The sequence below is a fragment of the Mercenaria mercenaria genome, chromosome 17 (assembly GCF_021730395.1).
Source record: "Mercenaria mercenaria strain notata chromosome 17, MADL_Memer_1, whole genome shotgun sequence".
In the NCBI taxonomy this organism is placed as follows: Eukaryota; Metazoa; Mollusca; class Bivalvia; order Venerida; family Veneridae; genus Mercenaria; species Mercenaria mercenaria.
Genome location: NC_069377.1, coordinates 30,981,913 through 31,107,876, shown reverse-complemented (window position 1 = coordinate 31,107,876; position 125,964 = coordinate 30,981,913). Strand labels below are relative to the sequence as shown.

The 125,964-nt window shown below is 34.5% G+C and overlaps 3 protein-coding genes across 13 annotated transcripts; 2 read left to right on the top strand and 1 right to left on the bottom strand.

Moving 5' to 3' along the window:
* Positions 1 to 3,799: 3,799 nt before the first annotated feature.
* Positions 3,800 to 35,321, top strand: LOC128549882 (uncharacterized). The gene is made up of 11 exons (XM_053527574.1): positions 3,800 to 4,091; positions 11,158 to 11,359; positions 12,439 to 15,418; positions 15,867 to 16,023; positions 20,296 to 20,485; positions 21,469 to 21,562; positions 22,172 to 22,327; positions 24,323 to 24,429; positions 27,784 to 27,966; positions 29,987 to 30,227; positions 31,368 to 35,321. Exons 1-11 carry the CDS (start codon positions 3,819 to 3,821, stop codon positions 31,612 to 31,614), a joined length of 4,830 nt encoding a protein of 1,609 aa, XP_053383549.1. The 5' UTR covers positions 3,800 to 3,818; the 3' UTR covers positions 31,615 to 35,321.
* Positions 35,322 to 37,315: 1,994 nt separating this feature from the next.
* Positions 37,316 to 39,013, top strand: LOC128549950 (uncharacterized). Its single transcript, XM_053527745.1, has one exon. It carries the CDS (start codon positions 37,316 to 37,318, stop codon positions 39,011 to 39,013), a length of 1,698 nt encoding a protein of 565 aa, XP_053383720.1.
* Positions 39,014 to 58,145: 19,132 nt separating this feature from the next.
* LOC123537603 (mRNA export factor GLE1-like) lies at positions 58,146 to 121,043 on the bottom strand. 11 transcript variants are annotated; one of them, XM_053527571.1, is made up of 5 exons: positions 120,835 to 120,975; positions 93,428 to 95,258; positions 91,296 to 91,874; positions 87,920 to 87,981; positions 58,208 to 58,392 (listed from the first exon to the last, which is right to left on the bottom strand). In XM_053527571.1, exons 2-5 carry the CDS (start codon positions 94,728 to 94,730, stop codon positions 58,351 to 58,353), a joined length of 1,986 nt encoding a protein of 661 aa, XP_053383546.1. In that variant the 5' UTR covers positions 94,731 to 95,258; positions 120,835 to 120,975; the 3' UTR covers positions 58,208 to 58,350. The 11 variants fall into 11 exon arrangements, with proteins under 11 accessions (XP_053383544.1, XP_053383546.1, XP_053383548.1 ...); XM_053527573.1 differs by lacking the exons at positions 58,208 to 58,392; positions 87,920 to 87,981 and adding exons at positions 80,741 to 82,786; positions 89,906 to 89,940; XM_053527570.1 differs by lacking the exon at positions 58,208 to 58,392 and adding an exon at positions 80,741 to 82,786.
* Positions 121,044 to 125,964: the final 4,921 nt, after the last annotated feature.

Genomic DNA, 125,964 nt, shown 5'->3' with positions numbered 1-125,964 from the left:
ATAATATAATAATTATATATTATATTTAAGGCAACATGTATCTGTTTAAAAATGGATCTCATTCCTTCATGAGTTATATTGTCCAGAAGAATCTATTCTTAAAAATCATGCTGTCTTAAATACATGATGTGTATATTACCTTTCACATTCCTGTGAAATTCCAGTCCAAGCAAGTGTCACTGATTGATAGTAATAGCACAAGGAAAAGAACAAATTCAAAGATATATCACTTTCATTAATTTTCATAATTAATTTTTTCATAATCTGCTGTCTGTAATATGTCTTTTTGTTCTTTACAAAAATCTCTAACAGAATATATGACCACCTTTAACAGAATTTAAGATTTCCCCATCTGTACTTATTTTTGTGAAGAAAACAATCTGAGTATTATAGTCACTTGATAGCTGGATGTTATATTTTCATCTTAAATAATGCACAGACATTACAACATTATGCATATTACTTATTAAACAGCATACACTTGAATATTTAGGAACAGTTTAGAGGGATTTTACTGAAGAATAATTTAACTGTATATTTTTGGTTCCGGGTCTTTCATCTATACACCTATATATTTTTATGATGCATGGGTGCTTTGGAATTTCCATTGCCATGACAACACAAATAACACTTATATGAAAAATATGGTAGAATTTGATTTTATTACAATTACTAAAATCTACTAATTATGCAATAATTATATCATGTCACTTATACAGGGTTTCTCATGGAACGGCTCATATATTAAATGATGTTCTCTCAAGATAATCATAACTCAATTATATTATACCTCATGTTGTCATGCATTATGACTGGAGAGAAATGAATTAAATTCAAACTGAACAATGGACAGTTTATTCAAGCAATCATTTTAGCACCTGTCGATAATCCCATTAATGGAGATGTGATTAGATTAACATATCCAAAACAGAGTAAACATCTTGTGTTAAACCTGGAACTCATCAAAGGATTATCAGTTGATTATTATTAAATGAATAACTTAATAAACAAGAAGGCTATAATGGCCCTATATCGCTCAACTGTTATCGTTGCACTTAAAGACAAGAAGGTCAAAAAATCATAATCACACAAAACAAAGTCATATGACCGTTGACCCCTAAGTGTGACCTTGACCTTGAAGTGAGCCATCCGAAACATGCACTCTGAATGTCGTTTCGATGAGGTAAACATTTATGTCAGGTTTCTTTGAAATCATTCAAGGGGCGGAAGGGAAATTGCTAACCAGCAGACAGACAGACGGACACCGAGGCGATAACATAATACGTCCCTTCGGGCATATAAAAAGGAATCGAGATCTTATGGTGATACAAGTTGTGTGCAAGTTTGGTTAAAATCAAATCATAAATGAGGCTGCTATTGTGCAGACAAGGTCAAAATAGCTAATTTCGGCCATTTCAGGGGCCATAACTCTGGTACCCATTATGGGATCTGGCCAGTTCAAGAAAGGAACCGAGATCTTATGGTGATACAAGTTGTGTGCAAGTTTGGATAAAATAAAATCCTAAATGAAACCACTATTGTGCAGACAAGAAATTGTTGACGGACGCACGGACGCACTGACGACTGACGACTGACGAAGGGTGATTACAAAAGCTCACCTTGTCATTATGTGACAGGTGAGCTAATAAACAAACTAGTACTGGTTATCATAAAGTTTTAAAATCATATAAAAGTATATTTTCGAATAAGTATCAGTAAGAAAAGAATATTTCAATTTTATATTTTCCCAGTTTATATACTCGTAATATCTTTTTATACGCCCGTTTGAAAAACGGGACGTATTATTGGAACGCCCCTGGCGGGCGGGCGGGCGGGCGGGATGGCGGGCGGGCGGGCGGCGTCCACAGACTTTGTCCGGAGCATATCTTCTACATGCATGAAGGGATTTTGATGAAACTTGGCACAGTTGTTCACCATCATGAGACGGAGTGTCATGCGCAAAAACCAGGTCCCTAGGTCTAAGGTCAAGGTCACACTTAGAGGTCAAAGGTCAAATTCAAGAATGACTTTGTCCGGAGCATATCTTCTTCATGCATGGAGGGATTTTGATGAAAGTTGGCACAATTGTTCATCATCATGAGACGGAGTGTCATGCGCAAGAACCAGGTCCCTAGGTCTAAGGTCAAGGTCGCACTTAGAGGTCAAAGGATACAAGAAAGAAAACTTTGTCCGGAGCATATCTTCTTCATGCATGGAGGGATTTTGATATAACTTGGCACAAATGTTCACCACCACAAGGCGGAGTGTCCTGCGCAAGAACCAGGTCCCTAGGTCTAAGGTCAAGGTCACACTTAGAGGTCAACGGATACAAGAATGAAAACCTTGTCCGGAGCATTTCTTCTTCATGCATAGAGGGATTTTGATATAACTTGGCACAAATGTTCACCACCACGAGGCGGAGTGTCATGCGCAAGAACCAGGTCCCTAGGTCAAAGGTCAAGGTCACACTTAGAGGCCAAAGGTCAGATACAAGAATGACTTTGTCCGAAGCATTTCTTCTTCATGCATGGAGGGATTTTGATGTAACTTGGCACAATTATACATCATCATGAGACGAAGTGTCTTGCGCAGTTCCCTTCTTTAGAATTACTTCCCTTTGTTGTTACTATAAATAGCTTATATTGTAACTTTTTCATTACTAGTCGTAGGGAAAAATCGAGACCACTTTTCTGTAGTACAACATGCATGCTACATCCACTTATGAGGTGTATTTTGACCAATCTCTACCTGGTAAAGATTTTTGTGTGGACTTAAAATTTTTTTTTGGATTTTTTTTTTTTTTTTTTTTTTTTTTTTTTAAAGATTATCTTCCCTTAGTTGTTACTATAAATAACTTATATTGTAACTTTTTTATAATTGACCGTAGGGAAAAAACAAGACCACTTTTCTGTGGTACAACATGACTTACAATGATTACTAAACAACCACAAAATTAAAATTCCATTTGCAAATACAGGTGCTAGAGTAAAGAAATCTGCTGTGACGGGCGTATATTGTGACATTCTGGCACTCTTGTTCAATATGATAATTATTGTCAAGCATTTATAGAGAAACAGATTCTGGAAATTTCCTGTCGTTGGTTTTGCTTGAAAAAAAAATATTACGGCTACATCTTAATAAGGTTAGTATATATCATAACATAACAGTTTTTCTGAGCATCATTTCTTTCAACATTTAGGTATTGGAAACTGTTTAAGAAAAGTGCCAGATTGATTCTGTGTAGTGTATATAAATTGTAACTTCAATATGTTTCTTTAAACATTATCAATCAACTGTCATTAAAATATCAAAGATTACTTTTAAGCAGGTGTTAATGTTTCTTTTGTGATGATCAATCAATTATCATAACAAATTTAATATATCAAGATTACTTTAAACTTGAACTTAGAAATGTGTGACACAAATCATTATCACTTTTGTATTATTACAGCTATAAAGTTTGATTTATGCAACAATCAGCAAGATTTTAGACTCACAATTATTAAATAAAATAATTAAAGATATGAAAAAAGTTGTAAAAAATATATAAACCTTGGACTTTACACCTCCATTTTGGGAGGAGTAATGTCTCAGGTTTGGGAGGTGTAAAGTCCCAGGGTGTATTGTCCCGGAGGTGTAAAGACCTGAATTCCATGCAATATGTTTCACGATATCTATACCATTTCCGAAAATCATAGCTTTCTACTTTCGGTTTGAAAATCTACTTTCGATTTCGACCTTCAGACTGGTTCGAAAATTTCGTCAGCAAAAAAAGATACCTTTCATATTTATATGTAAACTCAGTCTTAATTTACAAAATGGCCGACAAAGAGTTGCAAGAGCGAATTTTAAGATTCCTAAATGGAAAACCAAAGAAGACAGAGGCTGCCGCAAAAATTATACAAGCTCTTCGTGTGCCAAAAAAATCTTTAAACAATCAGTTGTACAAATTACAGCGTGAAGGTCGAGTAATCAAAGTTGAGGAGTCCCCACCTGTTTGGGCTGTACAATCGGGAGCGTCAGTGACTGCACTGGCCCCAAGAACAACCAGATCAAGACGTAAATCTGATAACGCCGAGAAAAATACAGAGGTTACTGTCAAGTTTGTTCATCATGTGTTAAAGTGTCAGCATTGTGGCATGTATGAGTATTTTACCGAAGGCACTTTCTGTTTCACAGATTGCTAATCAGCCAAAAAATTGAGTAGTCACAAGTCTATTACACAGTCTACTTCAGTAGTGGCTAGTCAGTGATTTTTTTTATAAAAATTGTGAATGGGTACAGTACCAGAAAAAATTGTGAAAATTAGCATTGTTTTTCTCGAAATTGTGAATTTATTCCCCCTTAATTGTGAATTGTTTAACAGGCTGGTAACATTGCCCGATCGGGCTTACGACATAAAAAGTAATATTTCTTGAAAAATAATAAAGGCATTTCTTTCAAACTTGGTCCATTTATTAAGCATAACAAATGATACAAATTAGAATTAAAATTAACTTGGTTGCCTTCAGTTTTGGTAGAATTATTTCCCCTTTTCCGATTTTTATGACGCATAATCTTTGAAGTCCAAAACAATGTGTTCTAATGCTAAGTTTAAAACAAAAAAAGGGTTAAATGGCTTTCTAATTCTCTAAATTATTGCGCTAGTACATGAATGTATACATTTTACTCTGCTTTCACTTAGAACATAAAAGAGAAATGTTAGTTCTAAAAAAATGCTCGTACATATGGACTAAGAAAAAAGTATTTACCCTAAATATTCAGAATAAAGGTATTGGCGCACAAGTTTAGAGCAATAGAAAGCCATTGAACCTTTTCTGTTTTAAACATTGCATTAAAACATAACTTTTTAAGACTTCAAAAATTATGCATCATAAAAATCTGAAAAAGGGAAGTAATTCTAACAAAACTGAAGGTAACAAAGTTATTTCTATCTTGATAAGCATCATATGTTATGCATAATAAATGGACCAGGTTTGAAAGAAATATCTTCATTATTTTTCAAAAAATATTACTTTTTATGTCGTAAGCCCGATCGGGCAATGTTACCAGCCTGTTTAATACTAAATGTGAATCAAAATGTTTAATGATTTTAACGATTTGTACCCAAAGGCACTATGGCTTATGAATTAACATTCAAGAGTCGATAATATAGGGTGACGAACATGTAACGAATCCTGATTAATAGTGCGCAAATCCTCGCAAAAGTCGCTAACAAACTTCTTTAAAGCTTTTCAATGCTTTTTTTACGTTTTTCTTAAAGTTAGACTACTATTTTTAGAGATTTTCACTCCAATCATTTAAATGTAAATGACCCATTTTGAAAATTGTGAAAGACCGTTTGCAATTGTGAACAGGTCTGATATTCGATACCACTTTAAGTATAAAGGAAAAAAATAGCTGCTTGTGCACATATCCGTTAGTGGGTCTGTGTAGCAGCTCCTATTAAAATTCCAGAGCGCTTTTGGCACTGTAATATTTCCAAAATTCGTCAAAATATGTTTGGAACTTCCTTGTGAAAAACAGTTACAAGGAAATTTGAGAATTAAATTTCAGTCACACAATGATGGTGTTAAACAGGCGCATGAAAATTGCTTTGTAAAGACCAGTCCTAGATTAACTTATCCATTTATTGATTGCATTTTTAGCCCACCATCATCAGATGGTGGGCTATTCAAATCACTCTGCATCCGTGGTCCGTCATTCCGTCTGTCCTTCCGTTAACAATTTCTCGTTATCGCATCTCCTCAGAAACTACCAAGGGGATTTTGACCAAACTTTGTCAGAATGATGTATTGATACCCTAGTTCTGTCCCCCTGACAGTCAGTCTGGTTCAACAATTTTTGAATGAGTTATGGCCCTTTGTTTATTTCTATAATTTACATAGATTTATATGGGGAAAAACTTTGAAAATCTTCTTGTCCAAAACCACAGAGCCTAGGGCTTTGATATTTGGTATGAAGCATCATCTAGTGGTCCTCTACCAAGATGATTCAAATTATTTCCCTTGGGTCTAATATGGCCCCGCATCGAGGGTCACATGGTTTATATAGACTTATATAGGGAAAAACTTTGAAAAACCTCTAGTTCAAAACCACAGGGCCTAGGGCTTTGATATTTTGTATGTGACATCATCTAGTGGTCTTCTACTAAGATTATTCAAATTACCCCCCTAGGGTCAAATATGGCCCCGCCCCGGGGGTCACATGTTTTACATAGACTTATATAGGGAAAAACTTTGAAAATCTTCTGGTCCAAACCACAAGGACTAGGGCTTTAGCATTTGTAATGTAGCATCATCTAGTGGTTCTCTACCAAGTTTGTTCAAATTATCCCACTAGGGTCAAATATGGCCCGGCCCTGGGGGTCACATGGTTCATATAGACTTGTATAGGGAAAAGCTTTTAAAATCTTCTTGTCAATAACCTACAACATTCAGATTTGGACCACATGTATGGTTTTGAGTGGCAAGATGAACCTTGACATGAGCTGACCTTGATTTTGACTTAGTGACCTACTTTCACATTTCTGTAGCTACAGCCTTCAAATTTGGGCCACGTGCATAGTTTTGTGCACTGAAAACAACTTTTACCTTGACATTGACCTAGTGACCTACTTTCACATTTTTGAAGGTACAGGCTTCAAATTTGGACCACATGCATAGTTTCGTGTTCTGAAATGAAATTTGACCTTGATTTTGACCTAGTGACCTACTTTCACATTTCTCAAGCTACAGCCTTCAAATTTGGACCACATGCATAGTTTTGTGTACCAAAACAAACCTTGACCTTTACATTGACCTAGTGACCTACTTTCACATTTTTGAAGGTACAGGCTTCAAATTTGGATCGCATGCATAATTCTGTGTTCCGAAATAAAATTTGACCTTGATTTTGACCTAGTGACCTACTTTCACATTTCTCGAGCTACAGCCTTCAAAATTGGACAACTTGCATAGTTTTGTGTGCCGAAATGAACTTTGACTAAGATTGACCTAGTGACCTACTTTCACATTTCTGTAGCTACAGGCTTCAAATTTAGACCACACGCATAGGAATCATCACGAAACAGACTTTGACCTTGACATTGACCTACTTTCACATTTTTGAAGGTACAGGCTTTAAATTTGGACCACATGCATAGATTTGTGTTCTCAAGTGTAATTTGACCTTTATTTTGGCCTAGTGACCAACTTTCACATTTCTCAAGCTACAGCCTTCAAATTTGGACCACTTGCATAGTTTTGTGTACCAACCTTAAGATTGACCTAGTGACCTGCTTTCAAATTTCTCAAACTACAGCCTTCAAACTTGATGCACATACATAGTTTTGTGTACAAAGAACTTTGTCCTTGAAATTGATCTAGTGACCTACTTTCACATTTCTCAAGCTACAGCTTTTGAATTTGGACCACATGCAAAGTGATGTGTACGGAAATGAAATTTGACCTTGAGCTAGTCATTAAGTCTTGAAATTTGGAACACTCAAAAATGGCACATTGGTGGGCACCAAGATCACTCTGTGATCTCTTATTACAACATATAAGTATGCCAGTCTGGATATAAAGGTATTTTATCCCCATATATGATATAATATAAGTATTGACATATATTCACCAGATTATTTCCCATACTGTGCAGTCAGATCAAATGGATATCTTTAGTTTTCATTCTTCATAAAAGAGTATGTTTTTTAGCCCACATTCATCAGACGCTATTCTGCGTCTGTGGACCGTCGTCCTTCCGTTAACAATTTCTCGTTATTGCATCTCCTCAGAAACTACATGGGGGATTTTGACCAAACTTTGTCAGAATGATGTATTGATACCCTAGTTGTGTCCACCTGAAAATCAGACTGGTTCAGCAATTCTTTAGTGAGTTATGGCCCTTTGTTTTTATAATAATTTACATAGATTTATATGGGGAAAAACTTTGAAAATCTTCTTGTCCAAAACCACAGGGCTTAGGACTTTGATATTTGGTATGTAGCATCATCTAGCGGTCCTCTACCAAGATTGTCCAAATTATTTCTCTAGGGTCAAATATTGCCCCGCCCGGGTGGTCACATAATTTATATAGACTTATATAGGGAAAAACTTCAAAAATCTTCTTGTCATAACCTACATCATTCAAATTTGGACCTTATGTATAGTTTTGAGTGGCCAGATGAACCTTGACATGAGTTGACCTTGATCTTGACCAAGTGACCTACTTTCACATTTCTGTAGCTACAGCCTTCAAATTTGGACCACATGCATAGGTTTGTGTACCGAAATAAACTTTGACATTGACCTAGTGACCTACTTTCACATTTAATTTGGACCACATGCATAGTTTTGTGTTCAGAAATGAAATTTGACCTTGATTTTGACCTAATGACCTACTTCCACATTTCTCAAGCTACAGCCTTCAAATTTGGACCATGTGCATAGTTTTGTGTATCGAAATAAACTTTGACCTTGAGATTGACCTAGTGGCCTACTTTCACATTTCTGTAGGTACAGTCTTCAAATTTGGACCACATGTATAGGTTTGTGTACAGAAATAAACTTTGGCATTGACCTAGTGACCTACTTTCACATTTTAGAAGGTACAGGCTTCAGATTTGGACCACATGCATAGTTTTGTGTTCCGAAATGAAATTTGACCTTGATTTTGACCAAGTGACCTACTTTTACAATTCTTAATCTACAGCCTTCAGATTTGGACCACATGCATAGCTTTGTGTACCGAAATGAACTTTGACCTTTAGATTGACCTAGTGACCTACTTTCACATTTCTCGAGCTACAGGCTTCAAATTTGGACCACTTGCATAGTTTCGTGTTCTGAATTGAAATTTGACCTTGATTTTTATCTAGTTCCTACTTTCACATTTCTCAAGGTACAGCCTTCAGATTTGAAGCACTTGCATAGTTTTGTGTACAGAAATGAACTTTGACTTTGAAATTGATCTTGTGACCAACTTTCACATTTCTGATGCTACAGCTTCAAATTTGGACCACATGCATGGACCACATGCACAATTTTGTGTACCGAAATGAACTTTCACCTTGATTTTGACCTTGATCTAGTCTTGAAATTTGGAACATTCAAAAATTGCTCAATGGTGGGTGCCAAGATCACTCCCTGCTTGCATAATTTATGTATTTTCTATGATAAAAATAGCTTGTAGTCCTGATTTAAGGTGGCAACTTCCATTTGCAAAGGGGTTTCAATTCCATTGCATAATAATTAAAGTCCTTGTCTATTTTCCACATTTCGTCATTTATATTAAAACAAGAGATCAGAAACCCCTTTGCAAATGGAAGTTGCCGCTTTAAATCAGGACTACAAGCTATTTTTATCATAGAAAATACATAAATTATGCAAGCAGGGAATCAAGGGTTTTTATTTTTATAAGTCAGTAACTTAAATGACATAACCACCTCGATAGCCTTGTGGTAGAGCATCTGATTTGAGTGCAGAAGGTCGTGGGTTCGATCCCCTTCTGCATCATACCAAAGACGTGAAAAATGGTACTAGTAGCTCCCTTGCTTGGTGCTCAGCATTAAAGGGAAACTGGCCTCTTCTCTGATACCCTCATGGCAACAGATTCCATCAGGAATGAGGTGTCGAGGGTGATTAAAATAAGTTGTAGAACTTACTCCACAATCACCTAAAATAAATTGAGCCGCACCATGAGAAAACCAACATAGTGGCTTAGCGACCAGCATGGATCCAGACCAGCCTGCGCATCCGCGCAGTCTGGTCAGGATCCATGCCGTTCGCCTTCAAAGCCTATTGCAATTAGAGAAATCGTTAGCAAACAGCATGGATCCTGACCAGACTGCGCAGATGCGCAGGCTGGTCTAGATCCATGCTGGTCGCAAAGCCACTATGTTGATTTTCTCATGGTGTGGCTAAATTAGTATAAACTAATGGCATTTGTTTTTAGTGGATAATTATACACACAGGTCATAGCTTTATGTTAAGGTGTATGTTTATACAAAATATAAACAACATTGGAACCGCCTGATCTGATAAAGCTATTGCCAATGTGATATTATATAAATATCATATGGCAGCATGTGTGACATTGATATTGTCAACCCGAAGGCAGAATGTCACCCGAGGCAAAAGCCAAGTGGTAACATTCTGTTTCGAGAGTTGACAATATCAATGTCACACAAAAAAGTCATGCTGTCATGTGATATTTATTTTATCATACTGAACAAAATTAAGTATATAATTAAAATATGTTATTTTATTCATTTAAATCATCAGTCTCATCTTTTTAACATCCTCATAAGCAAGTTCAACAAAGTAAACAAAATATAATATAACACAATATGTGTACAAGGGAGGCAATCATTTCATGATTTGGCTAAAATATAGAAGCAGTTATTTGCCCTTATACATGTATGACATTCAAAATGTCAGCCCGGTGGCATAACCTGACAGTCACTTTCGCTTGGTCATGTGACAAAAAGTTTGATAATGTTTTTGATACTAGTAAAATATCTCTTTCTCGGGTAATGGGATTTTATCATTGTAGACAAAAGTGAGGTATGATAAACTTAAAATATTTTAACACAGTCCCCTAGAAGAGTTAGAATCAGTAACAGTTACAATCATGTAAATTGTCTGGTGCTTGTATAATTTACAGATTATCTTTTTGTGTTAAAGAGAAGTAACATGTAGATTACTGTTAACGTCACAGCAAGGTATAATTCAGTTAATTAATCTTTGAAATTCAGTATAAGGTTAGCGCCTGGCAGGGTTTCTTTTCGGCCATTTTTATAGCCGTTATTCGGCTATATTCCTAATGCAAAAAGTATGTATTTTTCCGAAAATGAGTGCAAAAATTCACAATCTACATTCTGAAAAAAATTTCATCAAAATTGCACAAACATTGACCAAATTATGGACAATTTTGTTATGGAAGTATGTTTAAGAGGTTGTGCAATGTGAAACAAGTGTATGAGAAGTGCTTAAACACATCCTTACTATATCCTATGGGACTAAAAATATTTCCCAATTTGGAACATTTATCCGTCAAAATTCCCAATTTTTGGGGTATAGGCTATGTTTCCAAATTAGCTAGAAAAAACCCTGCCTGGTAATAAGTTGATTATATCCTATCATGTAGAAATAATGGAACACGTAATTTTTGCAGGGAGATCAGGAACTTGAAAGAAAGATTCTAGAATTTTTAAGAGGGAGGTCAAAGCCGAGCAAGTCACTTGACATCGCCAAGGGAACAGGTCATTCTAGAGCCAGTGATGTGAACACGACTCTGTACAAAATGCTGGAGAAGGGTTTGATTGACAAAGTATCAGAGAAACCACCAACATGGAGAGCTACTGCAGGAGGGGCAGGTAAAGCTGAATATAGTGATGAAATCGGGAGGTTGGAGACATTTTGCCTACTGTGAAATCATCTTTAAAATTTTGTGGGCATAAAATTTTGTGATTTTGAACAAAATGGCTATTTTGAGGGAATCTGAATTCATGGTTTTCAGTTTTTGAAGATAAACTAAATGGAGGATATTACTTTCAGGAGTGTCTTTTCATATTGAATTTATTAAACAAGCTGAATGAAATAATAAAATGCGAGGCTGTGCCGAGTATTATATTAATTCTATTCAACGCGTTTATTGAAGTCAATGTGGAAGGTCACATATGTAATATTCATTTTGTCACATGTTAGCTTTTTCTGCCAAAACATAAAATTCTACTTTCTTTAATTATTATAAACAAGTCAGTTTGACCAACATCTCCGGTACTTTAAACAACATAGACCTCGAAGCTTTATTACACTAGTGTATTATAGAATGTATGTAACGGCTTTATTTCACTCCTGCAGTGTCAAACATGTGATACTGTAAAATCATTTAATTTCATGGGCATGAAATTTCGTGGTTTAGGTCAAAACGGCTATTTTGTGGGGATATGAATTCGTGGATTTCAACTTCTGAACATAAAATGAATGGGAATTTTACTTGTTCGTTGGAATTAAATTTGCGTTAATTGACTCATTTACAAAATAAACGAAAATTAGTCCCCCACAAATATTAATGATGTCACAGTAAATGGAAGTTTGTTGTTTGTTGGGATTTAATTTTGTCGATTGACACTACCACAGTACTCATGAAAGTTTGAATATTATAATTTACATGAATAGTGATGGTTTTACAGTATTTGAACTGTGCAGGTCATAAAAAGTTACGGTGGAATTTTTGAAGTCAGTGTTTTAACATTCCATAAAAAAATTAAAGCATTTGGAACACATAACTGTATCTTTTTTCAGTTGTTTATTACCTATGTATTCCTAAAATATTGTAACAATTTGAAAAGGTGAAGTCAATACAAATTAGTGCTTGAATGAATTATTAACATAACCCAAATGAACAAGATTGTAGTTTCTCCTGTTCAAAAATTTTCATTTACAATTTCAGGTGCCAGAGCCATTGAGTTCAAGCCATCAGCCAACAGTTACCCTGAGGACAGTTACCCTACAGACAGTTACAGTGTGGACAGTTACCCTGCAGACAATTATCTTCCTGGAGGTCAAGGTATTCCAGTCTTTCAGGATACTGAACTCTTCAAGACCGAGCCGCAGTTTGAATCTGATGCATCTGAAGTATATACAACTGTGCAAGAAAAAAACGAAGATGATGATAGTGAAAGTGAGAATGAAAAAAGCAGTCAGAGATTTATAGAAAATGAAGATGAAAAAGATTTTGAAACTGAACATCCTGAAAGAAATTTAGATGGAGATAATTTATCTGTCAGTGCAGGTTATAGAGAGGAGGATATTTCAACACAAGGATCATATAAAATGTTTGAAGGATATGGAGATTCTAGTGTGTCTAGGAATTGTGCTGATTGGAATGAAGCCACTGAAGATGATTCTCTTGAATGTGATGGCGAAGATCACATTAAACAAGAACAAGGAACTGGAGAAAGTATGGAAATGTCAAGTTCAGGGGCAAATTCTGTGAACAGGGAAGGTGATCAAAGTGGTACAGTGTTAGGTCACACAGGTAATTTAGCAGAAGAAAATAATGAGCTTGTTTCCATGGAAGAAGATAATGGGAGTACAAGAAACCAACTTGTACATGAAGCTCCTGAGTTTGATAGAGAGTATGTGAAGAAACCAAAAACATTCAGAGATGTGTTTAGATTAGATGACCCAATGTCTGATGACACTAGTAGCTCTTTTGATAGTGCAAAAGAAATTGATGCTGAACTAAAAACAGAAGATGATAGTAATGACAGTCGGAATGTTAAAGATTTTGCAATGTGTTGCAGTGAAACTGATACTTCATCTGAAAATAAAGATGAGAAAAGCACTCCAGAAATATCTGCTGTTTCAGTAGAAAGAGCTACACCAGAGCAGACTAAAGTGTCAAGGGAATGGAACACTCCTCAGATATTAGATGAAGTGCTTGATTTACAAGAAGATTTGACAGGTTCAGCTGCAGAAACAGAAAATCCTGCATTAGGTGAAGGTGAAGATGCTGAATATGGTGATTCAGAAGCAGTTGAGTCTTCTGCAGTAACTGAACATGCATTAGAAGCAAAGGATGAAATTAGTCAGGTAGAGATGAATGATAGTTTTGGAAAACAAGTGGAAGGGAATGAAGAAATGACTGATGAGAATGATCAGGATATGAAATCAAATGACAGTGACATGGAAGACTGTGATAAAGTTCTAAAAGTTCTTCAAGAACTTAAAGGTATTGCACAATTTGTGCTTAAAAGAAAGACAGATATACCTCCAGAACATTTAGATGAGGTTTTACAGAAATGTTTGTCCTTGAACTATGTGTCAGGCAGTTCCAAATTGTGGAAAATTACAGATGAAGGACTTGATTACATTAGCAAGAAAATGGGAGACAGTAACATTTTGAAAGAAACTGAAACATACACTCTACCTGAAAGAAAAGTTAAGCCTACGTTTAAAGGTCCCCCACCATCACCAATGGCACTGTTGAAAAAGGATGAAAGAAATGTCAGTGGAAATAGTGGTATGGGTGATAGTGTGAGTAAACAAACTGTTAGATCATCACCTTCAGTTTTTACATCTCATAGTCCAAATTCTTTATTCAAGCCACCACCAGCAAAAATTAGTAAAACTACATCTGCAGGTGTCATTTCAGCTGAATCTAACAGTGGACCACAGTCATTATTGTCAATTCAGTTTGATTCAAACACAGCTAAATTTGCACAGAAGCCAGGAGGTTTAAACCAAGGTTCAAGTCAAGGAACACCACAGCCTTTAATGTCAGTAAAATTTGATTCAAGTCCAATGAATAAAACAAGAAATATACCACCTCAAAGTAGTTCAAATACAAACAAAGTTACTGATAATCAGGAAAAAGTTACAATGGTGCCAATGGAAACAAATATTCAGAAATTGGAGTTGAATTCAAATTTATGGGGAATTGGAGCAAACTCAAACACTATGAGTTCAGATGTTTACAATGTTAACACAAAATCACAAGTTTCAAATTCAGATTTTTCTGCGAACAAATTGTTTCCAAGTTCAATACAAAGGTCGTCACCTAAAGAAGCACTTGGATTTCAAAATTCAGTTAACCAGCGGTTGTCTTCTCCGCAGAATGCTAGAAAGACTGCGCCTGTGACACAAGAAGTACAAAAACGAGAAATACCCAGTAAATATGCTGATTATCCAAACCAGTCTACAAGTCTTCAGTGTTTAAAAAGCAAGACACAACCAAAATCTGTGAATAAATCAGTCCCCAGTTCTCAAAGTAAAAGTGCATTCAATAAAGGCCCACCACCATCACCTTTAGATATTTTATCAAAGGGGTTGAAGAAAACAGAAATTTCACCCCCAAGTAGCTATAAAGATAAAATATCAACAAGTCATCCTAGTGGTACATTTTCTACAATGTCTCAAACGTTGTCGAACAGAAGTACAGGAAGTTCAAATCAGTCAGCAGACAGCAAGTCTGTTTTTTCGTCCGGACAATTTTCTCAGTCTGGTTCTCAAAATTACTTTTCTGGAAATAAATTTGAACAGACTGTAACTGTCAACCAGTCTAGTTTTACACAGTCTGGCTCAGTGTTTGGAAGTCAGAGTAGACAGACTGGTTTTCAAAGACCAGATTTAACTATGAACCAGTCTACTCTGCAAAGTTCAGCTGCGAGGCCTGCAACCAGAGGCCCGCCACCACCACCAGCTGTTAAGTTAGGCCTTCAGGCACCACAGTCTGCTCCAGTACCTGTATCAATATCAAAACCGGCACAAAATACTCCAAGACCAAACCTTGGTCTTGCACTCAATACTGAAAGTTTTAATGCTTTAAACAAAAATCCAGTCAGTGCCCTGATGGAGTATGCTCAGTCACGAAAGTTAGTAGCGCGAGTGGAAGTCATAAGTCAGAGGGGATCTTCCCATAAACCAACGTAAGTAGATAAATGCTGTCTTTTAGTCTTTAAAATGTTTTTTTACCATTCTGAGCATACTCCTGCACGAAATAATTCCAGAAGGGACAGCTGGAATCTTAAGCCACCATCAACATGATCAAAAACTGGAAAGTTGCCATATGACCTATACTTACCTTGATCTGACATTAAACGCAACAGAAACAGAAAAACATAACTTATGTATCTATTTATGGAAGATACTTCATAGAGGGGTTAAAAGAAATATAGTTTACATACTTAAGTATAATAATAAGTAACAGCCCTTTCATATTGACAGACATGTACTGTTATTTCTAACTTACCTTGTCAAGATGACAACATTTTATTGGTTACTTGCAGAACTTACGTTGCGTGTTTCAGTTGCAACTAAGAGTTAATATTAGATAAATTGTTTGATGATGATTTTTATTGTCTTGTTTCACTTTAGATTTGAGATGGCAGCTTTTGTAGGTAACCGGAAGTTCCCGTCAGTTAGCTGCCACAACAAGAAAGACGGTAGAAAAGAAGCATGTGATATTGCAATGAGACAGGTTGTAGCTGAAGGACAGTTCCAGGCAGAGAATGCTTCAGCACAAAATAATACAGTAAGACTTCTTGCCAAATTTTTAACCTTTACCCTGTTTAATTTCTCAGATGAACTGGTCCGTCATTCAGTTTGGGCAGCACCAATTATTATTCAAAGGGGTGTTCACTGAAAATTTACTGACTGAATAGTGAACAGTGCAGGTTTTGATTAGCCTGCATGGACGTGCAGGCCGATCTTGGTCTGCCCAGGTTGCAAAGGCAAAATCTCTTGCCGCCTTAGCAGGCTAAAGGTTAAATGCAAGCAGGCTTTGTAGCGTGACAAGAAAATAAGATTCACTAGTTGTAGGTACAGATGGGAATATCTGGCTTGAGGGTAACTGTTTGGTGACGAGGCTCTGCTGAGTTATTGCACTGTTACCCAAGAACCATGGGCACCTTAAATCAGTGATAAAATCTATTTCTTGTACGCCATATTCAGCAAATAATTTTGAAAATAAAATTAAAGGAATAACTCTATTTATAGCACTCTTACAGTACAGGGTGTTTCATAATATCTGTTACCATTTCGCTGTTTCAAATTTTTCAAAATATGGAATGTACTTTTAAATGAAAGTCACTAAGCGATAGGAGATATAATAAAGTTTTATTTGATACATAACATCAGCAGGTTTACTTAAAATGCACACCTCAGTGACCCTTCACAGAAAAGGTTCAGTTTTACAACATGTGCTCAAGATGACGTCCTCTCTAAAGACCTGACTGCTTTCGGTCGGCCGTTGTTATTGTTGTCTGTCAGTAACTGACCCTGACTGTTCAAACCTTTTAACTATTCTGTGCACTTGCATCTTGCTAAGTTTCTCATCCTCAGGATATCGTTTATGTATTGATCTAATGACTGTGATAGGTGAATAACTCTCATAATACAGCTTAACTACTTCTTTGACTTTTCTATGGGCAACGCCATCTTGAAAATATTACTTGTTTTGATGTTGTCGTTTATGACATGACGTCAATGTTTTTCTGTTATTTTTTACATTACGTAAAACTTCATTCTGTCTCCTATAGAATACTATATAACATGACTGCGTTATGTGTTACATGTACGTTTTATTGTCAAGCCCGCTTGTGGAAGCGAAGACATAGTTGTCCAAATGGCTGTTCGGTGTATGTGCGTCAGTGCGTGCATGCGTCCGTGCGTCCATCCGGATTTGTTTGTCCGGACCATAACTTTGACATGCATGGAGCAATCTCATTTATATTTGGCACAAATGTTAACCTCAGTGAGACGGAGTGTCATGCGCAAACCGCATGTTCCTATCTCAAAGGTCAAGGTCACACTTGGAGGTCAAAGGTTAAATTCAATAATGACTGTCCGGAGCATTTCTTCTTCATGCATGGAGGGATTTTGATGTAACTTGGCACAAATGTTCACAACCATGAACCAGGACCCTATGTCTAAGGTCAAGGTCACACTTAGAGGTCAAAGGTCAGATACAAGAATGACTTTGTCTAGAGCATATCTTTTTCATGCATGGAGGGATTTTGATGTAACTTGGCACAATTGTTCACCATCATGAGGCGGAGTGTCATGTGCAAGAACCTAGAATTACTTCCCTTTGTTGTTACTATAAATAGCTTATATTGTAACTTTTTTATTACTGGTCGTAGGGAAAAATCAAGACCACTTTTCTGTAGTACAATATGCATGTTACATCCAATTTTGAGGTGTATTTTGACCTATCTCTACTGGTAAGAATTTTTGTGTGGACTTAGATTTTTTTAAAGATTTACTTCCCTTTGTTGTTACTATAAATAACTTATATTGTAACTTTTGCAATCATTTTTTATTTGGCATAAATGTTTGCCTCAATGAGACAGGGTGTCATGTGCAACTCCTAGTCCTTTTGACAGCTGGCGGGCTCGACATGTTGCCTGTGGGCATCTAGTATTAGCTTGTAATGGTAACAAATATTATGAAACACCCTGTATAAATAAAAGTGTGGAAAATTTACGTCCTTAACCAGGAAATATGTCGTGATGTTTCAAGAGCAAATAATTTCTAGTTCTGGTTTTATTTTTTAATCTGCAAGGTAGCATTATGTATTTTTCATAAAATGACATGATATGAATTGACCAATATAGGTGGGCCGGTGGTCTAGTGGTAACACGCTTGACTGCCAATCCAGAGGTCCGGGGTTCGAATCCTGGTCCAGACACTGGAAATTTCTGAGATACTCTTGAGTGTCTCCCACCTAACTTAAAGGCCTGTACTGGTTCTTCCCAGGAAAGACGGCTTCGTGTGTATCGGTGCTATACAGTGGGCACGTTAAAGAACCAGACTGTCTATTCGCAAAGAGCTAGGCTAAGTTAGCCGGACAAGTCTGTATCTAAAAAGGATTTCTCTCTATCTGTTCTGGGGGCTTTATCTCAATCTGTCCATCTGGATGAGGATGAATTTCGCGCCCTGCTATGTGTAAAGCGCCTTTGAACGTGTTTATCATGAAAAGGGCGCTATATAAAACTGGTATAATAATTAGGGATGGGAACGAATATTCGGAAATCGGTCGAATATTCGAATATGAAAATCAAATTCGAATATTCGTAAATTATTGTATATTTTTGTTCAAAATAAGTATCATTGATTTTGGGCAATATGAGCATGCTAATTCTACAGAATAAAACCATGTCATGTTTGTTTATCGAGTATCCAAAGATGTCCAATTAACAAGAAAATAGCAATGCATAATTGGCAGGGGCCATCGTTACGGATTAACAGTTTGCAACAGGCGTCATTGTGTCAGATGCATGTCAAAAGATGTCCAATTAACAAGAAAATTGCAATACATAATTACCTGGGGTCATCGCTACAGATTAACAGTTTGTATTAGGCATAAATGTGATATCTTTTTATCTTTTATTCATTTTTATTGGCGCCTGTTTTATGTAACAAGTTGTAGAATTTTTTTTTTTCGAAAACAATACTAAACTTGTAGATATTGCCGATCTGTTCACAATATTTTTTACGACGTTTCAGACCATCCACAGAATCGGTTTTCATCCGCAATCGGCCGTATTCGAATTAACTTTTGAAGAACTTTATAATAAAATCAAGATAACATATGACTGATGCATAAGTTCATGTTGAAGGAGGTTTAAGTTTGCCTTACTTGCTTTTTACACGACGATTTTTACACGCCGATTAAAAATTTTCAAAATGGCGGCGGTAATACAACAGCGCGTCATGTGTTTAAATGGGACGACCTGCTATTTTTAGATAAAATTGCGACGGTCTAAATTATAATCGTTTTGATTTTTTGTATCATTTTGAAGCTAAAACACTGAATTAGTTAAATATGTTCATGATTATACTGACAGAATCGTGAAATAAAATGCTAGGATCGGCGGGTTTTGCTAAGTAGGATCGGGTTACCCGAAACAAACATTTTTGGCCTTATTACGTACGATGATCCACGCTGTAAACAAATGAATACGTTGTGTATATGCCAATCACTTAATAAGAATTTAAAGCTTCCATTAAAACAAACCGAATATTCGAATATATTCGAATATGGCAAACCGAATATTTGATTTTTCAGTATTCGTTCCCATCCCTAAGAATAATAATAATAATACTAAAAGATGAAAGGAACAATCAAGGTATTTAATTTTTATCAGGTTTTTACATTAAAAAAAAACAAACTTTATTCTACATGTTTTACATAAATGTAATTTGTTATACCTCATTAAAAGCACTAGAATTATCTTACACCTCTGATGTAAGTTGGAGTTTCCAGCAGGGATGAAAACACTTTTTAAAAAACATGTCTGGTGTGCAAAGAAATTTTGTTAACCTGTAGGAAGTTTCTTTTTTTGAGGAGGTTTTGATCTCAGAATGTATGGATATATTTTGTTGTAGTTGGGCTTAACTGAACAATGCTCATTTCAATAAATTATGTTCTATCTAAGTAGGCGTTGGAAGAGCTAGGCATATTCCTGTATGCTGTGACAAATAATTTATTTTGAAAACCAATAAAAAAAAGAATTTCCGGCCCTCTATGGCCAGATGGTAAAAGAGATTGACCTTGAATCACATGATCCTCCGTGTTGTTTGTACGAAACCGTGCATAGGGTGTAGAATTCTTCATGTGAGGAAGTTGTCCTGCAGGCTTACAGGAGGTCTGTTGTTCTACCCATTTGCCCACTCAAATTATGCCTGGAGGGGCACCTGAGATCTTCCTCTTTCATCAAGTGCTGAAAAAAGGTTGTCGTATGACCTCAGTTGTGTTGACGTGACCTCACCCCATCCTAAAAAAATGTTCGTTTTTTTTCAGACTACCGTCTCTCCGGTGCCATCGGCCAATATGACTCACTTTGATACCATAGCTGCACTGACCCATCGAGGTTTTACAGCCCTCGTGTCACAGATTACAGCCGAATCTTTCGCCGGCCGCAAAGTCATTGCTGGGCTTGTCATGAAGAGGTCAGCTGAAGACACCGGAGTTCTTATCAGTTTGGGAACAGGTAAGTCAAACTATTTCTGAAAAGGGAACCAGTCAATCTAGAAATTGTGTAAAAAAAATAGAAATAAGCCAATACGATTGTATTCAGTACAGTCACGATATTAAGTGAACATAATATTATGCAAATGAAATGAAACTTGTTCTCGTAAGAGTTTTTAAAAGGTTTGTTAAACCTAATAGCATACATGATACTTTGACATCATTAATATTCGTGGGGGACTAATTTTCTTGGAGTCTATGGTTGTGTCGATCTATAAAAATTAAATCCAAACAAACATTCATTTTATATAATTCACAAATTTGTATCCCCGCACAATTGCAGTTTTGGTAAAAACCTTGAAATTTCATGCTTATGAAATTAACTGATTCCACAGTATATAATTTCCATTGCTGTTTTGTAAGGGAGAAAATTTGGCAGACGATTTAACACAAAAGATCAATATGCTAAGTATAAACCTTACCTAAATTTTCATTGGCCTCTGTGGTGAAACGCTCTAGGTTGCTGACTCAGTCACTTTCTTTTCACCCCTGATAGTTGTAGCTTTATCATTGGTTGGCTACTGTTTTCTTTGGAATACAAAATAAAGTTCTCCATATGTGGCCACCATTGCCCATAGTAATACCTTGAGGGGCACAGGGGTCTTCTTTCACCATGAGAAATAGGGAAGAATGTATTCATATACAGTTCAACCTGTGTTAAAAAGCCAGGGATTAGCACAGTAAGGATGTTGAAGGCAGATGACTTGCTTAATACAGGTGACTATTAAAGCAGGTTCAACTGTACCTTCATAAATTTTACTTCAGGCATGTCATTTCTGTAATCCCCTTACCATAAACAAGATAACTTAAACAACATGATAAGAGGAAGTTGGCTATATAACAGTAATAATGACCTCATGCTTTTGAACGACCTGATCAAATTGAAATAACAACAACAACAATGTTCCTACTTATATACATGTACTCCTTTCACTGTTGTTACAGGTAACCGTTGTATCACTGGTCAACAGTTGAGTCTCCAAGGAAACACAGTAAATGATTCACATGCTGAAATTATTACCAGGCGTGGTTTTATCAGGTAAAATAGATTACCGTACTAACCATCTATTAGACAATCCTTCTGTGAGACGGGTTCCTTTAATTACTTCAAAATCAGTTAATTAGGTATGAATCACCATTTCTTGCTACTTTATTGTTGGTAAGAATAACCATAAAAATAATTCTATCGTAAAGTTGGTACCCATATACCTTAGCAAATCTGTGGCCAGCTTGACTTTAAAGTTCTTAAGAAAAAAAAAAGAAAAAAGTTATGATTTCCACAGCAAAGTTGCCATTTTCAGACTGACAATAGATTAGTCACTAGATATTCTCATAATAGTTTTTACCCTTAATCCTGCTAATTTTTCTAAAATGGACCAGTTGATCTTTCAATTTGGGTAGTACTATTCATTATTTGAAGGGATGTTCACTGAAAATTTACGGACTGAATAGGGAACAGTACAGACCATGATCAGCCTGCACAGACATGCAGGCTGAAATTGGTCTGCACTGGTCGCAAAGGCAGACTCGCTGCCAGCAGGCTAAAGGTTAAGCAGAAATGAAGTTTTTATTAGTATTAGATATTATTGAAATAATGTAATAAGAATAAGTTTGTTGAAAGATTATCATATTGTTGTTTGAAATTTAGGTTCCTGTACAAACGGCTAATGGAGTTTGACCCTAGTCGTCCTCATCCAATGTTTGAGAAGTCGCCTAGAGGGAAACTGCAAGTACGACCAAATATCACATTCCATTTGTACATTTCAACAGCACCCTGTGGAGACGGAGCTCTTTTCTCTCCAAGGTGAGTTTATTTTGTAGTAAACTACAAGTAGGACCATAATTTACATTCCATTTATTCATCTTGACAGCACTGTATAGTGACATAGCAATTTTCTGTCCAAGGTGAGTTTATTTTGTAGTAAACTACAAGTAGGACCATAATTTACATTCCATTTATTCATCTTGACAGCACTGTATAGTGACATAGCAATTTTCTGTCCAAGGTGAGTTTATTTTGTAGTAAACTACAAGTAGGACCATAATTTACATTCCATTTATTCATCTTGACAGCACTGTATAGTGACATAGCAATTTTCTGTCCATGGTGAGTTTATTTTGTAGTAAACTACAAGTAGGACCATAATTTACATTCCATTTATTCATCTTGACAGCACTGTATAGTGACATAGCAATTTTCTGTCCAAGGTGAGTTTATTTTGTAGTAAACTACAAGTAGGACCATAATTTACATTCCATTTATTCATCTTGACAGCACTGTATAGTGACATAGCAATTCTGTCCAAGGTGAGTTTATTTTGTAGTAAACTACAAGTAGAACCATAATTTACATTCCATTTATTCATCTTGACAGCACTGTATAGTGACATAGCAATTTTCTGTCCATGGTGAGTTTATTTTGTAGTAAACTACAAGTAGGACCATAATTTACATTCCATTTATTCATCTTGACAGCACTGTATAGTGACATAGCAATTTTCTGTCCATGGTGAGTTTATTTTGTAGTAAACTACAAGTAGGACCATAATTTACATTCCATTTATTCATCTTGACAGCACTGTATAGTGACATAGCAATTCTGTCCAAGGTGAGTTTATTTTGTAGTAAACTACAAGTAGGACCATAATTTACATTCCATTTATTCATCTTGACAGCACTGTATAGTGACATAGCAATTTTCTGTCCATGGTGAGTTTATTTTATAGTAAACTACAAGTAGGACCATAATTTACATTCCATTTATTCATCTTGACAGCACTGTATAGTGACATAGCAATTTTCTGTCCATGGTGAGTTTATTTTGTAGTAAACTACAAGTAGGACCATAATTTACATTCCATTTATTCATCTTGACAGCACTGTATAGTGACATAGCAATTTTCTGTCCATGGTGAGTTTATTTTGTAGTAAAGTAGAAATATGAGCATAGTTTTCATTTCATTGTACATTTCAACAGCACCCTGTGGTGACAAAGCTGTTTTTTCGAAGGTAAGTTTATTCCATAGTAAACTACAGGTACGACCTGATATTACATTCCGTTTGTACATGTTGACAGCTTTCTGTGGCGATAAGAGTTCTTTTCTTTCCAAGGTATGTTTGTTTTCTAATAAACTACAAATATGACCAAATATCAAGTTGCACAGCACCCTGTGGTGACGTAGCTCTGTTTTGTCCAAGATAAGTTTATTCTATAATAACCTACAATTACGGCCAAATATATGTAAAAAGTTGAAATCCACAAGTTAATATCCTTACAGAATAGCCGTCATGCCAAAACCACAAAATTAAATGAGTATAATAATGTTTTGGCTTGAAGCTTCTCAATAATTTCTAAAGTTTTGAGACATAAGAGTCAAAATAAGGTCAAGGGTTTTAGAAAATAAATTGTTCCAAACATACTAAAGCACCTTAACTAGAGGCCTGTACTGGTTCTTCCCAGGAAAGACGGCTTCGCGTGTATCGGTGCTATAAACCGAGAACGTTAAAGAACCAGACTGTCTATTCGAAAAGAGCTAGGCTAAGTTAGCCGGACACGTCTGTATCTGAAAAGTTTTCTCTGTCTGTTCTGGGGGCTTTATCTCACTCTGTTCCTCTAGTCAGATCGCTCTGTGTCTGTACTAGTAGAGGATGATTTTGCGCCCTGTGTGGCTGCAGTATATGTAAAGCGCCTTTGAACGTGTTTGTCATGAAAAGGGCGCTATATAAATCTGGTATAATAATAATAATATGTCAGAAATTTGTCATGGTGATACAGAATGCGATCATTTTCTGTTTATAGAGATGCTGAGTCATCAAAAGCTCCCATAGACTCTCGTATACGACCCCCGCACGAGCCTACTTTCTCCAGCAATGTACAGGGACTTCTTAGAACTAAAGTGGAAGGAGGTGAGAATTTTTCTCATAATTTTCAAAGCAAATTATGATCTAATAATAATATGACAATACAGCCATGATATACAAGTATCCCTCACTTTGCACAAGTTAATTATATTGTTTTTGCCCTGTCCGTCCGTCCGTACGTCACACTTAATTTCCGATCAATAACTGGAGAACCATTTGACCTAGAACCTTCAAACTTCATAGGATGGCAGGGCTTATGGAGTAGACGACCCTTATTGTTTTTGGGGTCACTCTGTCAAAGGTCAAGGTCACAGGGACCTGAACATTGAAAACCATTTCCGATCAATTACTTGAGAATCATTTGACCCAGAATGTTGAAACTTCATAGGATGATTGGTCATGCAGAGTAGATGACCCCTAATGATTTTGGGGTCACTCCGTTAAAGGTCAAGGTCAAAGGGGCCTGAACATGGAAAACCATTTCCGATCAATAACTTGAGAACCACTTGATGCAGAATGTTGAAACTTAATAGGATGATTGGTCATGCAGAGTAGATGACCCCTATTGATTTTGGGATCACTCTGTTAAAGGTCAAGGTCACGGGCCTGAACACGGAAAACCATTTCCGATCAATAACTTGAGAACCACTTAACCCAGAATGTTGAAAATTCATAGGATGATTGGTCATGCAGAGTAGATGACTCCTATTGATTTTAGGGTCACTCCGCTAAAGGTCAAGGTCACAGGGGCCTGATCACCTAAAAACCATTTCTGATCAATAACTTGAGAACCACTTGACCCAGAATGTTGAAACTTCATAGGATGATTGGATATGCATAGTTGATGACCCCTATTGATTTTGGGATCACTGTATTAAAGGTCAAGGTCACAGGGACCTGAACATGGAAAAACATTTCCGGTCAGTAACTTGAGAACTACTTGACCCAGAATTTTGAAACTTCATAGGATGATTGGACAGGCAGAGTAGATGACTCCTATTGAATTTGGAATCACTCTATTAAATGTCAAGGTCGCAGCAAACAGAGCATGGAAATCCATTTCCGTTTAGTTACTTGAGAACCATTTGACCCAGAATGTTGAAAATTCATAAGGTGATAAGACTTACAGAGGAGATGACCCCTATTGTTTTTTGGGTCACTCTATAAAAGGTCAAGGTTGCAACAAACAGAACATGGAAATCCATTTCCAGTCAATAACTTGAGAACCATTTGACCTAGAACCTTCAAATTTCATAGGGTGATAGAAGTTACAGAGTAGGTGACCCCTATTGTTTTTGGGGTCACACCATTAAAATTCAAGGTCACAGGGGGCTGAACAAAGAAAATTCTTTTCAATCAATACTTGAGAACCACTTGACCCAGAATGTTGAAACTATATAGGATGATTGGACATGCAGAGTAGATGACCCGTACTGACTTTGGGGTCACCCGATCAAAGGTCAAGATTACATGGGCTTGAACATGGAAAACAGTTTCCAGTTCATAACTTGAGAACCACTTAGCCCAGAATGTTGAAACTTTGTGGAATTATTGGACATGCCAAATAGATGATTCCTATTGCAGCCAGCCATCAGTGTCACAAAGACTTTTGCTCCAGTCCCCTATTGACTTCCTGCCTATATGACTATGCATCGGGGGAGACATGCGCTTTTCTACAAAAGCATCTTCTAGTTACTGAAGGCTTTAATATATGCACACAATAACAAAGTGAAAATATTACTGAATTAAGAGCCATAATATAATATTATGTAAAGTCATTAAAATTCGTAGGGGAATAATTTTCGTAGATTTCCTCATTACGTAAATAAACTGATTAAGTCCTAACAAACAAGTAAAATTTCTATTCATTTTATTTTCAAAATTTAAAATTCACGAGTTCATATCCACATGAAATATAGCCATTTTTGTCCAAACTGTGAAATTCCACGCCTGTGAAATTAAATGATTTTACAGTTAAGTGTTTTGAAGCAAAGTTATCAGATCTTGAGGCAGTATATACTTTTATGTAAGTTTCTAAGATCTTACTAGAGGGACCCCTTATCCTCTATGGTGTTTGACCAAGATCTTGTGACCATGTACATTAATTTTAGATATGGAAATTACAAAAGAAATGAATTTTCACTAGAATTGATGACAGGCAAAGGCAGAACTAACAGCAGTATTTATTTATGATTAAAAATGTTGTCACATATCTTTGTTGGACTTTGTTCCATGAATGTCGTTCATTACCCAATGAAGAACATTTAGACAATTCAGTAACTGGTATATAATCATGGAAATGTTAGTCAGATTGAGACTGAATATTTGTATTTGTATATCAGTGCCTCAGAAATATATCCAAACTCACATAATATGCAATCATAAAAGGTTGTAAGTGGCCGACACGTCCATTTTATTTTCAGTAAATATTTCTAAAACTGACCAAACAACTGGGCCGTAAATATTAAACAAATACAACCTTTTATTATTAACAAAATGTCATTGGGCTGAACAAACAGGTCGCACAACTATGATATTATGGTCAGGTTATGGCCCTTTCAATGCAGTTTCCCAATATAGATAGGTCATAGAAGGTCTTAAGTAACAGTTACAACCTTTTATTCTGGGCCATTAAAATAATTTCATTCTTTATTTTCAGTTTTTGATAAAAATCCCTGGTGTAAAAATTCAGAATGTTACTCTTATCGCACAATTTTGCCGTTCACATACAATATGTGCTTGTAAAATCTGTAAAGTTTTAAATCTTCAGTGAACTACTTGATTAAATTTATTGGGAATTTTTAACACACACTGTACTGTGAAATCATTTAATTTAGTTGGCATGAAATTTCATGGTTTTATCCAAACTGATTATTTCGTGATGACATAAATTAATATCAATGTTTCCAGATAAAATGAATGGGATGTTTATATGAGCCGCGCCATGTGAAAACCAACATAGTGGCTTTGCGACCAGCATGGATCCAGACCAGCCTGCACATCCGCGCAGTCTGGTCAGGATCCATGCTGTTCGCTAACAGTTTCTTTAATTGCAATAGGCTTTGAAAGCGAACAGCATGGATCCTGACCAGACTGCGCGGATGCGCAGGCTGGTCTGGATCCATGCTGGTCGCAAAGCCACTATGTTGTTTTTCTTATGGCGCGGCTCATATATTCATTAGGATTTGATTTTGTGGATTGCTGCAAACAAACAAAAATCCAGGAGAATTATACCCCTACGAACCACGAATAATAATGATTTCACAGTAATGTATAGGAAATCATGACACATTTTTGTACATGAAAAAAGTTAAGTTAGAAGAACTTAAATTATAAACTGTATAATATAAAAATATAATTCTTTCTATATCCCAGTATAATCCTTAATTTTGATTACAGGTGAGGGTACCATTCCAATCGAGCCAGGGTTCAAAGCTCAAACATTTGATGGTATACAGAGAGGAGAAAGGTTACGAACAATGTCATGTACAGATAAAATCTGCCGCTGGAATGTTGTCGGCATGCAAGGGGCATTACTCAGTCATTTCCTGGAACCTATCTATCTTGACTCTCTTACATTAGGTATTGTTTATTTGGTATAAATCACACTATTTGAATTCTTATGTGGTTTGCAAATGGGATTTATGCTCGTATTAAGGCACAAAAAATTACATATAATCCGTTTATTACTTACTCATTTAAAAACTCTGTTAAGTTTCAGGGGAACCTGAAACGTCATTGTTTTTCCATAATGAGGTTCATTTCATATCGGGTGTGTGATGTCATTTGTGATGTCAGTTTCTTGTATGCTGTCGCATTTAAAAGTTCTTTTATGATGATATTTTCAATTTCACACAAGCTTAATAACAAATTTGAATCATTTATATAATAATATTTAGTGTAGATGTGTATGTAATAAAAAGATTATTAGATTTGCATTGAGAAATATGCACTGGTTCATTTGCAGAATAATATTGGGCTCCTAAAGTCACGCAATATTTCAGCTGCAGAACTCTGCATATTTCTCGGTACAAATCTAATAACATATAAATATTTACTGTTTACATTAGTTTGCTGCAAAAGTATATGAGTCGCACCATGAGAAAACCAACATAGTGCATTTGCGACCAGCATGGACCAGCCTGCGCATCTGCACAGTCTGGTCAGGATCCATGCTGTTCACTTTCAAAGCCTATTGCAATTAGAGAAACCGTTAGCGGACAGCATGGATCCTGACCAGACTGCGCAGATGCGCAGGCAGGTCTGGATCCCTGCTGGTCTCGAAACGCATTATGTTGGTTTTCTCATGGTGCGGCTCATATGGTTACTTTCCATGAGGGTCAGAAAATCATAATTGTACAACTATCAATCTTTAAAACTTATAATTAGAACAGCCAAAAAGACCCACTCATGTTAAATTGAAATATTCTCGAATCCAATAAAAAAAAAAAATACATATGCATGGTGATTCGGTTTTGATCTTTACCATCAGAAAAAACTTCTTAGCTATTTTAGTTATAAGTGAATGCTCTTTTTTAAATTTGGTTGTCAGTTTGGTAATATTTCTTTCAAATAATGCTGTTTTGTTGATATTTTTGTGAATGACGTCGGGCGGCTTACAATATTGTGGAAAGGGTCCTCCTTGATGTAACTGTACCATTGTTGTTGATAAGAATTTTTTTTTCCCCTCTCTATACACAGTACATAGTGAATTTAAATATCAAAGAATATTAAGAAGTTAGTTGTGCTTAAGGTAGTAATGCATGTTTCTGACTGGAAGTTATGGCTAAATGCAGTGTAATTTAAAATATAATCTATGTCCTGAGTTTTGTAACTTAAATATTGTCACAGATCAAAATGAACTTGCGACTTTTTAAAATTTTGTTATACATTTGTATATATGACAGTACACAAAATTGTTACAATATTAAAGGCATTGACCTCCAGATTTTGGCTAAAAAATGATCTTTCTTTAAAAATGAAGTTTGGTCATATTATGAAAACTTAATTAGGATATGAGTTTTTATTTCCAAACTATCTTAAAAAAGGCAAATCAAGAAAAAAAAAGACGTCTGCGTCAGGAATTGAACCTGGACCGCCGCAGCAATAAAGAACTTTTCCGCAGTTGTTACCAATACCGATATGGAGGATTTTGTTGTTAGTGCGCATTAAATATAGATATTTATAATTAAGGCAGTTTAACTCGAGTAAAGCGTTATAAACGCTTTTCGATTTTTAGTAAAAACAACTAATTCTCGTATTTCTATAACATATAGTCTGTCAGTTATATAGTTTTAAAGCATTCTTAAAAAATATAGCATTAATTTCCAGATGTCTAAAAAAATTATTTTTTTTGTTGTTGTACGATCTGGAGCCCAGTGGCTTTAAGCAAACAGTTTGTTCAGACAAGTTAATTTGGACTTTTCTATACCTGAATCTGGTTGTACATGTATATTACTACTTTATTCAAGGGAATTAATCTATTCTGCGGAAAACTATTAAAAATCAAACCAGTAGTTAATTGGTTCAATATAACTTGAATGTATTGTGTAACTTTATGAACAAGTATAACATTTAGCTTGTGTTTTTTTCCTTTCAACAGGACTATTGTATGATCATGGGCATTTATGTCGGGCAGTGTGCTGTAGAGTAGGGCGTGGTGCAGTTGATGTAAACAGTGAGCTACCCCATGGGTACAGACTTAACCACCCATGGCTGGGCCGGGTCACTGTGTGTGATCCTCCCAGAGAAGTACAGAAAACCAAAGCTCTAAGTATCAACTGGTGTTTTGGAGACAAAGGACCCGAGGTCACCGACGGTACGCAGGGTCTCTGCTACACAAGGTTGGTCGAATTGACATCTGAAAGTCATGTTATATTAACAAATTGGATTTTTTTCTTTTTCAGGCTCTAAGATTTATACTTATTCTAGATTAATGATATTGTAAATTCATTTTTATTTGCAAAGAACTGCTAATTTCTTGGCTTTCAACATTCTGGCCATTAATGAAATGTATTACAGTTTAAACTCAAATTGAATCAAAAAGGTTACGCATTTGAATTCTGGGATAACCCAAATTACTTTATATATCAAGCAATTACAGGCGTTGTGGTGTAATGTGTTACTGCCGGTGAATGTCACCAGATGAGATAAATGATACCAACATGCGGTAGAGATGTTTTTAGCTAAATTTGTTTCTGTAGTCTCATGAATATATAATGGAACCACAACTTTACTTCGTCACAACAGTTATCCCAGTTATGTTGAATTTGGCTATGCAAAGTGAAAATGTATATAATAAGAAGGAATTTTGACAGGTCTTGAAAAAATATTGAAAATTGCCTGAGTTTTTGCCATATGCAAGATTAAGACACAGAATTTTACTGTAAAAGTTTGATACATTTTAGCTTTAGAATGTGAAGTTCACTTATTCATATTTCATTGAAACAGGAGTTTTAAAAAAAAATCATTTGCTGGTGTTTTTAGATTGGTCGCCTGCATATTTTAGACTGGTCTCCTTGTTATTTAAGACTGGTTGCCTGCATATTTTAGACTGGTCTCCTGGATATTTTAGACTGGTCTCCTGGATATTTAAGACTGATCTCCTGAATATTTCAGACTGGTCTCCTGGATATTTAAGACTGGTCGCCTGCATATTTTAGGCTGGTCTCCTGGATATTTTAGACTAGTCTCCTGGATATTTAAGACTGGTCTCCTGGATATTTTAGACTGGTTGCCTGCATATTTTGGACTGGCCTCCTTGTTATTTAAGACTGGTCTCCTGGATATTTTAGACTGGTCGCTTGCATATTTTAGACTGGCCTCCTTGTTATTTAAGACTGGTCTCCTGGATATTTTAGACTGGTTTCCTGGATATTTTAGACTGGTCTCCTGGATATTTATGACTGGTCTCCAAACTTAAATTCATATCCTTTGGCTCTATAATTGAAATGTTTATAAATTTATTTATTTGTTTGTTTCAGCATAGAGAAAGGTTTCTTCTCGAGGTGTTCGAAACGTAACATGTTCACAAGTTTCAAGCAGCTGTGTGAAAAGTTTGGTCGCCAAGATTTACTACATGTGTCCTCGTACAACGAGGCCAAGGTGGCCGCACAAGACTTTGTAGATGCTAAACAGACAATGCTGAGACGATTTAAAGAAAATGGATTTGGAAAGTGGGTCTCTAAACCAGTGGAGGAAGAAATGTTTGGTTTTAACGAACAGCAGTAATAAAAAACAAAACGTTTTATTATTAAAGGGACCTGCCTCCAGATGATCATCAGAATTTCTTCTTGTGTTAGATATTGAAAATGATAAAGTAGTATAGTTTTAGTAGATATTTTAAAGTTCATCAATTCCTTCTTTTTAGTGTATATAGATATTAAAAGTACATAATGTAGTTAAAACTACAAAGACTTTTTTATCAAGTTACTTTATTTTTCACCAGCGTTTAGGCTACATTAGCCTTTTTCAGGGTTCATTTGTGTGACTTACACTTTCAGAAGTTTTCTGCTTATGTATTTTATTGACTAAGTGCAGAATTACTATATTTTTTTTTCTGTTGTGGTTTCTTAATGTTGAAAGCTTTTAAAAATTTAGACAAATTTGATTTTAAATCGGGAGTCTTGCGGCTTTATTAAATCTTGAAAAGAAAAGGGCTTAAAGTTATTTGACATAAAATCTTGCAAAGGTATATAAGACATTTCAAAATACAAGTAGATCTGAAAAAATAACTACAAGATTAATATTTTCATTGCCTGACTTTTAAAATGTTATGCAATTAAAAGGAATTAATGGACATACATTTATCACTTGTCATCGAGTTAGTCCAAAAGAAGTAAAAAAAATGGAAGATAGAGAATCTATAGATTAAGAATTTCAATGGGCAGTTCTTGTTAATTTTTGCACTTTTTTTATCATTGATCTGTTCATAACCTTTAGCCTGCTGGTGGCAAATGATTTTGCCTTTGTGACCAGCACAGACCAAGATCAGCCTGCACATTTGTGCAGTCTGATCATGGTCTGCACTATTCATTATTCAGTTAGTAAATTTTCAGTAAACACCCCTTTAAATGATACTGTGATAAAGTGGTACTGCCCAAACTGAATAATGGACCAGTCCATTTTAGAACTTTAGCAGGGAAAAGGTTAATATTTTCATTCTTTTGTGAAGAAAACGTTTGTAAATCATACAAATATTATCTCAGTGAATGTAGAATAATAGCAAAAATGTGATGACTGGAACACATCACCATTGTTCTTTGAAAACCTTGTTTGTCAGTTATGAAATGAACATTTTTACTTTTGCATTTCGCTGTTGGTACTTTGTCTCATCACCTGCGGAAATACAGAAACCATAAGTAATGGGAAAGTTGGTATTTTGAGTCTTTGAAAACCAAGTATAATTTATCTTTAAGAAAAGACTCTTTTTCAAAAGAATAATAATTAACTGTAATGCTTGCCAGTCATTGAACTGTACTAAGAGTTACTATTAAACTGGTGATTTAATGTTACAAAGAAATATGTATGTCTGCTTTTAATCATATAAAGTACCACTATAATGTGATGCAATTGATGCATGAAAATGAATAATGAAAATTAAAGAGGAAGTCTCATTATAAAATAAAGTGACTGTAACCTCAAAGAACATTAGTGCAATAATTCCTGTAAGTAGCTTTGGATTTATAAATTGTTACTAGAAAATGCTTTTGTACATATATTTGCTTGAGTATATATGATAGTGAATACATATTTTTTTATAAATCACTGTAAGATAAAGATCACGTTTAAATTACAACTCTGATTACTCAGCTGCTGTTTTATAACAATGAACCTTAATAGAGATGTCGATTTGAAACAGGGCTGCATTTTTGTGTTGTGATAATGAAATCGTGTTGCTTTACACTCCTGTGTAACAGGTGCGGGATTGTTGGTTGTTTGGTGGAAGTGGAGGGGGACAGTAAAATTTCCTAGAAATGTTTCCCTGCCCTGGAAATTTACCCATATTCATCCACCAAGTTACTCATTTATAAAGATAATTCTGAGGATTGGCATAATAACTAATGTTTCCTGATTGTAGATAAATACTTGAAAGTGTATGGAACTAAAAGATAATCTTTTGACCAAGCCTGCCCGCTTAGCTCATTAGGGAGAGCGCAGATCTATGGATAGCGGGGTCGCAAGTTCGAGCCCTGGTCGAGGTGTATGTTCTCCGTAATGATTTAACAAAAGAAATTGTGTCTCAAATCATTCGTCCTCCACCGCTGATTCATGTGGAGAAGTTGGCAGTTACTTGCAGAGAACAGGTTTGTACTGGTACAGAATCCAGGAACACTGGTTAGGTTAACTGCCAGCCGTTACTGAAATACTGTTGAAAAACAAGAGTTAAACCCAAAGCAAAAACAAAAAAATCTTGTGACCATTTCAAATCAATCTCCATCTCAGTGTTTAAGGTGGTTATGCATATTAGTACAACTAAATTTTATTGCATAATGCCATAATTCAATCAAGCAAAAGTGTAATTTAAATTATAAATTTCTCATTGGCTGAAATGGTGAGAAGTTTTATGGTTTGGTTTTACAAACTATTTTTGCCAAAAATCAAGCACACTATCTTGTGTTGTTTGTTGTAGATACTGAAGCTTGTGTTTTAAAAATAAAGAATTTAATCAAATTCTCCATTGTAGAAAAAAAAACATTTAAGTTTTATTGTATGCTAAAAAAGATGATCATGTCAATATATTTTGTTGTGATACTGTAATTGTTTAATGTTGTTTAAAATTTTGTGTTTATTTGACTTGATGAATACTGGTAAAACCAAATGGCAAACTTTGTTGTAAACACTTTGTTATTTTTAGCTTCACTGTATGAAGTATAAAGAAAACTTTCCTGCTCGACCCAGCATCCACGCCTTGGTTCAAGTTTTGATGAACTTTCTCTGTTTCTCTGTTATTACTGAAAGGATTTGCTTCAGACTTGAAGTTGTTGTTCCATAACATCACCCACATGACACAAGGTCCATAACTCCGGCTGCTATATTTCATGAATTATGCTCCCTTTTTATTTAGAATTTCAAGCTATGATGCACCTTCACTTTATCTGGGTTATCAAATATGGATTTGATTAAACTTAAACTCATTGTTCCACATTATTACTGACATCATATGACACATGGTACATTACATTTGCACATATATTTTATGAATTATGCCCTATTTACACTTAGGATTTTTTCTTATTTCTCATACAAACTCGCTCTATCTCAGATTACTCAAATTACTGAGATTTGACTCAAACGCGAACTATAGTCAAACATCACTAAAGCATTAATTACTCCAGTGATAGCTCTAGGTTTCTCAGATATACCCCCATATTTACTATTCAGCATGCAAATAGTCTTGTGGGCTGTCTCTTCTGACAACTTTGGTCTATGTTCCTTGCGCTTTTGCAAAGTTAATTTTTAGCCTGCTGGCAGCAAGTGATTCTGCCTTTGTAACAAGTGCAGATGGATCATGGTCTGCACTTTTTGCTATTCAATCAGTTCATTTTTACTGAACACCTTTTTGAATAATAAATCATTTATGGTATTTCCCAAATTAAATGATGGACCAGTCCCTTTTAGATTAGCAGGCTAAAGCTTCAGTTGTGCAGTTCAGATCCAGACATAATGCTTCTCCCCCCAAAATTGTTATTAGCAAATTATGCGTTTCATTTGTTAAGGAACATACTTTATGGAAGTGTTAGCATTGTAAATACACAATGTATCAAGGCTTGAGTTTGTGTTTGAAGCTTTTTGTGAGAAATGATTTTGTTCATGATCTTTTCAAGACAAATTGTTACACATTGTGCATAAATATGCTTTGTTGTAAATCATGAAGTTTTTTTTTTTTTTTTTTAAAAACAACTTCAAATTTAAGGAATAAAGTGATCTCAAAAGTATTTAGTTTCATTGTTCTAATCTACTGACAGAGTCTTAAACTTGTTTCGCAATAATTTGGGTTGGTCATATTTCAAGAGAAATGTACATGTTCTGTAAAATCAGTGATATTCATGGGGGACTACCGGTTATTCTCTCTTCTACATGTAATGTGGGAGACATATTCATATAATGCTGACCGTCAGTCTGTCCATCTGTCACAAAGTTCCTCCACACAACTCCTCTGACACTGCTGGGTGAATTTACACCAAACTTCATGAGAGCGACCGTTGCCTAACGTATGTCTGTCTGTTGTTGGTATTTTTTCGTTTGGTGATTTTCAGCGGAGTTATGGCCTTTGATTCATTAAATATTAATATTTTGGTCATGCCTCTAATACATTATTCCACCAAACCTTATAGAAGTAATCAGTGCCAAACGTAAACGTGCATAATGTTGACATTTTCCGGTTCAATGATTTTCAGCAGAGTGATGGCCCTTTATTTATCAAATTTTATTAGCTCACCTGAGCACAAAGTGCTCATGGTGAGCTATAATAATTGTGATCACGCGGGCGTCCGTCCTGCGTCAACATTTGTTTTTAAACAGCATCTCCAAAACCACTGAATGGATTTTGATGAAATTTGGCCATGATGTTCCTTGGGTGGTCCTTTACCAAAGTTGTTCAAACAGTTCTGCTTGGTTGCACATAGAAATAGAAATAGAAAAAAAACAACTTCAAACAACATCTCCTAAACTGATGGTCCGATTTTTAAAAAATTTCACACAAATGGTCCTCATACCAAGATTATTCAGATTATACTGATTCGTCAAAAAGCATGGCCACCAGGGGGTGTGGTCACTTTTACCTATATGTATATACTGGAAACTTTTAAAATCTTGTGTGAAACTGCTTGCCCGATTTTAGAATAATTCTACACGAACAGTCCTTGTATAACCCTCTACCAAGATTGTTCAAATTATACCAATTCGTTACAAAACATGGCCACCAGGGAGCATGGTCATTTTCCCTATAATTATTTTATGTATGTAGTGGAAATTAAAAATCTTGTGTGAAACTTCCAGCCCGATTTTGAAATAATTTTACACAAATTAAAGGTCCTTGTGTGACCCTCTACCAAGATTGCTAAACAATATCTCCTCCAAAACCACTGAATGGATTTTGATGAAACTTTACAAAAATGATCTCTGGGTAGCCCACTTTCAAAATTGTTCAAAGGTTCCGGTTCATTGAACATACAGGTCTTTTTTGGTTAAAGATATGTTTTCAGGTATCAGACTTTAAAAAGTCCTTTTCTCTAGAGTTTTGATATTTGGCTCGCTACCATAATTGTCCAAATTATTGCCCCAAGGTCAAAACAATGGCCACGCCCCTGTGTCTGGCATGTACTTAACTATAGACTTTTATTTAGGAAACTTTAAAAATCTTCTTCACTGAATCAATAATAGCTAGAGCCTTGATATTTGGCATGTGATATCAGATTTGTAATTTCTAGCATAATTGGTCAAATTATTGCCCTACGTTCAAAAATGTTTGTGACATGTTACAATATAGGCTAACATAGAAGAATCCTAACACTGTACTTATACAAACACACTTGAAGCTTTGTACACAGGTGAGCACTTGAGGGACAATGATCCTTTTGTTTAACATATTGATTTACATTTGAAATATAATCTATCATTGGTATGTGAGGTTTAAATATGTACCCAGTCTTTATTTCTACCAAGTTAGCTTGGTTGTGATTTTAGCCGGAGAAAGAGGAAGTTTAAAGTTAACTCTAGACTTTTAAGACATTTTAAATTCATTCTACATTTCTGGACCTTGGACACTTTATCTCAGAAGAAAATTATCATGGATTTATAAAATAAAACGTCTGTTCTTCATAACCATACTGCTTGCACTATAGTGAAAGCTTGGACATTGTTAAGGCAGAAATATATTGTAATGTCTACAGGGGCATAAAAGTACCATTTCAGAAATATTAAAAAGAACATGGCAGTATCAGGTCGAAAGGTTTCTGATTTTCATGGATCAGTATCTAAAGGTTCAGCAGAGGATTTTGACCACAGTTGTGAACCATGCCTAGCTATTGATCAGTACGTAGAAGCCCATAGGTTTTGTGTGGACTGTCAGGAATACCTGTGCAAGACCTGCTTTGCTTGTCATCAACGAACGAAGGCCTCGAAACATCATCAACTTCTTGACAAAGATAACATGGGGAAACTTAACGTTCGTAACAAGGATTCCGCGGTGTGCACAGAAAAGTGTCTTATTCACAAAAATGAGATCATCAAGTTTTTCTGCACAAACCATGAATTTCTTGGATGTACTGATTGTATTACTCTGAATCACAGGACATGTAAGATTGATTACATACCTGATAAATGTGCAGGTATTGGGGACAGTGACGAATGCAGGAAAATACTGAGAGAACTGGATCAGAAGATAAAAGATATTGATGCTGTGATCAAAATGGCAACACTACAAGACAAGCAGAAACAGTCCTCCTATGATGATGTCATTAAAGAAATTATAAAGTTCCGCAAAGAGATAAATGATCGCTTAGATCAACTGCAAAAACAAATTCAGAGAGAGGCTGAAAACAAAAAGATCAAAGACAAACAAACATTCAAGAATGTGCTTGATACATGTGCTGCTGTTTCTTCAGATATCAAGAGATTTCTGTCCGACCTACAAGACAACAAATCTTCACGACAGGATGGGCAACTGTACATTCTGATCAAACAAGCAAAATCCATACTAAAGTTGGATGGTTTGAAGAATGCTCAAGAATCTTTGGATAAGACCAGCATTCAATACACATTTGAAAGAAACAAAGAATTAGAGAACCTCCTTACTAAACAAGATGTATTTGGGACGTTGAACCTAGTGACTCTAGTGCAGAAGAAAGTATTTGATAAGTTAACTCACATTGGAGATATAAATGTAAAGACAAAGCCAGATTGGCAAGAAAGCTGGATCACAGGATGTGCCATATTATCCTCTAACAAAGTTATACTGGCTGATTGCAACAACAAGAAACTGAAAGTTGTGGACACCCATAGTAAAACTGTGATAGAAGAGGAGAAACTTGACACTAAACCATATGACATTGCTGTACTGCCTCAGGACCAGATTGCTGTAACAATGCCAGAGAAGGAAAAGATCCTTATTATGACAACAGCAGGTAAACTGTCAATCAGCCGAAGTATTCCAATGAAACAAAGATGTAAAGGTATAACTTACCATCAAGGTAAACTCTATGTGGTTTGCTGGGATCCTAATAGTGTGCATATAGTAGATATACAAGGTAATGTCAATAACATTATTTCTCTAAACAGGGAGATATTTGCCGCCCCAAACTACATACTGCTCAGTAAAGATGCCAGACATATCTACATCAGTAACTATACTAGCCACAGTGTAGTCAGTGTCACATTACAGGGTGATGTATTAGCTGTATACGAGCACCAGGATCTTAGTAAACCAATGGGAATGGCGATGTTAGATGATGGATCATTGCTGGTGTGCTGCTACTATAATAACGCCATACATCATATCTCAGGAGACTTGAAGCAAGGTCGGACAATCTCAGATGGATTACAGCGCCTACAGTCCATATGCTACAATCATCATCAACAAGAAGTCTATATTGGTGGATACTGTAATCAGCTGAAGATTATGAAATAACATTGACAGAGTAAATAAAAATCTAACCACAACCATTCTGTAACAAAAACGTGCTGAAAGAAGTCGCAAACATGATCAGTGTCTCAAAATAACTCCTCCACAACATGAAAGGAAAAAACAAGCCTATGTTTAAATTTATTTCATCATATTTAACTGTAAAAATAATATCATCACTGTATTTTCAGTTGAACACTATTTTATGTAATAAGATATTTTTTTTTAAAAAAAACTATACATAACATGTATGTTTTCTTAAAATAAATGTTACATGATTACCATATTTCAGTATTGTATTTTTCGTTAAAATGTAAGAAAGTATTAAGCTATATGGCTATCATGATAAATCTTTTCATTTCTGAATGCTTAACTGGGATTAGAATACAACTCAGCATAATAGTAGCAAATTCAGTTTGGTCAAGTTTGAAAGGTAATGAAATATTCAACATCCCTCAGACCCTGAATGTACTCCATGATCCAAACGGAACAGAAAAGATAACAATGGACAATGGCAGATACTCGGCACAAGAACATTTGTTCATATCCACACTGATTGTAACTGTTAATCCAAATATCAAGTAGATCTAATAAAAAAGTAACAGTAAAACTAATGAAATTCTAGTAATAACATATACTTATAAGTTGTAATACAGAAAAGGATGATAAACAAAATACATTGAATTTATTACTTCAGTAATTTTCGACAAAACTAAAATAATCCAGCAGTCAATTACAATGCTAAAGTGGTTAAGAAGAGGAGTTAATCCAGTAAGTGCATATCTAATACTATTGTTTGCCAAAACAATGAAGTATCATGACCAAGAAATAAACGATTTTGCTGTAGTCTAAAACATCTTCAATGATCTTGCTCTAAATATAACCGAGTTTCTGTCTAAGTAATATTTTAACACCTTTAGCCTGTACATGCTGATTATGGTCTGCACTGTTTGCTATTCAGTCAGTAAATTTCAGTGAACACCCCTTTGAATAGGAAGTGGTACTGCCAAATTGAATGATAACCAGTCCATTTTTATACACCCGAAGGGACGTATTATGTTATAACCCTGGTGTTAGCATGTCTGTCCATCCATATGTATGTTCATAAGCAATTTCGTGTCCGCTCTGTAACTCTTGAACCCCTTGAAGGATTTCGAAGAAACTTTACACAAATGTTTACCACATCAAGAAGACCGGTAAAGTGCATATTTTGGATGGCTTCCTTCAAGGTCAAGGTCACACTTAGGGGTCAAAGTCATATGAGTGTGTTTCGTATCCACTCTGTAACTCTTAAACTGCTTGAAGGATTCCAAAGAGACTTGGCACAAATGTTCACCACATCGAGATGACGTGCAGATCTCGAGTGCATGTTTGGGAGGGCTCGCTTCAAGGTCAAGATATCACTTAGGGGTTAAAAGTTATACGACTTTGTTTCGTGTGTATATTGCTCTGCATTTTTAGTTCACCTGTCACATAGTGACAAGGTGAGCTTTTGTGACCATCCGTCGTCCGTCCGTCCATCCACAATTTCTTGTGAACACAATAGAGACCACAGTTGGCAATCAATTTTAATCAAACTTGCATGCAACTTGTATTTGCATAATATCTCGTTTCCTTTCAAAAACTGGTCAGATTCCATCATGGGTTCCAGAGTTATGGCCCCTTAAAGGGCCAAAATTTACTATTGTTTGCTTGTGAACACGATAGAGACCACATTTTGCAATCAACTTTAATAAAACTTGCACACAAGTTGTATTGGCATAATATCCCGGTTCCTTTCGAAAACTGGCCAGATCCCATCATGGGTTCTAGAGTTATGGCCCCTTAAAGGGCCAAAATTTGCTATTTTTTGCTTGTGAACACGATAGAGACCACATTTTGCAATCAGCCTTAATCAAACTTGCACACAACGTGTTTTGGCATAATGTCTCGGTTCCTTTCGAAAACTGGCCAGATCCCATCATGGGTTGCAGAGTTATGGCCCCTTAAAGGGCCAAAATTTGCTATTTTTGGCTTGTGAACATGATAGAGACAGTATTTTGCAATCAACTTTAATCAAATTTGCATGCAACTTGTGTTGGCATAATGTCTCGGATCCTTTTGAAAATGGCCAGATCCCATCATGGGTTGCAGAGTTATAGCCCCTTAAAGGTCCAGAATTTGCTATTTGGCTTTTGCAGCCATGTAGAGACTTCATTTATGGTTTGATTTGATCATACTTCCAAAATATCTTTAAGAACAATAAATCTTGGATTCCATGATGAATCTGTCAGATCCAATCATAGGTTCCTGACTTATTTTATATCTGATTACCTCCCTGATTGTTATCAAAATGGATTTATATCAGTAAGTACTTATAGGACTCATTTGAAATTCCATTATTTTCACTAGTTGGACTGAGACAATCAGGGTAGATAACTATGGACTGATTTTATGTCAAATTACCTCCCTTTATTTCAAATTAAAATGGTTATATCTCCGTAACTTATGAAGATTCTGATCTGAAATTTCATTATGTTAACAGAATGGACTTGGACAATCATGCAGATACATATTGACTGAATTTATGACAAATTACCTCCCTTTTTTTTATCTAAATGAATACACCTTAGCAGCTTCTAATGAGATTGGTTTGAAATGTTATTTATGTCTTCCATAGTAAGAAATAGTCAGGTTAGTTAACTCTTGCTTGAACATTTATCAAATAAATACATTTCTAATATATAGAGAATATTAGGTTACTGTCGGATAAATTTAAATTTATTAGGCCAGTTGAAGAAAATATATTAGGCGAGGCTGTTGCCGAGCCTTATATATTTTCGTAGACGAGCCTAATAAATTTAAATTTTTCACACAGTAATCTAATATTCTATTTATCCTACGTGCTCAGAATATTGGGGAAAAAGTCGTTGGAAAGAGCAACAGCGTGCAGACTTGACGTCATATATAACGTTTGCAAGTGCAATAAAATTTGCGGATAAAATTGAAAAATTGCGATAACTTTTTTGTTTCTGGGTAAAAACTTTTGATATTACCAATTATTTTCTTAGTTAGAACATTTCCAATACAATGATAACGGTTTCAATGAAAAATTCGAAAAAAATATGTTTTAAAAATTTCCAGCTGAAGTGAAAAATAGCAATAACTTTTTTGTTTCTGGATAAAAACCTTTATTTGACCACTCATTTTCTAAATTTAAACATTTCCAATACAATGGCATCGGTTTCAATTTAAAATTTTGATAAAATATGTGATTTCAAAATTTCCCGCAAAAGTGATATTTGACACTGACTGAATAAAGCAAAGTTTATTAGTTTGTGCTATATCTTGTATAAGGGTAGGATAAATTGTTGTACAGGCTTGTACTCTGTATCTTCTAAATGCGTATACCAATGCATGATTATCTCCCCTGATTTTAATAAAAATGGAATTATCTCTGTAAATATTGATAGAACTGAATATAAACTTCATTATTTTCTTTAGTTGGACTGAGGCAGTCAGGGTAGATAGCTATTGACTGATTTTATGTCAAATTATCTCCCTTTTTTCTAGTTAAAATGGGTGTATCTCAGTAACCAATGAAGATACTGATTTGAAATGTCATTTATGCCATCAGATGGACTTGGACAATCAGGGTAGCTAACTTTTGACTGAATTTATGACAAATTACCTCCCTTTATTTTATGTAAATGAATATATCTCAGCAGCATCTAATGAGATTGGTTTAAAATGTTATTTAAGTCTTCCAGGGTAAGGAATAGTCATGTTAGTACAAAAATGCAGCATTTGAGCCTAGGACGCTCAAACTTGACACGGAGATTGGCCCTGACTAGTATGTGACCCATAGGTCAAAAGGGACTGTTATAAGAAATTTTTTATCCTGATAATATTAAATGTGTATGCCGATGTGATCTGTGTCAAAACTTGATCTTATCATCAAGAGCAATGGTACTCAGGTGAGCAAAATAGGGCCATTATGGCCCTCTTGTTTATTGTTGGCCATGCATAGGGAAAAACTGAGATCACTTTTCTGTTGTACAACATGGATGGTACCTCCAGTTTTTTTTTCTTTTTGGTTAAATTTCTTCCCTTTGTTGTTTCTGTCCTTTGGACTTAGATATTTTTTCTGAGGACTCAGATTTATTTTTAATTTCTTTTGATTGATCTTGGTTATGATTTTTTGACCTAATCTTGTCCTTAAGTGCAATGACAACAGGTGAGCGATATAGGGCCATTACCCTTGGCCCTCTTGTTTTATTAGGTGTTCTCGTTTTTATTTGGCAGATCCCATTTTTGTTCACCAACAATATTTTTATGCCCCCGGCATCTACTGATGCGGGAGGCATATAGTGATTGTCCTGTCCGTCCGTCCATCCGTACGAGGTTAACCAAATGGGACCGTTTCGTCAAGCATCAATACCCCTAACTAGAACTTGCATGCAACTTGTATTTGCATAATATCTCGTTTCCTTTCAAAAACTGGTCAGATTCCATCATGGGTTCCAGAGTTATGGCCCCTTAAAGGGCCAAAATTTACTATTGTTTGCTTGTGAACACGATAGAGACCACATTTTGCAATCAACTTTAATAAAACTTGCACACAAGTTGTATTGGCATAATATCCCGGTTCCTTTCGAAAACTGGCCAGATCCCATCATGGGTTCTAGAGTTATGGCCCCTTAAAGGGCCAAAATTTGCTATTTTTTGCTTGTGAACACGATAGAGACCACATTTTGCAATCAGCCTTAATCAAACTTGCACACAACGTGTTTTGGCATAATGTCTCGGTTCCTTTCGAAAACTGGCCAGATCCCATCATGGGTTGCAGAGTTATGGCCCCTTAAAGGGCCAAAATTTGCTATTTTTGGCTTGTGAACATGATAGAGACAGTATTTTGCAATCAACTTTAATCAAATTTGCATGCAACTTGTGTTGGCATAATGTCTCGGATCCTTTTGAAAACTGGCCAGATCCCATCATGGGTTGCAGAGTTATAGCCCCTTAAAGGTCCAGAATTTGCTATTTTGGCTTTTGCAGCCATGTAGAGACTTCATTTATGGTTTGATTTGATCATACTTCCAAAATATCTTTAAGAACAATAAATCTTGGATTCCATGATGAATCTGTCAGATCCAATCATAGGTTCCTGACTTATTTTATATCTGATTACCTCCCCTGATTGTTATCAAAATGGATTTATATCAGTAAGTACTTATAGGACTCATTTGAAATTCCATTATTTTCACTAGTTGGACTGAGACAATCAGGGTAGATAACTATGGACTGATTTTATGTCAAATTACCTCCCTTTATTTCAAATTAAAATGGTTATATCTCCGTAACTTATGAAGATTCTGATCTGAAATTTCATTTATGTTAACAGAATGGACTTGGACAATCAGTGCAGATACATATTGACTGAATTTATGACAAATTACCTCCCTTTTTTTTATCTAAATGAATACACCTTAGCAGCTTCTAATGAGATTGGTTTGAAATGTTATTTATGTCTTCCATAGTAAGAAATAGTCAGGTTAGTTAACTCTTGCTTGAACATTTATCAAATAAATACATTTCTAATATATAGAGAATATTAGGTTACTGTCGGATAAATTTAAATTTATTAGGCCAGTTGAAGAAAATATATTAGGCGAGGCTGTTGCCGAGCCTTATATATTTTCGTAGACGAGCCTAATAAATTTAAATTTTTCACACAGTAATCTAATATTCTATTTATCCTACGTGCTCAGAATATTGGGGAAAAAGTCGTTGGAAAGAGCAACAGCGTGCAGACTTGACGTCATATATAACGTTTGCAAGTGCAATAAAATTTGCGGATAAAATTGAAAAATTGCGATAACTTTTTTGTTTCTGGGTAAAAACTTTTGATATTACCAATTATTTTCTTAGTTAGAACATTTCCAATACAATGATAACGGTTTCAATGAAAAATTCGAAAAAAATATGTTTTAAAAATTTCCAGCTGAAGTGAAAAATAGCAATAACTTTTTTGTTTCTGGATAAAAACCTTTATTTGACCACTCATTTTCTAAATTTAAACATTTCCAATACAATGGCATCGGTTTCAATTTAAAATTTTGATAAAATATGTGATTTCAAAATTTCCCGCAAAAGTGATATTTTGACACTGACTGAATAAAGCAAAGTTTATTAGTTTGTGCTATATCTTGTATAAGGGTAGGATAAATTGTTGTACAGGCTTGTACTCTGTATCTTCTAAATGCGTATACCAATGCATGATTATCTCCCTGATTTTAATAAAAATGGAATTATCTCTGTAAATATTGATAGAACTGAATATAAACTTCATTATTTTCTTTAGTTGGACTGAGGCAGTCAGGGTAGATAGCTATTGACTGATTTTATGTCAAATTATCTCCCTTTTTTCTAGTTAAAATGGGTGTATCTCAGTAACCAATGAAGATACTGATTTGAAATGTCATTTATGCCATCAGATGGACTTGGACAATCAGGGTAGCTAACTTTTGACTGAATTTATGACAAATTACCTCCCTTTATTTTATGTAAATGAATATATCTCAGCAGCATCTAATGAGATTGGTTTAAAATGTTATTTAAGTCTTCCAGGGTAAGGAATAGTCATGTTAGTACAAAAATGCAGCATTTGAGCCTAGGACGCTCAAACTTGACACGGAGATTGGCCCTGACTAGTATGTGACCCATAGGTCAAAAGGGACTGTTATAAGAAATTTTTTATCCTGATAATATTAAATGTGTATGCCGATGTGATCTGTGTCAAAACTTGATCTTATCATCAAGAGCAATGGTACTCAGGTGAGCAAAATAGGGCCATTATGGCCCTCTTGTTTATTGTTGGCCATGCATAGGGAAAAACTGAGATCACTTTTCTGTTGTACAACATGGATGGTACCTCCATTTTTTTTTCTTTTTGGTTAAATTTCTTCCCTTTGTTGTTTCTGTCCTTTGGACTTAGATATTTTTTCTGAGGACTCAGATTTATTTTTAATTTCTTTTGATTGATCTTGGTTATGATTTTTTGACCTAATCTTGTCCTTAAGTGCAATGACAACAGGTGAGCGATATAGGGCCATTACCCTTGGCCCTCTTGTTTTATTAGGTGTTCTCGTTTTTATTTGGCAGATCCCATTTTTGTTCACCAACAGTATTTTTATGCCCCCGGCATCTACTGATGCGGGAGGCATATAGTGATTGTCCTGTCCGTCCGTCCATCCGTACGAGGTTAACCAAATGGGACCGTTTCGTCAAGCATCAATACCCCTAACTAGAACTTGCATGCAACTTGTATTTGCATAATATCTCGTTTCCTTTCAAAAACTGGTCAGATTCCATCATGGGTTCCAGAGTTATGGCCCCTTAAAGGGCCAAAATTTACTATTGTTTGCTTGTGAACACGATAGAGACCACATTTTGCAATCAACTTTAATAAAACTTGCACACAAGTTGTATTGGCATAATATCCCGGTTCCTTTCGAAAACTGGCCAGATCCCATCATGGGTTCTAGAGTTATGGCCCCTTAAAGGGCCAAAATTTGCTATTTTTTGCTTGTGAACACGATAGAGACCACATTTTGCAATCAGCCTTAATCAAACTTGCACACAACGTGTTTTGGCATAATGTCTCGGTTCCTTTCGAAAACTGGCCAGATCCCATCATGGGTTGCAGAGTTATGGCCCCTTAAAGGGCCAAAATTTGCTATTTTTGGCTTGTGAACATGATAGAGACAGTATTTTGCAATCAACTTTAATCAAATTTGCATGCAACTTGTGTTGGCATAATGTCTCGGATCCTTTTGAAAACTGGCCAGATCCCATCATGGGTTGCAGAGTTATAGCCCCTTAAAGGTCCAGAATTTGCTATTTTGGCTTTTGCAGCCATGTAGAGACTTCATTTATGGTTTGATTTGATCATACTTCCAAAATATCTTTAAGAACAATAAATCTTGGATTCCATGATGAATCTGTCAGATCCAATCATAGGTTCCTGACTTATTTTATATCTGATTACCTCCCCTGATTGTTATCAAAATGGATTTATATCAGTAAGTACTTATAGGACTCATTTGAAATTCCATTATTTTCACTAGTTGGACTGAGACAATCAGGGTAGATAACTATGGACTGATTTTATGTCAAATTACCTCCCTTTATTTCAAATTAAAATGGTTATATCTCCGTAACTTATGAAGATTCTGATCTGAAATTTCATTTATGTTAACAGAATGGACTTGGACAATCAGTGCAGATACATATTGACTGAATTTATGACAAATTACCTCCCTTTTTTTTATCTAAATGAATACACCTTAGCAGCTTCTAATGAGCTTGGTTTGAAATGTTATTTATGTCTTCCATAGTAAGAAATAGTCAGGTTAGTTAACTCTTGCTTGAACATTTATCAAATAAATACATTTCTAATATATAGAGAATATTAGGTTACTGTCGGATAAATTTAAATTTATTAGGCCAGTTGAAGAAAATATATTAGGCGAGGCTGTTGCCGAGCCTTATATATTTTCGTAGACGAGCCTAATAAATTTAAATTTTTCACACAGTAATCTAATATTCTATTTATCCTACGTGCTCAGAATATTGGGGAAAAAGTCGTTGGAAAGAGCAACAGCGTGCAGACTTGACGTCATATATAACGTTTGCAAGTGCAATAAAATTTGCGGATAAAATTGAAAAATTGCGATAACTTTTTTGTTTCTGGGTAAAAACTTTTGATATTACCAATTATTTTCTTAGTTAGAACATTTCCAATACAATGATAACGGTTTCAATGAAAAATTCGAAAAAAATATGTTTTAAAAATTTCCAGCTGAAGTGAAAAATAGCAATAACTTTTTTGTTTCTGGATAAAAACCTTTATTTGACCACTCATTTTCTAAATTTAAACATTTCCAATACAATGGCATCGGTTTCAATTTAAAATTTTGATAAAATATGTGATTTCAAAATTTCCCGCAAAAGTGATATTTTGACACTGACTGAATAAAGCAAAGTTTATTAGTTTGTGCTATATCTTGTATAAGGGTAGGATAAATTGTTGTACAGGCTTGTACTCTGTATCTTCTAAATGCGTATACCAATGCATGATTATCTCCCCTGATTTTAATAAAAATGGAATTATCTCTGTAAATATTGATAGAACTGAATATAAACTTCATTATTTTCTTTAGTTGGACTGAGGCAGTCAGGGTAGATAGCTATTGACTGATTTTATGTCAAATTATCTCCCTTTTTTCTAGTTAAAATGGGTGTATCTCAGTAACCAATGAAGATACTGATTTGAAATGTCATTTATGCCATCAGATGGACTTGGACAATCAGGGTAGCTAACTTTTGACTGAATTTATGACAAATTACCTCCCTTTATTTTATGTAAATGAATATATCTCAGCAGCATCTAATGAGATTGGTTTAAAATGTTATTTAAGTCTTCCAGGGTAAGGAATAGTCATGTTAGTACAAAAATGCAGCATTTGAGCCTAGGACGCTCAAACTTGACACGGAGATTGGCCCTGACTAGTATGTGACCCATAGGTCAAAAGGGACTGTTATAAGAAATTTTTTATCCTGATAATATTAAATGTGTATGCCGATGTGATCTGTGTCAAAACTTGATCTTATCATCAAGAGCAATGGTACTCAGGTGAGCAAAATAGGGCCATTATGGCCCTCTTGTTTATTGTTGGCCATGCATAGGGAAAAACTGAGATCACTTTTCTGTTGTACAACATGGATGGTACCTCCAGTTTTTTTTTCTTTTTGGTTAAATTTCTTCCCTTTGTTGTTTCTGTCCTTTGGACTTAGATATTTTTTCTGAGGACTCAGATTTATTTTTAATTTCTTTTGATTGATCTTGGTTATGATTTTTTGACCTAATCTTGTCCTTAAGTGCAATGACAACAGGTGAGCGATATAGGGCCATTACCCTTGGCCCTCTTGTTTTATTAGGTGTTCTCGTTTTTATTTGGCAGATCCCATTTTTGTTCACCAACAATATTTTTATGCCCCCGGCATCTACTGATGCGGGAGGCATATAGTGATTGTCCTGTCCGTCCGTCCATCCGTACGAGGTTAACCAAATGGGACCGTTTCGTCAAGCATCAATACCCCTAACTAGAACTTGCATGCAACTTGTATTTGCATAATATCTCGTTTCCTTTCAAAAACTGGTCAGATTCCATCATGGGTTCCAGAGTTATGGCCCCTTAAAGGGCCAAAATTTACTATTGTTTGCTTGTGAACACGATAGAGACCACATTTTGCAATCAACTTTAATAAAACTTGCACACAAGTTGTATTGGCATAATATCCCGGTTCCTTTCGAAAACTGGCCAGATCCCATCATGGGTTCTAGAGTTATGGCCCCTTAAAGGGCCAAAATTTGCTATTTTTTGCTTGTGAACACGATAGAGACCACATTTTGCAATCAGCCTTAATCAAACTTGCACACAACGTGTTTTGGCATAATGTCTCGGTTCCTTTCGAAAACTGGCCAGATCCCATCATGGGTTGCAGAGTTATGGCCCCTTAAAGGGCCAAAATTTGCTATTTTTGGCTTGTGAACATGATAGAGACAGTATTTTGCAATCAACTTTAATCAAATTTGCATGCAACTTGTGTTGGCATAATGTCTCGGATCCTTTTGAAAACTGGCCAGATCCCATCATGGGTTGCAGAGTTATAGCCCCTTAAAGGTCCAGAATTTGCTATTTTGGCTTTTGCAGCCATGTAGAGACTTCATTTATGGTTTGATTTGATCATACTTCCAAAATATCTTTAAGAACAATAAATCTTGGATTCCATGATGAATCTGTCAGATCCAATCATAGGTTCCTGACTTATTTTATATCTGATTACCTCCCCTGATTGTTATCAAAATGGATTTATATCAGTAAGTACTTATAGGACTCATTTGAAATTCCATTATTTTCACTAGTTGGACTGAGACAATCAGGGTAGATAACTATGGACTGATTTTATGTCAAATTACCTCCCTTTATTTCAAATTAAAATGGTTATATCTCCGTAACTTATGAAGATTCTGATCTGAAATTTCATTTATGTTAACAGAATGGACTTGGACAATCAGTGCAGATACATATTGACTGAATTTATGACAAATTACCTCCCTTTTTTTTTATCTAAATGAATACACCTTAGCAGCTTCTAATGAGATTGGTTTGAAATGTTATTTATGTCTTCCATAGTAAGAAATAGTCAGGTTAGTTAACTCTTGCTTGAACATTTATCAAATAAATACATTTCTAATATATAGAGAATATTAGGTTACTGTCGGATAAATTTAAATTTATTAGGCCAGTTGAAGAAAATATATTAGGCGAGGCTGTTGCCGAGCCTTATATATTTTCGTAGACGAGCCTAATAAATTTAAATTTTTCACACAGTAATCTAATATTCTATTTATCCTACGTGCTCAGAATATTGGGGAAAAAGTCGTTGGAAAGAGCAACAGCGTGCAGACTTGACGTCATATATAACGTTTGCAAGTGCAATAAAATTTGCGGATAAAATTGAAAAATTGCGATAACTTTTTTGTTTCTGGGTAAAAACTTTTGATATTACCAATTATTTTCTTAGTTAGAACATTTCCAATACAATGATAACGGTTTCAATGAAAAATTCGAAAAAAATATGTTTTAAAAATTTCCAGCTGAAGTGAAAAATAGCAATAACTTTTTTGTTTCTGGATAAAAACCTTTATTTGACCACTCATTTTCTAAATTTAAAACATTTCCAATACAATGGCATCGGTTTCAATTTAAAATTTTGATAAAATATGTGATTTCAAAATTTCCCGCAAAAGTGATATTTTGACACTGACTGAATAAAGCAAAGTTTATTAGTTTGTGCTATATCTTGTATAAGGGTAGGATAAATTGTTGTACAGGCTTGTACTCTGTATCTTCTAAATGCGTATACCAATGCATGATTATCTCCCCTGATTTTAATAAAAATGGAATTATCTCTGTAAATATTGATAGAACTGAATATAAACTTCATTATTTTCTTTAGTTGGACTGAGGCAGTCAGGGTAGATAGCTATTGACTGATTTTATGTCAAATTATCTCCCTTTTTTCTAGTTAAAATGGGTGTATCTCAGTAACCAATGAAGATACTGATTTGAAATGTCATTTATGCCATCAGATGGACTTGGACAATCAGGGTAGCTAACTTTTGACTGAATTTATGACAAATTACCTCCCTTTATTTTATGTAAATGAATATATCTCAGCAGCATCTAATGAGATTGGTTTAAAATGTTATTTAAGTCTTCCAGGGTAAGGAATAGTCATGTTAGTACAAAAATGCAGCATTTGAGCCTAGGACGCTCAAACTTGACACGGAGATTGGCCCTGACTAGTATGTGACCCATAGGTCAAAAGGGACTGTTATAAGAAATTTTTTATCCTGATAATATTAAATGTGTATGCCGATGTGATCTGTGTCAAAACTTGATCTTATCATCAAGAGCAATGGTACTCAGGTGAGCAAAATAGGGCCATTATGGCCCTCTTGTTTATTGTTGGCCATGCATAGGGAAAAACTGAGATCACTTTTCTGTTGTACAACATGGATGGTACCTCCAGTTTTTTTTTTCTTTTTGGTTAAATTTCTTCCCTTTGTTGTTTCTGTCCTTTGGACTTAGATATTTTTTCTGAGGACTCAGATTTATTTTTAATTTCTTTTGATTGATCTTGGTTATGATTTTTTGACCTAATCTTGTCCTTAAGTGCAATGACAACAGGTGAGCGATATAGGGCCATTACCCTTGGCCCTCTTGTTTTATTAGGTGTTCTCGTTTTTATTTGGCAGATCCCATTTTTGTTCACCAACAATATTTTTATGCCCCCGGCATCTACTGATGCGGGAGGCATATAGTGATTGTCCTGTCCGTCCGTCCATCCGTACGAGGTTAACCAAATGGGACCGTTTCGTCAAGCATCAATACCCCTAACTAGAATGACTTGATACTAATACAGATGTAACCTGTGACCATTCCTCATCTTCAGACATCACCTGACCTCAGTTTGACCTTGAACTTGACCTCGTTTTAGACTTCGGTTGCTTTGTATCGACAAAGATGCCACCGGGGGGCATCAAACGTTTATTGAACACAGATTCTTTTTTATTCCATTTTATGTTACTATAAAAAGCTTATTCTGTAACCGATACCACTTTTCTGTCGCACAAAATGGATGGTACCTCCAACTGTCAGATGTATTTTGACATACTATACCTGTGGACTTTTTTTTGTGGACATAGAATTTTTTTTTATTTTTTTTTTTTGGAATTTCTTTCCCTTGTCATCCTGTCCTTTGGGCTTCAACAGTTCTTTAAATTTTGCTCTTATCCTCCTCTGATACAACCCTTCGAGTGTATTTTGCCCTACTTGGTGGAGCTCTTGTAGCAACTTAGCAGGGTATGGTTAAGCAAACCTTTACAGGGCTGGTGAGTCAGATGTATATGTGTGGCACAGAGTTACTTCAGTTTGATCCACCTTTCTTTCTTGATTTCTCCAGTATAAGACTTTACTATTCATGTTATACTGTAATAGAAACTTCTTGACTTTTCAAAATATCTATATTGAATTTATCATAAAAATGATTGCAAATTTCAGTCATTTTGGACACTAGAAAGTTTTTAAATTTCAATGACGGTTTGTTATAAAACTTTCAGGTAAGCATATAAGCATATTACGAACACCATTTAAAAAAAATGTATATTTTTCATGGGCAAGAATTTATACAGGGGAAACTACTACTACAATCTGAAAACCTTTAGAATGATTTGTAACATATTTCTAGATTTTGAAAAATATTCACACTTCACAAAAAAACATTGGAATTAGTGGATCATAAGCATGTTAGATACTCTTTTTACTTTATTTAATCTTGGATAAGCGAAACTTATCCAGACTATGAATTTGACCTTTGCTTTTGTACGCTTGGACCCGACTTAGCGGCTGCCTGTATTACGCAAACACATGACTCATCCAGCTAGATTGTGTCCCCTTTAGCTAGTTGACTATACTTTCTTAAACCCCCGCCGGGAGGGGTGAGGGTTATACTATTGGTCTCCATTTGTCCGTCCTTCCGTAACATTTTGTGTCTGCTCTGTATCTCCTAAATCCCTGGAAGGATGTTCATGAAACTTTGGTCAAATGATCATTTCATCAAGACGATATGCACACTCATGAGTCAGCCATGCCAGCTCAAGGTCAAAGGTTTGAGCCTTCCATTTTATGACCACTCTGCATCTCCAAAACCCCTTGAAGGATTTTCATGAAACTTGAGTAAAACAATCACCTTATCAAGACGATGTGCAGAACTCATGAGTCAGCCATGTTGGCCAAGGGTCAAGGTCACAACTCCAGGTCAAAGGTTTGAACCTTCCGTTTTGTGTCTGCTCTGTACCTCCTAAACCAATTGAAGGATTTTCAAATTTTTATTTTTAAAATATACTTAACAATGTCAATGCTTCCACCGAGTACCAGCAACCCTCTCATTATTCATAACAGCGGCAGGGGATTTCAGACTGTCTTGTTTAACAAGCAATCAGTCTAGCTTGAACATCCATGTGTCTATTCTTGTACCCATCCATCTCTAAAATAGTGCCAGGAATGGCACTTGGGGGGTCTTGCTCCACCACTGAAGCCAACATCTCGCCATATGACCTGAACTGTGTCTGTGTGGCTCACATCTTAAGGTACTTCACTTAATTATATTTAGTATAAACAGAAAGCCAGGTGCTAAAATGAGTGTATTATGTATAATTGTCCAAGCCTAAGAATGCCAAAATGCCATACAAGAACATATCACACAGAAGTTAGTGGTTGCCATTATGCATCATTCTGATACCTTAATTTCACAGTAGCCATCCAATGTAACTTGATTGTTCCAGTGGGAAGTATTTCTAGAACATAAAGCACAGTGACGAGCTTTCTCGATATAATGTACCTTCAAAGTTGTTTTAGGCAAGAACGAGTCTTACTCTTCCTGACTGTCTAATATATAGTACACTAACATCAATTAAATTTATTATTCCAATTAAACAAAAAAGACTAAAACTTTGTAACAAAATCACTGTTAGTATGCCACAATGTTGACATTCTAACATCAAAAGTCATAGTGAGGTACTGGAAAACAAACCAGACCAAAATTTGCAAATATTTGGTGGGTGTCTTCAAGGATGTAGATAAAAAGTCCCTAATATCACGTTAGAACAGAAAAACTATACACGTAATATATCTCAAACAGTGATTTTATCGTGAATAAACTCATTGTCCTTCACCTACAGATGCTGCATAATGATGGAGAAAAGAAAAATAGACACAGCTCACATTTACATAAATATATTTTAACATGGCAAAATTGCACAGACCCTTGACAAAATACAAAATAATGATGACATGAACATTTGAACAGATACCACTAGTTCTTTTTAGACAGATTTACAATTAATTCATGTACCTCTTGTACATGTTTGACCAGTGCAATACGCCTAGAAAAATTCAAGAATTTTCATAGTCTACCTCGAGTTTGTGCGTAGTTTTTTTTTTAAACATTCGTATTATAGAAACTTTTGATCATATTTTGTAAGGCCATTAGCTCCACCAAGACAAAAAGTCCAAATATGGTCAGAACGTCTATGATCCTGATCCAGTGCTTCAATGTTTTAAATTCGAAAATCATGTAAAAAAGGCGTATATGATATACCATAAAACACAAAGGTTTACTGGACACTTACTTTAATGTATTGTACAAATTTTGTTGCAAACAGGAAGTTGATCTTTTATACTGTCTTGCTGGCTTCTTCATATATCAACTGAGTATTGCTGATTTTGAAGTAACTAAAGGAACCAGTCTTATAGAAGGATCATCTTATAAACAGGTAAATACGGTAAATGGTAAACATGTCTCAAAATAACAATTGATACCGGTACAAGATGATAGCGCTATGAATTTCTGAATAATTTCTACCTGATAAACAATCTACAGTGGAATGAATGTAATCCGTAATCTTATGACACAGTAATATAGTAAAATAAATGTGTTCAAGATTTACATATACAAAGTCCAGTGTCCTTCATACTGGAATGTTTCTGGTCATTATATAAAACCAAAATGGTAATGCATAGCAAAAATAAAACATGCAAAAAGGTACGTAACTCTGTCAGATACTATGTTAAGAAAAAGGCACATGCTATATATATGAAGATATATGTCTATAAAGTAAAAACTATAAATAATAAAATGGAAATACCAGTATATGTAGACTATATGCAGTATATAAAATACACAGATGTAATAATAAAAAACGTTTAGGCCAGTATAAAATTCTAACTTTCTTGTAAGAAAATCATTTTTGACATGTTATTTTTGTACTAGAGTTTTCACCAGAGAATTGTCCATTTGCAATTTACCAGATCTGTGACATAGTTTTTCATAAAGTTTAAAGCAGAAAGGCTTTACTCTAGAAATATATTTAACAAGCAGCAATAATATCGCAGTATTTAATCCCAACACACAAGTAATGTTACCAAGTTCAAGAACCACTTCAGTGCAACAAGCGCCCCCAGTCAGCTAGAACCATGCATAATGTAACAGAAATTGTGCTCATATTTCATTTTACTTTTGGTTTCTGTATTTTACATTCTGATTCATCTGTACTTAAGTTAGATGCATCTTTTCCCATGTAGATATAAAAAAAATTGATTGTGAAGCAGTAAACTATATCAACAACATTAAAAAAAAGAAAAACAAAGCAACATTAAAGCAATTAAAGAAAAAAATGTTTGCACTCACAAGAGACACAAAATGAATGTTAAGATCTGGATTTCTTTCTAGCATTATAAAAAAGTAACATGTGACATATTTGTATATTTTGTTCATTCAAAAGTTATGGTTTACAGAGGTCTACTGCTAAACAAGGTACAGAATATGTTCAGGAAGACGTGAGTCAAGTGGAGAGGATAAACCATGTCAAAATACCTTGTCAGCATAAAAGAGCAACAATTAAAGGTGCAGAAAAATAATCAACAAAAAATCATCAAACCAATAAAAAAATCTAAAATTAATGGTAATATCAAAGAATGAAATGCCCAATACTCTTTTATCATTTAAATCGTTTTTAGGTTTTTTCGCAAGAAAATGAGAAAGCGAGTACAAAAATGAGATGGTATGTAGCAGATGAAAACAGAAAATCCTTTTGCAGTACAATATAATTATATAGTTTTTTTCTGTGATATATATTATCCAGGTATAATGTCGAATAGAAAAATGGCTTCTCATGGAGATACTTAATCAACCCGTCTACTGTAATTGTCATTTAGTTGCATTCTATACTGCCAAAGGATCTAGGATTTGGTTCTTGTGTTTCAGCCTCAGGTATCTTTTTTCAAATAATTATGTAATACATTTTGTACTTATTTAGATACCATATATTTACATACATACATGTATTATAAAGTAATAATCACGTATTTGTATGAATACCATATATTTCATTTGAATAGTGACTTTAGGAAAAATTCTCTTTTGATGCATTTTGATGTAATATGTTACCGAAACTTAACATAGTAGGTCTACATATATTGTATAATAAAATAATAGGTGTGAAGTTACTTATTTTGGCAACAGGTTTCTTGTTACAGCGATGACATTTTTTTGTCTGAATATTTATGCTTCCTGCATGTAACACTACCTGTCTAGATGTGACAGTGTTTAGAGCAGTACTGAAATATAATGACACAACTGTAATTAAAATATTTATCTTAAAGCTGCCGGAAATAAATTTCATGCAAATGACGAATTGACAAAATGTGATAAAACATTAAACTCAGGATATTCATTGTCATGAAAAGTAGATTCCTACTGTTTACTGTAAAGCCAAATATTTTTGTAAAATCAAAAATTTTGAAACTTTTTTATACATCACTATTCAAGAGGTTATGAAATCACATAGTCAGGAAAAGATCAAAACAAATAATTTCCTTATAATCGAGTAATTCATTTTAATAATACAGACCTATACATGTTAAAGTGAAATACTGTAAGGTACTGTAAAAGGAAATAGTACACCGTACGTTTTAACATGGTGGCAATTGACTGCCATAAGTTTTAATATTACTGTTTAAATCTTGATTTCTGGTCAACTTAAGTTACTGAAATCTTTAGATTTAGGGCTAAACTTGCATGTTGATTAACTTATGCAAGACTGTACTAAACACTTGATTTAAGCGAAAATTAAATCATAACGAACATCTCCGAGTTTGTTGATGTAACTTAATAAAACATATTACTTCGGAAGATTGTATTTCATTCTTTTCCTTTCACCAGCTCGAAAAATATTTTAACATTTAAAATATGTAGACATACCCAAACATAGGCTACTTCAAATTTAAACATCTGTTATCTTTTTTTCACTGGGTCCCATTTTATTTTAAGAATTTGCGAAAACTTAGGATAAGGAAAATTTTATCCAACATCGAAAAAGGTCTTCTTAGATAAACAAAAAAAAAACGTGAGAAAGTACCAATGCAACAATCGAAAAGTTCTCATATATATATATATATTAAACAAAAGTATGTTAACTTTGGAAATATTTTCTGTACTGTGTTGAGTGCAAGTCACAAGGTAGCTTCTAGATCAACCCGATCAAGATGATTACGTATTGTAAAGTTGCTGGGATAACTAAAGCACTAAATTTCCGAAGTCACCACGACTTTTTGTAGTGTTCATTTTATAATCGTCAACCAAATCTGAACACATCTGGAAGCTATAAACAGCTGTCGTCCCATCCACTGTTGTCAGGAAATGCCAGCATGTCATCACGTAGATGTGTTGTATGGTATGTCACAAAGATGGTTTGCAGCACATGAAGAAAAGTGAAATTTCCGATAGTTTCATGGACCTTGGCTCAAGGTTATAATACTAGAGTTTGGAGGCCGCCAGTATAAACACTTCAGCATGGGATTGGTTGTTTCCTGAGTTCAAATTTGAAATTGACCAGTGGCAAGAATGCATTTTCAGACTGGTCTTCAAACTCAAAATTTAATAACTTGGACCGTAAGTTACTAAACTGAGTTTAGGGAGCAGTCTAAAAACCATAACACTTGATTGGTTGTTAATGAGCCCAAATTTGGAACTGACTAACGACAAGGCTGCATTTCCCGACTTGACTCCAAGCAAAGTTTTATAACCTTACACCCTTGTTCAGACCCATACTCCAGTTTTCTTTTTAGTCATTTCTAGAATAGTAAGTGGACTGGCAGTAATTTTGTTGCGTTTTAACTTCGGTGTGACACTTCCCTCCAAGACCTTGAGGACTGCTGTAAATACAGGAAAAATAAGAATTATTGATACAATCAGTGTATTTTTTCAAATTAAAGCAGATAAAGTTTTAGACTTGCAAAACAGAAAGCATAGCACCTAGCTTGAATAATATGCATTAAGCATGAACAAAATTGTATTACTTTCCATACAACAGTATGATAGAACATTTGTACTGAAATTTATTTCGCGTTTATGAATCGATCCATCACCGTAACAGCCGTACTGCCGTAAAACCTGACCAATAAGCTTTTGGTACTTACAGCTTGATATTCCGATGTTAAGTGCGTGATGTTTGTTTTACTTTTGGATGCTTTCTTGAGATTTTTTTATACCTGTCTGTTAAAATGACAATTTTTTTCCTAGGTCAGGTGCCACAACTCCTACAATACTGAATGAATCCGAACGCGAAACCCCAGGTGCACAACTGCACATGCTGACCAACATTCCTGTAAACTTTGGTGACTCTAGGTCAAATACTTTTGGAGCTACACGCGACACAACATTAGAATGACCAATTTTTAACTAAGTCAGGGGCCATAACTCCTACACGAATGAATTAATTCGGACGCGAAACACCAGGTGCACAACTGCACATGCTGATCAACATTTCTGTAAACTTTGGTGACTCTAGGTCAAATACTTTTGGAGCTACGCGTGACAACATTAAAATGACCAATATTTTTACTAAGCTAGGGGTCATAACTCCTACACAACTGAATGAATCTGGACGTGAAACCCCAGGTGCACAACTACACATGCTGGCCAACATTCCTGTAAAGTTTTGTGACTCTACGTCAAATACTTTTGGAGCTAGGCTCGACACAACATTCTCTGAATGAAGGACGGACAGACGTACGCACGGACGAACGAACGGACAATAGCAAATCTGTATCCCCTACCAATTATTGAAGTGTTTAGATAATGTACAACTAAATGTAAAATGAGCTGAATCCACCTCTCCACAGCCGAAATCCCTCGGGGTTTACCCTAGTACAGTAAAACTTGATAGATAAGCTTCCACTAGTACTGCTGGTGTGGTGATGAATCGATTCCTAGGTATATATTTATTGAAAGTACATATTAAGAATAAGGAAAAATACTCTTTCAGTTTCGGCTCTCTATAAGATCAAACTCTGATATCATTAATATCTGTGGGAGAACTTATTTTAATGGATTCGAGTTTAGGTCAAACCAGGAAATTAAATCCTAGTGAAAAAAAGACAATTGTGATTCCCAAGTTTTATATCTTTAAAATGTAAAAGCCTTAAATTCATGCCCCAATAAAATAACATTTTATTTGCAAAAACTGTGGAAGTTTATGCTTACGAAATTAAACTATTTCAAAGTTAACATAAATGTGATATCTAAATTATGTTCATCTAAACAAATCACACTACTTCACTTAAAACCATTAGTAAACACTTTTCTCTCCTGCAAAAAAAATGAACAAACTGACTGTCTCCTGTTCATAATGGGGATTAAAAGAATTACAAACTAGAAATATATAGCTTTAGAATGTGAAGTTCACTTATTCATATTCTGTTGAAACAGGAGTTTTAAAGAAAAATCATAATTATGCTGGAGTTAGACTGGTCTCCTGGATATATTAGACTGGTCTCATTGATATTTTAGACTGGTTGCCTGCATATTTTAGACTGGTCTCCTTGTTACTTAATACTGGTCTCCTGGATATTTTAGACTGGTCTGCTGGATATTTTAGACTAGTCTCCTGCATATTTTAGACTGGTCTCCTTGTTATTTAAGACTGGTTTCCTGGATATTTTCAGACTGGTCTGCCGGATATTTTAGACTAATCTCCTGTATTTTGGTTACATTCTACCAATTCAATTCCTTATTTATTTCATATTAATAACAAAACATTCAGACCTCATTTTCAGCACTTTAGAGCATTTCAATGATATGAAAACCATATATGATCATTTAGTATAACATGTCTTCTTATCAAAAATAGAAAAATATTGACATGTTATGTTGAATATAAGAAAAATAATCTGTTCTGAGAAACAACACCCTCTAAAATGCCCCATGAAAACAGCCGTTTAGCGTTACGCGTAGGTAGACATTTTTCACAAAAGAAAAAAACTTATTCAAGAATTTAAAATGGAAAGGGTCTAGATCTTTCTAAATACTTAAGCAATAAACAGAAGCCAAAAATTTAACTGTCAACTCCTCTGTCACTCATTATACCAGATTTCATCCATAGCATGGAACTACATTTTGGACTACTTCACATGTAACACTGAGTAGTCACTTCCGGTTTGGTGTAATCCGTCCTTATAGGTTACATTCTACCAATTCAATTCCTTATTAACAAAACATTCAGACCTCATTTTCAGCACTTTAGAGCATTTCAATGATATAAAAACCCATATATGATCATTTAGTATACATGTCTTCTTATCAAAAATAGAAAAAATATTGAACATGGTTTTTGTTGAATATAAGAAAATAATCTGTTTGAGAAACATCCCCCTCTAAAATGCCCCCATGAAAACAGCCGTTTAGCAGTTACGCGTAGGTAGACATTTTTCACAAAGAATAAAACAAGAAATTTACAATGAAAATGGTCTAGATCTATTCTCAATACTATAAGCAATAAACAGAAGCCAAAAATTTAACTGTCACCTCCTCATGTCACTCATTATACCAGATTTCATCCATAGCATGGAACTACATTTTGGACTACTTCACATGTAACACTGAATAGTCACTTCCGGTTTGGTGTAATCCGTCCTTTTTTAGACTTGTCTCCTTCTTATTTAAGACTGGTCTCCTGGATATTTGAGGCTGGTCTCCTGCATATTTTAGCATGGTCTCCTGGTCTAGGATATTTTAGGCTGGTCTCCTACATATTTTAGCCTGGTATCCTGGATATTTTAGACTAATCTCCTGGATGACTGGTCTCCAAACTTAAATTCATATCCTTTGGCTCTATAATTGAAATGTTTATAAATTTATTTATTTGTTTGTTTCAGCATAGAGAAAGGTTTCTTCTCGAGGTGTTCGAAACGTAACATGTTCACAAGTTTCAAGGAGCTGTGTGAAAAGTTTGGCCGCCAAGATTTACTACATGTGTCCTCGTACAACGAGGCAAAGGTGGCCGCACAAGACTTTGTAGATGCTAAACAGACAATGCTGAGACGATTTAAAGAAAATGGATTGGAAAGTGGGTCTCTAAACCAGTGGAGGAAGAAATGTTTGGTTTTAACGACAGCAGAAATAAAAAACAAAACTTTTTTATTTTTAAAAGGGACCTGCCTCCAGATGATCTAGATTTCTTCTTGTATTAGATTTTGAAATGATAAGTAGTATAGTTGTAAAGTTCATCAGTTCCTTCTTTTTAGTGTATATAGGGTATTAAAAGTATGTAGTTAAAACTACAAAGACTTTTTTATCAAGTTACTTTATTTTTCACCAACGTTTCGGCTACATTAGCCTTTTTCAGGGTTCATTTGTGTGACTTACAATTTCAAAACTTTTCTGCTTATGTATTTTATTGACTGAGAATTACTATATCTTTTTTTTGTCTGTTGTGATTTCTTAATGTTGAAAGCTTTTAAAAATTTAGACAAATTTCGAAGTCTTGCGGCTGTATTAAATCTGGAAAAGAAAAGGGCTTAAAGTTATTTGACATCAAATCTTGCAAAGGTAGATAAAGACATTTCAAAATGCAAGTAGGTCTCAAAAAATAACTACAAGAATAATAGTTTCATTGCCTGACTTTTAAAAAGTTATGCAATTAAAAGGAATTAATGGACATACATTTATCACTTGTCATCGAGTTAGTCCAAAAGAAGTAAACAAATGGAAGATAGATAGAGAATCTGTAGATTAAGAATGTCAGTGTGCAATTCTTGTTAGTTTTGCACTTTTTTATCATTGATCTGTTCTTAGCCTTTAGCCTGCTGGTGGCAAATGATTCTGCCTTTGCGACCAGCACAGACGAAGATCAGCCTGCAAATTTGTGCAGTTTGATCATGGTCTGCACTATTCACTATTCAGTAAGTAAATTTTCAGTGAACACCCCTTTAAATGATACTGAGATAAAGTGGTACTGCCCAAACTGAATAATGGACCAGTCCATTTTAGAACTTTAGCAGGGTAAAGGTTAATTTTTGCATTCTTTTGTGAAGAAAACGTTTGTAAATCATACAAATATTATCTCAGTGAATGTAGAATAATAGCAAAAATGTGATGACTGGAACACATCACCATTGTTCTTTGAAAACCTTGTTTGTCAGTTATGAAATGAACATTTTTACTTTTGCATTTCGCTGTTGGTACTTTGTCTCATCACCTGTGGAAATACAGAAACCATAAGTAATGGGAAAATGGGTATTTGAGTCTTTGAAAACCAAGTATAATTTATCTTTAAGAAAAGACTCTATGTTTCAAAAGAATAATAATTAACTGTAATGCTTGCCAGTCATTGAACTGTACTAAGAGTTACTATTAAACTGGTGATTTAATGTTACAAAGAAATATTTATGTCTGCTTTGAATCATATAAAGTACTGCTATAATGTGATGCAATTGATGCATGAAAATGAATAATGAAAATTAAAGAGGAAGTCTCGTTATAAAATAAAGTGACTGTAACCTCAAAGAACATTAGTGCAATAATTCCTGTAAGTAGCTTTGGATTTATAAATTGTTACTAGAAAATGCTTTTGTACATATATTTGCTTGAGTATATATTATAATGAATACATATTTTTTTTTATAAATCACTGTAAGATAAAGATCACGTTTAAATTACAACTCGGATTACTCAGCTGCTGTTTTATAACAATGAACCTTAATAGAGATGTCTATTTGAAACAGGGCTGCATTTTTGTGTTGTGATAATGAAATCGTGTTTGTTTTAAACACTCTTTTTAAAACAGGTGCGGCGGGATTGTTGGGTTTTTGTTTTGGTGGAAGTGGAGGGGGACAGTAAATTTCCTAGAAATTTTTTCCCTGCCCTGGAAATTTCCCCCATATTCATCCACCAAGTTATCATTTATAAATAATTCTGAGGATTTGCATAATAAATAATTGTTTCCTGATTTTAGGTAAATACTTGAATGTGTATGGAACTAAAAAGATAATCTTGTGACCAAGCCTGCCCACTTAGCTCATTAGGGAGAGCGCAGATCTATGGATCGCAGGGTCGAGAGTTCAAGCCCTGGTCAAGGCCTATGTTCTCCGTGATGATTTAATAAAAGACATTGTGTCTCAAATCATTCGTCCTCCACCGCTGATTCATGTGGAGAAGTTGCATGACTGAAATACTGTTGAAAAATGGAGTTTAACCCAAAACAGAAACAAAAAAAATTTGTAACCATTTCAAATCCATCTCCATCTCAGTATTTAAGGGGGTTTGCATATTAGTACAACTAAATTTTATTGCATAATGCCCTAATTCAATCAAGAAAAAGTGTAATTTAAAATTGTAAATTTCTCATTTGGCTGAAATGGTGAGAAGTTTTATGGTTTGGTTTTACAAACTATTTTTGCCAAAATCAAGCACACTATCTTGTGTTGTTTGTTTTAGTTACTGAAGCTTGTGTTTTAAAAATAAAGAATTTAATCAAATTCTCCATTGTAGAAAAAATCATTATTAAAGTTTTGTTGTATGCTAAAAAAGATGATCATGTCAATATATTTTATTGTGATACTGTAATTGTTTAATGTTGTTTAAAATTTTGTATTAATTTGACTTGATGAATACTGGTAAAACCAAATGGCAAACTTTGTTGTAAACACTTTGTTATTTTTAGCTTGACTGTATGAAGTATAAAGAAAACTTTCCTACTCGACCCAGCATCCACGCCTTGGTTCAAGTTTTGAAGAACTTTCTCTTTATCTCTGTAATTACATAAAGGATTTGCTTCAAACTTGAAGTTTTTGTTCCATAACATCACCCACATGACACAAGGTCCATAACTCCGGCTGCTATATTTCATGAATTATGCTCCCTTTTTATTTAGAATTTCAAGCTGTGATGCACCTTCACTTTATCCAGGTTATCAATATATGGATTTGATTAAACTTAAGCTCATTGTTCCACATTATTACCAACATCATATGACACAAGGTACATTACTCTTGCAGATATATTTTATAAATTATGCCCTATTTACACTAAGGATTTTTTCTGATTTTTTTTTTTATACAAACTCGCTCTATCTCAGATTACTTAGATTTGACTCAAACGTGAACTATAGTCTAACATCACTAAAGCATTAATTACTCCAGTGATAGCTCTAGGTTTCTCAGATATACCCCCCATATTTACTACTCAGCATGCAAATAGTCTTGTGGGCTGTCTCTTCTGACAACTTTTGTCTATGTTCTTTGCGCTTTTGCAAAGTAAACTTTTAGCCTGCTGGCAGCAAGTGATTCTGCCTTTGTAACAAGTGCAGATCAAGATCAGCCTGCACACATGGATCATGGTCTGCACTTTTTGCTATTCAATCAGTTCATTTTTTACTGAACACCTTTTTATGCCCACAACGTTATCAAAACGTTAACTTTTTGCATGAAGGCACTTTACTCGCGAATCACTGCACCCAGGACCTTCAAACTTCACATGCTGATAGTACTTACTGAGTACACGACCCCTACTGACCTTGGGGTCACCAGGTCAAAGGTCAGTATCAAAGGTCAAGGCGCTGTGGGGGCATTTGTCACCATTAGAGACAGCTCTTGTTAAATAATATATCATTTATGGTATTTCCCAACTAGTCCATTTTAGATTAGCAGGCTAAAGCTTCAATTGTGCAGTTCAGATCTAGACATAATACTTCTCTCCCCAAAATTGTTATTAGAAAATTATGCGTTTCATTTGTTAAGGAACATACTTTATGGAAGTTAGCATTGTAAATACACAATGTAGTTGTGAAAGGCTTGTGTTAATGTTTGAAGCTTTTTGGGAGAAATGATTTTGTTCATGATCTTTTCAAGACAAATTGTTAAACATTGTGCATAAATATGCTTTGTTGTAAATCATGAAGTTTTTTTTTTTTTTTTTTTTTTTAAAAACAACTTCAAATTTAAGGAATAAAGTGATCTCAAAAGTATTTATTTTCATTGTTCTAATCTACTGACAGTCTTAAACTTGTTTCACAATAATTTGGGTTGGTCATATTTAAAGAGAAATGTGCATGTTCTTTGAAATCAGTGATATTAATGGGGTACTAATTCTGTCTCTTACATGTGGTGGGGGAGACATATTCATATAGTGCTGACCATCTGTCTTTAAGTCTGTCCCTCTGTCACAGAGTTTGTCCACACAACTCCTCTGGCACTACTGGATGAATTTACACCAAACTTCATGAGAGTGACCATTGCCAAACGTATGTCTGTCTGTTGTTGGTATTTTTGGGTTTGATGATTTTCAGCTGAGTTACGGCCTTTGATTCATCAAATATTAATATTTTGGCCATGCCTCTAATACATTATTGGGCAGAATTCCACTAAACCTCATAGGAGTAATCAGTGCCAAACGTAAATGTGCATAATGTTGACATTTTCCGGTTCAGTGATTTTCAGCAGAGTGATGGCCCTTTATTTATCAAATTTTATTAGCTCACCTGAGCACAAAGTGCTCATGGTGAGTTATTGTGATCACGCGGCGTCCGTTGTGCATGCGTCCGTCCGGCGTCAACATTTGTGTTTAAACGTCATCTCCAAAACCACTGAATGGATTTTGATGAAACTTGGCCATGATGTTCCTTGGGTGGTCCTTTACCAACGTTATTCAAACAGTTCTGCTTGGTTGCACATAGGGGCAGCCAGAGCTAAAAATAGAAAAAAAAATCAAACGACATCTCCTAAACTGATTTTAAAAAAATTCACACAAATGGTCTTCATGTCCCCCTCTACCAAGATTATTCAAATTATACTGATTCGTCAAAAAACATGGCCGCCAGGGGTGTGGTCACTTTTACTTATATGTATATACAATGTACTGGAAACTTTTAAAATCTTCCTGTGTGAAACTGCTTGCCCGATTTTAGAATAATTCTGCACAAACAGTCCTTGTATGACCCTCTACCAAGATTGTTCAAATTATACCAATTCGTCACAAAACATGGCCGCCAGGGAGCATGGTCATTTTCCGTATAATTATTTTATGTATATAGTGGAAATTTAAAAAAATCTTGTGTGAAACTGCCAGCCCGATTTTGAAATAATTTTACACAAATTAATGGTCCTTGTGTGACCCTCTACCAAGATTTTTAAGCAATATCTCCTCCAAAACCACTGAATGGATTTTGATGAAACTTTACAAAAATTATCTCTGGGTAGCCCACTTTCAAAATTGTTCAAAGGGTTTGGTTCATTGAACATACAGGTCTTTTTTGGTTAAAGATATGTTTTCAGGTGTCAGACTTTAAAAATCCTTTTCTCTAGAGTTTTGATATTTGGCTCACTACCATAATTGTCCAAATTATTGCCCCAAGGTCAAAACAATGGCCACGCCCCAGTGTCTGACATGTACTTACTATAGGTTTTTATTTAAGAAACTTTGAAAATCTTCTTCACTGAATCAATAATAGCTAGAGCCTTGATATTTGGCATGTGATATCAGATTTGTAATTTCTAGCATAATTGGTCAAATTATTGCCCTAGGTTAAAAAATGTTTGTGACATGTTACAATATAGGCTAACATAAAAGAATCCTAACACTGTACTTATACAAACACACTTGAAGCTTTGTACACAGGTGAGCGCTTGAGGGACAATGACCCTCTTGTTTAGTATATTGATTTATATTTGAAATATAATCTATAATTGGTATGTGAGGTTTAAATATGTACCCAGTCTTTATCTCTACCAAGTTAGCTTGGTTGTGATTTCAGCCGGAGAAAGAGGAAGTTTAAAGTTAACTCGACTTTTAAGACATTTTAAATTCATTCTACATTTCTGGACCTTGGACACTTTATCTCAGAAGAAAATTATCATGGATTTATCAAATAAAACGTCTGTGTTCTTTATAACTATACTGCTTGCACTATAGTGAAAGCTTGGACATTGTTAAGGCAGAAATGTATTGTAATGTCTACAGGGACATAAAAGTACCATCTCAGAAATATTAAAAAGAACATGGCAGTATCAGGTCGAAAGGTTTCTGATTTTCGTGGATCAGTATCTAAAGGTTTAGCAGAGGATTTTGACCACAGTTGTGAACCATGCTTAGCTATTGGTCAGTATGTAGAAGCCCATGGGTTTTGTGTGGACTGTCAGGAATACCTGTGCAAGACTTGCTTTGCTTGTCATCAACGAACGAAGGCCTCAAAACATCATCAACTTCTTGACAAAGATAACATAGGAAAACTTAACGTTCGTAACAAGGATTCCGCGGTGTGCACAGAAAAGTGTCTTATTCACAAAAATGAGATCATCAAGTTTTTCTGCACAAACCATGAATTTCTTGGCTGTACTGATTGTATTACTCTGAATCACAGGACATGTAAAATAGATTACATACCTGATAAATGTGCAGGTATAGGGGACAGTGACGAGTACAGAAAAATGCTGAGAGAACTGGATCAGAAGATGAAAGATATGGATGCCATGCTCAAAATGGCAACACGACAAGACAAGGAGGTAAAGTCCTCCTATGATCATGTCATGAAAGAAATTATTAAGTTCCGCAAAGAGATAAATGATCGTTTAGATCAACTGCAAGAGCAAATTCAGAGAGAGGCTGAAAACAGAAAGCTCAAAGACAAACAAACAGTTAAGAATGTGGTTGATACATGTACTGCTGTTTCCTCAAATATCAAGAAATTCCAGTCCGATCTACAAGACAACAAAACTTCACAGCAGGATGGGCAACTTTACATCATGATCAAACAAGCAAAATCCAAACTAAAGTTGGATGATTTGAAGAATGCTCAAGAATCTTTGGAACAGACCAGCTTTCAGTACACATTTGAAAGAAACAAAGAACTAGAGAACCTCTTTACTAAACAAGATGTATTTGGGACGTTGAACCTAGTGACTTCAATGCAGAAGAAAGTATTTGATAAGTTAACTCACAGTGGAGATATAAATGTAAAGACAAAGTCAGATAAGAAAGAATGCTTTATCACAGGATGTGCCATATTATCCGCTAACAAAGTTATGCTGGCTGATAAAAACAACAATAAACTGAAAGTTTTGGACACACATCAGCTGTATACAAGCACCAGGATCTTAGTGGACCAGTGGGAATGGTGATGTTAGATGATGGATCATTGCTGGTGTGCTGCTACAGAAACAACACCATACATCATATCTCTGGAGACTTGAAGCAAGGTCGGACAATCTTACGTGGATTACAGTACCAACAGGCTATATGCTACAATCATCATCAACAAGAAGTCTATACTGGTGGAGAATGTAATCAGCTGAAGATTATGAAATAACATTGACAGAGTAAATAAAAATCTAACCACAACCATTCTGTAACAAAAACGTGCTGAAAGAAGTCTCAAACATGATCAGTGTCTCAAAATAACTCCTCCACAACATGAAAGGAAAAAACAAGCCTATGTTTAAATTTATTTTATCATATTTAACTGTAAAAATAATATCATCACTGTATTTTCAGTTGAACACTATTTTATGTAATAAGATATTTAAAAAAAAACAACTATACATAACATGTATGTTTTCTTAAAATAAATGTTACATGATTACCGTATTTCAGTATTGTATTTTTCGTTAAAATGTAAGAAAGTATTAAGCTATATGGCTATCATGATAAATCTTTTCATTTCTGAATGCTTAACTGGGATTAGAATACAACTCAGCATAATAGTAGCAAATTCAGTTTGGTCAAGTTTGAAAGGTAATGAAATATTCAACATCCCTCAGACCCTGAATGTACTCCATGGTCCAAACGGAACAGAAAAGATAACAATGGACAATGGCGGATACTCGGCACAAGAACATTTGTTCATATCCACACTGATTGTAACTGTTAATCCAAATATCAAGTAGATCAAATAAAAAAGTAACAGTAAAAATAATGAAATTCTAGTAATAACATATACTTATAAGTTTTAATACAGGAAAGGATGATAAACAAAAGACATCGAATTTATTACTTCAGTAATTTTTGACTGAACTAAAATAATCAAGCAGTCAATTACTATGCTTAAGTGGTTAAGAAGGGGAGTTAATCCAGTAAGTGCATATCTAATACTATGGTTTGCCAAAACAAAGAAGTATAATGACCAAGAAATAAATGATTTTGCTGTAGTCTAAAACTTCTTTCTATAACCGATTTTCTGTCTAAGTAATGTTTTAACGCCTTTAGCCTGTGCATGCTGATTATGGTCTCCACTGTTTGCGATTCAGTCAGTAAATTTCAGTGAACACCCCTTTGAATAATAAGTGGTACTGCCAAATTGAATGATAACCAGTCCATTTTCATACGCCCGAAGGGAGGTATTATGTTTTAACCCCGGTGCCAGTCTGTCTGTCCATCCATATGTACGTCCGTTAGCAATTTCGTATCCGCTCTGTAACTCTTGAACCCCTTGAAGGATTTCGAAGCAACTTGACACAAATGTTTACCACATCAAGAAGGTCGGTAGAGTGCATATTTTGGATGGCTCCCTTCAAGGTCAAGGTCACACTTAGGGGTCAAAGTCATATGAGTTTGTTTCGTGTCCACTCTGTAACTCTTAAACTGCTTGAAGGATTCCAAAGAGACTTGGCACAAATGTTCACCACATCGAGATGACATGCAGATCTCGAGTGCATGTTTCGGAGGGCTCGCTTCAAGGTCAAGATATCACTTAGGGGTTAAAAGGTATATGACTTTGTTTCGTGTGTATATTGCTCTGCATTTTTAGTTCACCTGTCACGTAGTGACAAGGTGAGCTTTTGTGATCGTCCGTCGTCCGTCCGTCATCCGTCCGTCGTCCGTCCACAATTTCTTGTGAACACGACAGAGACCACAGTTTGCAATCAATTTTAATCAAACTTGCATGCAACTTGTATTTGCATAATATCTCGTTTCCTTTCGAAAACTGGTCAGATTCCATCATGGGTTCCAGAGTTATAGCCCCTTAAAAGGCAAAAATTTACTATTTTTTGCTTGTGAACACGATAGAGACCACATTTTGCAATCAACTTTAATAAAACTTGCACACAAGTTGTATTGGCATAATATCTCAGTTCCTTTCGAAAACTGGCCAGATCCCATCATGGGTTTCAGAGTTATGGCCCCTTAAAGGGCCAAAATTTGCTATTTTTTGCTTGTGAACACGATAGAGACCACATTTTGCAATCAGCCTTAATCAAACTTGCACACAACTTGTTTTGGCATAATGTCTCAGTTCCTTTCGAAAACTGGCCAGATCCCATCATGGGTTGCAGAGTTATGGCCCCTTAAAGGTCCAGAATTTGCTATTTTGGCTTTTGCAGCCATATAGAGACTTCATTTATGGTTTGATTTGATCATACTTCCAAAATATCTTCAAGAACAATAAATCTTGGATTCCATGATGAATCTGTCAGATCCAATCATAGGTTCCTGACTTATTTTATATCTGATTACCTCCCCTGATTGTTATCAAAATGGATTTATATCAGTAAGTACTTATAGGACTCATTTGAAATTCCATTATTTTCACTAGTTGGACTGAGACAATCAGGGTAGATAACTTTAGATTGATTTTATGTCAAATTACCTCCCTTTATTTCAAATTAAAATGGTTATATCTCCGTAACTAATGAAGATTTTGATCTGAAATTTCATTTATGTTAACAGATGGACTTGGACAATCAGTGAAGATACATATTGACTGAATTTATGACAAATTACCTCCCTTTTTGTGCCCCCCCCCCCCCGATGAGTGGTTGGGGCATATAGATTTGCTCTTGTCCGTCCGTCCGTCCTTCCCTCCGTCTGTCCGTTCGTCCTTCCGAGAATGTTGTGTTACGCCTAGCTCCAAAAGTATTTGACGTAGAGTCACAAAACTTCACAGGAATGTTGGTCAGCATGTGTAGTTGTGCACCTGGCGTTTCGCGTCCAGATTCATTCAGTCGTGTAGGAGTTATGGCCCCTGACTTTGTAAAAATTGGTCATTTTAGTGTTGTGTCGCGCCTAGCTCCAAAAGTATTTGACGTAGAGTCACAAAACTTTACAGGAATGTTGGTCAGCATGTGTAGTTGTGCACCTGGGGTTTTGCGTCCGGATTCATTCAGTCGTGTAGGAGTAATGGCCGCTAACTAAGTAAAAAATTGGTCATTTTAATGTTGTGTCGCGCGTAGCTCCAAAAGTATTTGACCTAGAGTCACCAAAGTTTACAGGAATGTTGGTCAGCATGTGCAGTTGTGCACCTGGGGTTTCGCGTCCAGATTCATTCAGTCGTGTAGGAGTTATGGCCCCTGACTTAGTTAAAAAAATTGGTCATTTTAATGATGTGTCGCGCGTAGCTCCTAAATTATTTGACCTAGAGTCACCAAAGTTTACAGGCATGTTGGTCAGCATGTGCAGTTGTGCACCTGGGGTTTCGCGTCTGGATTCATTCAGTCGTGTAGGAGTTATGGCCCCTGACTTAGTTAAAAATTGGTCATTTTAATGTTGTGTCTCGCGTAGCTCCTAAATTATTTGACCTAGAGTCACCAAAGTTTACAGGAATGTTGGTCAGCATGAGCAGTTGTGCACCTGGGGTTTCGCATCCAGATTCATTCAGTATTGTACGAGTTATGGCCCCTGACCTAAGAAAAAATTGTCATTTTAATGTTTTGTCGCGCGTAGCTCCGAAAATATTTTACCTACAGTCGTTATTTCACTACACAAGACCAGACTTCTTGTCCAGACTTACTCAAAAAAAAAAAGTTGTAACATATATGTTAAAATGTACTTGACCTAGAATCATAAAACATTAGAGGATTGTTTTATAGCCTATGAAGTGTTCTCTTTAGGATTTTACTCAGCTAGGCCAGAGTTATGGCCAACTAAGTGAAAAATACACATAAGGTTCTTAAAAGTTTGTGTTGCAAACATCTTAAAAATTGTTTAACCTGAGTCATTAAACCATGTTACAGTGGCAGGAGTGGAGGGCACCTGTGTCCTATGGACACACATCTAGTTTTATCTAAATGAATACACCTTAGCAGCTTCTAATGAGATTGGTTTGAAACGTTATGTCTTCCATGGTAAGAAATAGTCATGTTAGTTAACTCTTGCTTGAACATTTATCAAAAGAATACATTCCTAATATATTGCTGTACAGGCTTGTACTCTGTATCTTCTAAATGCATATACCAATGCATGATATTACCTCTCCTGATTTTAATAAAAATGGATTTATCTCTGTTAATATTGATAGAACTCAATATAAACTTCATTATTGTCTTTAGTTGGACTGAGGCAGTCAGGGTAGATAGCTATTGACTGATTTTATGTCAGATTATCTCCCTTTTTTCTAATTAAAATGGGTGTATCAGTAACCAATGAAGATACTGATTTGAAATGTCATTTATGCCATCAGATGGACTTGGACAATCAGGGTATCTAACTTTTGACTGAATTTATGACAAATTACCTCCCTTTATTTTATGTAAATGAATATATCTCAGCAGCATCTAATGAGATTGGTTTTAAATGTTATTTAAGTCTTCCAGGGTAAGGAATAGTCATGTTAGTACAAAAATGCAGCATTTGAGCCTAGGACGCTCAAATTTGACACGGAGATTGGCCCTGACTAGTATGTGACCCATAGGTCAAAAGGGACTGTTATAAGAATTTTTTTATCCTGATAATATTAAATGTGTATGCCGATGTGATCTGTGTCAAAACTTGATCTTATCATCAAGAGCAATGGTACTCAGGTGAGCAATATAGGGCCATTATGGCCCTCTTGTTTATTGTTGGCCATGCATAGGGAAAAACTGAGATCACTTTTCTGTGGTACAACATAGATGGTACCTCCAGTTTTTTTTCTTTTTGGTTAAATTTCTTCCCTTTGTTGTTTCTGTCCTTTGGACTTAAGATATTTTTTCTGAGGACTCTGATTTATTTTTAATTTCTTTTGATTGATCTTGGTTATGATTTTTTGACCTAATCTTGTCCTTAAGTGCAATGACAACAGGTGAGCGATATAGGGCCATTACCCTTGGCCCTCTTGTTTTATTAGGTGTTCTCGTTTTTATTTGGCAGATCCCATTTTTGTTCACCAACAATATTTTTATGCCCCCGGCATCTACTGATGCGGGAGGCATATAGTGAGTGTCCTGTCCGTCCGTCCATCCGTACGAGGTTAACCAAATGGGACCGTTTCGTCAAGCATCAATACCCCTAACTAGAATGACTTGATACTAATACAGATGTAACCTGTGACCATTCCTCATCTTCAGACATCACCCGACCTCAGTTTGACCTTGAACTTGACCTCGTTTTAGACTTCGGTTGCTTTGTATCGACAAAGATGCCACCGGGGGGCATCAAACGTTTCTTGAACACAGATTCTTTTTTATTCCATTTTATGTTACTATAAAAAGCTTATTCTGTAACCGATACCACTTTTCTGTCGTACAAAATGGATGGTACCTCCAATTGTCAGATGTATTTTGACATACTATACCTGTGGACTTTTTTTTGTGGACATAGAATTTTTTTTTTGTGGGGGGGGGGGGGGGAATTTCTTTCCCTTGTCATCCTGTCCTTTGGGCTTCAACAGTTCTTTAAATTTTGCTCTTATCCTCCTCTGATACAACCCTTCGAGTGTATTTTGCCCTACTTGGTGGAGCTCTTGTAGCAACTTAGCAGGGTATGGTTAAGCAAACCTTTACAGGGCTGGTGAGTCAGATGTATATGTGTGGCACAGTTACTTCAGTTTGATCCACCTTTCTTTCTTGATTTCTCCAGTATAAGACTTTACTATTCATGTTATACTGTAATAGAAACTTCTTGACTTTTCAAAATATCTATATTGAATTTATCATAAAAATGATTACAAATTTCAGTCATTTTGGACACTAGAAAGTTTTTAAATTTCAATTTTGACTATTTCTTGACGGTTTGTTATAAAACTTTCAGGTAAGCATATAAGCATATTACGAACACCATTTAAAAAAAATGTATATTTTTCATGGGCAAGAATTTATACAGGGAAACTACTACTACAATCTGAAAAAACCTTTAGAATGATTTGTAACATATTTCTAGATTTTGAAAATATTCACACTTCACAAAAAAACATTGGAATTAGTGGATCATAAGCATGTTGATACTCTTTTTACTTTTTTAATCTTGGATAAGCGAACCTTATCAGACTATGAATTTGACCTTTGCTTTTGTACGCTTGGACCCGACTTAGCGGCTGCCTGTATTACGCAAACACATGACTCATCCAGCTAGATTGTGTCCCCTTTAGCTAGTTGACTATACTTTCTTAAACCCCCGCCGGAGGGTGAGGTTATAGTATTGGTCTCCATTTGTCCGTCCTTCCGTAACATTTTGTGTCTGCTCTGTATCTCCTAAATCCCTGGAAGGTGTTCATGAAACTTTGGTCAAAAGATCATTTCCTCAAAACGATATGCACACTCATGATCAGCCATGCCAGCTCAAGGTCAAAGGTTTGAGCCTTCCATTTTATGACCACTCTGCATCTCCAAAACCCCTTGAAGGTTTTCATGAAACTTGAGTAAAACAATCACCTTATCAAGACGATGTGCGAACTCATGAGTCAGCCATGTTGGCCAAGGGTCCCAAAGGGCACAACTCCAGGGCAAAGGTTGAACCTTTCCCTTTTGTGTCTGCTCTGTACCTCCTAACCCCTTGAAGGATTTTCAAAATTTTTTTTTTTAAAATATACTTAACAATGTCAATTCTTCCACCCAGTACCAGCAAACCTCTCATTATTCATAACAGCGGCAGGGGATTTCAGACTGTCTTTTTTAACAAGCAATCATCTAGCTTGAACATCCATGTGTCTATTCTTGTACCCATCCTCTCTAAATAGTGCCAAAGGGAAAGGCACTTGGGGGTCTTGCTCCACCACTGAAGCCACATGTCGCCATATGACCTGAACTGTTCTGTGTGGCTCACATCTTAAGGTACTTCACTTAATTAATTCAGTATAAACAGAAGCCAGGTGCTAAAATGAGTGTATTATGTATAATTGTCCAAGCCTAAGAATGCCAAAATGCCATAAAAAGAACATATCACACAGAAGTTAGTGGTTGCCATTATGCATCATTCTGATAAACCCTTTAAATTTTACGTAGCCATCCCTGTAACTTGACTGTTCCAGTGGGAAGTGTTTCTAGAACATAAAGCAAAGTGACGAGCTTTCTCGATATAATGTACCTTCAAAGTTGTTTTAGGCAAGAATAAGTCTCAATCTTCGTGACTGTCTAATATAAAGTACACCAACATCAATTAAATTTATTATTCCAATTAAACAAAAAAGACTTAGACTTTGTAACAAAATCACTGTTAGTATGCCACAATAATGACATTCTAACATCAAAAGTCATAGTGAGGTACTGGAAAACAAACCACACCATTTGCAAATATTTGGTGGGTGTCTTTAAGGATTGTAGATAAAAAGTCCCTAATATCACTTTAACAGAAAACTATACACGTAAAATATATCAAACAGTGATTTTTATCGTGAATAAACTCATTGTCCTTCACCTACGATGCTGCATAATGATGGAGAAAAGAAAAATAGACACAGCTCACATTACATAAATATATTTTTAAAATGGGAAAATTTCACAGACCCTTGACAAATACAAAATAATGATGACATGAACATTTGAAAAAGATACCACTATTCTTTTTAAAACAGATTTACAATTAATTCATGTACCTCTTGTACATGTTTGACCAGTGCAATACGCCTAGAAAAATTCAAGAATTTTCATAGTCTACCCCAAGTTTGTGCGTATTTTTTTTTAAACATTCATATTATAGAAATTTTTATCATATTTTGTAAGACCATTAGCTCCCCTAAAATTTTGAACAACCCCGGGGTCTTTTACAAAAAACTTTAACTGGTCCACACAATGCAATTTTCAACAGGGGGAAACTTTTCCCTTTCTTCGGTTTCTGATGAATCCCAAGACCGTGGAGTCCTTCAATGTTACGTAAGCACTAAAAATGTTTTGTAAAATTAGCCTAGATTCAATAATTTTCGGCATCCCGTTAACCCCTTTATTTTTCCAAAAAAGTAGCCAAAAATTTTGTCTTTCCAAACATCTCATCAAAAAAGGGTTTTTCCCGCACTATATTAAAAATCGGGCGACAATTTTTTTTTAAAAATTTTTAACAATTTTTGTTGGCAACCAGGGATAGTTGTTTCTTTTATACTGTCTTTGTGGAAAAAATTTCTTTTGCAATATGTAAATGAGAAATTGCTAAATTTTGAAAAAAAATTTTAATAAAGGGGCAAAATTTTGTAGGAGGATATTTTTTATAACGGGTTAATTAAAAAGGTAAAAATTTGGTTAATAAAATTTTCTTCAAAAATTATAACAATGAAAATATTTTTGAAAAAAAGTATGTGCGTAATGAATTTGAAAATAATTTTAAATACCTTTTTAGGAAAAATTCTAAAAATTTTAATGAATGTAATCCGAACGGGAAAAAAGTATTATTTTTTGTAAATTATGATGTTCCCAAAATTTACAATAAACAAAGTAAATTGGTTCCTTCATACCGAAATTTTTTTTCTGGGGGATTATTAAAACCCAAAATGGTTTTTTGCATACGGGGACTTTAAAAATATAAAACAAAAATTGGAAACGTAACTTCGCAGGGGGAAATAGGAAGAAAACCCATAAAAGCATCATTTTTTAAAAATAATATAAAAGAAGATTATAAAGTCTATAAAGTAAAAACTATAAATAATAAAATGGAAATACCAGTAATATGTAGACTATATGCAGTATATATAAAATACAAAGATGTAATAATAAAAAACGTTTAGGCCAGTATAAAATTCTAACTTTCTTGTAAGAAAATCATTTTTGACATGTTATTTCTCTACCAGAGTTTTCACCAGAGAATTGTCCATTTGCAATTAACCAGATCTGTGACAGTTAATTGGTTTTCATAAAGTCTAAAGCAAAAAGGCTTTACTCTAGATATATATTTAACAAGCAGCAATAATATTGCAGCATTTAACCGCAACACACAAGTAATATTACCAAGTTCAAGAACCACATCGGTGCAACAAGCACCACCAGTCAGCTAGAACCATGCATAATGTAACAGAAATTGTGCTCATATTTCATTTTACTTAAGAAATAATATATCTCATCGGTGATTTGTCGCTGAATAAATCACTGTTTGGAGTTCAGACGCGAAGGAATTATATCACGAGGGCGTAATCCGAGTGATATAATGCTACGCATCTGAACGACAAACAGTGATTTATTCAAGAGCAAATCACTAAATGAGATATATTATTTTGATTCTAACACGTTATCAAGGACTTTAAAGTACACCTTGTCGGCATGTATTAGATCTTCGCCCGTTTTCAATCGGGTTCTTTTCCAGCACGCCATTCGGATGCTTGACGCTATGACGTAATAAGTGTGACGTCAGAACAGTGAATTGTTGTTTAATAAATCACTGTATCCAGCCTTCTTTGTTTAATAGGAAAATGAATCGGATCGTGTTAGAATTTTGGTTTCTGTATTTTACATTCTGATTCATCTGTACTTAAGTTAGATGCATCTTTTCCCATGTAGATATAAAAACAAGAGTGCCAGAATGTCACAATATACGCCCGTCACAAACAAATTTCTTTACCTGGCACCTGTATTTGCAGATGAATTTTAATTTTGTGGTTGTTAGTTATCATTGTAATTCTTTTTGTTTTTCCAAGTCCACAAAAACTCCTTACCAGGTAGAGATACTTAAAATACACCTAAAATTAAAAGTAACAACTATGTTTGTACCACAGAAAAAGTGGTCTGGTTTTTCCCTACGGTCAATTATAAAAAAGTTACAATATAATTATTTATAGTAACAACTAAGGGAAGTTAATCTTAAAAAAAAAAAAAAAAAAAAAAAAAAAAAATCCAACCCCCCCAAAAATTGTAAATCCACACAAAATCCTTACCAGGTAGAGATTGGTCAAAAACACACCTCAAAATTGGATGTAACATGCATGTTGTACTACAGAAAGGGTCTCGATTTTTCCCTATGTCTAAATAATGAAAAAGTTACAATATAAGCTATTTATAGTAACAACAAAGGGAAGTAATTCTAAAGAAGGGGAACTCGCATGACACTTCGTCTCATGATGGTGTATAATTGTGCCAATTACATCAAAATCCCTCCCGCATGAAAAAGAAATGCTTCGACAGTCATTCTTGTATCTGACCTTTGCCTCTAAGTGTGACCTTGACTTTTGACCCAGGGACCTGGTTTTTGCGCATGACACTCGTCTTGTGGTGGTGAACATTGTGCCAAGTTATATCAAAATCCCTTTTATGGGATGAAGAAGAAATGCTCCGGACAAAGTTTTCATTTTTTGTATCCTTTGACCTCTAAGGGTGACCTTTACCTTAGACAAGGGACCTGGTTCTGCGCATGACACTCCGTCTCATGATGATGAACAATTGTGCCAACTTTCATCAAAATCCCTCTATGCATGAAGAAGATATGCTCCGGACAAAGTTTTCATTCTTGTATCCTTTGACCTCTAAGTGTGACCTTGACCTTAGACCTAGGACCTGGTTCTTGTGCAAGACCTCCGTCTCATGATGATAAAACAATTGTGCCAACTTTTCATCAAATCCCTCTATGCATAAGAAAGATGCTCCGGACAAAGTCATATTGAATTGACCTTTGACCTTAAGTGTGACCTTGACCTTAGACCCAGGGACCTGGTTCTTGCACATGACACTCCGTCTCATGATGGTGAACAACTGTGCCAAGTTTCATCAAAATCCCTCCATGCATGTAGAAGATAGCTCCGGGTAAGGTCTGTGGACGCCCCCCCCCCGCCTGCCCATCCGCCCGCCAGGGGCGTTCCCATAATACGTCCCGTTTTTCAAACGGGCGTATAAAAATTGATTGTGAAGCAGTAAACTATATCAACAACATTAAAAAAAGAAAAACAAAGCAACATTAAAGCAATTAAAGAAAAAAACATTTGCACTCACAAGAGACACAAACTGTATGTTAAGATCTGGATTTCTTTCTAGCATTACAAAAAAGGAACATGTGACATATTTGTATATTTTGTTCATTCAAATGTTACGGTTTACAGAGGTCTACTGCTAAACAAGGTACAGAATATGTTCAGGAAGACGTGAGTCAAGTGGAGATGATATCGATAAACCAGGTCAAAATGCCTTGTCAGCATAAAAAATGCAACAATTATTTGCAGAAAAATAATCAACAAAAAATTATCAAACCACTAAAAAAATCTAAAATTAATGGTAATATCAGAGAATGAAATGCCCAATACTCTTTTATCATTTAAATCATTTTTAGGTTTTTTCGCAAGAAAATGAGAAAACAAGTACAAAATGGATGATATTTAGCACAAAAAACAGAAAATCCTTTGCAGTACAATTAATTATATAGTTTTTTTTCTGTGATATATATTATCCAGGTATATGTCGGATAGAAAAGTCCAAAAAGCCAACCCGCTTTTTTCGGGTGCTAAAGCCACTGATTTTTTTTTTATGGGATTTTTAAATAGAAATTTTTTATTGTCCTTTTTCCATATTTTCTAAGTTTCCTAAAAAACCATATTTTTTGAAAGGCAAAGGGAAAAATTTTTTGTTTTAATTGTTTCCGAAAAAGTAGGGCCTACTTATTTATAAAAAATGGTTTCAATTTTAAAGGCCAGTAGCTGTTGAAAATTTATGAGAATAAGATGAACTTAACATCTAATATAAAAACCAAAAAATAAATTTTTCTAAGTGCCAAAAGGGCAAATTAAAATTTATTCAAAACCAGGAATTTGATGGAAAATTTGGTTCCCCTTGCTTACGGTCATATTTTTTGAAACAAATTCAATCTTTTAAAAACATATTTAAAGTTTAAAAATTTTAGAAAAAAAAAAATTTTCCTTAAAATAAAACTTTTAAAATAAACTAAATTTCAAGTAAAAGGGAAATTTAAAAAAGCAAGATGGAGTTATGTTTCTTGCTATACAGGGTCAGCTTATGATGGTGAACAAGTATTCCAAGTTTCAAAGCAATAGGTTTGATAGTTTAGGAGAAAAGCTGACCTAAACATAAAACTTAACCAGGCAACGCCGACGCAGACGCCGACGCCGACGCCGACGCCGACAACCGCTCAAGTGATGACAATAACTCATCATTTTTTTTTCAAAAAATCAGATGAGCTAAAAATGGCTTCTCATGAAGAGACTTAATCAACCCGTCTAATGTAATTGTCATTTAGCTGCATTCTATACTGCCAAAGGATCTAGGATTTGGTTCTTGTGTTTCAGCCTCAGGTATCTTTTTTCAAATAATTATGTATTACATTTTGTACTTATTTAGATGCCATATATTTACATACATATGTGTATCATAAAGTAATTATCACATATTTATATGAATACCATATATTTCATTTGAATAGTGACTTTAGGAAAAATCTCTTTTGATGCATTTTGATGTAATATGTTACCGAAACTTAACATAGTAGGTCTACATATATTGTACAATAAAATAATAGGCATGAAGTTACTTATTTTGGCAACAGGTTTCTTGTTACAGTGATGACATTTTTTTGTCTGAATATTTATGCTTCCTGCCTGTAACACTACCTGTCTAGATGTGACAGCGTCTAGAGCAGTACTGAAATATAATGACACAACATTACTGTAATTAAAATATTTATCTTAAAGCTGCCGGAAATAAATTTCATGCAAATGACTAATTGATAAAATGTGATAAAACATTAAACCCAGGATATTCTTTGTCATGAAAAGTAGGTTCCTACTGCTTACTGTAAAACCTAATATTTTTGCACAATCAAAAATTTCTAAACTTCTATTAATATATCATTATTCAAGAGGTTATAAAATCACCTTTTTCATGAAAAGATCAAAATAAATAATTTCCTTAAATTCAAGTAATTCATTTTAATAATACAGACCTACACATGTTAAAGTGAAATACTGTAAGGTACTGTAAAAGGAAATGGTACACCATACATTTTAACATGGTGGCAATTGACTGCCATAAGTTTTAATATTACTGTTTAAATCTAGATTTTCGGTTAAGTTTTCAAAATTGACTTAAGTTACTGAAATCTTTAGATTTAGGGTTAAACTTGCATGTTGATTAACTTGATTAAATGCAAGAATGCAAATACTCGATTTAAGCGAAAATTAAATCATTACGAACATCTCCGAGTTTGTTGATGTAACTTAATAAAACATATTACTTCGAAAGATTGTATTTCATTCTTTTCCTTTCACCAGCTCGAAAAATATTTTAACATTTAAAATATGTAGACATACCCAAACATAGGCTACTTCAAATTTAAACATCTGTTATCTTTTTTTCACTGGGTCCCGTTTTATTTTAAGAATTTGCGCAAACTTAGGATAAGGAAATAAATCCAACATCGAAAAGGGTCTTCTTAGATAAACAAAAAAAACGTGCAACAATCAAAAGGTTCTCTCATATATACCGGTGTATATATGTTAACTTCGGAAATATTTTCTGTACTGTGTTGAGTGCAAGTCACAAGGTAGCGTCTAGATCAACCCCGATCAAGATGATTACATATTGTAAAGTTGCTGGGATAACTAAAGCACTAAATTTCCGAAGTCACCACGTCTTTTTGTAGTGTTCATTTTATAATCGTCAACCAAATCTGAACACATCTGGAAGCTATAAACAGCTGTCATCCCATCCACTGTTGTCAGGAAATGCCAGCATGTCATCACGTAGACGTGTTGTATGGTATGTCACAACGATGGTTTGCAGCACATGAAGAATAGTGAAATTTCAGATAGTTTCATGGACCTTGGCTTAAGATTATAATACTAGAGTTTGGAGGCCAGTCTAAACACTTCAGCATCGGATTGGTTGTTTCCTGAGTGCAAATTTATAACTGCCCAATGGCAAGGATGCATTTTCAGACTGGTCTTCAAACTCAACATTTAATAACTTGGACCTTAAGTTACAAAACTGAGTTTAGGGACCAGTCTAAAATCCATAACACTTGACTGGTTGTTAATGAGCGCAAATTTGGAATTGACCAATGACAAGGCTGCATTTCTCAACTGGACTCCAAGCAAAGTTTTATAACCTTACACCCTTGTTCAGACCCATACTCCAGTTTCCTTTTTAGTCATTTCTAGAATAGTAAGTGGACTGGCAGTAATTCTGTTGCGTTTTAACTTCGGTGTGACACTTCCCTCCAAGACCTTGAGGACTGCTGTAAATACAGGAAAAATAAGAATTATTGATACAATCAGTGTATTTTTTCAAATTAAAGCAGATAAAGTTTTATAGACTAGCAAAACAGAAGGCATAGCACCTAGCTTGAATAATATGCATTAAGCATGAAAAAAATTGTATTACTTTCCATACAAAAGTATGATAGAAAATTCGTACTGAAATTTATTTCACGTTTATGATTCGATCCATCACCACCAGCAGCCATACTGCCGTAAAACCTGACCACCAAGCTTTTGGTACTTACAGTTTGATATTACAATGTTAAGTGAGTGGTGTTTGTTTTACTTTTGGATTCTGAACTAAAAGAAATGTGTTTTTGGTACTAGTTTGTCAAGTTTTGTATGACTGCGAACAGCAAAAGAGAAAAATGGAGTCTACCAATTATTGGCTTAGATAATGCACAACTAAATGTAAAATGTGCTGAATCCACCTTTCCATGACCGAAGTCCCTCAGAGTTTACCCTAGTTTAGTAAAACTTGATGGATAAGCTTCCAGTAGAACTGCTGGTGTGATGATGAATCGATTCCTAGGTATATATTTATTGAAAGTACATATTAAGAATAAGGAAAAAAATACTCTTTCAGTTTCGGCTCTCTGTAAGAACAAACTCTGATATCATTATAATGTGTGGGAGGACTTATCTAAATGGATTCGAGTTTAGGTCAAACCAGAAAATTAAATTCCAGTGAAAAAAAGACAATCATGATTCCCAATTTTTATATCTTTAAAATGTGAAAACCTTAAATTCATGCCCCAATAAAATAACATTTTTTTTTGCAAGAACTGCGGAAGTTTATGCTTACGAAATTAAACTATTTCACAGTTAACATAAATGTGATATCTAAATTATGTTCATCTAAACAAATCACACTACTTCACTTAAAACCATTAGTAAACACTTTTCTCTCCTGAAAAAAAATGAACAAACTGACTGTCTCCTGTTCATAATGGGGATTAAAAAGAATTACAAACAAGAGGGCCAAGATGGCCCTAGGTCGCTCACCTAAGAAACACTCCGTAACAGTGTAAAACATGTTTGACCTAGTGATTTCATGGAAACAAATATTCTGACCAATTTTCATTAAGATTGGACCAAAAAATTGGTCTCTTGCGATAAAACAAGCATTTGCTTAGATATGACCTAGTTTTTGACCCTAGATGACCCATGTTCAAACTCGACCTAGATTTTATCAAGGCAATCATTCTGACCAAAATTCATGAAGATCAACTGAAAAATACAGCCTCTATCACATACAGAAGTATTTTCTTTGATTTGACCAAGTGACCTAGTTTTTGACCTCAGATAACCCATATTCAAATTCGACCTAGATTTCATTAAGGCAATCAACCTGGCCGAATTTCATACAAATCAATTGAAAAAAAAACAGTCTCTATCGCATACACAAGATTTTTCTTTAATTTGACCTAGTGACCTAGTTTTTGACCTCAGATAACCCATATTCAAAATCGACCTAGATTTCATCAACGCAATCACTCTGACCAAATTTCATGAAGATCAATTGAAAAATACATCCTCTATTGCATACACAATGTTTTTCTTCGATTTGACCTAGTGACCTAGTTTTTTACCCCAGATGACCCATTTTCGAACTCGGCCTAGATTTTATCAAGGTAATCATTCTGGCTAAATTTCATGAAGATCAGTTGAAAAATACCGCCTCTATTGCATACACAAGGTTTTTCTTTGATTTGACCTAGTGACCTAGTTTTTGACCCCAGATGACCCATTTTCGAACTTGGTCTAAATTTCATCAAGGGTACCATTCTGACCAAAATTCATGAAGTTCAATTGAAAAATACAGCCTCTATCGCATACACAAGGATTTTACGTGATATGACCTAGTGACCTAGTTTTTGAACCCAGATGACCCATTTTCGAACTCGGCCTAGATTTCATCAAGGTTATCACTCTGACCAAAATTCATGAAGATCAATTGAAAAATACCACCTCTATCGCATACACAAGGTTTTTCTTTGATTTGACCTAGTGACCTAGTTTTTGACCCGAGATGACCCATTTTCGAACTCGGCCTAGATTTCATCAAGGCAATCATTCTGACCAAAATTAATGAAGATCAATTGAAAAATACAGCCTCTATCGCATACACAAGGTTTTTCTTTGATTTGACCTAGTGACCTAGTTTTTGACCCGAGATGACCCATTTTCGAACTCGGCCTAGATTTCATCAAGGTTATCATTCTGACCAATATTCATGAAGATTAATTGAAAAATAACCGCCTCTATCGCATACACAAGGTTTTTCTTTGATTTGACCTAGTGACCTAGTTTTTGACCCGAGATGACCCATTTTCGAACTCGGCCTAGATTTCATCAAAGTTATCATTCTGACCAATATTCATGAAGATTAAATGAAAAATACAGCCTCTATCGCATACACAAGGTTTTTCTTTGATTTGACCTAGTGACCTAGTTTTTGACCCGAGATGACCCATTTTCGAACTCGGCCTAGATTTCATCAAGGTTATCATTCTGACCAACATTCATGAAGATTAAATGAAAAATACAGCCTCTATCGCATACACAAGGTTTTTCTTTGATTTGACCTAGTGACCTAGTTTTTGACCCGAGATGACCCATTTTCGAACTCGGCCTAGATTTCATCAAGGTTATCATTCTGACCAATATTCATGAAGATTAATTGAAAAATATAGCCTCTATCGCATACACAAGCTAAATGTTGACAGACGACAGACGACAGACGACAGACGACGGACGACAGACGCCGGACATCGAGCGATCAGAAAAACTCACCTGAGCATTGCTCAGGTGAGCTAAAAAGGGAGGCAACTTAAGCAACTATAAACTTAACGAAAAAGCTGACTGTTTAATATGAAGATAAACTTGTGAATGCTTTGCATTACTGGCTTTGTATATCTCTCACGTGTTATCTTTATTGAGCAGAAACCTTTTCCAATGTCAAGGTCACTGTAACCTTTTTCTATGACCTACTGATCTGCAGAACAATAGGGGACATCTGGCCCCATGTTCACATAACATTTTTCAGTCTTAGCTGAGTTTGAAATTGAAATTTTAATAGCAAATTTTACTAGAAGTTCAAATTTAAATTCCAATCAGATCTTGCCATCAAGGGCGTACCCTAGAGTCTCTGTATAATTTATGAGATGGGCGAAATTTTTCCCATCTGCTAACAACATTTCTTAAAACTTTGGATAATGATGGACAATCAACTAAGTAACAAAGATATGCAATAAAAGTCATAGGTCACCATTACTGAAAAGGAGTTATCTGCCCTTGAAAACCAACAGCATTTTTGAGGGTTGCCGTTTTCAAGGGCAGATAACCATTTTCAAGGGCAGATAACTCTGATGACAGTGTGGGCCAAAGTGTCTAGTTATTGAGCGTAAACCATTTTCAGTCTCACAGTCACTGTGACCTTGATCTTTAACCTACTCACCCTCCAAAAAAACAGGGGTCATCTGCTAACAACATGCAAAGTCTTGTGAAGTTTGATCACTGTATGCCATTAACCATTCTCTAATTTACTGATAAGAAACCAAAATGGTTTACAGACTGACAGAACTACATACAATGAAAACAATACACCCTAGGACATAAAAAATACCTTGTTAAGAAAGGAGACAGTCAGTAGTCTATATGTGTAAAACAAAAACTAAACCTAGAAATTCTAAAGCACAACCACAACACTAATTTCTACACTTGAAAACAAACAAACGTGTCAAGTTCTATATAGAATGGGACTTAATGCTAATTTACATTCTGTGTAACTATTTAATGCCAGAATTTAATTTCAAGTCTGAATAAGAAAAATGGTTTATGAATTCACTTCAAAGAACACACCTGGTAATTTCACAGATCCAAAAACTTGAGAGAAAAAACAGGACTATTTTACAACAATCATACATTTCATTTCACTTACAAAAATAAATATATGAATTATGTATTTATGGAACGAAAGCCAGTTAACCACTATTCCTGGACTCAGTATCAGTATGACCTGCTATCCACAAGTAACTAATAACTTCTCCACTTTACTCGAAGGTGGAGAACAAATAACTTTACACACAATGTCTTCTGTCAAATTATCACCAAGAAAATTAACCCTTATCTTGCTGGACATAACTGATTCTGCCTGTGCGGTGTAGATCATGATCACCCTTTTAACAGCTAATGGTACTGCCAAACTGAAAGATGGGCAAGTTCATTATAGAAAATTAGCAGGGTAAGGGTTAAGACTCACCTGGGGATCAAACATGTGGTCTTTGATAGTCTTACACTCAACCTACCGAACAACTAGAGTGATCCTGCGCCACAGGTTGTGCATGGATAAAAATTCATCATGGATCGAAGAAACTAAATATTAATTTCAAGCAGCCTAATTTAATAGTAGTGTTGGCCTTAAAACAAAGTGAAACATTCTACTGTCTCCAGATACTGGTGATGTTAATACAAGGAAACATTTCAATCCCTACCACTTCAAAAGGTTGCCGAATAAATTTGCGAGTAAACATTTGTACATTCACCAGCAACACAAAAGGATCAAAAGAAAAATGTAGGTTTAGAGGTAAATAAAACGTGAAAAATACGCAGTACATTCAATACATATAACAATATAACCCGCCATCAAAGAAAATTTATAACTGTGTATCAGTTTTCAATATGGAAAGGTGAAAATGACAATATATACAAAATCACAATGGAAGGTATGTAAATTAGCCACCAAAGTCGGAAATAAATCAAAAGACTATATAATGTATTTTTAGATATTTGTGCTATAAAAAAAGAAAATACAAACAGCCAAATTAATTGATAAGTGTAAGCCCAAAAAACCGAAAGAAAGAAAAATATCAAAATCCACTTCTAAATAAGCTAAGAATCAAACTTGCGAGATTTTATCATTATCAATCAAGGATATAAAAAAGTTTTAAAAGCTTTCTACACATAAAAAAACAGAAAACGGCTAAATATTTTACAAATTTTGTGAAAATCTGTATAGTGATTCATAACATTTTAGAAGTGGTATTGCAGTAAAACCCCAAAAACTAAAAACATTGCATTAAAACGTGTCATTGAAGCGACAAACTCACATTTCGTCTTACTGTATTAGCTCTATGATTATAGTGCGGATAGTTATACCACAGATATACCTCTGTAAAATCAGAATTAAAACATTTACTATCTCCTCGCCATGTCATTTTTATAACAGGACACATATAAGCACAATAGAAAATACTGGTAGTCATTTGAGAGGTTGTAATTTTAATATGTGTACGTGTTGTACGTGTAATAGATTCCTATATATAAGCATCTGCTTAAAATTGTCTGATGAATTTAACCCTTATCATGCTGGACACGACTGATTCTGCCTTTTTACACCTCAAGACTCTTACATGAAATAAGGAAAAAACATTCTACACGTAAAAATACCTGTACAAACGAATATGTATCATAACATTTAATATATTAAACAAAATCTGTTACAATTACACATAAGTGTCCAGTCTTATTAAAATGACCATCCCCAGTTCCCCCAAAAAACACAAAAAAATTATGCATTTTATTTCAGCTTAAGCGAAAAAACATTACATACAAAGCTAATTTCCCATGCAGCAAAAAATATTTTTTGCATGCTATTATGGCCACATTATATTTTGTAAACTGAGTTATATTTGGCACTGATCAAACATCTCCACCGCCACTTTTGCATTTATACTTTACTGATCTAAGTTGATGTTGATGTGGAATTATCAGAATCGTAGAGCAGTAATTTTTCAAATTGTCTATAAACATCTGTAAATTGTCAAATTACAACCGTTTCATCAATTCATGAGATAGAAAAACTTTATTCTACTAATTGTAAAGAACTACAGAATGTGCTTCAAAAATTTGACAAATGCAGGCAGATAAAAATTATCATACCTTTTTTTTGGTCAGAAAAAAGCAACTAGTTATTTCTAAAAATAAAAACAAGTTTCCTTTTAGTAAATTGTAAAAGACTATAGAATGTGCAGGCAGATAAAAATTATCAAACCTTTTTTTGACAAAAAGCAACTAGTTATTTCTAAATAAAACATGAAGAATTTGCAGTAAACGAGAGATTACCAAGGTTCTATGATCACTGTTTTAGGTCTTTTCTATAAAACAGGTGAATAATGACAGTAATCAATTTTGACTGAACTCCTAGTCTCAGACAGTACACAGTCTGTTAGGCAAGGACATAGCCATTATGTCCTTTACTGTTATGTCATAGACAGGAATATAACTGTATTGTCTTTTGCTGTTATATTGTAAGCTGGGACAAAGTCATTGTGTTTTAACTGTTATGTCATTATGCAGGGGCATTGCCATTATGTCTTTTACTGTTACGTCATAATGCAAGGGCATAGCCATTATGTCTTTTATTGTTAGGTCATAGTCTATGACCTAACCATTATGATTATATCTGTATTATTATGTCAGAAGCAGGGGCATATTATACCTATACTGTTATGTCATAGGCTGGGACACAGCCATTATATATCTACTGTTATGTCATTGGCTGGCACATAGCCATTATATCTCTATTGTTATGTCATAGGCCAGGACATCGCCACATATCTCTATTGTTATGTCATAGGCCAGGACATAGCCATATATCTCTATTGTTGTGTGATAGGCCAGGACATAGCCATTTTATCTCTATTTTTATGTCATAGGCAGGGACATAGCCAGTGTGTCTTAAATTTTATATCTTGGGCAGGGGTATTGCCATTATGTTTTCTATCATATCAGAGTCAAAGACATAGCCATTATGTCTTTTACTGTTATGTCATAGGTAGGGACCTATGATCTCAGTCATCCCTAAAAATATTTTTTATTTTAACTGAACCTAAACAAAATACTAATGCAGCTATGACACAGCATACATGAATTGCCCATGAATTAGGCAGGAGTTGTCATATTTCCTGGTAGTGTGTTTTGCATGGAATGCAAATTCTCCATGTTTTACAGTAATAACATTCTTTCATGTTGAGCTAAAGCTATAACACTGTCTAACACTGCTGCTACTGACAAGTCAACATGCAGAGTATTACCTATACTTTATACATCACCAACATCTTGATGCATTCTTTAATTACGAACAATACAGAATTTACATATACACAGTTGCAGCATCACAGAAACGGAATATGCCAGAGACACAACTTGACAAGTTGTTGTTTTTTTATTCTGCAGCACATGCAAATCTGAAAACCTTTATTCTTCATATAAGCTTATATATAATACAAAGTACTGATCATTCAGGATAATGTGGCAGAAGAGTGGATCAATATAATTATATTCATTTAATATGGGTTACCCCGTTAGCTTGCATGATAATATACATGGAACACATAACTTGATTTTACCCAGTTACTTTAAATTCCAATAGCACTGAATGCATGTTTACAATAAAATCTTTTACCATTTTTGTCAAAACATTTAAATAGATATAAAGATAAGATTACTTTCACTTGTATAACCTTTTCACTTATACTATGGTATTACCAGATATTGTTTGTCCAGAAAATTGAAATATCAAGTTCTTACTATATCTATATGTTACCGAAAAGAAATAAATAAAATACAGCTATTTTAACCCTTATCATGCTGGGCACGATTGGTTCTGCCTTGGCGACCAGTGTAGACCATAATCTGCACTGTTCGCCATTCAGTTAGTATCATTTTGGTAAGCACCCCTATTAACAGTTAATGGTACGTACTGTCCAAATTGAAAGATGGATAATTCATAATAAAAATTTAGAAGGGTAAGGGTTAAATCAATTTGCTCCTCTGACATGTTATCCTGAATGATTAGTACTGTATAAGCCTGGCTCATTCTTGAAAGCTCCAACAAGAAATAAACTTTTAACTTGTTTGTAAATAAAAACACTAGTCTTCACACATTCAGAATAAGTGACTATCATTTGGTTACGTTCAAAAATGTTCCAAAAATATTTTCATAATAAAATATTCAATGGAATGATGAAAATCTCTAAAAAAAATAGTGTAAGATGTTGTCTGACAGGTTCCAAAGAATTTCCAACTGAATTTGCCAACCAGTCTCAGAAAGCCACTTTGCCATTGGTCAATTTCAAAATCAAGCTCAGAATTAACCAATCAGATCTGGAGTTTTGAGACTGGTCTCCATTCTTAGTTTTATAAACTCACAGGAGATTGCCAATTTAGGATTGTGTAACACTTGTAGAAACCCTGTGGCAAGTGATTGTTTTCTTCGACAATTCCATTCATTTGGATAGATCTATCTGTATATTTATTTTTAAGAAAATCTGACTAAGCTGATGCATTAATACTATAAATGCCTGCAGTTTAGTTTCATATGTTTATAAATATATATATAATTAGTTTTAGGAAACAATAACTTCATAAAACAAAAAAATTAAGAAGTCCAGTTTAATGTAAACAAAAGTTATCAATACAAACCTTCCCCTTCTGTCTTGTTGGAATTTGACCCAGTGGACTTATCTGTACTTTGCGGATGCTGGAAAAACTTTAAATTTTCTCGTTGCAGCTCTTTTTCTGTGGATGTTAAATCTTCCGTTTTCTTGTTCAACTGTTCAGTAACAGATTTCAGCTCATTTTCAACACTATCATAAATTTTTGTTTTTTCATCTAATTCTTTAGACCGCTCATCAACTTCTTTTCTAAGTTCTGAAATCTCTGCTTCTAATTTAACCTCTTCTTCCCTCCGACGTTTTTCATCCGTCTTAAGCACTTCTTGTTCATGTTCCAAATCTTTACTACAAACCTGAACTTTTGACTGAAACTGCTGCAAATCTTTTTCACATTTTTCAAGTCTAGATCTTAAAGCGGTAATTTCATTCTTAATCTCTCGCTCGGCTTGCTTTTCTAGTTCCATTTCGTCTATCAATGTACCGTTATCAAGCTTATGAATTTCATCATCTTTTTGTTTACTAAGTTCAGATAGCTTTGTAAGTTCTTCTGTCACATGATTAATTTCAAGTTTCAGGTCCTCATGTTTCTGCTCTCTGGAGCTGATTTCTGAAAGAAAAAAAAAAAGATGTAAAAAAACAAATCTGGGGTCACACTGGCTCAAGTTTGTTGAGCAACTTACAGTACAATATTTTTTTTAGAATTTAAAGTGAGAAAATAGCCTAATTTAAGAGCCAAATGAAAATGTCTGAGCCCACTTTCGAAAAATTAAAAAAATGGCTCAAATGGCAAAATATGGGGGAGTGACCCTTGAAAATATATCAAAATCTGATCTGTTTTATTTAGGTTTAACAACACTTATGAACAGTATTTCAGCTAAGAAATGACAGCCAATCTACCACACCAGGTTTTGCACCGATATTGACAAGTTCTCAACAAGAAACTGACAACTTCTCTACACAGATCAGAGAAGGGAAGTAGAATGACTTCAGACATAACTCTGTCAGTAACATTTGCACTGTGAACATTTGCCTCATCAGGTATCTGAACTCGTAATCTCTCAATTATTAGTACTGAAGCCATGGATTTTCAAGGTTTTTATAGGAGTGCCCAACTATCTGAAATTACTGAGATCCACTTACATGAAAAAATTTCATCAAAGTTAAGAAGGGACATAATTTCATTAAAATGTAAGCTTGAGTTATGGCAACTGCCTGTGTGGTCAATGGACAATATATGAAGACTCTGTTTGGATTTTAAAGCATTCAGTGGCACTGAAGTGAATCAGTGCAGTGGTTTCTGAATTTTTTTTGGGTCAAAAAAATGAATACAAATAAGGGGGTTATGCCTTTACAGCATCAGTAAGTTGATTTCTAACATCACTGGCCATGTTGAAAAGCATAAAAGTGCAACTATGCAACGTTTTGTTAAAAAGTTGAAAAAAATATTCTCCAAGGCCATAAAAACATTTAGGGTCGGGCCAAAAATTTAGGGTAGGTTGGGGTACCAGAAACAATATTTTTTTTACCCCCTACTTTCAGTTTGAATCAAATCCATTTAGTAATAATTGAGACAGAGTGAAAGTGCATCAAAACTTTAACCTGAAATTCTAAGTAAAAAGGGGGGATAATTCATGAAATGTTGGTGTGAGAGTTGGCACTTGTGCCAGATGATGAGGGTGATGATGAGCAATAACTATTTTAAGTTTAAAGCAAATCCATCAAGTAATTACAGAGATAAGGAGAAAAACAGAGAAAGTGTAAAAAAAACTTTAACCAAGGTAAGGACGCGGAAAGACGCTGACACTGGGGTGAGTAGAATAGCTCCCCATATACTTCGTATAGTCGAGCTAGACACAATGGCAATGCCAACGAAACGGATATGATACTGCAATATAAATACAAAAAATTTTCAAACAGGCGAATTAAAAATGTATTTTAACCCTTAGCCTGCTGCAGGCGAATTTAACAGCCTTTGCAAACAGCTTGGAACCAGATCAGACGCTGATTAAATCGGCGTCTGATCAGGTTCCAAGCTGTTTGCTACTCTGACAATATTTCTTCCAATTTTGGAGCAAATTGAATGAACTTTACAATTTTAGCAGACGACATTTCCAGCAGGCGACAATTTATCTAGCATGCTAAAGGTTAAAGACTTTGTACCTGTATCTATGATTTCAAGTTGAGAATCTTGCATTTTAATTCGTTCATTTTGCATGGTGACCAAACGGAGTAATTTAACTCTTTCTTCTTCTTCACGACTCATTAGGTTCCTATGCTGACTTTGACTTGGGCCGCCTGGCATACGAAACTCTTCAATGAGGCGATCTTGCCCAGTCTCCTTGACAACATCAGGAAAATTACTGTCTAAATCATACTCTTCCATTTCGTGTTTATGACTAGATTTTCTATGGTCTGTATATATAGGAATATCCATATTAGAGATTCTTGGCGACTCACTTTTACCCTCGAAATTGTTTTTACGCGGCTGCACAGGCGAAAATGCTGATGAATGTATAGGTCCATTTGCTATAGGTCTACTAACTGGTTTAACAGGCCCATTTGTCATTGGCACATTATTGTTGTATTTCGGTTGACTGTTTCCGGAATGTGTATGGGTTTGCTGAGTAAAGTTGTGCGGAATGGAAGAGTTATTTACAGGAATGGAATTATGGCTAGCAGGTCTCTGATTGGTTGATTGATGGAATTGTGGTCCTTGGTTTGAGAATTGTGGCACTTTGTTCGTAAACTGCTGAACTTGGTTTGAATTTTGTTGCCCATAACCACCGTACTGTACAGTTTGATTTGACTGTAAAGAAGGTGATGGTCTTTGCCGATCATGTGATGTCATACGATCATGTGATGATGAACGTCTCCTACGCTGTTGTTGTTGTTGCAGAGCAGGAGCAGAACTTTGAGATGATAAAGAAGAAGAACTAGACCATGAATTCCCATCACTAGTCACTTTCTCAGGGACCTGTAACAGTCTACTCTGTCTCTGATTACCCACTGGCCCCTGTGGTCCCTGATTACTTTGTCTTTGAAAATTTATACCTTCCGGTCTTTTATATACACCCAGTTCCTGTTTCATACCACCACTAAATGTCAATGACCTCCGAATCACTGCTTCACTAGTTTTAACTGGTGGCGTGAAATTATGCGAAAATCTATCTGGCGGTTTCTGAACACTTTCTTTCTCCGACTGTTTCTGTTTTCTCCTTGTACCCGATTCATACAACATAAGTTTAACTTCACTCGCGAACTCACCCCACTTTTGTAGCACCAACAAGGGACATTCTGTTGGTGCTAGAGGTCTTTCATTTTCCCGCCATTTTTCAATTAGCGTAAACCTCCCTGTCCGACCCATTGCCTGGGCTAGAGCAATGACTATATCCTGGCAGGTAGTGTTATCAGTTACCCCACATACAACTCTTTTAATCCCATCAACCCACACCTTTAGCTCCATTTTTTTCTATGTCTTAAAATATGCCAGTAAAAACTTTAATGTCCAATCCAAACTTAACTTGTAGTCTAAAGAAATCATGACCACTTTTTCCACTATCTTTCCATAATCAAAAATAACAATTAACACCAATTAAAATCCAAACTGAAAGAAAATAGGGATCACATCACTTTCCCCCTTCCTTGTACTTGTCTTTCTGTGGTATGAACTGTGCCTTCAATTACACTGAACTGGGGTTCAATGAGAGGAGATTTTTTCCTGTTTTAGTGGGTTTTATCTCTACACTAATTGAAGTAAGCAGTGTCTACTGATAGTGTTATCATGTCCGAGGTTAAACAATTGAGTTGTCTCCTCTAAATTATCTCACAAATTGATACCAAAGACTCCACTTTCACTGCATGTTCTTGTTTACATTAGTATATTAACAGTAAATCCCTTCTAATCTGGAGTGAGGTTCTGGGGTGGAATCACAGTGCTGTGTTCTGGAAGTCTTGGAAAGTCAAAGAAATGGAGCTGCCAATCTTTCAGGACCTGAAAGAAATGAAAAAGAAACTTTTAACATAATTATTTACACAAAATGCTGACAACAATGTATTAAGGATTTTGCCAGCAACATTCCACATGCCAGCTGGATGCCATGGTTTCTTCACGAAACAGCTCAAGCAGGGTTCAAGCCTAATGAGGCCAAAGTGCAAGTCAATCAAAGTCAACCACTTGGCTGCAGAGGCCCAATGATGACTGTTAACTTAAAGGTAATTTATATGACCCTAAACGGGTCAATTTATTCTAGTACCTCAGTTTTACAGTTTAAACAACTAGAAATGTTACCTTTCTTTTAATGCTTACTTGAATCGACAACTGCATAAACTTTTTTTCTCAAAATTTAACATCCATCAAATTGACAAAAAATTTATAGTAAAATACTGTACATGCAAAAGAAATTTTGTATATTACAAATTTAAAAATTCAATACTACACCACACTTATAATTTATAACTCACTTGACCTAATTCATATTATAATCTCAGCTTTGAAAAAATATCGAGGCAGTATTGGTATAGGTGATCATTTAATGTAATGAAATATCAATTTATCAACTCAAAATCACTGAAATTCGTAACACAAACGTTTAACAATCTGTCAAATATATCGTACTGCTAGTCAATACCATCAATATCCTACCATATGCTGAAAACACTGCCAAAAACAGAACCTTTAAAATGATAAACATCGGTCATATCATGTACATTTTACCATTTAAGGTACGGAACACTTAAACAAAATGCCAAAGATATTTTTTATTGTTTGATGTATATATACCTACATTGTAGTATTCCATGCCGATATATCATGTTTATAATGTAGAATTATGTTCACGATACTAAACAAGATAATTAGGTATCAATTAACCTCGTATTGTCAGCGATCGCTTTATTTTTGTCATCCAAGAAACATCTTTACAAAAAACCCAACAATACATATTAACTAAATGCTACAAAAATATTTCAACAATTCCTACATAAAAGACACATGTATATAAGATCTCTGAAACAAGGTTAATTATACATTTAAACACCTGTGGTTTGGCTCTTACAGATTTTTCACGATTTCAAACCTTTTAAACAACACGAAAGGCATTTAAATCAAGCGGAGCTGTCATATCATTTGAATTATATAATTGATTAGCTATATCACAATATGATGATGCAACTTATTGTACTATATCATTTTATTACCTCTAATAGCGAGATAAAAGTAATCTAAGAATGATGTATACCCCTGTAAAAATTAATAAACACCCAATTTACCCCTTATTTATCAAAAGAACAACAATAATAACAACAACTTTATTTTGTTAACACTGTTACAATTAATTCATTTACAAGTTTGATTTATAGTTTTATTTTAATGGGGTCCCACTATCCCAAAATGCAATGCCCCCCGGGGAAATGAAGTTTGTGGGGTATTATGGTAAATATCTCAATCTCAAATATATGCTAGATTTTTGATACATGAAATGATTTGTTTTCCACTTTTAAATTGTGACAACATATTGCTGTAAAACATTAATTTTATTTTGCAACTCTGCACATTGATTAATTTACGAAAACCGTAATCGAAAACGCATTTCATGGGATATAACAGCTATATTCCGAGATGCAACTGTCAAGATTATTTCTGGCAAGCAATATGGCTTTGCAAGGGATAGAACTCATGAATAAAAGGAAAAATAAAGATCTTGTTGAAAATCAGAGTTTGACAGTATGTCAATATCTACACTGTCATATGATTTTGCTCTAATTTAAACATTTCAACAAGTCTTTTAATCTTTGATAAAAATGTGTAATATCAACAAGAGAAGAAAAGCAAGACTTAGAGTTTCAAGCATCAAACTAAAACAAGGAGTAACAAATAGGAGCAAAAATTACACTAAAAATAGACCTTAAAGCAAATTCAACAATAATGTTACAGACATATTAATTTATTTATATAATGGCCTAAGCCTTAAAAATATTCATCAACATTTTAAGTCTATCTTTTACACACAGAATCTCTAAAATGCAAATTTTTGTCACTTCCATTACAATACATTTACATTGCTTTTTGTTGTAGTATATGCCATATTCACACCAAGTTCCATTAAAACTCATACATGATTTACAAATATACCTGACAAAAGCTCATATTAGCATTTCAAAATCTAAGTTTCAGACTTAAAAACGTTGATGAATACAGGCCCTGGTGTAAGAAATCTCCTTCAACAACTTGGTTACTTGACAGTCAAGTACCCAGCCATATTACAAGACAGTTATTGTTTCCTGAAGTGATAACATTATTTACCTACAACCCCAGATTTCACAGCCATAATTGGCCTGATTTTGCCTGATTATGATACAGTATCAATGCATCCTACTTTGATGACATAATATAAACTGTCATTTATCACAAGTTTTAAATAAATCAGTGTAAATGATGATAAATTTGTCAGGCAAAAGCTTAGATAGTGGGAAAATCCTTGAGCATTGTAGCACAACCTCATGGACGTAACTTCAAATGAGGCATGGGCTATGGCCATTATGTTCTTGTAAGCCGTAACAGAGTGATTCAAATAAGTTTTTTTTCATTCATAATCAAGCCTATTAATAATAAACCTTTAGCCTGCTGGCAGCAATTGATTCTGCCTTTGCGACCAGTGCAGACCAAGATCAGTCTGCACATCCGTGCAGTCTGATCATGGTCTGCACTGTTCGCTATTTAATCAGTAAATTTTCAGTAAACACCCCCTTGAATAATAAATGGCACTGCCCAAACTGAATGATGGACCAGTCCATTATAGAAATTTAATGGGGTAAGGGTTAAACACTAATCATACAGTAAAACCTGCCCTCACCTGTATTAAGCAGTCATGTACATGCCCTAAGCAGCAAGTCGGTTAAACTTGCCTCAATTGACATTTTGTACATTTGTCACCTGACTTAGGCAGCCACCTCCCTTAAACAACCACCTCCCTCAAACAGCCACCTCCCTTAACCAGCAACATGTTAGCCCCCTTGCCTGACTGCTTAATAAAGGTTCGACTGTATACAGCAAACTTTATACGATTTTTATATGAAATTTAATGCATGAAAGACTGTGTTATAAATGAAGACATATACGTACCTCTCTCTTGAATACAATAACACTTAATCACTTAAAAGATGTATTATAAATTTAACTTCCGGTGAAAAAACTAAAATCTACACTGTAAAATGTTTTATTCTTAAAAAGCTATCCAAAGCAATGACAAAATTATTCCCAGTCTTTTAAATTTAAATGAAAAATGCAAAACCACTCTAATACTTAATACATAGGATGGGCGTTTGACTAGTTGAAATATAATTTATTTGTACAAAAACTTGCAAAAAATATTCATTTCATCCAATTGTATTATGTGCTTTAATGTAAATTTAAGTCAAGTAAAGAAGGTGCGTAAGCGAGGGAATGTATGCGTTATGTAACGAGAAATGCCAATAATACTTAAAAAGCAAACAACATTACCTTGTATAAATATCGTATAATGGACTTAACCCACTTATTTAAAAGATTTGTAAATATATTTGGACAAAAATCAAGCCTGTCAAAAGATAATCTACCTTGAAAACATCATCGGAATCCTTAAGTTCTCAAAATAAACACACTTGGACAAAAAGAGAGCATTTCTGAGCTGTCTTTAAATTTCTTAATAGCTTTCGGGTATTACAATTTACTTTTGAACTGCACTATTTTTTCAGCGCTACATGTCTTTAACAGGAAATATAGATTAATTTGTGGTCTCAAGTTTTTGACTTTTGTTAACAAGAAATTGATCTTGATCTGTGTTGGCAATGTTTAACCTGAATCACACCATTGGACACTTTCAAGGTCATTGGTCTACCTCTAATTTAAGTGGGTAAGTTGTCAGTTATTTGCGAAGAACAAAGTATATATATTGAAATAGCCTCGGAATTTACTGTTAAAACATAATTATAAAAACCCAAATCACTTAAAAGATTTATACACTTTGTATCAAAAAAATATGAAAATGCAACATTCTGAACAGTCTGATACAGGAATTCTTTTTGTTATGTAGCCGGATACCTATCATAACTAAAGCACTATACAAAACAGAAATGTTAAACATATACATTTCAAATAAAACATTCCATATATATACTGCTAAAGCATGATAACCATGCGTGGGGTTCAAAGAAATATCTAAGTTGTTAAGAGCATTCTAAATTCTATTTTATCTTAGCTGAGGAAAAATTTAGGAAGGGCCATCTTACTCTAGTAAAATGTAATACTTATCAGTATCAAAACTGCTGCATCATTTGTCCTTCATTGTAAATAATCTGAACATTTTGCTAACTTCTAACTTTATGCACCTTATCCTTAGTCAGTAGCACTATACTGTATTGCCTATTTCATAACTCCATGCAATTTCTACGAACTATTTTTATGCCAATGTATTGGTAACCGACATCTAGCTTAATTAAAAGCATTCTCTCTTACACATAAAGTTCCACCAATATTTTTCATCAACAGATTTTACTTGTCAACTTGCAGTCAGGAAAATACTTTCAATCAGAAAAAAAAAATGCAATTTCTGTAATCAAAACTTAAACACTTTCTGTCACAGGATTATATCCCAAAACTTTAGAACTGAAAACTGTTACAACTCTTTTTTTCGGTCAATAATATATATTCCTCTCTCCAATATCTTAAAACTCTGAAGAATATTCCCATTGTCTTAATTAGAATTTCATTTGTAACCTGATTCTATCCTTGCCCACTATTGTAATCCGATCTTACAGTGAATCATTAACTGAACCAGTAATTATGTGGAAACCCCACCCATAATGCATGTAAATACAATACTGTGACGCTTGACCCTTGTTAACCTTCAGGACCTTAAATCTCAAAATCTGAAACAGTTTAATTTTACTAACACTGAGAAGTCTTTGACTAATTACTATTGATTGATTTGTTTAGTTAAATTACATTTTTTCTGAATAAAATGCAGTTTTTATAAGTACAAAAAGTTAAAAACATAAAATATCCAAGTAACTGACAACTTCTTCACATGACACAAAAGGGGCCAATGACCTTGGGGAACATCAGAGAACATCCTGGATTTTATTGGCCTTTGCGATCAGCACATACAGGCCCAGATTAGCTGGCATGCAGCTGCGCAGGCTTAAATTAGGGTCTACACTACTTGCTACTTGAACATCAAAACTGTACCATATCTATCGGCTCTGTAGCAAACAGCGAAGGTCCAATGACCAGCTGGCACTGTTGTGTTGCAGCTGAACAGGGTCTGCACTGGTCGCTAAGGCCTGATATGTTCTTGATTCACAGTCAGATTAATCTAAAAGTCAACAACTTTGTTAAAAATTGTATGTTGACAACAGAATGTCAGAAAAATTTACATGACGGTAGAGTCTGAATTATGTACTGTAAGTTTAAATTAATTAATGTGAACAAATTCCACTGAAATTTCAACGGAAATTTTCGGGAAATTTAAAAACAATCTTATTATGAAAGTTTTAATTTTTTCAAATTAAAACAAGAGATTTCTTTAATTTCTGAACAATTATAGCCAAAAATGCTAAATCAGCGAAAAATTAATCTCTTACAAATATTTCTATGTTTCAAAATATGAGCAATCATTATATAATGTAATTAATTCCCTTTAATGTAATTTGCATGAAAAAATCACTGAACAATTTAAAAAATTTAGATGCAATTAAGATGCTTACCTTATTTTACATGACATATTCTTCTAATAAAATTCAGAATTCATTTATATTTAAGCCTGACATCCTTGACACGTTAATACACAATGTTTAGAGTGTATTACTCGACAAAATCTTCTTTGTAAGTTGAAGATACAAAATAAATCCTTAAACTGTTTAAACTGTGAAATTTAAGCCCCAGTTATTTAAAGAAGTGTAATTTTCTCTTATAGGAAATTACTATGAGCAATCACTAAATGTTCAATTGTAAGAAACGAACATCTTCTGGTAACCTATAATTTGTCACAAATTACTGCTGTACTATACATATAACATACCCCTTGAACACATTTTGTTTAGGTCACCTTACACTTGACATACACTCCTGATGAGAATATATCCCAGCAGATCTGCCAGTTTATTTTGAATCCATGAACACTAAAATGTTATTTAGAATCCATGAAAAATCTATTCCAAATCAAAGAAAAACCTGTTCAAAATTCATGAAAAATCTATTTGGATTCCATGTATTCTGAATCCACAAAAAATCCTATAATCCTAATTTTGGAAACTAAGAAAAATCAACACAAAGTTCATGAACAATCTGTTTGGAATCAATGACAAATTTGTTTGTTTAGAATCCATTAACCATTAACAAAAATCATTCCCGATCCATGAAGAAATTCATTTGAAATGCATGAAAAATGTTTTCAAAACCATGAAAAATCTATTGTGAATCCATGAAGAACTTACAAACATCTGTACATTATGTACTGCTGCTAAAGCATATTCTAACTAGATAATTTATCAATTTGTCTGGTATGCAACATGTTGTCTCAACAGTGTATTAACATGCATTGTTTTACTCAGTATATAACAAATTACTTTTGCAAAAAATGCACCTAAATGACCTTCACCTAAACCACAAAATGTGACCTGTCACATGACCTTAGATGAGCCATATCTGACAAGTATTGCACAATTTATGTGAAGTTTCAGCAATTTTTAGGTAATAATGTTCATAAAACATATAATAAACATGTCTAAATTGTTGTAAATTATCCTAAACTTACATATCTGGTAAGCAATTTTAATATACTATTTTCTCTGCAACTGCAGTATTTTCATAAGTTCTTACTGTAGATTTGGTCATTTTTACGCTATTTTTATTTTTCATAATTCAACAGACAACAGTCTATTCAGCATTATTCACATTATGATTTCGTTTTCCTAACTGTTTAAAAGTACTTTCCAGATAATACTCACCAATGTTTTGGATTTGTGTCTCGACTTTGATCATATTAGCAAAAATAAAATATTACTGAACCTACAGTCTTGTGAACAATGCATATAAATTATGCAAAATTTAGTACACTGAAAATATTTGTATTAACCACCTTTTCATGGAATATCATAGGTTACATGCAAAGTAAGATTATGTTTTGCCCATAAATTTTTTATGCATTATGTTCTCAAATACTGTATTACACACAATGTAATACTTGCATATATTATATTATATTTACATTAATTTTTGCAAAAAAAAAACAGCGATGTCAAAATATATTATATTTTTCCATAAAATTCAAACACATCAAATTCAGTTAAAATGTGTCATGCAATTTCGTATGGGTAATAAATAAAGGTGAGTAAATTCAAAGATACAGTTTTAATATCATCAAATGATTTTACCAAAATTTTTATGATTCTTTTCCTAGATCTGTTAGTCAAAAAAATCTGTGAAAGTCATTCATCAGGACAAACCATAGTGCAAAGACATCTTAAAGATGTATTCTGCTCATCTTTCATTGAAATATTTTATATTAAGATATTTACTTCAAATGCAGATAGTCCTCATCAAATATATTCAACTTCACTAAATATATAAATAAATAGTCTGTTTTGAGCTACATTCATAATCAAATGTCATGTAGTAACAGCTAATTGTGTAAAAAAACTTCCAGTTTTTTTATGGGAGTACACATTTAACTGCTTTCAGTGTACATGTATACAGTGTGTATATTATTAACCAATTCATTTTAATAGACATAAATTTGTTTTCTATATACAAAATACTGTGTATTTTTTTCATGTTTTCAAATATGAAATATGGTCTAGTATACTTAAACGAACACATCTGAAAAGAAAGAATGTTTCTGTAAATATAAGTAATACGTATATATATCTTAAATCAAATGCATGAATGATTCTTTTTTTAAAGTTAAAACCAGAACACATAAGAATCTTTAAGAACATTTACCTGCACTCACGTAAATTTCATTTATTTACAATAATCCCTTTTATATCCATAATGTTAAAGAAACTCATAATGCCACCATAAGACAGGATCCAGACTGCAGACTGTGACACTATCTTGACTATAAAACCACAACAATAATAACAGTCACTTATCACAGTAATATGAAACAAGTCTATCAGTTTCATCCATTTATAACAAGACATTTAATTACTTTATAATCAGCTGGTGTCTGACCATGTTTCATATTTTATCTAACATACAGTAGAACCTCTACAGATTTATTGAAACCTGTTTGTTGTATGGACATTTTAGCTCAGGAGATGTAATATTTTACTAAATAAGAAACTTTTCATTTTATGGCTTTGCCAAAAATGGCTTACTTATCTGTGGACATAAAATGAATTTGACCATAGCTTGATCATTTAGATTTAATTTCATAGACTAGACATTGAGTCCATATTCATGAACATTTGTACCCAACAAATATAAACGATTACACAGAAATCCCTTATTAGCCTTTATCATGCTAAATTTCTAAAATGGACTGGTCCATCAATGGCGTCATTCAATTTGGGCAGCACCACATATAATTCAAACAGCTGTTCACTGAAAATTTACTGACAGAATAGTGACAAGTGCAGACTGGTTTGAACATTTAATATGACAAAAAGATTCATGGAACTCGATCTTCTCTTAAAAGTGCCAAGTAACAGTTTTTTGCAAGAACAAAACTACATAAACTGGCACCCACTTTCACTTAACAAAAAGTTAAAACTCCATATTTGTCAAAATAGATTTGTTTTCTAAAAGCTGCAGGTATATGCAAGATGTCGGAACCCTTTTTACAAAATATATATTAGTCTGATTTGGTAACTAATCAAGCATGAGCATAAAAAAAATCAAAAGTATCGGAAATATCTCCCAGTTGATTTGCGGTTTTAGTTTATTCAAACATGACCCATTAAACATTCCTCTATGTATAAAATTAATTAGGAATTCAGTGAAATATGTGGTCAGTTATGCATGAGAAATAACTCTATCAAATATTCATTGAGCTTCAATCCATCAAATTTTGACCAGAGGGTACATACATACAAATGTAAACAAAATAGCACAGTCTGTCCGAAAATGTTGACTTGTACTTATTATAACTGATAATTATAAATTACAATTAAAATTTCAAAATTATAAATGAAACTTTCAGCTGTCAAAGTGAACCTCTGTGAGTTAGATTATTTAGTTAACGCTAATTGCTCGGAGGTCACAACGGGAATAAACAAAATACTTGTTAATAAGTAATCATGGATTTCTAATGATCCAAATATAACAAATATAAGAAAATCAGCTGGGCAATAACAGTTCATGATTTGCTCACATAAGCCCGGGTGTTTGCTTGAGAGTGTTAAGCAATGTTTCTAGAACCAAATAAAGAAAAAAGTAAACATTAGTTTTATCTTATATTAGGTACTGCTAAAAACATTTTATATTCATTGACTAGCATTGCATTGACTATATAAGGAGTGGTAACAACCGACAAAATTGTTTCAGTTTCATAGTTTAATGAGCCAGACCTACCAAATGACTATGGTCATTATTAGTCGATCACAACATCTGATCATTGCCTATTAGTCAGCTGCCCACAGCTATATGATTAACAAGCAACAATGTGACGTGCTATAACTATGTCTGCAATAGGAGACCGTTATCACATCAAGCCATCATACTGCAAGGCCTAAAACTGTGTGAATCATTTATGATTTTCACACTGATCTGTGACACAGTCAATATATTATCAATAAAGGGTGGGTATCCTCCCACTATCATATTAACATTTAAAACAATATTTGCCTAGCCCTAATTACGTTGTCTATTCAACAGTGACATGGAGCTTTTTACTACAGAAAAACAAACTTAACGAGAATGGCTGATAGACAGGTAACTTTGGCCTACATATTCTTATAATTTGCAACAAATACAATCAAAAAATTTCTTGAGAGCTACACCGCAGCTTGTCTCTGACTGGTTTCAGAGCAGACCAATATTCAAATTGTAACCAATCAAATTAGCTTGAATGTGTTTTGTGTTTATGTCTCTGATTGCATGGTGTGCTCAAATACAATCAAATAAGAGCAACAAAGCACATTCTTACAAACATGGTCTCTTGCTCAGAGCATCATTACATCAGGGTTGTATGGTTGTTGTCTTGAATTAATCTGAAACACTGCTTTAGACCTTTAATGTCTATTTTTAATCATTTATTTTAAAGACACCCACAAAACAAATGCCGGAATAACAATCATTGACCCCACATTAATGCACTTTCCCTGTACTTTATATTTAATGTATACAAAAAGATCAAACTACAATTACCTTTTTAAAAAATTTTCTTGTAATTCTTACCTTTACAGTTTTCTTTTACATAGAATGATCATGTATGTCACAGATTAATCCATTATTCATTGCATATCATCAGTATAACCCCAGATGAAACAATCAAATTCTAGCGATTTTTGTTATAAACCTTTTCTGTTAAATGTTATTACACATTTTTACTTGAAAGTTATATAAACGTTTTATAAAAATATTGATAGTAAAAGAGATAGCATTGTCCGCCGTCTACCTTGGGGGCATAGGACAACATTTTGTGAGAAATCACACTTCTCTAACAATAGTAACGCAGTCAATCAATTGCAATGTTTTTTAAAGTATCAACAAAACCGAATACAAACTGAAATTACCGTATTAGAACAGCTAAATTGTCTACCATATTTCACATTTTTACTGTGTGACTAACACAGTAGAGAGGTTTTCCATAGACTTTCTCAGTGTATTTATAAACAACCCATGATTTCCTAAGTCCAAAAAGGGCCATAATTCTTGCAAAAAGCAGGATGGAGTTATGTCTCTTGATATACAGAGTCAGCTTATAATGATGGTGAACAACTGTTGCAAGTTTCAAAGCAATAGCTTGAATAGTTTAGGAGAAAAGCTGACCTAAACATAAAACTTAACCAATAAAACTGATATTTTCTAAGTCCAAAAGGGGCCATAAGTCTTGCAAAAAGCAGGACAGAGTTATGTTTCTTGCTGTACATGGTCAGCTTATGATGCTGAACAAGAGTTGCAAGTTTTAAAGAAATAGCTTTGATAGTTTATGAGAAAAGCTGACCTAAACATAAAACTTAACCAAGAAATCTGATTTTCTAAGTCCAAAAAGGGTAATAATTCTTGAAAAAAGCAGGATGGAGTTACGTTTTTTGATGTACAGGGTCAGCTTATGATGGTGAACAAGTGTTGCAAGTTTCAAAGCAATAGCTTTGATAGTTTAGGAGAAAAGTTAACCTAAACATAAAACTTAACCAGGAAATCTGATATTTTCTAAGTCCAAAAGGGGCCATAATTCTTGCAAAAAGCAGGATGGAGTTATATTTCTTGCTGTACAAGGTCTGCTATTGATGGTGAACAAGTGCTCCAAGTTTCAAAGCAATACCTTTGATAGTTTAGGAGAAAAGCTGACCTAAACATAAAACTTAAACAGGCAACGCCGACGCCGACGCCGGCACAGACGCCGAAGCCGACATCAATCAAGTGATGACAATAACTCCTCATTTTTTTACAAATAATCAGATGAGCTAATAAAAACTGAAAAGAATGACATAGTGCTGAATTTGACCAAAACTTTTATTAAGTACAAGCCGTCACCTTCAGGCAAAAAGGAGTGTAACTGTTTTCTTAAGCCTTAGCCTGCTGGCGGCAACTCAGATTCTGCCACTGCGACCAGAGCAGACCAAGATCAGCCTGCACATCCAAGCAGGCTGATCTTGGTCTGCAATGGTCACAATTCAGACAGTAAATTTCAGTAAACACCAAATTGAATAATAAATGGTACTGCCTAAATTGAATGACAGACCCACTGGCACAAGATCAGAAGGAAAATGCCTACGTACGTGTTATACCCTACCCCTAGGTATTCTATAAGAACCATGGTCGTGAACGGGAAAATATACTAACCCGTTTCAATCGCGCATTTCATACCTAAAACACGCAGTGCGGTAAATGTGTACTATGGATATCAAACAAGTGGTAATTTATCTTCCATTGTGTACCGATCACATTTTTTCAATACATCTTATCTTAGAAAAAAAACGCGTAGTTTATAATAATTTCAACATTACACAAAAAACTTGCTTGAACTTCCCTGGTGAAGTTCCGTTCTAGATTACAAACCATTCTGATTGGCTGTTGTGAATATGTATGTCAATCGTCATTTTACTACTGTACACGTGTTCGCTAAAATATGTGAAAATGCAGCAAAATGAATGAAATATACAGAACAGATGCAGACCAATGTACGATTTCAAATTAAAGATCATATATATACAAGATGAATTTCATTCATCATTTCGAGTTTTAGAGTAAAATTGTGATTTTTTGAAAAATCTGTTTTTGTTTGTTTACGTTTCGCCAAACATGTGCGCACTGCCGTGACCTCTAGACCGGATGTTCATTAGGGAAGTTCAAGCAAGTTTTTTCTGTAACGTTGACGAAAGCATAAAATATGTTGATAATCTCAGCAATATGGAATATTGAGACAATGTGACTGGTGCACGATGGAAGATAAATTATCGCTTGTTTAATATACTAGGTACCAATTCACCGAACTGCGCTTTTAAGTTGAGAAATGTACGATTAAAACGGGTTAGTGCACTTTCCCGTTCATGACCATGGTTCTTATAGAATACCTAGGGGTAGGGTATAACACGTACGGAAGCATTTTCTTTCTGATCTGGTGCCAGTGGACAGACCAGTCCATTTTAGAAATTTAGTAGGGTAAGGGTTAATATTATGCACTTGTCATTTCAGCACAAAAAGGGGTATACTATACTGTTTTCTTTTGTATTCTTGATTTCCATGCAGCTAACCACCATTTTGCACTAAGGTGACGAATTAAAGGTGAAACAAACAACAGAAAAGTTGTCCCATGACAACCCACGTATCAAACCATTTACGTTATGATCAATTTTAATACACTTAATAATTATAAACAATAGAAGACGTCCTACAATATATATCTGTGTCAAAATTATTTTTTGCGAAGACCACCTATAATCTGATTGTAAAACAAAGAATGACTTGAAATATTTTGGACTTGATTAAATTTGATCCATGTTATCAGATGACCTTTTATTGAAAATGTAGCAAATTATAGCTCAGGTAACTACCTACGTTTTGGAGAAATAGATCGTTACGAGAAATGGATTGTTAAGGTGGAAAGAAAAATTTACAAATTGCATGCACCAGCTCAACCAAAACATTTGCACTTACTATACACAGGACGAAAAAAAAACTCTCCTAAATTACAATGAATCATGGTTTTATCATTGTGTATGAACAGAGCAATTTGCCCAAAACATTTCAAAATAAGAATGTAAGCAAAGTCACTATTTTAGCATTATGAAGAAATAAATTGTGAAAAATTAATGTTTTATTTCAGAAAAATTAACATATAGTATGCTGAAAGTAATTTACCTGACGCGATATTATGCAGCATATTTTTGCAGATCTGTTGATTTATAAAATATAAGCAACTGTATAATTATGCAAATATTTTCAAAATGGCCCATTAAGTTAATTTTTTTCTCACAAAACCTGTTTTTGGCCATTATAGTTCCATAATTCCTTAAATTTCATACTAAAAACATGGGCAACACCTGTCTAAATTGATGTCATACATAATTACATGATTAGAAAAGCACTACTTTCATTAGTGCACATGAAGCTACAAAGAACCATAAAGGGAGGTAATCAAACCAATGAATTAAAAAAAAACTTCTACTACATTGATCAGTCTTCGAACTTTTGACAAATATGAGTTGAAGTAAAAGAAATATAACAAGAGCACCACCTTGTGGGTGCTGATGCTCATCTGATTACTTTTTTTTGTATAATAGTAAAATTGTCCTACCCATGATTTTTTAAGTCCAAAAAGGCTCATAATTCTTGCAAAAAGCAGGATGGAGTTATGCTTCTTGATGTACATAGTCAGCTTATGATGGTGAACAACTGTTGCAAGTTTCAAAGCAATAGCTTTGATAGTTTAAGAGAAAAAGTTGACCTAAACATAAAACTTAACCAAGAAATAAGATATTTTCTAAGTCCAAAAGGGGCCATAAATCTTGCAAAAAGCAGGATGGAGTTCTGTTTCTTGCTGTACAGGGTCAGCTTATGATGGTGAACAAGTGTTGCAAGTTTCACAGCAGTAGCTTTGATAGTTTAGGAGAAAAGCTTACCTAAACATAAAACTTATCCAGGCAACGCCAACGACGATCAAGTGATGACAATAACTCATCATTTTTTTTTCAAAAAATCAGATGAGCTAAAAATAGAATTTAACAAGAAACTAATATATTTGATGTTCATAACAAAAAATGTAGCAACCGCGGCATAAACAAAGGTATTATGTTCTGCACTGTTCTTATCAATTTTGACCCTGTATAATGTTAGAAGCATCAAAAGCATTATTATATTTTGCATGTGCAGAAACAATTACATGTTTTTTCCTTGTTACATCAGTTGCTACAAACAAGTACTTGCTGTACAAAATCTGAACCACTTATCTCACCGCCACAAAACATGACTCAGGTTCCATCAATGAAATACAGTATTTTCCTTGTTTACAAATTTTGCCAACATTTCATTCACTTAAAAGAAAAGATTAAATTTCGAAAGGAAATGACAAGTATTTTACATTTAAATATAATCTACATTAAACATGCTGCAGTCATGTTACTTCTTGAAAAAAATGATGTACATAAATAATAAAAACCATAAATTGTATCGCATAACCCTTCTTGTCGGGAAATGTTACACCATTTTCTTGTTCTTTTTCATGTTTTGAATGAACTTTTTTGCAAAGTGCAGCTTTCACTTCTATCAAATGTATCAGTAACCTGGTTTTGGGATTAGTTATCCAGTCTCAGATTGCAGCCTTGTCATTGGTTAATTTCAATCTGTACTCAGCAAATCAAATGCTCAGGATCTGAGACTGGTCTGAGAACCAAGTTCTCCAAACAAAAAACTGACAGCTTCCACACATGGAGAAGTGAAGGACAAATTTCTCCAAATGTATGGCGTCTTTAGCAAATTATCAAAGCAAAGACTGTCTACTTTAATACTGGGCATATGCTTTTCACAACACAAGGACTTAGAGCAAAACTGTCTGGTCTATCTGCTTCTATTTCTATACACAGATAGACTAGTTTTGCTCTAACCCCTTGTTAATTTAATTTAATTTACAGGTAATACCAACAGAATTCCAAACTCGGTAATATTTTTAACCCCATAAAAAAAATATCTGGCCTCGGAAATATTTTATCATTAAAATATTTATATAACTGAAAAAAAAATGTGAAAAAATTCCTTTAAATGGCTGATTTTTTTTGCAATTAAGTAAACAAAAGTTATTCTTCAACAAAAATGAAGCCAAGATGGACCATGATAACAACATAATAGAGACGGACAAATTGTATGACTTAATAATATTCATGGCCATATCTGCTTCGTAATTTATGGTTTTTCAAGTCTTATTTAAATCATAATACAGACTTTTGAATACTATACAATATAATATCCTGTTCAAAGAAACATAGTCTGATCTCTTGCTCTGTTTTTTTTTTTTTTTAGCTCATATCATAAAATTTGTAATAAAAAAGCGGAAATTAATGATAGCTTTAAACTGTTCTTTTTTCTTAATTTTAACATTAAAATCTAATTATAACAATTACAACTATTTCAAAAATGTAATTATAGCAAATATGTCAACAGAATGTCGCAAAAAAAATTATACTGATCAATCAAGATAAAGATCTAAAAAAAAATGGTGTTTTTTTTTCAGCCTTGGAAAAAAAACTTTTACAACAGAAAAGCCAATATGAATAGACAATGACAGTGATATGGCATTACATTGGCACCTGAGATAACAGCTGTTCAACAGCAAAAATAGAACAACAACAACAAATGATAATAACTCTTAAAGGTGGATAATCAGATTTTGGCCATGTAACGGATTTGTTCGAAACTTTAGCATCTGATCATTTACACTCATTTATGTTCACTTAACACTTAATACAAATTAGATTTTCACTGGAGGTATTTTTAAAATTTCATTTTCCTATCCTGGTTGCCAAACCAAGATAGAGTTATTTTATCAGAAGTATAAATTTGATAAACATACTTTGCCTAAGGAAATGTATAAATATTAGACATATTGTAATATATTTGTAAAATATTTGCATTAAAAATTATGTATTTAGATGGAATTCATTAGAAACGCATGTTTGAAAAATTATTATTACCTCCCTTTGCCTATCTTGGTTGCGCAACCAAGATAGATTGGAAATAAATGAATTCAGAAGCTACACATAGCTTTAAAACTTGCATTTTGGTTCTGATTGTTCAATAGTTGATATGTCTATCAAATGCAAATGTAAAACTAGACATTGTATGGAAATAAGAAGAAATACCCAGCTTTTTATATACTTTCATATTAAAGGGGAGTAATTACAAAATTTTATAAAAATAATAAAATATACATTTCCAATAGGAATCTAACTCTATGTAATCGGTCTTTTTGTTCCTTAAATAATTCTCTACTAGAATATACAAAAAGTAAAAAATGTCATTAAATGTTGATTAAATGTGATTGACCACCTTTAATGCAGTTCACCTATAATGACAATCGGCAATTTCTATTTCTGTGCAATTACATATTTCCCATACACAAAATCAGCATGCTTAGGCCATAACAGAAATTTTTTATAACTTTCTTCATACAGATAATACTTAAATTAAATAGAACAAGAGCACCGCCTTGCGGGTGCTGACGCTCATCTGATTTTTTTGGTATAATAGAAATATTGTCCTACCCATGATTTTCTAAGTCTAAAATGGGCCATCATTCTTGCAAAAAGCAGGATAGAGTTACGTTTCTTGATGTACAGTATCCACTTATGATGGTGAAAAACTGTTGCAAGTTTTAAAGCAATAGCTTTGATAGTTTATGAGAAAAGTTGCCTTAAACATAATACTCAACCAAGAAAATGATTTTCTAAGTCCAAAAGGGGCCATAATTATTGCAAAAAGCAGGATGGAGTTATGTTGCTTGCTGTACAGGGTCAGCTTATGATGGTGAACAAGTGTTGCAAGTTTCAAAGCAATAGCTTTGATAGTTTAAGAGAAAAAGTTGACCTAAACATAAAACTTAACCAAATATCTGATATTTTCTAAGTCCAAAAAGGGGCCATAAATCTTGCAAAAAGCAGGATGGAGTTATGTTTCTTGCTGTACAGGGTCAGCTTATGATGGTGAACAAGTGTTGCAAGGTTTAAAGCAATAGCTTTGATAGTTTAGGATAAAAGCTGACCTAAACATAAAACTTAACAAAGAAAACTGATTTTCTAAGTCCAAAAGGGGCAATAATTCTTGCAAAAAGCAAGATGGAGTTATGTTTCTTGATGTACAGGGTCTGCTTATGATGGTGAACAAGTATTCCAAGTTTCAAAGCAAAAGCTTTGATAGTTTAGGAGAAAAGTTGACCTAAACATAAAACTTAACCAAGAAATCTGATATTTTCTAAGTACAAAGGGGCCATAAATCTTGCAAAAAGCAAGATGGAGTTATGTTTCTTGCTATACAGGGTCAGCTTATGATGGTGAACAAGTATTCCAAGTTTCAAAGCAATAGCTTTGATAGTTTAGGAGAAAAGCTGACCTAAACATAAAACTTAACCAGGCAACGCCGACGAAGACGCCGACAACCGCTTAAGTGATGACAATAACTCATCATTTTTTTTTCAAAAAATCAGATGAGCTAAAAACGGATACACTACCTTTATGTTGTTATAATTTTTTTGTTGGGTTTAAGCTGCACCGACACAAGTATAGGCCATATGGCGACTTTTCCAGCTTTGATGGTGGAGGAAGACACCAGGTGCGTCTCCGTGCATTATTTCAGAACGGGCAGACACCTGGGTAGAACCTCCGACCTTCCATAAGCCAGCTAATATTGCTATAAATGTTTTTATCTCTATAACTGACTGTTATAAATGTTTAAAAATAGTGCACAAAGGTGAGCTTTTGTTTTCAAAACATTAAAAAACAAGAGCTGTCACTAATGGTGACAAATGCCCCCCGCAGCGCCTTGATCTTTGACCTGGTGACCTTGACCTGGTGACCCCAAAGTCAGTAGGGGTCGTGTTCTCAATAAGTATTATCAGCATGTGAAGTCTGAAGGTCCTGGGTGCAGTGGTTCGCGAGTAAAGTGCCTTCATGCAAAAAGTTAACGTTGTGACAAACGAACGGACGGACAGTTGAAAACTAATATGCCTCCCTTCGGGAGCATAAAATACAGAAAGGCTTGGCCAATAATTCAGAAGCTTCCAATCATTTCCTGTTTCAACATTCATATATATACTGTGAAATCACAAATAATTACATGTCCAGGACCAATTACCTTGAACTTGTGACTGCATCAAAGAAAGTTTATGCTAACAAAAATAAACAATTTCGCAGTACATAATGACACCTATTAGTAATGTTGGTGTCATAAATCACCATACTTCACACTGTTGTCATGATTTAAGTATGCTAGTTTTTGTGCCAACATGACCACATTAATTGCAACTTTTATGAAAAATCACATATCTATTTCTCAACGTCAAAGCTACCTTGGAAAAATACTAAACTTCAGAAATAAAAAGTCCTGCATTCTGTCAATCAGTGAAAAAAAACTTACGCATCTATGATTTATTCCATCATTATGATTATTACCATTTATATTTGTAGAACACCGTTCTGATTAAACAAAAACGAAATATTTCCACTTGATCTCCACAACTGTAACATTATTTCAATCAACCAAACTTTGTTCGCAAATATTGTTTCGTTCTATACAATATACATTAAAGTAACTAAATCCGTTTAAGGTAATTTACATGTCTCGTATAGCTGTAGGTAGCTCCCCCTTGATCTACAACCTATAGAAAATCATATGGCGCATCCATACTCATTATTGCCCTAAATCTGTTTTCACATAAATGCTGGAATGTGACATAAAATTGTTTCTACAATGCATTTACTTTCGAGCGGTAAAACATTTTTGTGACCTGACAACAAAATTCTGTATTGATATAAATACGGGTTTGAAAAAATAATTTGATTTCTATACAATGTACTACCATTATGCAACACTAACTTTGTATTCTTTAATCAGTAAGTACCAAAATGAAATAATAAATAAACAGTTATAAATGGAGTATGATTATATTTAACCAAAAATACAATTACAGTCAAACCTGTACGTATTAAACAGCCAGCTAAAAGTGCAAGAAGTCAATCTGGCTGCTTAAGGCAGGTGGCTGTTTTAACCTTTACCCTGCTAAATTTCTAAAATGAACTGGTCCATCATTCAGTTTGGGTAGTACCACTTATTATTCAAAGGGTTGTTCACTGAAAATTTACTGACTGAATAGCGAACAGTGCAGACCATGATCAGACTGCACGGATGTGCAGGCTGATCTTGGTCTGTACTGGTCACAAACGCAGTATCGCTTGCCGCCAGCAGGCTAAAGGTTAAGGCATATGCTAGAGTCGGGCAAAATTTTACTAGTAACAGAGTTTCTTCCAACCTTGGATATTGAATGACAAACATCAAAGAAACAAAGATATGCAATAAAAGTCATAGGTCACCAGTATTGAAAAAAAGACTTATCTGTCCTTGAAAACGTCATTTTTGGGGGAAATACTGGTGGCAATAAAGACAGGTTCAACTGTAAATAATTTAACATACCCCCTAAATATAGTTCATATATAAATTGAAAAATGGACAAAATGGACATAACTATAACAATCTACACTATGCACATGCCCACTTGCCATTATAATGATGTATACCAAATTTTGCTGGATTTTGACAGAAACTGCAGAAGTTTAAAAAACATGGTTCTGATGTACATGTAGTGTCAAAAAAAACAAACAAGGGGCATAACTCGAAAAAGATCTGTCAGACAGTGATCACAGTCTTCAAAATATACCTAATTATTGTCCACTTCATGTTGATGATGTATACAAAGTTTCGTTTAAGCTGTATGGAGTGCACAAGACAGTGAGACAGATGTATGGACAGAATGACATAGACAATACAATAAAACCAGTGGCATAAATAGGGAAACAGAATCTGCCAACAAGTTGACTCCTCTAAAACTAATGGTATGCCTTTGATGTAATCTTTTTTCATAACTACTGCAGAACCCTGAAAGTACACAGAAAATGCAGATTGTCTTCTAACAGTTTTGAACTTAGCCAGACCGATATATTACAGACAGCCATGGTCTCTTTTATATCATGATGAGCAACTGCTGCAAAGGACTTCCTATTTTTTCTCACAAAAATTCTCAATCAATTCCTGCAGTGTTTTAACCCTTAGCCTGCTAAATTTCTAAAATGGACTGGTCTTTCATTCAATTTGGGCAATACCATTTATTATTCGAAGGGGTGTTCACTGAAAATTTACTGACTGAATAGCGAACAGTGAAGGCCATGATCAGACTGCACGGATGTGCAGGCTGATCTTGGTCTGCACTGGTCGCAAAGGCAGAATCACTTGCAGCCAGCAGACAAAAGGTTAAATGAAGACAATACATAGGGCAAACCCTTGACTCTTCCACAGTGAAAGGTCAATCCTCAAACCCAATGACACATTGTTTACAATAAACCGACATAATCTTACAACTTGTTTACATGTTTCATATTTTCATACAAGCTATAAATTTCATACAGAGACATTAATGGTCAACACACTTAAAGTTAATGACCGGAAGATATTATAAAACTGTCAAAAGCCGGATTAATAACGGCACTAAGGAATTTTGAACTGCTATAAACCTTGGACTAATCAGCTGTTCCATTTTGATCTTTTTATTTTTCCTTCTTCAAAAACATTCAATGGCATATCTTGGAAGTTATTTCAAGACTGATCAAATTTGCATATCAGTAGAACAGTTATACTTTTTTGATGATTTTCTAGTATGAAACTGTCATATTAACATACAAATGTATCTAGGAAGTTATTTCAAGACAAGAAAGAATTTTAAAAGGCAACCTAATAACTTGACTCAACTCATCACTAGCAATTTGTTTTTCCTTCTGAACGGCTTCTATGGCTGAGTGGTTAAAGTAGTCAGCTTTGATACACTTGCTCCTGACCTCTGTGCATTTGATTCCTGTTTGCACTAATGTTTTTATACATCTAATAAATGGCCTCTGACTAAGCGGTTAAGGTTACTGACTCTGAATCACTTGCTCCTGTGAGTATGAGTCTTGCTCATGTTGTTATGTAAAGAAGCCAGACAGCTAGCTTGCGGAAGATACAATAGTCAGTTCTACCCAGGTGCCCACACCTACATTGTGTGTTTTCTAGACATCAGCAACATTATATTTTAACCACTTGCCTAAGGAGTCCCCTTTAAGGTGTTAACCTGCAGTACGTGGAAATGACCTTATCCCTGGTTCCAGTACCTTGTAAGGGGGTCTGTAAAGTGCAGACATATCTGTTGATGTGAAAAGACAACAAATGTGCACACCTTGTCCTAGACATAACAAGCAAATAATTATTGTAAATACACATGAAGTGTTTATACAAGCATTTCACAACTGCTACTGACACAAACCTAAATAACACCATTCAGTAACAATAAACTCCTAATATTAATAATTTAATATCTTTGCAGCTGCTATAATAAAATGCATAATAAAATATGTTAATATATTACATACCCATTTACTCTTTCAGTTACAATGAAACCTTAAACTTCACTATTTTTCCTTGTATTTTTTTTTTGATATTTTCATGTTACATGCAAGTGTGCAGCATCTTTTTGACTTCAGTTTCATGTGTTGTCAAATTAAAAAGATATTTTCAATTTTACTCATGCTACAGAACAATTTATACAATCAATATAACAGTTACCAGCAAAGATCCAATATGAAACATAAAAGAAATTATCAGACTTGCATCTTCAAATATAGATCTGATGGTTCTTTAACCCTTAGCCTGCTAAATTTCTAAAATGGACTGTTCCATCATTCAGTTTGGGCAATACCATTTATTATTCGAAGGGGTGTTCACTGAAAATTTACTAACTGAATAGCGAACAGTGCAGACCATGATCAGCCTGCACAGATGTGCAGGCTAATCTTGGTCTGCACTGGTCGTAAAGGCAAAATCAGTTGCTGCCCGGCAAGCCAAGGGTTAATATCGGAATGATATTTTGCTCCTAGTCGGCAGCAGAACTCAATACAAAATTAATAACCTTAATTACTTGTTCATGAAAAAAATTACTGCTATAAAGACAAAAGTTTATTGAACCACTAAGAAAGTCAATATCTAATCAAAACCATAGGCATTCGGCGCATATGTTTGGTCAATATTGATGATATATAATTATTATAAAAAACATTTTAATTTAAAGTAAATGGATGCTGGATTTATGCACAAAATGCCTAAGATCAAAACTTGAAATTAGAGTTGAACTGAAGTCCACATGAAATTTAACTATTCATTAACAAGTTTCCTAGAATACAACTTGCAATTTATAATGCAACAGATTCCTGTCACAGATCTAGAGAAAGATGAAACAGTAATGTCAAAACCTCCATCTTTGTCACAGTTAGAAACAATAGGCCAATGACTGGCAGAAGTATTAAAAGGACTAACCCATACATTTTAGTAAAAAAAATACTTTCTCTCAAAAATCCATAAAAAGTAAGACTAGTGCTATAAACTTTAATACTGACATAAGATTTTGCAAAATTTTCTTGTAAATAACCAAAGATATCGTGCATAAGGTAGTAAACCGCTGCAACGCTTTTGAAATAATGCTGAAAATTTACATTCTTCCAGCATGTTTCCCAAAATTTTTATTTTCACTTTATCATTTTTCAGTGTCATTTGAACATCTTTAAATTTGGTGGAAACAAACATGTTGAAAAATTTCACCAAAACTGTGAGCGAGTAGCTTTAATGGTAGTGGACCTGTAGTGACACTGAGCAACTTCCATTTGATTATATATTTCATAGGTGTAGGAGCAACGGGGGGGGGGGGGGGGGGGGGGGGGGGGGAGGAGATGCTTTGCACACCCCAACTTTTGACCTAAAACATGTAATTGTCTCAGAAATAACAGTAGATAATGGAAAAAAGGCAATTTGAGAGAGCATTATTATGTACTGACATTAGGATGGCTATTGTCAAAAAGAAGAACGTTGTTTTATATGGGTAGGTTTAGCTCAGCTGCTGGCAAACCACCCCAAGATTTAAGATCGCTCCTATGGCCTACGCCAATGAATTCGGCATTTTTCAGATGTGCAGTATAGCTCAATGTGCACATAGCTATTGATAAAAACTGGATAGTGCTGAAACAGAACAGAAAATGTAATTTGCTGAATGTCATTATGGACCCACTACCTTTATATGTAATGCTACCAAAGTTAAGAATCAGTTTAAAGAAATTTAGTAATACTACCATTATAAAAATCCATTCAGTGTAGGCAGCCACAATATAGCCAGAAACAAAATAAACATAAATACTTGGAAGGGGTCCGCAGACCTTGCTCCCTCAAACATTTCTCTTGTTTTCTTACTTTATGAAAAAGACACAAAGGAAAGTGCTGTTCTCCTGCAGGGGACGCAATATCACCCCTGGTCTTGTTGAATCATGCAGTTTTCAACAATGCCGGTCATAAAATGACTAAATCCTGTCACTTTTCATTTTCTATGTAGCATGACAAATTTTTTTTAATGCTTTGTTTTAAAGGTGTTATTCAATCTATCTCAAACCATTACAACTAAATGACCTTTTTAAAACAATTACATTGATACGATCAAAGTCAGTCAGTCAATAATGTCTATGACATAAGCTTTTGTTCTGGGTGACAAAATGCGTTATACAATATTTTAAAACTTAGAGAAATGGTATTATATATAGAAAAGTATTTCTGAAGTATAAGTATATTCATGACTCTATTTCCCACAATAATATCAAAGAAATGTTCTGGAACTGTACATACTTTTCAATATGAATTAAACATTTTTTCTAAAAAGACTGTGCTGTAACACTGCATTTTACGATATCGATTTAAGGAACCAGAAAAAAGTGAAAATAAATTTCTGTGAATAAGTTTTGTATCCCCTGGCAACCAAAGATGAAAAGATCAAATGCATAATCTCAAATTACAAACAGAATAATATTTTTTTGTTGTATTTTGTATGAACCAGTGTTTAGAAATAAAGAATTTCAAGTGGTGACAGGCAGGTCTCTGTACTATCTTTAAAGAGAAATGAAAACTTCAAAAGAAAACAAACAAAATTGATGAAAGGTGAAGAAAATAGCATAATATTTCATCCACCCATTTACTGATTAATTATTTATTCAAACTGACAGTTATTTCTTTCTGTATGGAATGGACTTACTTCCCAGACTTAGTTGTGTTAATTTAGCCTAATGGTGACATTTCGTTTATATAATAAGTACTATAGAAAATTTCTTTAAAATCATAAAACTTTGCCTTAAAATTACATCATAACTTATACTCCACTTTGTCCAAATGCCAAGCTATTTTTTCCCCAAATAAAAGCTGGAGGGCGGCCTCTTCCCATCTTTGTGGAAAAAAACTGAACATTGTACAGATAGATACACCAGCAATATACTTGTTATACAAGCTACTTTCAACAAGCATCTATTACAAAACAAATTAAAATTTCTTTGTACCCCTTTAATATATACTTGTGCAACCAAACTAGAGGCCACTATAGTTTGTGTGGCTTGTTACAGGCTTCATATCCTGTACTTCTTATAATTCTATGTTACCTTTTCTCAGTAGACCAGTGACAATTTTTATCTTAAAGGAGGAACTGGTAGTGAATTTTGATTTGGATTGCCATTGAGGTCCGATTACATTTATACAGTGAAACAATGATCACTAAAAGTTACACTAAGTAAAGATTAGTAAAATGTTTTATTCAGGGTATGTTTCAAGAAAATAACAGTCAGCCCTAGTTTTCAAGTCACAGATGCTCGAACAAGTGTTATTTCACACAATGTACATGCAATAATGACTCTGGTTTATACTGGAGTACAACCAACAGTTTTGTTCTCTAAATGTCGGAATTTCATTTTGTAGATTTTCAAACACATTACACAAGTTGTCCGAGTTCCCATTATGATGGCACCAAAAAGTATCTTGACACAATTGTACAATGTCACCACACTCGAAATGTTGAAATATCAGAGTTTTAACTGTAGTGCAGTAAACATAGACATACATAACCATTTATCCTGCGCCAGTGATCCTGTTGGAGATCATTCAAATGGAATGACAGGTATATAATTAAGAAATAATTACAATTTTATTGAGATCAGATGGTGCCTGTTGTGTAACATTTCCTGAAAATTCATCCTGTAATTTTTGCTGTCAAAACTCACATGATGTCATCAATTTGATGCATCATGTTATTATTGATAAATTACCTAATTCTTACCCGTCTTAGCACTTTATTCCGAAACGAATGGTATTAGTGTGGATGCACTGTTCTCATACTAACATTTTTATGTCAAATTTACATAAAATTTAAATGTGAACATCGCTAGTAATGAAACAGATTGAAATTATCGACATTTCATCTCACCTGTACAGGTAAATATGAAAAGCTGTCAAATCTGTGGTGCAAGTTTTAAGAAGCATTCCGTGAAAATTAGTAATACCGTGTTAGGTATCACACTACTAATTGTCAAATTTATTTCCTGCATTTGTTATCTCCCTTACCTTGGTATGTAAGCATGAAGTGCAGCCAGACTAATTCTGGCTGGTTGTCAGACTATTCCCCCCCAAGATGATTCCCCCTCAAGACAATTCCCCCCAAGACAATTCACTCCCAGACAATTCCCCCCACAATGTTATGTAAGGGTGACAGTTCCCCCTCTCCATATTATAATATGTTTAAAGGGTTGTAAAGTTTATTTAATATGGAAAAATCCTATACTCCAATACTGTATATTTAAAAATAAATAGAAAAACTTATATTTGATGCATTAATTTGGTACCCAAAATAAGGAATTTTTTTATGTGAAGTAGTAGCATTTTGGATAAGTAGCCATGGCTGAGAACTTAATTATTTTTAAAGCAATTTATTTATTTGTTAACGGTACCTATAATGGAACCTCTATGCAAAGATGTATGTAAAAAAAAAGAAAATATTTACATTTAGTAAGGTAATCTGATCGTCAAAATAGCATATTTTTCTATGTGAAAATGTGGCATTTTTGGGAACGTGGAAATCATAAAAGTGCTTAGAACTTAAATACACTTAAAGCAATTAAGTTAATTTTTGTATTTATCTATAGAGAATTAACCTTTATGCTACGACATATATAAAAAGAAGTAAGAAATATTTACATTTGATAAGGTTGTCTGATCGTCAAAATAATGCTTATTTCTATTTGAAGTTGTACTACTTTGGATAATAGCTAGCTAGTTTATAGCATTTTCATTAGTGTTTTATATACATAATTATTTTACATTCTTTCTATTTTTATGTAAGTAGTTTATATATTACTATACTAGAATAAAAATTGAATCAAATATCTAATTACATGAGAGATAATCTAACCATAATGTTCTTTCATGTTTTCCGAGTTTCCCGATGTTGGACAATAAAACTATCTTAATCATATTAATTGGGGAAAACTAAAAAGATTACAGTTATGTTAATAAAAGCCAATAATACCACTTTAAACATTAATATGAAAAACTTGATAAAAAACGAAGCTGCAAACATGAATTAAAAAAATGATGAAATATCAATACAATTTTACAAGTTGAAACGTCCTTGGAATTCACCATGAAATTTATTAAGGATGTTACATGTGTTGGTTTGCTTTCATTCCAGAAAGCATGGAGTAATAGTATTTTCTCTGGATAAAAAGTACTATATCCTTACAATACAGGTTTTGATAAATTTCTTACAAGAAGAAGTTGATTGGCATTATCTAATTTTGGTTTATCACAATTTCCATCAAGTGCTTCATCAAAAGTATCACACAAAGTTAGTAATACTGATAATTGTCATTATACATGGACAAATTGTTATATTGTTTATAAATATCATAATCCTAACACATAGAACACAATTAAAATGTAACAACAACAATATCATAATTGATTGATCAATGTCAGCTTTGATTACTGTTTTACAGCTGGTAATTCAATCAAGAGGTGTGAAAGATTGACTGGTTACCATTTTGATTAAATTTGTTTATTGCAATAATGTTATTACGCGATTCTGGTAATCAGCACCTTTCAATCGAATTGAGAAGTCAAAGGAACAATGATTTGTTTGTATGTATCCCTTAATTATTATACATTTTAAGGTTTTTTTCTGGAATAAAATATCCCAAAAAGGTTTGAGATTTATTTTATACAAGTACTATTTCCTGTTTCATGTGTAAATAATCCTTCTATAAGATGGAAGTATTTATCATATTCTACATATAAATAAAATCAAATAAAGCAGATGCAGTGGTCCTGTGAGTTATAATTGTCCGTAAGTACTGACCTGGCACTCATTAATCTTTGGCAATATTTTCTGGCGTTCTCATATTTTATGCGATATTTGTGTCCTGAAAATATCTACATTAGTTAAAATAATGGATACAGTTAACCAATGGCACAGTTAACATATATCTCTTTTTGAGTCTTTTGGCTGAATTTTGTTCTTTAATAAGTGCAAAAAAATCTGCAGGGGATTTTGTCCTACACTCAATATACAGATATTAGAAAGAAGAACCTTGGTAATACACAATGGCCCACTATTCAGAAAAATAATAATAATTCAATGTCTTCGAAAAATGCTAAGCTGCTTCTTAAGATAGCTAAGTTTATTAAAGAAGCAACACAATATAGAGTCAATACACTTAAAAATGATGCCACATAATATACCCTGCCGCTAAGATCTAAAGGAATTAATGTAGAAAATTAATTGTCATGTTTTTTTTATGGAAGAGGTAATTAAGTATTAAGATTTATCACACCGCTAATATGTAAGGAATTAATTGCATAAATTATTTTTACTCAAAAATTGATATCTCAAACAAAATAAGAAGTGAAGTTTAACTTACGTCATATCTTTTATAATACTCATAATGGATACTCCTAACCAACCACTAAATTTCAAATTTCAAATTTCCAAAACGCACTTTTGGAATGAAAAATCCTGAACAGCGCTCATTCAGTGTTCAGTGCTTGGCTTCACTATGATGAGGTACGTATTCTCTGATTTCACATGTTTTCATCATGAAAAACTTCTTAAATCATTTCTTAATTTTGTAACATTATGTAAATGGTAAGAAAATACTGGAGTCAATACCCCTAAAATGTACAAGAACAAAAATTTTTCAGGGAGCCTCCCCGTACCCCCATTATGGGAGGAGGTATCTCCCTCCAGTACCTACCCCACCTTTTGCGGCCCCAATATCAAACACCTTCCGACGCCCGTCCTAAGAATATTTTCACAATGTCTAACTACAAAATAGTTAATAGAATAAAGGATATAAATATAATTATCCAATGAACTGTTAGTTACCAGGTCAAAGAATAATAATTTTTTCATGTAGAATAATAAAAAGGTCACCTTAGAACAAAATTAGTAAAAAAGAAGATATTTTTACATCAGTATAAAGAAAAAATAATATAAATTAAATAAGGTGACAATTCCCCCCCAGTTTGGGGGGAATCGTCAGGGGGGGAATTGTCAGAGGGGGAATAGTCTTGGGGGGGAACTGTCTTGCAGACTGACTCTTTTAAACACAGAGCCCTGGAATACTCGGAATACAATTCCGATGGTCTACAGAAGCTACCAAATTGATAACACATTATTTCCCCAAACTGTGAATCATATTTGTTACTTTATCTTGTTGGCTTTTAGTCAAATAGGTCATATACTATGTCAACTTCCCAGCTTTTTATAGTAGAGGAAGATCTCAGGCGCTTTCTGGCCGTTATATAAGCAAAGATGGGCACCAGGGTAGATCATCTGACCTCCTGTAAGCTAGCAGAATGTCTTACTCATAAAATTATGTATTAAGTATTCTACAACAAAGCTATAGGTTTCAAACTCACAGTGGTGAGTGGACAGTGAATTGGCATCATCAACTAATCCACTCTACCATGGTAGCAACTAAATGTGAAATATGTCCAACCAGGGTATCCTTTCCCACCAAATTTAAATCTGTCTTGATATTTCTGAAATTAACCCTTTTCCTGCTAAATTTCTAAAATGGACTGGTCCATCATTTAATTTGGGCAATACCATTTATTATTCAAAGGGGTGTTCACTGAAAATTTACTGACTGAACAGCGAACAGTGCAGACCATGATCAGACTGCACATATGTGCAGGCTGATCTTGGTCTGCACTGGTCGCAAAGGCAGAATCACTTGCCACCAGCAGGCTAAGGGTTAATAAGCAATATAACTTTATTGTAGTTTTTCTACAACTAGCAGTGACATAGTGAAGTCCTCATCTTAAGATGTCAAGTACCACAAGGTGAAAACTAGCTGCCCACGGGCAACATGTCAAGCCCAACCTTAGACCCATAACTGTGACCTTGACCTTCGAGATATAGTAAGTCTCACTGACTTAAACATTCATGCAAAATATAAACAAGATTCCTCATGTCAAAGTAATAGGCCAGATAATTTCTTACATGACCTTTGACTTCCAACTGTGACCTTGACCTTTGAGATAGGAACCTGGGGTTTGCGCATGACACTCCATCTCACTGAGGTTAACATTCATGCCAAATATAAACAAGATTGCATGTCGAAGTTATTGTCCAGACAAACAAATCCGGACAGACAGACACACAGATGCACACACCGAATCATACATGCATGCACTGATGCATGCACGCACGCACGTATGCCGAACAGCCATTTGGACAAAAATGACAAAAATGTGCAGCCGGATTGAGAATGGACCAAGGACTCAGGGCCTAGGAATACCATGCTAAGACTCTACTGACCGAGCTTACAGGCTGCTTACAAATCTCTCCTCAAACTGAATCAAGTCCAAAACCATCAGCTTCATCAATATTTTCTAATCTTGTGAGTTTGTTCATGCAAACTTCAAATCAGTGTGTGTTTGATTAAATGCCCTATTTTTGAATTACTAAGTTTATCTTGCATCGGTTCAAGAGTGGAAGGTCATGGGTTCTTTCAAGGGCTGGGCTGAGTCATACAAAGACATGAAAAAACAGTAGCTCACTTGCTTTGCACTAAGCATTAATAATAAAACCGGCTTCTCTTCTCTCATACTCCATGGCAATGATTACCATAAGCTATGAGGTGTTGACAGTAATTAATATAAAACTATAGGACTTGCTTCGTTGTTTCTTTAAAGTTGATTAAAATTTTGACAAAGGGCATAATTGAATGTATGACAGGTCTTTGGGAAACAGTGTCTCACAACATACTCGTTCTATGCTTTCTAATGAACATTTTAAAACTGAACAAACAAGAGCTGTCACTAATGGTGACAAATGCCCCCCCGCAGCGCCTTCACCTTTGACCTGGTGACCCCAAAGTCAATAGAGGTCATGTACTCAATAAGTACT

Bases quoted from the DNA above. Each gene is read 5' to 3' on its own strand.
- LOC123537603 (XM_053527566.1), bottom strand. From the start codon at position 94,730: ATGGAGCTAAAGGTGTGGGTTGATGGGATTAAAAGAGTTGTATGTGGG. The intron at 91,875-93,427 runs GTACAAAGTCTT...TTTTTCTTTCAG, and splicing joins ACTTGAAATCATAGATACAG to AAATCAGCTCCAGAGAGCAG. The intron at 82,787-91,295 runs GTTTGTATTGAT...CTGTATTTACAG, and splicing joins CAACAAGACAGAAGGGGAAG to CAGTCCTCAAGGTCTTGGAG.
- LOC128549950 (XM_053527745.1), top strand. From the start codon at position 37,316: ATGGCAGTATCAGGTCGAAAGGTTTCTGATTTTCATGGATCAGTATCT.
- LOC128549882 (XM_053527574.1), top strand. From the start codon at position 3,819: ATGGCCGACAAAGAGTTGCAAGAGCGAATTTTAAGATTCCTAAATGGA. The intron at 16,024-20,295 runs GTAAGACTTCTT...GTTTTTTTTCAG, and splicing joins CTTCAGCACAAAATAATACA to ACTACCGTCTCTCCGGTGCC. The intron at 24,430-27,783 runs GTGAGAATTTTT...TTTTGATTACAG, and splicing joins TAGAACTAAAGTGGAAGGAG to GTGAGGGTACCATTCCAATC.